Below are 144179 nucleotides of genomic sequence, written 5' to 3'. Positions count from 1 at the left end.
TACAGTGAGTGATGAAGCACGAATGAAAAAAAAAATGTAGGGTAACGGACCTATTTTGGACCGCTTTGGGAAGTGGCTATGCAATTCTCTGGAATAAATAAGCATATGTTACAATTTTCGACTGCTTTATCCGTTCATAACGAAGATCAAGGCTTTTTCTATCGAAACATATCGTCGTTTGTTGCAATGTAACAAGATTTAAGCCTAAAAACACGTTTCTTCAATCATTACTGTGGTCAGTATTTTGGACCACCAAGTTTCTATTTTGGACCACCCTTTGGACCTATTTTGGACCACCCTTAAATCAAATAAGTTTTTTTTCTAAATTTTGCTATATTTAGACAGCGATTGATGCGCAATTAAGCGAATTATTCATATAATTTTGTCTTATCTTATTGTTATAGACTAGTCAAGTTTTGTTTGTTCGATAAGAATGAAAACAGTAAAATTCCTGTTATATAGAACACACTAAATGTTATGAAAATTCTGACAGCACACTGAAATCTTGGCGAAATTTGTTCTGCAGTGTTCATTACTGCCCAGTTGGCTTATCTTTAGGCTCAATTTTCAGAACGCAAATCTCCTTCAGGCGACCCAATGATAAGTTGAGAAAGTCTGACATCATGAACTTCGCGACATCAATTGATGCATTGTGAGTTCCAAAACCTTAGTGGATGTGGTTTGGCTTCAGTTCTGTAGATTCAAAAAGATAAAAATGTGCGAGATTTATGCTATCTTTTTAGCCATCTAAAAGCCAGATTTTTTTCACAAAAATTCAGTTTTAAGTTGATGCTAACTTTGTTCTAGGATATTATCGTTGGAGTAATACCAATAGTTTTTTTAATTGCATAACTACAGGGGCTCGTAAAACTAAATTTTTAGTACTTAATTGCTTCAAAAAATTGCACATTCCAACCACCTTTTCCCATGTTTTGAAACATATATAGCTATAATTGAATATATTATTTGATAAAATTATTCTAATATTAACTGAGATATTTCAATTTTATAAAAATTAAACTCGTTGCATATTTACCGATTTGTTGTCGTTTTTTCCAAACCCCTCCTTTAGACGAGTTTTGTTTTTCGTTTCTTCTACCTACCCAAGTTTTTTTCCTCGAAAATCATACCTGAATGCACTCATTTTACTGGCAATCCTAAATGGTTGAAACTTTAAGACCAAACTTTCAATAATTTTTCTGGAAGCATAAAAAACAATGACTTAATAAAAAATTGGTGCAAGTGCAAGTTTTCATGTTTTGGGGCTTCTTTAAGCTGTAGCTTTTCACAACTGCTTATCAAACAGTTGCCATTGATGTAGATTGTTAGATTCACGTGATTCAAAGCATAGTGCACAAAAAGTAAGTTAAAACTATGATTGGCTTGGTTTTGTGCCGATTAAAGTGAACCTCGTCTAATTGCGAGTTTGGGCTTTGGCGAGCTGATTGAATAAAATCATGCTTACATTTCAAATTTTTTTCATAATGAGTGATTGAAATAGTGTGCGTTATTCTTTCATATCATCGTACAACGTCTTATTACGTTCATAAACATTTAACACCAAACTAAATGCCCAGGTTATGGTGAGTGGTCCAAAATAAGTACCTAAGGAATAAAGTGGGACCTATTTTCGACATGGGTCAAATTACTATTAAAACCAGTTATTTTGCTTTTTCGAGCTTGCAAAATAGTTTTCACGTGTTTTATCATAGCTGTGAACATGTTTGTATTTGTAAAATTAATCACAGCTATGCAGCAAACCTCTTGAAAGTTAGCTCCAATAATGGCGCGTCCTCCTGAAATGGCCCTGATTCGGTCCAACTGTGAAAAATCAAAACTTTATTTTCAATTTTCTCTCCGTTAACAGCTTACTTAAATAAAATTTTAGATGTGATTAGAATCATAAGAAGTAGCTTTAACTATATTTGTTCTTAATTTTTATGAATAACATGATTTATGAGAGAAATATTGGCAAAAAGCTACAAGGTGGTCCAAAATATGTACCCGGTCCAAAATAAGTCCGTTACCCTACCTGTTTTGCACGATTTTATCGTCTGAATTGCCTGTTTATTTGCGAAAGTTGGGTGGCACTTTCTAACTGGGATAGCATTTCTTCAAATCGATCGATGCGCACACTGGAATCGATATAGAGTTGTTTTGACATTTCTTACGCACACTTGCTGAGCGTGTACAGATGAGACGGGACAATTAACCTCCAAAACTCTCGGTACAAAGAAAGGACTGCCGGTCGACAAACATGGTCGTTTTTGAGGTTGATTGTCCCAAAACTAAAAAGTGTTGGTGAAACAACCAGCATAATATCACCAACACTATCAGCGGCAAATAGGACTATTGCGTACTATCGATTCCAGGGTGCGTAAATTATCCAAAAAACGAAATCGACTGTCATGCAGTGTCATGCAGTGCGTAGCATGGAGGCACTCTGGTTCGAATAGCACATCAACTGTCTCTAGGGACCGGAAGATGGCGCACCAAGCGGTTAATGGAAAATTTTGTACAGAAAAATAAACAAACTCATTGAGAGCCCCGCTCACTCCTCGCCTACTAACTGTGAAAGTCGGAGAACCTAGTGTATCAAAAAATCTTGGTTCATATCGAAAAGCATCATTAAAATATCATCTGAACCGAAGATTACCATGTGTTAAATGGATTTAACTATTTTATAACCTATTTATTCGATTTTTTTTATAATTCAACAATAAATTCGATAATATTTGAGGGATTTTTATGAAAATCAGGACATTTAAGGGACCAATTTTAGGAAACCAGAACAAATCAAGAGTTTTAGAAAAATCAGGACGTTCTTTCGAAAATCAGGACAAATCCTGATAAATCAGGACAAATCCTGATAAATCAGGACACCTAGCACCTCTGTTGGCGATGAAAGTTCTCAAGTTTGGGTATTTTTGAGGTTCAGTGAACCAAAACAACTTAATTCTGAGGAAAAAAAAGGAGCGTGTTTGATCTGTCATTTTAAAAATAATCACATTTTCTGCGTACATGCCGCAAGTTATTTACTTTTTGTTCAGCGAAAAATTGTGATTTAAAATGAAAACTAAATCAAGAAAATCTAAAGCTTCGTGGCGCAAAAATGTAAATATAACCGATGTCGAAGAATACCTGGAAAGTCAACGGGAAGATGAGCGGATCGGGTGAGTAAAGTGTCTTTGTGCTAACGATACATGTGGCCAAAAACAGCCAGCACACTATTTTTGTCGACGAAAAAACATCGGTTGATAACGATTCATCAATATAACGCTTTTTAAACTTAAATTGTTTCTTTAATCCAATATTTTAACATTTATTCGGAACTTTTTTTTCTGAGATTTTTATCCTTCGGGATGATCCATCCCTTTCGGAAAACTTATTTAAAATTGACTAAAAACCGACAATTATATCTGTACCAACACGTGAAAAGGATCTATCTCCAAAAGTAAACAAAAACCATTTTCAGCACCTCATGATAGGCCAACATTTGCACTACTTAACGGTGAAACCCTTTTCAGAAAATATTATTCCGTTACATTAAAACATTCCAAAAGTTTATTTTATGAAAGTGTTTTCCTTAACCTGAATTAATAGTTCATTGTAACTGATAGGCTACGTTTAAGTTAATAAATTACAAATTAAAAACTCAATTTAAGTAAAGGATCACGCAGAGAAAACTTGGATTTTGATACAAAACGAAACTGACTTTGATTCGAAACATTCAGTTTTTTGAATCAAACTCCTGTTTTCTTTGAATCAATGAATTATCGTTCTGATTCAAATGAATAATTTTTGAAAGAAAGAATTAATTGTTTGAACTGAATAATTTTGGACTTTGATTTTAAACAAATTCTTTGATTCAAAAGAAATTTGTTCAATTGCACATTTCGTTAAAAACAAAGTAAATTTTCTTTCAACCAAAGAATATTGTTTTCAACAGAAAGGAATAATTTCTTTCAATTAAAATTTTAAACTTAGAAGATATTTTGGATTGAGCAAGAACCGAATTTCGAATAAAGATTGTCCGGTTGTGTTGAAAATCAAAACTAGTGAATCAGAGAAGATTCAGGATGAAGAATGGTAAGTGTGTGTTAATCCAATAATCAAAAAGTGAATGTTTAAGACTTTATATAAACTCTTGCATTACAGGACCACGGTAGATTCCGCCCCAAATCCAGCGGTCTGATTATCTTCGGCCCGATCTTCAGCGGTAATCACCAGTTGGATGACCACTAAAGCTAGCAACCGGAGCTGCTTCCGGAAGTCTATTGAGCGGCCCAAGAAGTATGCTCTCAGGCCAAAATTAGGATCAAAATTATAGTGAACCAGTGTTAGTGTTAATTTTGTGAATAAAAATAAATTGAAAATGTAAATTCTTTCTTTTTATTATTCAAAATTCCTAATAGGAACTTCGGGACAACAGAAAATATTTCTTCCAATTGGAATAAAAGGAAAATGGTTCAATGAACCAATCCTTTTAAATCTAAATCTAAATTACATTGTAGCAAACAAGAACAACTTTGCATCAAATGAAACTGTTTTTTGTTTCAAAGCATTAATATTTTGATTCAAAGATTTTTCAAAAGAAAAATTCTTTGAAACAAAGGTAAATGCCTTTGAATCAAAGGAATTTTTATTTATCCCAAAATCAAAGGAAAAAATCCTTTGTTTTTGCGGCACTTTCCTTTGAAATAAAAAATCTTTTCGCTGCGTGATGTATAAACATTCTAAAACCAGAACCGCCATCACATTGATATACACCCTTTACTCCGGAAAAATTGTTCGCTGCTACTCCGCAAACAAACTCAGAATAATCAATTTGACTCTTTATTCAACATAAAAACACAGTTGCAAATGAATGCGAGCTTATAACTAAAGCTAAAAATAAGAAAATAGCAAAGGGTGTATAAACAGGTTGGACAAAATATTACGTGAGCAAGGTTCTGTCTACGATAGCGCGTTGTTTTTTCATGAAAATTGATATTCCTCTATTCTAACACATAGAGAATGCTTCTAAAAATCGTTTGTCTTGCATAAAAAGCAAAAATTTCAAGTGATTTTTAATTAGCGATTTAAAATAGGTTGTATTTTTTTTCAAACGCGTTTTTTTCTCGATACGCCATATATGGAGATTAGTCGTTTTATGTGTTGGTAAAGATTTAACACTTTATTCAACATAAAAACATAGTTGCAAATGAACGCGAACTTAAAACTGAAGCTAGAAATGAGAAAATAGCAAAGGGCGTATAAACAGGTTGGACAAAATATAACGTGAGCAAGGTTCTATCTGCGACAGCGTGTTGTATTTTCATGAAAATTGATATCCCTCTATTCTATTATTTAGGGGATGCTTCTAAAAATCGTTTGTCTTTCATAAAAAATAAAAATTTCAAGTGATTTTTAATTAGCGATTTAAAATAGGTTGTATTTTTTTCAAACGCGTTTTTCTCGATTCGCCATATATGGAGATACATCCTTTTCACGTGTTGGTACAGATATTGTTCGACCGCTTCAAATTATTTTTATTCCATCAAATTAATAAACCTATTCAACCAATCCGTATTTTCCACCCTACATACCGTTATTTATTTTCGTTAATCTTAAAAAAATGTATTCTATAATGGAGTTGCGTTTAATGTGTTATGATATTTGTTACTTCAAATGGGCTCGACACTAATACCGTATTTTTTCACCTGGTGGCAAACCAGGGGCAACCTAGGTTCGCTCTAACTAACTGCTGTCATCGTACTCATTTATTGCTCTAGAGGCAACCTATAGGTTTGCTCGAAAAACGGACGGAGTCGCCCTGAGAAGAAAGTCAGTTTTGCGAGAAGTTCACCAATACTCTCAACGTTGTTGTCAAAACATTAAACAGCTGTTTTTGGCTGAAAGTAAAACAGTTGAAATAATGAACGGGAAAATGATTATTGCCGCGATTTTGAACCTCTCAGCCAAACAAAATCGTACTATCTACTGTACAGTGCAACCCGGACACGAAAAAAGGCAATCCGGACACGAAAAAAGGCAATCCGGATGTGAAGAACCGCGTGAAGAAATCCAAAAGGGAGAACAAAATGACAGCTGAATGTAAACATTGCGCTCGTTTTCACGCACACCTACGTATGGAATAACTCGAAACCCCAAAGTCGTTTTTTTTATTCGGACGGATCCAGAGCCAAAGCCGGAATTTAAAAAAAAATACGCCATAAATTTCGAAAGCAGTGTTTTATTTAGGCAGCTTCAAAGCTAAAATACAGTTTTGTTTTAGTACAAGTTTTCATTTTTTAAGTAGATCACACTTACATATTACAGCGAGAAAGTTTCCTACGCTAAACTACTCGTATTCGATTCCGGATCTATCCGGACCGAATGAGGATGCCACTAAACATAAACATAAACATTAAACGATTAATAGACCCGAATAACCCGGATAGTTAAAAGGTCTCAAATAAATTATAATAATAATTAAACTATTAAGATCGAATTTCAATTTCAGTCGAGTAAAGTAAAAAGAACTTGTAAGTTGTAATTTATTAACTTTAACGCAGCCTGTCGGTTACTATCAACAATTATTTTAGGTTAAGAAAATCACTTGTGTAACTAAATGTTGTATTAATAAATCTTTATATATCGAAATATAATATTTGTGTTATGAAGCTCTGTTCATCGCGGTCTTGAAGGTTGTTAGCTAACTGGTTTGTCTTGTCGCCAAAGACAAGTTGTTCCAACAAAAGGGGTCATACTCCAGTATCAAGGAATATTGAAAGAAGGTAGTGCCGAGAGCCATATTGGATTTTTTTCGTGACGTCACTGTTGCCAAGCTGTCGAAGGTTTATACTAGTAGAAGTCAAATTTCAAAGTTAAACACATTAAAGAACTAAATTAAAATCCAATTTGATTCGGATTATGTTGTAAGGTTACTAGTTGATTGTGCTATGAGGTTTTTTTTGTGTTTAATAGACTGCAGTGTGTATTATTCTTGAATTTGTTAATGAATGCATATTCATGCTCTATGTGAAACGAGCAAAAATAGTAATTTTCCCCTTTCAAAAGGTCTGATTGGTAGTTTATGGCAGTGCACCTCATCGTCATGATTTGAATCTAACATGGTGTACCGTATGAATTTCTAATTTAGAACAATTAACCCCAATAAAACCATTGCAACTTTGGTTTACTAAATTCCAATAAAAGATTGTTGTTGGATTCGAAAAATACTATTTTTGGTTATTTTATTTTATCAACGATTCAAACCTAACTGATTTCAACATTTATAAGCAAAATTTTGAACTAATTATCAAGTTTTGTCAATTTAAGTTAGGATACCTTAGCAACTTCAATCGTCTGAATTAAAGCAAAACAATTACTACATTCAACTTTTTTAGTATCAGTCTTGAAGAACAATAATATTTCTAGAATTGTGTGCCTTCAAAGTTGAAAAAATCTTCAATTTTTTTTAATTGCTAGCAAAAAAGGAAAAATTTTCATATAAATTCACAGATTATTGGCAACAGTTACGTCACAGGCGATACTAATACTAAAGCAAGGCTGCCTCGGCACTACCTCCTTTAAATATTCCTTGCTCCAGTATGACCTTGCGGTTGTGGTTTTTTTTTTTTTTTTTTTTTCGGATTTTCGCAACGGTAGTTAGACCCGAAATTTGACAACCGTTATTTGACAGCTCTGCTAAGAAACACTAAGGCCGATGACATAGTAAATACGATGCGATGCGATGCGGCGAATGCGATTCAATGCGGTGAACCACATTTGATGGAAATGTATGTGAATCGCTTAAACCTGACATACTCAACGCGGCGAAGCAGGTGTCAATTTGTTCCGCCGCTCGAGTTCGCATAGGCTGCGTCCGTAAATTTTCCGCCAATTCGCATCGCATCGCACTCACTATGTCATCGGCCTGGCCGATGACATAGTGAATACGATGCGATGCGATGCGGTGAATGCGTAACTATTACGTAAATATGACTACAAACTTTATTGAAATTCTAACATTTTGTTGTCTTTAGATTTTCGATGCAACAAAAATTGAATTTACTGGAATTTTTCAAAGTTGGCTACTTTGCGCGATTCTTTCACTAATTTTCACATATTTCACTAACTTTCACATATTTTTTTAAACACTCTACCATCGCTCAAACAGTATTTACTAGCAATCGAATGAAAAGTAGGTTTTTTAGACCACTTTTTTGAACTTTTTGTGACCATTTCATTAAAAAAAAAATTAAAAAATTATTTCTTGTCTTCATGATGTAGGCATTAACTTCAGCTTTCATATGCATAAGGCAAATATTTTTTTGGATGTGTAACATATGAACTACAGCAGTTTTCGTGAGGCATGTTTTTTTCGGATTTTTTTTCTTTCATGCTGAATAACGAGAAAACTTGTAACTTTAGCTGTATATAATGTTCTAAACATATTTTACTGATGAATGGAGTAGGTCGCAAAATCTTCTGTGACGTGTTAAACCATCTATATGTGCTTACACCGACAGGAAATGCGCACCTGAACAGCGTCTGTTAACTAGGTTACGTATCGGGCACACTCGTTTAACACACAGCTTTCTCTTGGTACGATCTATACCTCCCGAATGCTCCTTTTGCGGAGTAAGAATAACTGTCCAACATATTCTGGTTGATTGTAGAGGATTTGATCAAGCCCGACGAGCTTGTGATATGGAAGGCTCAATCTATGATATTTTATCGAATTGTACAAGCAAAGAAACCAACGTTGTAAAATTCATAAAACTCTGTAATCTGACGGATAAAATGTAGATGTTTTTGTTGTTATAGTAACAGACACGAATGCCATGTAAATGGTAAAATGTCTTTAATAATAATAATAATAATAATAATAATATTTTACTGACATGACTTTTGATGTAAGTTTTGTTTAAATCGGTCTAACACGCCAAAAGTTATAACGATTTGAGCTTGTGGTGTCAAATTGATACTCCTAGTGCTGATAAGGGTACTGAAATCTAATGCGGATGAGGGTTCAAACATCTTTGACTTATTTGAAACATTCGTTGTACTGTATATTATGTGATAATGTTGAATGTTTATGTTGACTCAATTCATTCAAATTTAGGATTTCAAGTTTAGTTTCCATTCAATATTTCTATCGCGCTAGCACAAAATTTAACTTCAGATGTTGGACTTCCAACGAAGAAAAAATATGTTTCTACTAGATTGTCGGAAGTATTTGTGTTGTCAGTTCCCAAAAATTGCACAATATTTGTTTGATTGAGTCGAATGACGATTTGCAACAAAGCTGTTTGAAGTTGTTTGTTTCTACTTAATATCGGGCGGTGAACAAAGTGCGGGTGGATCGATTTGATTTCCTTCTAATGGGGAGGACGGTTCCACTTCGAATATTAAAACGTTAATTTACTCAAACAACTTAACTTTATTAATAAGAGAAACACGAGATTTCGATGTTGATCGTATGCAAATTTTTCTCTAACTGACCGTTATTTTTCACTTGTGTTGCCAGTTATTTTCAACGGTCATTTTTTGTAGACTTCTTCCGTGCTGGCAGATTGACAGAAACGGAACATATTCCGGCCGGGGGTGGTGACTTGTTGTCCTCTATTGGTAGAAGCGATATCTTGGTGATAGCACGACGATATGTTGATCCTTCGCTAAAGACATCTACGGCGCGTACCAAATTATCATCGCCAGGGAACACAGCTGTGATGCGGCCAAGTTTCCATTCGAGAGGGGGTCGGTTGTTGTCATGGAGGATAACGATCATGCCAGGTTTGATGTTATCTTGCACGGATGTGTTCTTCTTCCGCACCTGAAGAGATGACAGATAGTCCCTGGACCAAGCTCTCCAAAAGTGCTCACGCATAAGTTGTATGTGTTGCCATCTGTTTAATCGTCCTATTTTCTCATCACAATAGGTAGGGCCTGATGGTGCTGTCAATGGTCGACCGATGAGGAAGTGTGCTGGCGAAATTACCTCTGGATCAGCAGGATCGTTGGAAATCGAATAGAAGGGCCTGGAGTTGAGGATGGCTTCGATCTTACACAACAGAGTGGCCATTTCTTCGAAGGACAACAAAGTGGTACCGATGACTCGCTTCAAGTGATATTTGGTGCTCTTTACAGCGGCCTCCCAAAGGCCACCAAACTCGGGAGCATTTGGCGGGATGAAATGCCAACCGATTTCTTTCGACTGGCAAAACCTATCGATTTTGTTGGCTTGCTGCTGATCTTGGAACTGCTGGTACAATTGATGGAGTTCGTTGCTGGCACCTTTGAAGTTGGTTGCATTATCGGAATGCAATTCGGCAACCATCCCTCGGCGGCTGATGAACCTCTCCAGGGCAGCGATGAATGCATCGGTCGTCAAATCTGACACCAATTCCAGATGGATTGCTTTTGTGGCCATGCACACGAAAACCGAGACGTAAGCCTTGACCACCTTCGGACGATATTTACCTTGCTTCACTTGGATCGGACCAGCATAATCGACACCGGTGATGTTGAATGGCGAGGAAAACACCACACGCTGCCTTGGCAATTCACCCATCAGTTGCTGGACGTTGGTTGGATTCACACGGAAACACTTGATGCATTGCCGTGTTACATTGCGAACTGTGGAACGGGCGTTGAGCAACCAGAAACGTTGTCTAAGCGCTGAGATGAGCCCACTCGGACCCACATGGAGAAGCTCAAGATGCAAAGCTCGGACCAGTAGCTTTGTGACCGGATTGTTGTTTGGTAGGATGAGCTGATGCTTTGATTCGTCGGGCAAGTTGGAATGTCTCAGTCGACCACCAACTCGAAGAAGACCGTCGGATAGGATGGGATTGAGAGCTGCTAATCTTTTGCATGGGACACCTGTTTGGACTCGTTTGATTTCGTCGTCAAATTCCAAATGTTGAATAACACGAACGATGACCAACATGGAATTTCGAAGCTCGTCGATAGTCAAATGCGGATGCAACACACGTTCCTCTTTTGGCTTGCGGCGGTTGTTAATATACCTCAACACCCAGGCGATAATTCGTTGCAGCTTTCGGAAACAGCTCACATCGGTGAAAACGTCCAACGGTTTTTGATTGGTTGCCAGAGTAGTCACCAAGTTGACTTTCAACTCCGGCAATTCATCATCGGGGATGTCTTCTGGGCGCTCTTCGATGAAAGTTGCTTCGGTCAGGAATTGTGGGCCTTCCCACCACGTTGTATTTTGGCTCAGCGGGAACGGCAGTTGGCCTCTCGACACAATATCGGCTGGATTGAACTGCGATGGAACGTAATGCCACTGTTCGTGTTGGGTGTGGAGATTAATTTCGGCAATTCGATTACGTACAAAAATCTCAAGTCGGTCGGGGTGTTTTTTGATCCAAGCCAAAACGATTTGACTGTCGGACCATAGTAGAACTTTGCGAAAATTGATGTCAATAAAGGAAACAATTTTTGTCACCAATTTGACTAGAAGTACTGCAGCACACAATTCTTTCCTTGGAATGGACAATTCGTGGAGGGGGGTGACTTTTGATTTGCTACTCAGCAAGCGAACCTTACAGGAACCATCGGGAAAAATGCTTCGTATGTAGACACATGCACCATATGCTACCATAGAAGCGTCGGCGAAACCATGCAGCTCGTAAGCCACAGCGTCGTTGAATGTCACTTGGCGGGGGATTGCAATTTCGTTGAGGTGAGAAAGTGACTCTCGGAGGTCGTTCCAATGCTTGAGGCTGTCGTTGTCGAGATGATCGTCCCAGTCCAATTTCTTTCGCCAAAGTTGTTGAACCAGGAGTTTAGCGATGACGATGGTTGGCGATATCAATCCCAATGGATCGAACAATTTGGCAATTTCGGAACACACAATTCGTTTCGTGGTGGGCTGCTTTTCGTTCACTGTCGGGGGAGTGCATCGGGCAATTAAAAGTTGATCAGTACTAGGCACCCACAGTACGCCTAGGACCTTAATCGCTTCGTTGATGTCGAATTCGTCGTAACGTTTGGTGGTTTCTTGCTCATTCACCGGGATGTGTTCGAGCAATTGGGTTGAGTTGGAGCACCATTTGTGAACAGGAAAACCACCCTTCAGCAGAATGGCCTTCAGTTGTCGTTGGATTTCAATCACCTCGTCGATGTTGTCGGAACCAGACATGATATCGTCAACATAGCAATCATGTCTTAAGATGTTAGCAGCTTTGGGAAACTTGTCTCCCTCGTCGTCGGCGAGTTGTATCAAGCACCTGGTTGCTTGAAACGGAGCTGATGCGGTCCCATAGGTGACGGTTGTCAACTCTAGAACCTGCAAGGGGTGTTTCGGGTTTTCTCTCCAGAAAATGCGTTGATAACCAGTGTCGTCGGGATGCACTCGTACTTGTCGGTACATTTTGGCGATGTCAGCAGTAAAAACGTAACGATGTTTGCGGAACCTTAGCATAATGCTAAACAAGTCGTTTTGAACCACTGGGCCGACGGTGAGGACGTTGTTGAGGGAAAGACCAGACGGGGATGATTTTGCGCTTCCATCGAACACCACTCTGCACTTTGTGGTGGTGCTGCTGGGGCGAAGTACAGCGTGATGTGGAAGATAATATTTCCCACGCTGGGGCGGGTCGTCGGCTTCGTTGATTGTTTGGCAGTGACCAAGTAGTTGATATTCACGAATGAATTCAACATACTGGGACCACAGTTCGGGATTTCGTTGCAAGCGATTTTCCAGCATGAAAAACCTTTTCAATGCTAGGTTTCGGCAGCTGTCCAGCTTGTCGGCATTTGGTTTCAACGGCAATCGAACGGTGTACCTACCGGAAACATCACGGGTGTGGGTGGCAACAAAATGTTCCTCACATTGCTGCTCTTCGGCTGTCGTTTTCGGAGCGGTTGGAACTTCCTCAAGTTCCCAGAATCTGGTGATGGAATTTTCGATGGATTCCACCGAGGCTAGTTGGGCATATTGGATGGGCTCATAGTTGGATTTCGTTGTCAGGGTACCAGTCACAAGCCAACCAAGGTGTGACTCTCGGAGTTCGGGTAAATAGGGATCCAGTATGAGATGGCCGGTCTTGAGGATGTTGAAAAAGAGCGCTGCTCCAATCAGTAGATCGATTTTGTCGGGCTTGAAGAAGTTTGGATCTGCTAATTGGACACCATGGGGGAAATGCCACTCAGTGATGTCGATGTTGGTTGATGGGATCGGACCAGTCACCTTCGGGATCACTAGACATTCTAGCTCGGTGCGGAAATCACTACAGCGTGATTGGAGGTGAACCTTGACGAGGTGGCGGGCGACAGTTTTAATTTCGTTGATGCCACCAATTGGAACGTCGACCTTTCGTTTTTCGAGACGCAGCGTGCTGGCCAGCTGATCGGTGATGAAATTTACCTGGGACCCACTGTCAAGGAGAACTCGGCAGGTTTGAGGTTGGTTGTCGTTATCCAGGACGTGAACGACAGCGGTGAGCAACAACACTGTTTTGGGAGAAGCAGTGTAATTGCATGGCATGGACGAAACGGTTGGTTGTTGTGCGGCTTGAGAAGGGGCATCGATTTGGGTGGTGGGTGTAGCCATCGGTTTCGGTTGTTGTTGTTGTTGTTGTTGATCTTCGTGGAGCTGAGTGTGGTGTCGTTTACCACACTTCTGGCAGTTCTTGGTTGATGGACAATCCTTCGAGCGATGACCCTTGGTTAGGCAATTGTAGCACACTCCGGAAGCTCGAACCTTTTCCATTCTTTCGGCACTGGGTAGAATGGACAGCTTGTTGCATTGGAAATTTCGGTGCGGGCCTTCACAAAACGCACATTGGATGGACGGTTTGTCGAACGCTGCGGTTGCTGCGTACGACCGCTGATTGGGGACCTTCGGTTGAGCTTGCTTGGTTGTAGATGGTTTCGGAATCGGGATCGGGCAAATGGATTCGCATCGTTCCAACACTTGGCACTGACTCTTGAGGAAAGCAATCGTGGATCGGTATTTCGGCAACTCTCCGGATTTGAGTGTTTGTTCCCAAACCTTCCGTGTTGATGGATCCAAAGCTGACGTCAGCAAGAAAACGACCATCAATTCGGACACTCCAGTCAATTCTTGCTGCAGATAATCGAGACACTCGACATGCTTGGAACACTCGTCGAGAAGATTCCGCAGTTCTTTGTAGGATTCGGATGTCATCTTTTTCAGCGAGAGCAAGCCACGGATGTGGGTCTCGACGATGATGCGATGATTTTCGAATCTCTCGGTGAGGATTCTCCATGCGTGTGCGTAGTTCCCATCGTTGATCGTTTTTGCGTCCAGAACGCCAGCGGCTGCTCCGATGAGTGCTTTGTCCAGGTGGTACAGCTTAATCGCATCGGAATCGCGCGATTGAGCCATCACATCCTGAAACATCGCTTTGAATTTGGGCCAATTGGTGTACTCACCGTCGAATGTCGGGAATGGCGCTTTCAGCGGCTGTTGGTGCACGATGACTTGCGGATGTGGTGGAGGATGTTGATGATCGATGATTTGGGCTTCGATGCTGGCGGATGTCCAATCGTACAGCTGCTCGAAGCGGATGTAGTTTTCCTCTTGTGAGGTTAGGTCTTCGGCGGGCAACAAGGCGACTATTTGGCTGTGAAAATTTGAAAATTCACCGTATGCTGCTTCCAGTTTTCGGGTGTACACCTTCAGCTGTGGTAAATCCAGAAGCATTCCCTTCACTGCGTTGTGGATTCGGGCTACCTTTTGATAAACCTGATTTCGTTGGCGGAACAGTGAAGAAAGCTGCTTCATCGTTTCGGCGTCGACAGCAGCGGCCGGCTGCTCGGAAGATTCAAGCGGTACCATCGGATTCGGGAACAGTGTTTGAGTTCGATTACTTGGAGACTCGGAACCGTCGCTTTGGAGGTTATGTTCACTCGGATTCGGAAAACCTAAGAAGTCGTTCGTTTCGTCGGGATCTGTTCCGGCGGAACCTTTCGGGGGCGTTCTGTTGAGCGGCATCTTTCCTTCGGTTCAAATCCGGTTCGAAACAGGACCAATGTTCGGGCGGTGAACAAAGTGCGGGTGGATCGATTTGATTTCCTTCTAATGGGGAGGACGGTTCCACTTCGAATATTAAAACGTTAATTTACTCAAACAACTTAACTTTATTAATAAGAGAAACACGAGATTTCGATGTTGATCGTATGCAAATTTTTCTCTAACTGACCGTTATTTTTCACTTGTGTTGCCAGTTATTTTCAACGGTCATTTTTTGTAGACTTCTTCCGTGCTGGCAGATTGACAGAAACGGAACAATTCACGGTTTCTGGATTTTTTTTCACAAAACAATTTTTGAATAAACATGATGAAAATACTACGTATTCTTTAAGGTTACATGCCACCATCATTTTTCAGTAATTTTTTTTTGGAGATTTTCATCTGCAAGGATAATTGTGATCGCTCAAGATTTTTCAGTTGTTATTTAAATCGTTATTTAAATGATGATTGAAAAAGCTTGAGCACTGAATCATCCTTGCGGATGAAAATCACAAAAAAAATAGCAACTTAAAGAAAGCTGGCAAAAGTAATTGAACTACTTTTTGGCATTTTTACTGAAACTAAACTCTGAAATAAGATTTTGACAATTTCTTCCGAACACAAAAATTTGCAAAAGATTCAAAGTTTGAAATAAAAAATACTTATATTGTAGTTAATCCTTCGATTTTGTGTATAAAAATGCGGAGAAAAACAATTCAAAATAAGCTCTGCATTCTTTCTTCTTCTTCCTTCTGATTGAAGTTTCAATCAAGTTTACCATATACTATACCATACCATACCATAAGTTCTTTAAATAGGTAAACAATGTTCCAATCAGAACGTTACCATGTGCAATAATCATTTTAAATGGTATGAAATGTTGCTGAAAAATCATGATTGATTCTGAAACATGTTTGTCTTAGTAAAAAAAACGTATGAAAGTGTTCTGAAGATTTATTTCAGTTTCAAAGTTTGGTTTCCATGTTTGACATTGGTGGTAGTGTAAATTTGCGGTAGTGAGTCAAGGAATATTTAAAGGAGGTAGTGCCGAGGCAGCCTTGTTTTAGTATTAGTACCGCCTGTGACGTCACTGTTGCCAATAATCTGTGAATTTATATGGAATTTTTTCAATTTTTGTTAGCAATTAAAAAAAATTGAAGATTTTTTCAACTTTGAAGGCACACAATTCTAGAAATATTATTGTTCTTCAAGACTGATACTAAAAAAGTTGAATGTAGTAATTGTTTTGCTTTAATTCAGACGATTGAAGTTGCTGAGGTATCCTAACTCAAATTGACAAAAATTGATAATTAGTTCAAAATTTTGCTTATAAATGTTGAAATCAGTTAGATTTGAACCGTTGATAAAATAAAATAACCAAAAATAGTATTTTTCGAATCCAACCACAATCTTTTATTGGAATTTAGTAAACCAAAGTTGCAATGGTTTTATTGGGGTTAATTGTTCTAAATTAGAAATTCATATGGTACACCATGTTAGATTCAAATCATGACGATGAGGTGCACTGCCATAAACTACCAATCAGACCTTTTGAAAGGGGAAAATTATTATTTTTGCTCCTTTCACATAGAGCATGACTGTGCATTCAATAACAAATTCAAGAATAATACACACTGCAGTCTATTAAACACAAAAAAAACCTCATAGCACAATCAACTAGTAACCTTACAACATAATCCGAATCAAATTGGATTTTAATTTAGTTCTTTAATGTGTTTAACTTTGAAATTTGAATTCTACCAGTATAAACCTTCGACAGTTCGGCAACAGTGACGTCACGAAAAAAATCCAATATGGCTCTCGGCTATACCTTCTTTCGGGAGTATGACATTTGGCATAAAGCCATTTGGCATAATGCCTTTTGGCATAAAGCCATTTGGCATAAAGCCATTTGGCATAAAGGCCATTTGTCATAAAAGCCATTTGGCATAAAAGCCATTTGGCATAAAGCCATTTGGCATAATTTCTTTTTTCGTGTGATCACGTTGAGATTCACTTTTCGGACAACGTTGCATGTTTTCTTTTCTTAAGTTTTGCGGCATTGCCGCAAATATCGAGGATGCAGAGGGTGAGGTGGCACAAAGCCGCCGAAGCTCCCCAATCCGAGGTGGCCGCCGACCCGCCGTCGGAAGCGGCGGCCTTATTACATTGGTCTAGGTCTACTGGGGCCTCCTAGGTTTACGTGAAAGCTAGGGGTGATCCCTTAGCTCCGTCCGCCGCGCGATAGCGCGAAGGACACACTTTCATGAAAGTTCGAACGCGCAGCGTGAGGAGGCTGGTCTTGACTTTTGTAGAACCGCAATAAGTAAGGCGTTTAGACCTAAGCTTGAACCGATTCCTCACGCTGCGCGTTCGAACTTTCATGAAAGTGTGTCCTTCGCGCTATCGCGCGGTGGACGGAGCTAAGGGATCACCCTAGCTTTCACGTAATCCTAGGAGGCCCCAGTAGACCTAGACCAATGTAATAAGGCCGCCGCTTCCGACGGCGGGTCAGCGGCCACCTCGGATTGGGGAGCTTCGGCGGCTTTGTGCCACCTCACCCCCTGCATCCTCGATGTTTGCGGCAACTCCGCAAAATTTGAAAAAAAATTGCATGTTTTTTTAAACAGTCACCACTCGGTAAGCTGAAATTATGCCAAATGGCTTTATGCCAAATGGCTTTTATGCCAAATGGCCTTTATGCCAAATGGCTTTTATGCCAAATGGCTTTATGCCAAAAGGCATTATGCCAAATGGCTTTATGCCAAATGTCATACTCCCCTTCTTTCAATATTCCTTGGTAGTGAGTTGAGAAAATCCAAAATAAGTCTGAAAGAGCCAAGGAATATCTAAATAAGGTAGTGTCGAGAGCCATATTGGATTTTTTTGTGACGTCACAAAATCGATTGTATCGAAAACTATGTGAGGATTGTATGAATTTCAAAGAAAACACGTTTTAAAACGAAACCGAATTCCAATTTCATTTCTATTTTGTTGTAGGGCCTCTCTTTGACTATGTAATGGAGTTTTTTGGTCCTTTGAAGATTGCATCATGGTTTTTTCTTAATTTATTAATGAATGCATTGTCGTCTTGAAGCTAAAACGTACAAAAATGAAGAAAATATCAACTTTAAAAAGGTCTAGCTGGTAGATATTGAGTGTTCAACTGATTGTCATGATTTTAATCCAACCGGTTTACCATATACCGTGAACGGCCCTAATTCTGCGTACCTGCTGTACTGCCCCTACTCGCATAACAGTCCCATATGAATTTTTGTCATTTTTCATCTAATCTTACAGTTCGTCATTTTGAACATTAGACTTCAATATAAATTAATAAAAAAAGAAACTTTGATCTAGAAATTATGAAAAAAAAATATCAACTAGTGACTGTCCCATATGAAATGTACCCGCATAACAGTCCCATATGTGAAATACCACGGATGTAGTCACCTTACTATGTTTCTTCCGGTGAAATGATCTTTGATTTATTGCTTTAAGTCATTTAAACAAGATTCAACTCACTTGATGTCGAATTATGCACACTACACAGTAAATTTAACTATAGTTTTTGAAATGCAGGCTAAAATGAAGGAAGGATGGTCTTCCTGTGAGAAAAACGATCAGAAACAACTAAAAACCATCTATTTGTTTATTTATTAGAAACACCTTTGCCGAAGGGTTCGACAATGCGAGATGAAGGCAGGCTACAATTATGAAAACTCGACCGAATCCAATGCTTCAGTGCGCCGCCACGGAACCCTTATGGAAAAATACAATAATATGATCCTTAATTTAACCTCATCCCTTCCCAAATTTAGATTTTTTTTACTAACATGTCGAGTCGCCGCGACTATTTCGGCTCCCCCCTTCCCTAACATAGCTGTAAAGATAAGTTTCAAGAATACCACGGCACATAAAACTTTGTAGAGTAATTGGCCTTAAATATACTATTATTATTTAATAAAAAAAACTAAAAACCATGATAAGATTCAACTTACAATGTGGAATTCACGAACTACATTTACAAGTTCAGAAATGATCAAATTTAAGTCTTAGAAGGTAGCTTGGTGAGCAAACCATATTCTGTATTGGACTGTTATGCGAGTAGATTTGAAAAAGCTCTCGAATATGCTCGCATAACAGTCCCATAACAAACAAAAATGGTGCTCCAGACCTTACCAGTTGTCAAATTTCGAAAATTTCAGGTCCAACGATTTATTATGTCATTTATTATGACAGAATACATTCCATTAAACGATTTTTGTTTATGCTGAAAGCTGTGGTCACAATTTTAAAATGTATTCCAAAACAGAAAAAGCTGATTTTCTCGCTTGCTCGTTTTTTTCATATGGGACTGTTATGAAAGTAGGGGCAGTGTACCTGTGTTTCAAACCATGGACGTTGAATCTGAAAGGAAGTGTTCTACAAACTGAGCTATGTCTGAGTTGGCAGTTTATAAAAATTTATTTTCAAGTATAAGAGCACCGCACTTTTATATCCAGAGTCTCTACCAAAAACATGCATATCATAACTTATTCTAACAAATTTTAAAATGTCGCGTTTTTTCTCAAATGTCTCAATATGTCCAGCTTTTTTAAAAAACCATCTCGCAAGCCTAGTTTAAAGGCTCAATCATGAGCATTTAGCTTAAGCTTTTTTTTTTTAAGTTTTTAGGAATTAATCGATGAACTATGATGACTATAACTTTACAAAGTAAAATAACGAATTAAATTGTACTCATTTTAAATCCTCAGTACTATCGCTGATAAACCAGATGCCGCACTCTTCACCAAGGATGTAACCAGGTCCGACAATCGAAAACTGTTGAAAGCTCAACGAAGAAAGAAGTTTACCGCCAAACCAATGTTTTGCAATGCCTTAGAGAACCATTCCAAAGTTTCGGACCCGATTGCTAAACGCAATCTGATTACGAACGAGCAAAGGATTGCTTCTATTAAGAAAAAGAGAGAAGACATTATATCTAGAAAAACTAAAGTATCCGCTAAAAATGCACAAAAAAAGGCTCGGAGTACTGATCAATTTGCGATGGATATTTGGGAAGAAGATCCGGTTCCGGAAGAGTTACAAAACGAATGGATCAGCGAAAGCGTTGTTTTACATAACATGAAAAACACTGGCAAACCTTTGGTCAAAGTTGCTGCTTCTACACACGCAAAACCAAATGTCGTGCCGTAAGTATTGTTAAGCGTTCGGAAGCTTATACCTTGTTTAATTGCTTTACAAATATTTTTTTGAATTTATGAAATAAGTGGCTTTTGGATCTCAACTCTTTTTTTGTGAAATCATTGCAGTAATGTTGAACTGCCGTCTGCTGGAACCAGCTACAATCCTTCGATTGATGATTATAATGAGTTGAAGGAACAAGTTATTGAAAAGGAACGAGTAATTATCAAGAAAGCTGAGCATTTGGATCGAGTAGTGACGCAAAAGTTCACAAAACTTTCAAAGGAAGACCGTGATCGGATCATTCATGAAGAAATGACAGAAGGATTGTTTCAAACAGAAGGTTTGTGTCAGTTTCTAATATGTATGTTTCAATAATTTTTTCGCAATGAGTTAACAATCATTCAATATCGCAGGTGTTGATGAACCGGTAGAGTATGACGACGTTGACGAATACAAATCTGTCAACCCGCCCGTCAAAAATAAAAAGAAGGACCGGAAGGCGTTGAATAAAAAGTTCCGAGCAGTAGCCAAGAAAAATGCTGAGGTTGAACTGAAGGTTGAATTGAAGAAGTTACGCGATATAAACCGGTAAGAAAACAAATGTTAGTTTTATATCAAGATATAAATACATAAATTTATCGATTGCTTACAGTGTACATGAATACCAATGTTTGTTGGATAAACATGAAGCGAAAAGTGAAAAATTGCAGAAGAACCGTGCCAAGCGCCAAGAGGAGAAGAAGAAAACCGCTGGACGTGTTGCGTATCTAAAGTTTGAAGAAGCCGAAATAGATTTCGCTGAACCTTCGGAGCTGGCCGATAGCCTGCGGACTGTTGTTCCGAATAAGAGTCTACTGGCAGATCGGTTCAAAAGTTTCCAGCGGCGAACACTGATCGCACCGAAGAAACACCGCGACGGAATACCGCGCAACAATAGGTCCACCCTGAAGAAATGGAAACGTTACGAACTTAGTACACATAAAATAGTGTAATATAATATTTTTCTACTATGTAACCTTCAATATGTGTATCATTGGAAATATATCTGATAAGTTTCCAGATATACGAATTTCCAGTTAGTTTAATTTTTGACAAATTAGTTGATTGTTACGACTCGGTTGAATTTGTTATTTAATTGCCGTGAAAGCACTAATGGCCGCGCGGTACGGGCCGAGCTATTAAATCTAGGGGTGGAACAACTTTGACACAAAGTAGGCGCGGTGAAGAAGTGGGCACGGAAGACAAAATTTTGACAGCCTATTACATTGTTTACGTTTTGTGTCAAAGAAAATCAATGGGGCTTATTCTGCGAGGCGAGTGACGTGAAGTGACTTGGTTTTTTAGAGTCACCGTATTCTAGCAGGCGAATGCCGTGACTTGAATGAACTTTAGGTGACTTGAATGAACTTTTTTTACTGTCACCGTATTCTCAGAGGCGAATGGCGTGACTCAAGTCGGTGCCAAGTGACTTTTGAAGTCGTAACCTATTCCGCAGGTGACTTGGAAGAAATAAAAACTAAAATTTTCAATATGACAAAATTTTAATGAAATTGTTACAGAAACTTTAAAGTAAATGTTTTTAGATGAAAAATATTCAATTATAATGAAAGTTTGTGTCTTAAAAGTAAATAAAAAAACGTGCACAGAACTTCTCAGTTCCTGATATTCGATTCTAGTTGAAAATAAATTTGAAGACCTGAATTACAAATCATTTGTTAAATTTTGACCTTGAAACACTGAACAATTGCTCATCAAATATGTATAAAAAAATATATTGGTATCATACCGATAATTATCCAATTGTCTTGTTTTTTGTATTTCAGTCTCAGAATAAGACTGCATTGGTCCAGAATCCAAATTTATAATTTTTTAATTCAGGATAACATCAGAATTTTCAGCTTAAAAGTATTTTCATTCTGAAAATTAAATCAGAAAGAAAAGAAATTTCGGATTTAGATTTTAGGATTTTTTTTTTACATTTTATTGGCCAATCACAAAACTTAACAATTCACAAGACACTTTATGGGCTTCGCTACCTTACAAAATCCATGTAGCTTTTACTGCAGATCACCTTCCTGGTCGTCGAAAGGGCCAATCGATTGGGGTTCTGCACCGTGGCCATAGTTTTGACGTCCAGAGTAATGGTTCGCTGCCGCCATCTCCCAATCCAGCTGTTGCACTTAGCTTCGCTTCCCACATCTTTGTGGGTGGTGGTCGTTTTCGTCGTTAAGACCCAGGTGTGAAGAAACGTGTTCTGAAATAAAAATTACCATGTTAATATTATAAATTTGAATTAAATTCAATAAAAATTACCTCTTTCACAGCCGTACTTTTTTTTTACATAAATGTTTGCCACTGAATTCATTCGCAAGCTGCAAGATGAACGCGTCGGCCCTTATTCTGCGCCGCGCGTGACGTGATGATTGTCACCTCACTTCGGAGTCACCGTGAGATTTGTCACCTTATTCCCGAAGTCGATGTGGGTAAAGTGACAGAGGTTCATTCAAGGTGAGTGACCGAATGAACACATCTGTCAAAATGGTCGAATTTGTTCAGTGCTGTTTTGGTTTTGTTACACTTCGGATTTTTAAAAATTAATTTAAAAATTATTAGTTTGAATTTCGGTCAGAGAAGGGCGGCAATAGGATTTTATAGTGCCAGCAAGCTGCTCAGGACAACAAAACGGTCAAGTTTTACGTCCTAGGATACAATTTCGGCAATCACAACTGAGCCTAACAAGCTCCAAATTGGATGGAACAAGCACCGCTGGTCCCGAGTTGTATGAAAAAACAACGAAGGCAGAAGTCATCGGCAATATCCTGCCAACCGATGACCAGGAGGATTTAAATTCAGAACCTTTTTACCAAATTCAGCAGCTTTTTTGGGTGAGTAATATGCGGAAGCGACAGAGGAAGAACAAATAATCAAAATATCATTTTAGACTAACGCTGCTGGTAGGAACCTATCATCTAAATTCCAGTTCCTGAAAATTGAAAATTTGAAAAAGCTGCTGGAGAAAAAAACAGATTTGGGCATCGAGCCGTGGATTGAGGTTTCCAGGTCAGGGACTTTTGTGCTAGCCAAAAGGACAGGAGTTTTTTGGAATTTGAAGGACGATTCCCGATAATTATACGGATATGCTAAAGGTGATAAGATGCGGCAATCTCTTTTAGTCATGGAGGAAAGAAGAGTCGTTTTCAGAGCAAATTACATTTTTAAAATAATTATCTATGGGTATCTTCAATGTTAAAAATAATATTCAAATATATTCGAAATCATGTTAATTCCAATACCAAACTCTAATAAAATAAGAAGTTTTATTTTTTAAATTTTAATCTGTTAAGCATCTAGTCTTAGCATTCAAGATTATTGCCCACACATTTAATACTAAATATGGAAATAGTTCGGTTTGGTCCGGTTGGGCGGATTTCATTGAAAAAAGCCAGATTTTTGCACGAATCTATTTCAATAATTATTCACCTTTATAATTTTGGTTAAAAAGTGGAAAAAAAATTAAAAGTATTTTGATTTTCTAAGTTTTTGTCATTTCATCGTTTTAACGTTTCGCAAATCAAATTTCAATTTAAACTGAATTTTGGATTTCATTAGATCATACTTTCCATTCAGTATTTTAATTCAAATTACATATTTTAGATAGCAATGAAAAATATTCAATATATTTAAAAATTATTTTGCTAATAAATTTGTTTTATTTTGTTTCCAAAACCAACATTCATCAGTATAATTAACTATTTAGAGCCTAACATTCTGATTTAAATAAATTTTCGATTCAATTCCTATCTCGTCACCACCTCAAAAGGTACCGACAATTCTCACCTAAAATCGTCACCTGAATGCGACGATTCTCACCCACGGTGACTATAAGAATAGGGTAAGAACTCACAAAGTTCATCCGAAGTGACGTTCCTCACCTAAACCGACTGCTGGAATAGAGTGACTTGGGTGACTCTACTATCGTCACGTCACTCGAGGCGCAGAATAAGGGCCGTCGTGTAGCCAACGAATGAATAACCATTGAAATATGATGAAAGGTGAAGCATAGGCCCTTATTCTGCGCCTCGAGTGACGTGACGATAGTAGAGTCACCCAAGTCACTCTATTCCAGCAGTCGGTTTAGGTGAGGAACGTCACTTCGGATGAACTTTGTGAGTTCTTACCCTATTCTCGTAGTCACCGTGGGTGAGAATCGTCGCATTCGGGTGACGATTTTAGGTGACAATTGTCGGTACCTTTTCAGGTGGCGACGAGATAGAAATTCAATGAAAAATTTATGAAACAGGAAATAATTTGGCTCTAAAAGTTCAACAACATTAAAGTATGACCATTTTAAAAACAATTATCACGAACAAATCTAGATTTGCTAAACTAATTCGGCGATCGATGAGGATTGTCGGTACCTTTTCAGGTGGTGTCGAAAAAAAAATTTAACAGAACATTTATGTACACGGGAATAAAAGGCTTTAAATAGTTAATTGAATGATAAAGAATGATAGTTTTAAATATGTAAGTTTTTTTTTATTTATTGAATTTTTTTTGCAAAATGTAAAAACGTGAAAACACGAACACTTTGAAAATAAAATATTAGTAATTAGTCCGTTTACTTTCACTATTATCATTAGGATTTTTCCTCGAAATATTAAATATTTTGACGGAATGTGGAATTCAAGTGAAGGATACAGGTGAGGTTTACCGGTATCAATAAGGGACAAGTCAGAAAATTTAAACAATGAAATTCCTTGGAGGTTATAAAGCAAAATAACCCGTCATATAAAAATCAATTGAATTCGCTTCTTTCATTTGGTTCAATGCTTTATTAATAAAAATCATTTTATTTACTTTGATTAGCCTTTTGTGCACTGGTTGATTAAAGCAGCAGCAGCCGTCAATTGTGCGTTTGTTTCCGCAGGTTCCGGATTCAGGTTTTTCCTCTTGAGGGCACAAAAATGCGCGTTTTTTCTTCTATGTTCCTTGCTGTCACCATATAACCCGTTTGTGGTCTTTCACGCACCGGAATTTTCACTAACAACTTCAAAAATCAGGACGGAAAATTCGAATCGCGAGCAAAAACTAATCAAAACATAACAATTTCTACCATTTTGACAGATGTGTTCATTCGGTCGCTCACCTAGAATGAACCTCTGTCACTTTACTCGGATCGACTCCGGGAATAAGGTGACAAATCTCACGGTGACTCCGAGGTGAGGTGACAATCATCACGTCACGCGCGGCGCAGAATAAGGGCCATAATTTTTTTGTAGATTTAGCTGGTACCTAAACAGACAGAAAATTGCTTGTTTATGTTGATTAGAGTGCTTTAGATAGATGCAAACACAAAATAAAATACTTAGCTAACAAATCAAAGTGTGTTTACACTTAAAATTTTGAAACCCGTGTGAAAAATTGTGCATGAAAAAGATTTGATTTGCATCACCTGCGTATGTACGTACGTTGGGAAAAAATAATTTCGGATGAACTTCAACGAAATGTCAATCCATGAAAATAACTAGATTTTCAGGTACCAAATTTTTGTGTCCGCATATGTATTAGTAGTTTGGAAAAATAGTCACTTTTAATAAAATCTGATATTTACATACTTATTTATATGATCATTTCTTCTAGATATAGAAATTTCTTCTAGGTATAGAAATAACACTATTAAAGACTAAATTTAATGAATTCAATTCATTACGTAAAAGAGCAACATTTATAAAAAATTTAATAAAACTTCACAAATAAATGCTATCGATCAATGTAACGATTTCTTTTTTTTTAGTTTTTAGAACACATATTAATAATAATTATTAAAGTAATGCTAAAGTATGCTAAGTTTGAATAATGAAATATTAAAAGAGGAGTTAAATAATCTTGCTTCATATTCAAATTGCAAATTATACAAAAATTAGTCCTTTCCCAAACTAATTTTTTTATTAAAACTACTAATTTTCGCATTATTCTGAATCTTTTATTTTATCATGTCTTTTCAAAATGAAAAATCTTGATTTGAATTTTTTTTAACTTAATTTTAAATGAACTTATGAAACCTGAAACAGAAATATATGAAATTAAATTTGAAAAAATAGTTTGAAATATAATTTCAAACTAAATTTGTGTTAATATGCCAAACGAGTCATCCTTATTTGATGTAAACTTAATTCCAAATTTGAAAAAATAGCAAATTTTTTTGGTATAATCTAATCTAATCTAAATATCTAAAAAAATATTAATCTAAGATTTTGATTCCGAATACTAAAGAATATGAACTTTGAAACCTAAATATGAAATATATGTTAAGTTTAATCTGAAACCCTAGATTGAAATGTTTTTTGAAATCTTTATATCTGAATAACGAATCTTTAAAAAAAATTTGATTTTTTAAATTTTAACATTTAATCTGAAATATGTTTTTCATAAGGTTCTTAATGTAGAATTAATGTGAAGCATTATCGAAAAATTTGAATTTATCTGACAAATTTTAAATTGCAGTTTAAAATCTGAATTTGAACTTTAAATTTGGAATTCTCGATCTTTGATCTTTTTGATTTAGCGGCGAACCAGCCTGCGGCTGAAAACCTCTCAAATAAAGACAAAAAAAAACTTTTTGATAATAAATTTTTAATCTTAATCAGTAATTTTATTACGTAGAAAATGCAAATTCCAATTCACAACATGAACTAGAACAAAATACAATTTGAATTTTGCTCAGGGATTTACAGCACATTCGAATCGTTTAATTTATTTGAGTCCAAGATTTGGTTTGGTTATTAAAAAACAAAAGCGTTATTTTAAAATTCTTCATGAATGTGACGTCATCCAAGAAATTGAATATCACACCACCTTCTTTGAATGTTACTTACATGTTTGACAGTTCGCATGGTGAACCCGATGAAACTGGTTCATTCTTCTGGAACATCAAAATGAACATCAAGCCTCCGAGGCGATGAACTAGTCACCTGGAGTGAGTCGCCTCTCAGAATACCCCGACTATAGTCACGTGACTACGACTAATGTGACTCCGAGTCACTTCATTCGCCTCGCAGAATAAGGCCCAATGAAAAGTATGACGAAACAGTCGTGCTTTGGTAGTGGTGTTTTATATGACGTCACCATCAACTCGATTTAAATCATTTTGTTTTTTTTTACCACAAACAACAGTGGCTATTTTTCTACCCCGTAATGCCGTCTTCGTTATCTGTCGACGACGAATATTAATATCGAGGTAAGCATATGACCCAAGTGGTCGGTTCCAGCTGGACGAATCTACACTAGCAGAACATCGGACCAATCGGCGGGCATTGTTTTATTTTTCTCATCGCCCAATAATAACTTTTCATATCGCCATACGAACTTCTGCTGTGTACATAAATATTATATTCGCTTCTGCAGAAATTAAAAATAATTTAATTTTGGTTTTCCAAAGGTAATATTTGTGCGACAAAAAATAAACAACCGAAGAACCGAAGTGCCGGATTCAAAAGGGCTTGAATTCGGAAGCGCATCACCACCGGCTTCCTGGTATTTTCAACAACAGTCCCAAACAAGTGCGCCCCAGGAGCAGTTGATAAATGACAACAATAACAAACAGCAGCAGAAGTGAAACCCCCAGTTGTCTATTCGAAGGAAATTTTATACGAATTGTTACAGTTGATTTTTAGGGGAGTATGACATTTGGCATAAAGCCATTTGGCATAATGCCTTTTGGCATAAAGCCATTTGGCATAAAAGCCATTTGGCATAAAAGCCATTTGGCATAAAGGCCATTTGGCATAAAAGCCATTTGGCATAAAGCCATTTGGCATAATTTCAGCTTATCGAGTGGTGACTGTTTAAATAAACTTGCAATTTTTTTTCAAATTTTGCGGCGTTGCCGCAAACATCGAGGATACAGGGGGTGAGGCGGCATAAAGCCGCCGAAGCTCCCCAATCCGAGGAGGCCGCCGACCCGCCGTCGGAAGCGGCGGCCTTATTACATTGGTCTAGGTCTACTGGGGCCTCCTAGGTTTACGTGAAAGCTAGGGGTGATCCCGTAGCCCCGTCCGCCGCGCGATAGCGCGAAGGACACACTTTCAAGAAAGTTCGAACGCGCAGCGTGAGGAGTCGGTTCAAGCTTAGGTCTAAACGCCTTACTTTTTGCGGTTCTACAAAAGTCAACACCAGCCTCCTCACGCTGCGCGTTCGAACTTTTATTAAATATTGTCCTTCGCGCTATCGCGCGGCGGACGGGGCTAAGGGATCACCCCTAGCTTTCACGTAAACCTAGGAGGCCCCAGTAGACCTAGACCAATGTAATAAGGCCGCCGCTTCCGACGGCGGGTCGGCGGCCTCCTCGGATTAAGGAGGCTCGGCGGCTTTGTGCCGCCTCACCCCCTGCATCCTCGATGTTTGCGGCAATGCCGCAAAACTTAAGAAAAGAAAACATGCAACGTTGTCCGAAAAGTGAATCTCAACGTGATCACACGAAAAAAAAAATTATGCCAAATGGCTTTATGCCAAATGGCTTTTATGCCAAATGACCTTTATGCCAAATGGCCTTTATGCCAAATGGCTTTTATGCCAAATGGCTTTATGCCAAAAGGCATTATGCCAAATGGCTTTATGCCAAATGTCATACTCCCGATTTTTAGAGCTTTTATTATGGTGTGATTTGAGCAAAAATACAACTAAAAAACCCAATCCTAATCAAAAATAAACCAACTTGTTCGACCAGATTTGGCCCACTGTTTCGAACTTATTTTTGAAAAAACCCGACAGCCCATAGTTCCCGAAAAACGAGAAAGAAAAAAAAAACATACTGTCATCAATATTTCCGGAGGTCAGTTTTTGAGAGAACAAGAGAGAACGACAACAACATCCGGCACTGCCATGTGGTGCTTCGCCATCGGTACAACACCAGCCACACCCCCGGCTGCTTGGGAAGTTCTGCACCAGCAGCTGAACAACAACAACGCCAGAAGCAGAACAACAACAACTACAGCAACAGCCTGGCCTGGCCGTCGAGTGTTTCGGAGGCAACTACGAGGCAGACAGTGGGACCATGCATGGTTCCCAGGAAGGCGCCAGACGGAAAACAACCGTAAGTGAAAAACACACTCCGAAACAAAATTGACCAGAATAGTCGGGAGCTTGGGTGGGTCAAAATAAAAGTGGCCTATTGTAAAATGTGAATCAATGTCTTCGTTTTTTTCATTTGTGGCGACGACCATAAGAACCATCTGTTACAGAATTCTCGAACATCCAGCCGGATAATCTGTAACAGAAAAAGTCATACAAAAGGTAAAATAAAAGTGCTATCATACTTCACTTGATTTTATTGAAGTTTAATCATAACAAGCGAGTGCAAACTTCAATTTACATTCTTGTTTAGTTTCAGCACTGATGGTTTCAGTCAGTTCGGAAGTATCAGGAACGATAACAACCGGAGTACAAATAGAATTCATTCGAACCCAGGAAATTATCAGCAAACAAAAGCAGCAGGGATAGGTTATACCAGTTGTGAATTTGTTCTACCACTACCGAGAAATCCAGGAAATTACGTGTGACGGATGCGCTACTGTAAGAGCACCTGCAACGGTTCAGGTCTAAATATTGGTTTTAGGTATACCAGTTTTAGCAAAATTTTAAATTTTGGAATCGGCTAAAACACGCGCTCCCCACCGGTATGATAGCAAATTTAAAACGGGTACACTTTTATTGCAGAGACTCAATAATTGAGAGGAAAAAACTCATTTAAATTGAAAAATTACTAAGTTTTGAGTTTAACACCGTCATTATTCTACCAGGATTTCATTAACTTAAAGTATTTTTAATGAAGTTTGTTAGAAATAGTAGAATGGATTGATAATTGAATGTTTTTCTTTTTCCAATTGACTTCGACCGATTTCTTCCAGGCCGTAACAAAACCCCCTGTCGAGCTGGATCGGTTTTGACAATTTTCAACTTGCTTCATTGACAACGACCTGACTAGTTTCGACCAAAACATTGGCTGCCTGCTTAATTGGAACAAAAAAAAAACATTTTTCCTTCAAAAATTGACTCATTTTGGGGTGCTGATTCCAAATATTAACTTAGTTTATCAGTTCTTGTTTTCGAGATACCTTTTGAAAATAGGTAAAAATTCATTAAACATATTTGTGCTTTTGTTTGGGCAAACTAAACAGATTGGCAAACATGCTCCTTTTATGTATTCTTAAGTAAAATTTTCATGATTATCAGTAGTTTGTAATGTAACAGACGGCTTTTTATGTTATCGAACAATATATCATATTCCACGGTTTTTATATTAAAACCGTGAAATATGATATATTGTTCGTGTAGATTTTAAATATTGTTAAAAACTTTTGACAAAAATCGGTCATTACAATGATATCCAAATTTTTTTATTTTTTTTCAAAGTTTATTGTTATTTTGCGTTAATTTCATTAGGATGCTTCTGTTATTTTCTTTTTCTTATTCATATAACGTTTGAACTCGAGAAACGCTGACTGGGCTCACTAATTCATTGAGGCCAAAACCTATTTATTAAAAAATAAAGTCAAGAATAGTGTGACATACATTTTTTCACTTGATACGGTTTTTGTTAACATGTTTTCTCAATTTATGTTACTTATTGACTGGTTTTGGCGGGAAAAAACATTCAATTAATTTCTCAAACAGAAACAATTATTACACCCTATGCTACCCAAACATGTGTGAAAATAATCATCACTGGCTAAAGTTTTCTCACAGTGAACCCTAAACGTCAAAATCGGTCTGTCGTATAATTTGAAATCCTGTTCCAAATTTGCATGAATTTGGAACAAAGGCGTATAACTGTTGGGAATTTTGAAATCGATAACTGTGCTAAAACAGCAATTTACGCCACCGGTGCCAGCCGGATTGTTTTAGCGTGGTCAAAAACCGTGTTTTGCATCTACCGTTAGGACAGCCCTAACACAACAGCTTATTCCGAGGCCTCTAAAATCGAAGGGCAATTCCTCAGAAGAGAAAATGGTGCTAGAAGCACTGATGAACTGATGTACAAGCTCGAACAAAAAATCTTCCAAAACTTGTGTAAAATTTTCAGTGCTCTCTTTTAAAGAAGCCGTTAAAAAATGACGAAAAACAGTGCCATCTATTGCTTGATTTGTAACTTTTGAACGGCGCAACAGATAGCACTGTTTCTAGATAGCTCTTTTACAAGTAAGAATTTTTCGAGAGGGCGAAATGGTGTTTGAACTTATTAATAAATAAATTTAAATACAATTAGATGAATTGCTCTATGTATATAATTAGATGAACTAAATTTCAGCTGAGAAAAATAGCATCATTATTATATTGTCACTAGAGACACTGACGAAATGATACATATACAAGTTTGAATTATAAAATTCCAGAAACGTATTCATAATTTCAAATGCTATCATTTAAACAAGCCGAATCAACTTTTGAAGTACCTGAATCTTGGAAGAGCGCAATTGTATATGATCTCAAAAATTAATAAACTATCATCGTAGAAAAATGGACGGCTTCAATATATTCACATCAAGGTAAATTCATCTGGTTCATTTTACCTTGATTCTAAGCAGGCGCTATCGGCTTCCACAGAATTCTGGCGACAAAACACTAGCGCCGAATGAGGGTTGACGGGTTGAGATCTAAGCTCGAGTTTGATTTTTTTTCATACACACACATGCACCAGTGCAAATTGCATTGTGTGAGTGAAGTCACGCTTGATTTTCAAAGTATAAGTGTGATGATGCGCTTCCTCTCAAAGCTTGAATGCAAAGCTGCAATGCTTGTGTGAAAAGCTGCAAAGCTTGGATCCCATCTCGCAGGACGCCAGCACCATACACATAGTGTAGGTGACGCCAACGATTTGTTCGAAAAAACAACAGCCCGACTATCTTGATACTTGGAGATCTTTGTTCTAAGGCTAACTAACTACTTTGAACAAGCCAAACGAACCAGTTATTTTATCCAGTTGAGCTTAAAATTAACAATCCAACGAAGAAATACAGATTCTAGGCTTCTCTGAGCGGGCATTTTCACGCATTATATCTGTTTATATTAAGTGCTTCATGCTAGTTTGAAGCAATTCGAAAAACAGCGTTAAGCGTAAAATTTTGATAATGCAAATCAGAAATGTGTAACGAATCTTCAACATCAATTTGATCGAAACTCGTCAAATAGATACGACCTTTTCATAATTTTCTAAGTTTGTTGTTTTGTTTTGTTTACATTTAATTTTCTTCTTGGCAGTTCTCTCTGGTATCCTTGGAGACATCTGGTGGCTCAACCAAAAAACATAAAATTGATTCAAAACGGTCGTCGGGACTTTACACACTTTTCACGGCTTAGCTTGTACATCAGTTCATCAGTGTTTTTGATTACATCTGCCTTGGTCGCATCCCCAGCAGTCCGTTCGGCGTCGACTTTCTTCTTCAATTCAATTATCACACTCCGCGGAGTGGGGCTACCCATAGCGTGTTTACGTTGTGGAAGCACTTTTCCTGTAAATGAAAGATTGAATAATGACCGTCAGAAAAAAAACTGGTTCTTACACTAATAAAAAAAATACGTTGGTCGGATCGGTACTCCTTCATAGACACTGGAACAGCAATTTACCTGCTGGTGAAAGTTCGTTCAGCTTTTCCCAGGAGCTTTGCTAGGTGACACTATTGAAGTAGGTTCGTCTCTCCGGGGCCTTCCCGCATACTAAAAAACTATAGCTTAAACAGTCTAAACGAAACATCTACGGCTTCAGAAATAGTGACTGTATCTGTAAACGCAGCTGTTCTATTAAACTTTACTTCGGCATCGATAAGAACGAAACATCAACGTTCCTGTATAAAAGTGATGATATCAGGAAAGGTGATAGAATGGTATGGACGATTTCCTTTCATTTATCTTTAATCGTTAAAATGATTTGCTTACCATTATCCTTACCGTTCATTTCTTCTGTCATACGCACGTCAAAAATGAAAAGAACATCGGCCAGCGATGCCAAATGATTTAGCGCAGAAATCAGTAGGGGAGAGTGGGGTATCGTGGGCCATGGGGAAACGTGGGCCACTTTTAATATCTCAGATGTGTGTTGAGATAAAAATCTCAAAACAACTGTCATCGTCATCGCTTTGCGTGAGCATATATTCCTATATGCTGTTGACTGAAATACGCATCATATGCTTCTTTTATTTATCGAGCTAAAAAAATTTATAAAAATTTACTTACATAATTTAAAAAAACACCCGCTAATTTCATCGATGGGGAACCTAAAGTGCATAACATAAATATGCTCATACGCTTATGATCTTAGTTTTGTTAGAGCAAACGCACCAATAAGTGAGTATACGCGGCCCGGTTTTGCTCATTTCAGCGGACCGGTTTTGGGATACACACTCTTTCGCGCACCGGGCGGTAGCATAATTATTTTTAAATTTAGCATTGCACTGAGAAAACTTTTGAAGAAAATCTTAATCTTAAATTAATACGGACCGAGTAAATTTTCGGAGTCGTCCACCAAACGGCTCTTCTTATGTTACATGATCATTTTTGGTCATAAAATACGATGCTTCGAGTTTGTTTATCTGAAATTGAGTGAGAGAGTCCTGAACAATATAAAATACAAAATAAATAACTCACCATCAGAACCAGCAATTGCACTTTCTCGTTCAATTCCTGGATAAACCCGTAAAAATGTAACGAAATTGCGAATTCAACTGGTTATTAAAAAAAAATCCATCCACAATTTTAATCTCATACACATTTTTTCTTAAAATGAATATCAACAAACATACACACGCTGCGACGTCGTTTGTTTAATTCTGCTTAAATCTTTAACTTCTTTTTCCAACCAACGTGCTGACTGAAATAGTTGCTGTTCCGAAAAACTGGGTCCCATTAGTTGCAAACTTATAGAGAGTTCGTTTCGAAAGCCGAATTGGTAGGGACAGTAATGGAATGCCACCCATACGGTTGGATACAAAAATCCTGCACAGCGCACTGGTCTCGATTATTCTTACTCCGAGAAAAATCCTTGAAGCTTCACTCAAGGTTGTGAAAGTCAGTAAAATGTTTACTACACGGAATGCACAATCAAAACTTTCAGAAAGCAATCGTCGGACTTGAAGGGCTTTTCGGAAATATTTCATGGAATTAGTTTTTGCGCAATAAAAAAAAGTTTCCGCTTTCCGTTCGTTTGTTTAATTCTGCTTAAAACGGTAGAATTTTTTCAGTGCATGTTTGATCTCGCCCCTTTCTAGTGAGCAAATTTGGTGATTTTGTCGGTCCCGACGGCAACGGCCCTATTTTGCTCACCTTCATACTAACCCCCGGTGCGGTATGGAAGTGATTAAACTCGTGAGCATTTTCACTTTGCTCGCGATTGCTGCGGATGCCCTTATGATCTTCCACGTGGAAAAGGAATTTTTGATGAAACATCAATAAGTCACACAAACGCAACCAATTTGCAAATCATAGCTTGTGGGGAATCGTGGGCCACACATCTTGAATCACCTATATTTTAATGTTTTTATACACATTCAGAACTTAAAATACGTTTTACCTATCTGTAAAGTTTTCTTATGCCAAATGAAGAGTTATGAAAAATATTTTGTCCATCCTATATAAAAATTTTTGCCAAAACGTTCGCGAGCTAGGTTTTGGAATCTATGCGATCATACACAGCTCTCTTTTTTAATTCATCATCTGAAATTGCTTTAAAATAACGAAATGAATAAGGAAATCACAATTTTGGATCAACTCATAAACATTGCATGTTATTTGGTCAATTTGGATTTGGAGCCCCACGATTCCCCACTATTTTTCAAAATCCAAAAAATATTGCTTTTTTTCAAGCAGTCAGAATTTGGGGAAAATAATTTATTTAAAACTTAAAAAAAAAACCTTATGATACCTTGAAAATGTAGAAAACCATACTATTTTTTATTTTCATTTTATCTTTTATAGTAAAGAAGTTATGGAACAACGAAAAAAAGTGGCCCATGATTCCCCACTCTCCCATACTTATTTATGGAAATATCTTTGAAATTTCCTACGACTCTAGAATAGTTTCAACGACAATAATTGAACTTGGAAGCCACATATTCCATCATACAAAACTTAGGTTAATGACTTAATAACATCTACACCACATTCATTCTTGTATGAATAAAATGCGTACTAAGCATTCTTAAGGTGTTAAGCTCAGACTCTCAATGATGCTGTTTTTATTAATGTTATTTTTTGAAATTGTGTTTTTAAGATGTTTGCAAGAACTACCAAAATACGCGTTGAATTTAATATTTCACATTCGTTGATAAATTATCAAGATGCCAGCTATAGTTTTTCAAACACCTCCATTTATTAGGAATACGAAACAAAAAACATGACCATTAGGCTTACCGATCAGTATCTCTTTTTGATTTTTTTTTTTTTTTTTAACAATTCTTTATTTGAAACGGCTCATACCTTTAGGCTTTAAGGAGCCAAAATCGATTTTGTTGTTTACAATTGTTTTCTTAACTTAACACTTTGTGAGAGGAGAAAGGAAGATAGAAAGGGAAATATGAAAATAAAAAAGAAATTATAGACGAAGATCGATAGCTTTTAGAAAAAGGTAGATTTCGAACATGTAGTCCAAATCTAGCACAGCTAGTACATCTCTAACTGGAACATTAGGTGGTTTTCCTCGGGCCCTAAGGGAGTCTATTAAATTCGTTCTGGCGACAAGATGGACCTCACACGACCAAACAATATGCTCGATGTCATGGTAACCTTGGCCGCAACTACACAAATTGCTGCCAGCAATGTCAAAACGATAGAGTACCGCGTCTAAGGAACAATGATTGGACATGAGACGGGAAAATATACGAATAAAATCCCGACTCAAGTTCAATCTATTGAACCATGGTTTAAGGCTTACCTTTGGGATAATCGAGTGGAGCCACCGACCATCCTCATCCTCGTCCCATTTGCGCTGCCAGTTGACAAGAGAGTTCCCTCGTACCAAGAAGTAGAATTCGTTGAAGACGATTTCACGTGGATACGTGTCGCCTTCCGTCGCCCCCACCTTTGCCAGAGAGTCTGCCTTCTCATTGCCCACTATCGAGCAATGAGAGGGAACCCAAACAAAGGTAATGGGAAAGCGACGTCTTGTTAAAGCACTCAAAGTATCCCGTATCTTCTCTAGGAAGAACGGCGAGTGCTTTCCCGGTCGTATTGATCGTATTGCGTCAACTGAGCTTAGACTATCCGTTACAATGTAGTAGTGCCCAACAGGCCGTGAGGCGATGCTGTCCAAGGCCCAGTGAATAGCAGCTAACTCTGCTATATACACAGAGCATGGAGACTGGAGGTTATAAGAGGCGCTAGTTGTTTCGTTGAACACTCCGAATCCCGTTGATTCCTCAATTAGAGACCCATCGGTAAAGTACATTTTGTCAGCATCGACGTGTCTATATTTAGCTTCGAAAATTCTTGGAATCAGAAGTGGGCGATGCGAATCCGGGATTCCACGAATTTCCTGCTGCATAGACAAATCAAACTGGACAGAAGAATTATCGTAGTGTGGGCTGAAAACACGAGTTGGAGAGTACGAAGAAGGGTTTACCTGCATTGACATGAGGACATAGTATACAGACATAAATCTTGTTCGAAAATTTTGCTCAAGTAACCTTTCAAAATTAACGATCACCAATGGGTTCATGACCTCACACCTGATGAGGAACCGAAGTGATAGTAGATTGTATCGATCTTTCAAAGGGAGTATTCCTGCCAAAACTTCAAGACTCATGTTGTGCGTTGAGGGCATAGAGCCCATTGCGATGCGGAGACAACGGTATTGGATACGCTCGAGTTTGATGAGGTGAGATTTGGCAGCTGACTGCAAACAGAAGCTACCATATTCCATCACTGAAAGAATGGTTGTTCGATACAATTTTAAAAGATCTTCTGGGTGGGCTCCCCACCAGGTGCCTGTGATTGATCGGAGAAAATTTATTCTTTGTTGGCATTTTCCTTTCAGATACTCAATGTGGGCTCTCCAGGTACACTTGGAGTCAAACCAAACCCCAAGATACTTAAAACACCTCGATTGAGTGATCGTTCTGCCTAGGAGTTGAAGCTTCGGTTGAGCAGGTCTATGTTTCTTAGAGAAAACAACCATCTCCGTTTTCTGAGGGGAAAACTCAATCCCAAGCCCCAACGCCCAGGAAGACAATCTGTCTAAAGTATCTTGTAAAGGTCTGTGCAGATGAGACTCGGAAGATCCTGTGACAGACACCACGCCGTCATCTGCAAGTTGTCTTAGAGTGCAGCCTTCAGAGAGACAAGTATCGATGTCACTTACGTAAAAGTTGTACAAAAGTGGACTTAAACATGAACCCTGTGGGAGGCCCATGTAGGAGGTTCTTCTAATTGCAATATCTCCGTGAGCAAAGTTCAGATGTTTCTCACAAAGCAAGCTGTATAAGATGTTGTTCAATAGTGGAGGCAGACCCCGGGAGTGCAACTTGTCTGGCAACACCTCTATTGAGACTGCATCAAAAGCTCCCTTTATGTCTAGAAACACTGAAGCCATTTGCTCACGTTTTGCGTACGCCATTTGTATCTCTGAAGACAGCAAAGCAAGACAATCGTTTGTTCCTTTGCCCCTTCGAAACCCAAATTGAGTATCTGAAAGGAGGCCATTTGTTTCTACCCATTTATCCAAACGAAACAAAATCATTTTCTCCATCAATTTACGTATACAAGACAACATCGCTATTGGACGGTACGAATTCGCATCGGACGCTGGTTTTCCGGGCTTTTGGATAGCGATAACTCTCATTTGTCTCCACTCTTGGGGAACAATGTTATGCTCCAAGAATTGATTAAATAAATTTAACAAGCGAAATTTGGCGGCGTCCGGAAGGTTTTTCAACAAGTTAAATCTAATTTTATCAATACCCGGAGCTGAATTGTTGCAAGAGAGGAGGGCAAGTGAGAATTCGACCATCGAAAAACTGGAATCCAGACCACACCTTTCAGGAAGCACATCCCGGATTATTTTTTGTACAGGCGTAGAATCTGGACAGACTTTCCGTGCGAAGTTAAATATCCATCTATGTGAATATTCCTCACTTTCATTCGTAGATGATCTATTACGCATGCTTCGTGCCACTCTCCACAAGGTACTCAAGGATGTTTCTCTTGATAAGCCACCCACAAAATTCCTCCAATACGCCTTTTTCTTCCCCTTGACCAATTTTTTAAACTGATTTTCAAGGGAAACATATACTTCAAAAAGGGCGAGAGTTCCATATTTCCGAAAATCTTTGAATGCTTTTGATTTGTCCTTATAAAGCTTGGAACACTGCTGGTCCCACCATGGGTTTGGAGGCCTTCGGGGAACTGATGAATCTGGGATGGGTTTTGTTTGAGCGCAAAGTGCACTTTCATGTATTAAACGTGAAAGAAAGTGGTACTCCTCTGCAGGAGGTAAAACATTCGTAGAACCGATTGCTGATGTTATTTCGTCCGAGTTTTTTTTCCAGTCGATGTGTCTTGTAAGGTCATATGTCATATTTATTGTGTTTGAAGAGCTAACCCCATTGGTGATTGTAATTTTCATTGGCAAGTGATCACTACCATTGAGATCAGGGATTACCTTCCACTGGCAATCCAATGATAGTGAGTTTGAGCAGAGTGAGAGGTCAATTGCACTTTGTCTTGCAGGAGGTTTAGGTACTCGTGTTTTTTCACCCGTGTTCAAAATTGTTAAATTGAAACTGTCGCAAATGTCATAGATAAGAGTAGAACGACTATCGTCAATTTGTTCTCCCCAGACAGTTCCATGCGAATTAAAGTCACCCAGGATCAACCTTGGCTCAGGGAGCACTGAGCACAGGTCCTCTAGGTGACGTCGATCCACTGCAACTCTATGAGGCCAGTACAAACTGACAACGCATAAGTCCTTACCTCTTATAGTTGTATGACATGCAACAGCTTCAATTCCTCCTGATAAAGGGAGGTGGATTCTATAGAAGGAGTGGTGCTTATTGATCCCCAAAAGCACCCCTCCATAAGAATCGTCGCGGTCTAGACGTATGACATTAAAATCGTGGAATGAGATGTTAGATTGTGAAGAAAGCCAAGTTTCGGACAACGCAAAAATATCGCAACTAGTTTCATGAAGTAAAAATTTGAACGGGTCCAGTTTAGGGACGAGACTACGACAATTCCACTGTAAAACAGTGATATCTCCGACCTCTCGGCGTAAATTAGCCATCGAGAGAGATAAACACTGAAAGAAGGGGCCAAGTTTGCATCAATTGCTTCAAAAATGTCTTAACCATAGGAAGCATTGCACTAACAATACTTCTTATGGATTCAGAAACGTTAAAAAACGTGAAAATTCCATTAAGTATGTCAGAAAACTTGAAAAGTCCCGGTTGATGAGTTGATTCTGACAAATCCGCATTAGTAACGGGAGCTTTTGAAGTCCCAGCTGCTGTTGAATTATTCTGTGGAGAAAAGGTCGCGCGGAATCCAGGAGGAACTTGTTTTTTCTTGTCTGTAGCAATCACTTTTTTGGTGATGTTGATTGGAGGGCTGATTGTCGGGATTTTATTCGGAATCTTAGGGGTCTTAGTAGTTGGTTTTGAACGTTTTCGCGAGTTCGCTACAAAAATAAACGGGTTCTCCTCATCTGTTGTGTCCTCGTTGTCAACTGGCAGCACTGTGAAAATGTTACTGGACTGCGGTTGGATCGGAGGCGCCGCGCCCTTTAGTATGGCGGCATAGGAACGTTTTGACCGTTCCTTCAAAGAGCGCCTTTGACTATCCCAGCGGCTCTTAAACGCCTCGCACAAGGAGATGTCATGAGGTGAGCCCCCGCAATAGATACATTTCTGTTCTATTGCTGAGCATGCTCCATCCCCATGAACCTCCCCGCATTTGGGGCAACGCTTCTTGCTACAACAATGGGAAGCTGTATGCCCCAATTTAATGCAATTTTTGCATTCCATCGGGCGAGGCACGAAGAGCCGCACAGGAAGCCTCAAAACTCCGTCAATCAAGACGTAGTGAGGGAGGGCGGTACCCGCAAAGGTCACTCGAAATGAAGCTGAAGGCGAGTACTTTTTAACTCCTTCTACGACGGTGGTAGTATTGAGTTGGCGGCAATCCAAGATTTCGACCGAAGTCGAATCAAGGCTCTTAAATTTACCAACGCCGTGGGATTTAACGTACCCAGCCTCCAGACTCATTTCTGAGATCACGCCCTCTATCTCTACGTTTCGAGACGGAATGTAGACGTGGTACTCTAAATTAATGAATTGGCTGGCAACAATTTCATTAGCGGATTTATGATTGTCCACGACAACGCGCAACTTGTTTGGTCGCACCTTAGTAACGCAGGTTACGGAGGGCCACCTCGCCAGATCTTTAGTGATCTGCACTACGTTTAGCTGTTTGCCGTTAGCTTTGGGCCGGATGAAAACCACCCATGGCCCAGAAAAAGACGAACCATCTGTGTAGGTTCGGAGTCGAGGAGCTACACTGTCATCTGTGGGTGATGAAGAATTATTGGACGTACGAGAATGATTAGCACTTGAGGGACCAGCATCGTCTGAATCCTCCAAATGCTCTTCATTCTCGTACATGGCTTCCTTTTCGTCCACCGATGACGAGTTTAACCCCCCGCCTTCGTTCATATTTTTGCACGGGAACACGAATGTCGCCCGTGTTTAAAATATGACCGAAGCAACCAAAATTCAAAATATGTACAGGGAAATAAATAGACGAGAGAATAGTGAAAAAATGAAAAAAGAGACTTACAAAGGTTCTTGCACTTTTCAATTGCATGTATCTTCTTTTGTTCAGCAACCACGTGGTCCTTGGAAGAAGATGGCGACCAAGTTGAGTCTTTGCTGCTGATGACGCTCTTGAACGCAAACGACCGATCCACCGAGACGTCCTGTATCCTGCTACCCACGGCAAACAGCACCGGAACCAACGGTAACAGCTCCCACGTTATCCACACTCGGGTTTGTCGGGGGAACAATCAACACTTCCCCGATGGCGACAACACTCGCACCGATGATGATGGCCAGATAAAACTCACGCCAATTTCAATTTCGTGTCTCTGGAATTCGGCAAACGATTTGGTCGGTAGAAAAACAAACCACCACGTTCGGACTAACTGCACTGTCCGATTTCACAAAAGCAGCGAGTTATAATAAAACACACTCCGATCGAAACGTTGGGAGAACACAACCGTTCAGCTTGAGCGATTGAGTTGGAATGCTCTTTTTGATAATAAGTGAAAAGTATTTTGCTTCCACTCATCATTTAATAAGATTTTGCATAAAAGAACTGATCAAGTTTTTTTTTAAATGTATGAAAATATTTGGAAAAGGATACTATAGGAAAACCGATGTGTTTGGCACCACTGCCCTCAGTCGAAAATTTTGCTTCGCGAGATTGTATCAGCCGTCTTGTTCCGCGCGTTTTTCTCGTTTTTCTGGGATAAGTTATCCCCAAATTAAGTTATAAAAGGCGAAACATTAATTTCAACACACACCTCGTAAGTTTTTTTTTATGAATTTTCTTTACTCTTCGTATATTTTCACCGTATTTTATTTCCAGATAAATGTCGCTTCACGTCGGAGAAATGGTGGCTGAAAAGATTTGGCCCCGCTGGGGGAGAACGCTTGCATTTCAGCAAACACTACCATCGGTCCTCAAATGCGACAAGCTCCATTATCGGTGTTCCTGTTGCGGCGTTCCACAACAGGAACAGAACATTCACCCTCAAGCGCCTTGCTAACATTGCAATAGGATGGCCTCAATTCTCTTGCCGGAAGCGGTCAGCGGTAATACGCTGCCAATTGCCGTTCCAGGTCGAGGGTATAACGATGTGTGATATGATTATGATCATTGTGTGATATAAGAATTATGGAGTAGAAACAAAGAAATCAAATAAAGTAATTATTTTTGAAACCTTACCTTCTGTGTTTTCATTCAGCTAAAAGTAACCCAAAATTTAAGCATGTGTGCGTGCCTTTTTCACGTACGGTTTAGGGAAAAGTATGAATAACGTTGGAAGAACCATGTGATGGATCGTTACAAAACCATTACTGTAAATGTCTTGTGGTCATTCCACTGATGAACTGATGTACAAGCTAAGCCGTGAAAAGTGTGTAAAGTCCCGACGACCGTTTTGAATCAATTTTATGTTTTTTGGTTGAGCCACCAGATGTCTCCAAGGATACCAGAGAGAACTGCCAAGAAGAAAATTAAATGTAAACAAAACAAAACAACAAACTTTTAGAAAATTATGATAAGGTCGTATCTATTTGACGAGTTTCGATCAAATTGATGTTGAAGATTCGTTACACATTTCTGATTTGCATTATCAAAATTTTACGCTTAACGCTGTTTTTCGAATTGCTTCAAACTAGCATGAAGCACTTAATATAAACAGATATAATGCGTGAAAATGCCCGCTCAGAGAAGCCTAGAATCTGTATTTCTTCGTTGGATTGTTAATTTTAAGCTCAACTGGATAAAATAACTAGTTCGTTTGGCTTGTTCAAAGTAGTTAGTTAGCCTTAGAACAAAGATCTCCAAGTATCAAGATAGTCGGGCTGTTGTTTTTTCGAACAAATCGTTGGCGTCACCTACACTATGTGTATGGTGCTGGCGTCCTGCGAGATGGGATCCAAGCTTTGCACTGCTAGCTAGCTTTTCACACAAGCATTGCAGCTTTGCATTCAAGCTTTGAGAGGAAGCGCATCATCACACTTATACTTTGAAAATCAAGCGTGACTTCACTCACACAATGCAATTTGCACTGGTGCATGTGTGTGTATGAAAAAAAATCAAACTCGAGCTTAGATCTCAACCCGTCAACCCTCATTCGGCGCTAGTGTTTTGTCGCCAGAATTCTGTGGAAGCCGATAGCGCCTGCTTAGAATCAAGGTAAAATGAACCAGATGAATTTACCTTGATGTGAATATATTGAAGCCGTCCATTTTTCTACGATGATAGTTTATTAATTTTTGAGATCATATACAATTGCGCTCTTCCAAGATTCAGGTACTTCAAAAGTTGATTCGGCTTGTTTAAATGATAGCATTTGAAATTATGAATACGTTTCTGGAATTTTATAATTCAAACTTGTATATGTATCATTTCGTCAGTGTCTCTAGTCTATATATCTCGCGTGAGCTTTCATTACGTCGAATGAAACAAAATTTGAAAAATAGAGATATTCACTAAAAAAGCTTCATTATAACATTATCTACCTATGTGATTGATAAAACAATCAATTTAAACCCTTTTAATATATAAAATTTAAGACTTCCAAAATGACGAATGAAACAAAACCTTGATTGTTACCCCAATGTTGCTTACGTCCCTTCTCCCAAACGGCGAATGTGCAGAGGAAAAAAACCTAGCACATTCGCTATATGGATTCCCTGAGCAAACAAGTGTATACAGGTAGAGGTTATCAGAATATCAACCTGGCAATGAATATTATTTCAGATTCTTCTTTTCAAGCGTTCTTAAATCGATACTCAAGCGGCTTTCGAACGCTGTAAAATAATGCAGCAAAGAAAAGAAACCGAACAGCAGCAGTAGCAGAAACCTAACAACTAACTGCATCAGGCTGAGCGGCAGCAGCCTGCTGCTGTTAGTCACCCAATCACCCGATTCACACTTTTATTACGCATTCGCTTATAAATTTACCGCTGCACTCGACAACTCAATAAGTTAACATTCACTATGCCGAGAAAATTGAAAATTTACCGGTAATTGCCTCAGAAACATTTGGGCGTAAGTGCAAGTTGAACGAATCAAAGGACGAATGAGACAAATTTCCCCTCCAGCTGGTCGGCAACAGAAAGCTGATCAGCAGCAGCGAGCTGGTTTGACCGATGGCGCACCCGATTCACACATTTCATTATGCATTTACTCACCAATTTACCACTACACTAGATATTTCACTTATTAAACAGCCACTACGCCGAGAAAATTGAAAATTTCCCATAGTATTTGCATCAGAAACATTTGGGCGTAAGTGCAAGTTGAACGAATCAAAGGACGAAAGAAAAGAGACGAATGAAACAAATTTCCCCTCCAAACGACGAATGTGTTCAGACGTATGAATGATTTATGTTTGAATATGTCGTATGTTCCTATATGATTAAAAAATAGCTCTAAAAATTGCAAAAAATTAAATTCATAATGTGGAATATCTGACACAATTAGTTTCCATGAATATTGCGTATTTTTTGAAGGGTTATCGGCGAAGGAATGAAAATAGGATTTGAAAAACACTCTTCAAATTTCAGAAGCGTTTTTCTCGGTTCGGTGTTTCTGTTTCATTCGACGTAATGAAAGCTCACGCGAGATATATAAGAATGAATTTCTGTCTGTCTGTCTGTCTGTTCCCTATAGACTCGGAAACTACTGAACTGATTTGCGTGAAACTTGGCAGGTGGGGGTATTGGAGGCAGGGGAAGGTTCTCATTGTGGTTTGAGACCCCTCCCTCTCTCATGAAGGGGGGGAGGGGCCTCCCAAACATAAGACTATTTTTTGCATAACTCGAGAACCCATCAAGCAAATGGTAGCATATTTGGCATGGGGTGGTATTTGGGAACGAGGAATATTTCTATGAATATTTGGTACCCCTCCCTCCTTTCAGTGGCGTGATAGGAAGGGGAGAGGGGGGATACCTTACAATTTTTCATATAACTCGAGAACTAATCAAGATATATATCCAATATTGGATCCAAATTTGGCATGGGAAGGTATTTGGATACGAAAAATATTTCTATGATTATTTGAGACCCCTCCCTCTTTCCAGTAGGGAGATATAAAAGGGGGGAGGGGCCTCTTTTATAGTTTTCAACATAACTAAGAAAGTAATTAAGCAAATGGAACCAAACTTGGCATGGGCGGGTATTTGGGAACGTGACATGTTCTAATGATTGTTTGAGACTCCTTCCTTCTTACAGCGGGGAGGAAGGAAAGAGGGAGGGGAGTTTCATACAATTTTTACTGCAGAACTCAAGAACTACAACAGCAAATGGAACCAAATTTGGCATGGAACGATAGTTGGGTACGAGAAATGCTTCTATGAACATTTGGTATCCCTCACTCTTTCGAAGAGGTGGATGAAAAGGGGGAGGCGAGGTCTTCCTTACAATTTTCAGTATAACTGGAGAGCTGATCAAGCAAATTGAACCATATTTGACATGTGAGTGTATTTGGATACGAAAAATTTTTCTATTATAAATTGAAGCCGTATATACCTTTTAAGCGGTAAGATATTAAGGGCGAAGGGGGGATTTCCATTTTTTTTTTTGCATAACTCGAGAATTAATCGAGCAAATGAAACCAAATTTCATCATAATCATCAAAAATTATTTGAGTACGAAAAATACTTTTATGAATATAAAGTTACCACCCCTCTATTGAAAGAAGAGAACGGAAAGGGGGATGATACTCCCTTTCAAGTTTATACATAACTCAAAAATTTACTACTTAAATAAAACCAAATTTGGCATGGCATGGAATATAGGAAGGGAAGAAGGAAGCTTACATTCAACTTTTATTTTACAAAATCCGAGAAATGGACAAATACTTAACATGGAAAATCATTTTGGTATGACTCTATGATTATTTGACACATCATCCTCCTTTCAGTGAGAAGGTACATGGGAAGAGGGAGGTGGGCCCAATACAATTTTGTTAGCATATGTTCTCAATTTATGCTAACGAAGCCAACAAATGGAAACAAATATGGCATGGAAAGGTACTTGGTTACGAGATATGTTTCTACGATTGGTATAGACTCTTAGGCCGATGACATAGTGAGTGCGATGCGATGCGAATTGGCGGAAAATTTACGGACGCAGCCTATGCGAACTCGAGCGGCGGAACAAATTGACATCTCCTTCGCCGCGTTGAGTATGTCAGGTTTAAGCGATTCACATACATTTTCATCAAATGTGGTTCACCGCATTGAATCGCATTCACCGCATCGCATCGCATCGTATTCACTATGTCATCGGCCTAAGAGTCTATACCAATCGTAGAAACATATCTCGTAACCAAGTACCTTTCCATGCCATATTTGTTTCCATTTGTTGGCTTCGTTAGCATAAATTGAGAACATATGCTAACAAAATTGTATTGGGCCCACCTCCCTCTTCCCATGTACCTTCTCACTGAAAGGAGGATGATGTGTCAAATAATCATAGAGTCATACCAAAATGATTTTCCATGTTAAGTATTTGTCCATTTCTCGGATTTTGTAAAATAAAAGTTGAATGTAAGCTTCCTTCTTCCCTTCCTATATTCCATGCCATGCCAAATTTGGTTTTATTTAAGTAGTAAATTTTTGAGTTATGTATAAACTTGAAAGGGAGTATCATCCCCCTTTCCGTTCTCTTCTTTCAATAGAGGGGTGGTAACTTTAAATTTTTTTTTTTTCGGATTTTCGCAACGGTAGTTAGACCCGAAATTTGACAACCGTTATTTGACAGCTCTGCTAAGAAACACTAGGTGGTATGAAAAACCCCTAGCAATTGCTTTTGCTAAACTAAATCGAGCATTCGAGCAGTCGCAGAAAGCAATTGCTTCGGTTGATATGAATAAAGTTTTTTCTGACAGCTGTTTTCTCAGTCAGGAGCTTTTACTTTTAGAACAAGCTAGTTCGGTATGAATAAAGCCCAAATCTGAAGCAATCGCTCGAGAAATCTCCTAGCAATTACTTTATTTTCTAAGCATGCTTGGTAGCAGACTTTTCCAATAAACAAATTCTTCAACAACGTCATGAATTTATAAAATCGGCAATATTACACTTCAATACAATTTAAAAAGGCATTTTCAACATAGATAAAGAACAGTCGAAGTGATAACCCAACTTTTTTCATATTCCTGTCGTTGTATGAAATGATTCGTCTAAGATGAAACTAAACAAATCAATTAGTAAATATTTCAAATTAAAAAACTCCGGCTACAGTGGAAGAAGTCCCAATCGGCTTGAAGTTGGAAGAAAGTTGTAATAATTTAAAACATAATTCAGATCTCCCAAATTTATATGATTTTTTTTATAATTCAAAGATTAAAAAAAACATCTAAGTTAAGATGCGCGCCTATTGCCTATTTTTTTATATATCGGATTATCCCGATCCGAAAACGTGTGGGAGAGCTTATGATAAATGTTAAAAAGCTAGGCCATTTTTTGTTTGAAAATATTCAATTTTCTTTAAACATCAACATACGAGCATGTATTGACTTAAATTTTTCCGATCGTTCTTACACCCACCACCCGCACCGTCGATTTCATGGCTATTTTAGCCGTACTTTTCAATTTTTGATTGTCTTCTTTCATTTTACTTTAGAAAATTTCAGATTCTGCTGGTTGGATAGCTCTTTTTTTCGAAGCAAAAGCTATGTTCTAAGACTTTAGTACACATCTGCTAAGCAAACGTTTATTCATACCAAACTAAGCAAATGCTTTGGGCTTTTGCTTTGCTTGATTTCGAGTAAAGTAAAAGCTACCGAAGCAATTGCTAAACCTTATTCATACCACTAACTAAGGCCGATGACATAGTAAATACGATGCGATGCGATGCGGCGAATGCGAATCAATGCGGTGAACCACATTTAATGAAAATGTATGTGAATCGCTTAAACCTGACATACTCAACGCGGCGAAGCAGATGTCAATTTGTTCCGCCGCTCGAGTTCGCGTAGGCTGCGTCCGTAAATTTTTCGCAAATTCGCATCGCATCGCACTCACTATGGCCGATGACATAGTGAATACGATGCGATGCGATGCGGTGAATGCGATTCAATGCGGTGAACCACATTTGATGAAAATGTATGTGAATCGCTTAAACCTGACATACTCAACGCGGCGAAGCAGATGTCAATTTGTTCCGCCGCTCGAGTTCGCGTAGGCTGCGTCCGTAAATTTTCCGCTGATTCGCATCGCATCGCACTCACTATGTCATCGGCCTATGTCATCGGCCTTAGGCCGATGACATAGTTAGTGCGATGATTAAAATTATCAGATCTTTAAAACAAATTCATAAATCAAGATTCAGAATATAAGTTATGGTTTGTGTTGCAATTTGAAACTTCAGCTGAAGCTCTCATTTTATAGTGGTTGCTTATTAATTTCGTCATAATTTGATTTAAAATGATACAAAAAACAATAAAAATTTGAATGATTTCTGAAAATATCATTTGATTCTGAAAGGTGTAGCAAAGCACACCGGGTCAGCTAGTGACAATACAATAATGATGCTATTTTTCTCAGCTGAAATTTATTCTTAGTTCATCTAATTATATACATAGAGCAATTCATCTAATTGTATTTATTTTTATTTATTAATAAGTTCAAACACCATTTCGCCCTCTCGAAAAATTCTTACTTGTAAAAGAGCTATCTAGAAACAGTGCCATCTGTTGCGCCGTTCAAAAGTTACAAATCAAGCAATAGATGGCACTGTTTTTCGTCATTTTTTAACGGCTTCTTTAAAAGAGAGCACTGAAAATTTTACACAAGTTTTTGAAGATTTTTTGTTCGAGCTTGTACATCAGTTCATCAGTGGTCATTCTACAAACAGTTCAATGCCCTGAAAACGTTATTCATAAGCGTTTTATAAACCATACCCTAATTGTTCCTAGAACAGTGTCTCCATATAGAGGTTTTAATAGTTTTAAACAGTAACATAACTTAACGCCATATTCAACAGACCGTCGTTTTGGATTTCAAGATAAGTGCAATGTTTTTTATGGTTTCAGATATCATTTTCTAAACGTTTTTTTACACTGTTTCTAATCGTTTTATAACTACTACAGGAACAGTTGTGTTACAATATTTTCGTATTCGGGTTATGTTCCGTCCATTCGCTGACCACCGACGGAAACACCATCTTATCGCAGTAAAGTAGGCATGGCGCCAGAAGCTGGTCCACTTGCTCCTCCCATTGGTGCAGCACCTGGAGGTCAGCACCCAGGTGGAAGTACTCTGAACGGAATCATCGCCAGAATTAGATGCCCTCCGCCGATCGTTGGAACCGACATAATATGCACTGATTCTATCTTGTATTGACTATAGCGATTTAAGGTGAAAAATCAGGTTTACTGGCTTCAACTTCAAACGCGTGTTCTCGTATTTTTTTTTTCGGTCGTTTCGGTCGTGTACGGACCGTACAAAACCTAACAAAATAACGGGTCTAAAAGTACTCACGCAAAAGTTTTATTGAAAAAACTTTTGAGTTGCATACAAAATAAGAAACGAAAAGTATGCAAGAGTAAGAAAACATCAAAAAACTCTCGGTTGCGTAAAAATAACTTACTCGGTAAGTTTACGAAAGTTTGCGTGGGCGAATCTTCAAAACCAAAACAAAAACGGTCGATCAATTGGGCGAAACTTGCAGGCGTAACTGAAATCGAAAACAAAAAAAGGCCTAACTCGAAAATCTCTGAAATTTAGTGAAAAAAGTTAAAGATTTTGATAACCAACGAACAATAAGTGAATATAATGCACATTTTTTGATTTTGTTGAACAAAAAATGGTCGATTTTGTAAATAGGATTTGATTAGATGTTCCGAAATTTCAAACGCGTTTTTCTCGTTTCGAGCTAACTGCTAGTTTCGCCCTTATGAAATGTTACGCTAGACATGTGATCCCGAATAGGATTGCACCGTGAAAAAACCATGAATTCCATATTCACAGACCATTAATATTATCGCCCTCGATACCGTGAATTCACATTGAAATTCATATTTTTCGACCATACATTTCATAGTTTTGACGAAAATAACCATGAAAAAGGGGTATTGTTATGCAGCGTGACCATGAAAAAAATGGCGATTTTCCATACATTGTAAAGCTGAAAAATATGAAGTTCATGGTTCTTTCAGCTTCCAGTTTTTCACAATAAAACCATAGAAATCCGATGATTTTCATGGTTTGCCCACTGAAATAAAAATCTTTGCTCATGTTGAGATTTTTTTTTCCTGTTTTTTTATTTGTCATTCCGTAGATTAATTGAATAAAAAACGAATAATTTGTTTCAAATTTTTATTCAACACTTATTCATAACACTTATTCACACACTAAATCACGGCAATTCAGAGACTCGCAATCGCACTTCCATTCCATAGCGACTCCCGGCATCCACCAGTTTAATTCCTTAGTCAGCTGCCCTCGTCGGAATTTGGAACTGCGGAATAACGTCAGCTTCTAAAAAGAAAAGAATTTTATCAGTCTTTTCATTAATGCAATATATGCAATAAAAGTACTTACCATCACCACCGCAGATGGGCCCATCATGTTCCGATCCACGGAAAAGTTCCAAATTTGCCCGGATTAAGTAGTTCCGATAAAAAAAATAACCAGCTCACGAGATCGGTCGCAAAAAATGCGCGCGTAAGACCAAGCCCACCAATGGTTGCTAAACCTCGAATCGAGTACATTCACATCATACACTATCAACCCATCATCGCACCAACAGTCGCTAACTTGATTCGAGAAATAGCATTCGAGCAGTAGGTTGTTACAGGATGCGTTTATGTAGCAACCCGGTAGCAACGCAGCCGGTCGTCGCTATCGGAAAATAAACAAACACAAATACCAACCTGGATGGCAACAATGGGTGCGAAAATCAGTAAGTAGATAAAATCGCAACGAATCAAAACATCTAAAATACCGATCGAGTTAGCAACGCCCGGTGGGTTTGGTCTAAACAATGGCTTCTACACGGTTAATTGTGAACGTGTAGAAATAGCAAAAGTTAAATCACGTTTGGATTTGCATTTCACCATGAAGTACACTGTAACAATAATAACGCAGACACCAGGTATCTGGTGTCTGCGATAATAATCACAAGAAAGTTATTGTGGAACCGTACTTCTGCACGCAGCGAAAAGGTTTTTTATTTCAAAGGAAAGTGCCGCAAAAACAAAGGATTTTTTCCTTTGGTTTTGGGACAAATAAAAATTCTTTTGGTTCAAAACCATTTTCCTTTGTTTCAAAGAATTTTTCGTTTGAAAAATCTTTGCATCAAAATCTTAATACTTTGAAACAAAAAACAGTTTCATTTGATACAAAGTTGTTTTCGTTCGCCACAATGTAATTTAGCTTTTGATATAAAAAGATTGGTTCATTGAACCATTTTCTATTTATTCCAATTGGAAGACATATTTCCTGTTGTTTTGAAATTCCTATTAGGAATTTCAAAAAAATAAAAAGAAAGAAATTTATATGTTAAATTTATTTTTATTTACAACAGATGAAACACTTGGCCACAAACTAGTTCACTAAAATCGATCCGGTCCAAATTTTCGTCGACCTGACCGCTGGATTTGGAGCGGTGTCATCGTAGCTTTCATCTCGGTTGAGGCATCCAGGGAAACCATCCTTCGGCTCTGGTTCTGTAAAAACGCAATCACTTATAGAAAATCTTCGATATTCACTCTTTAATTAACATACTTACCATACTTCATCCTGAATCCTTCTAATATAGTTAACTCTGACCTGCATTTTCACACCATGCACTTTCACACGACCGGCCAAACTTGATTCGATTTTTCTGTTTTGTATTCTTCTTGCAAGGCAAATCAAAATATCTTTTGAATCAAAGGCTGAAGTTTTTAATTAAAGGAATCATTTCTTCAAGTTTGAAACATTTTCCTTTGGTTCAAAAAAAGTTGACTTTGTTTTAAAAGAAATAAGCTCAATTAAAATTTATTTAGAATCAAAGTATTTGCTTAAAATCAAAATCCAAAAATATTTAGTTCAAAGAATTAATTCTTTGTTTCAAAAAATATTTTTTTGAATCAAAAACAAAAGTTTTTGGTTCAAATAAAACAGGAGTTAGGTTCCAAAAAATGAATGTTTTGAAACAAAATCATTTTTGTTTTGTTTCAAAAGCCTAGTTTTCTCTGCGTGTGTCACTATGAAATATTTTGAATTTAAGATATACTTCACGGTGACGGTGAAAATTATGGTGATTTCATAATAAAATGCGGTTAAAAGATATTTAGAAACTACGATGAAATTGATTGTTAAATTGAAAATCATTGTTAAGTTATCTTAAAACCATGGTCTTTGCTATTCGGGATGTGATTTTACAGATTTTTTTCGTGGTGTGTATCTGGGAAGTATCGGAAATTTGTTTTAAATATAAAATTACTCATGTGGTTATTTATTCAACAACACCAACAATCTGATTATTTAAAAAAAGATTTGTAAGATTAACGTAATATATTTTGGAATTTATATCCTTCACGCTAGAAACTATTAAACCATTTATTATTCAAAAATAACCATTTTTGTCGTTTTCCCGGGAAATGCCATTTTATGAGTTCTCCATGAGAACCCATAAAATGACTTTTCGGGGAGAAGTAGAAATATGGTTGTTTTTTAACCGCATGGAAGATTACCGTAGAAATTCAAAAATGGTTATTTTTCAACCGTAAGGGCTGTTTTGTGCGATTTGATTACAATTGTTGAAGGAATTAATAAAATAAGAGTTATCAGAACATTAATTTTATTGTTTTTGTACTTAATACTTATAAACTATGCCCCATTGTAGTAATTTGAAAGCCTTTTTGTATATTATGACTGTCACCTAGCTTTAAGCAAACGCCAACAGCAGCCGAATAACCTGGTAGCAGGAGTAAAATTCCCCCACGAGCGCTACCGAAACCTGATAAGAAAGCGAGCTCTTGCGGGATGGCCAATACCATTATCCCTAGTTTGCTATCTTTAACGGGGTGAAAGTGAAGGAGGCGGGTCCGGCGAATAATCTTTGACTCGCTGGTGATGTTTTTCAAATATTTTGGCCTCCTTCCGGGTGGTGCTCCAGCTCCTTCCGGGCGGTGTGAAAAACAATTCCTGTATTCCATTAGCAGTGGCTGGTAACGATGGACCGGTGTGTGAGTTCTCGTCCTATGGAATGTTGTTGGTTTATCAAACGGAATCGAATCGGCATCATCCAGTCGGCACCCTGAAATTTTTCTTTGTTCATGATGTTGGGATCGACAAATAATTGGAATAAATAACTTACCTTTCTCCATCTTCGACAAATCGGAGGTTTGTACGATTTCCAGAACTGATTTTTGAGGAAACTGGATGCTGTTCCGCGGAAGAAAAAATTTTCTTGGGCGTCCGGCTGCAGCTTGAACCGCTTTCAAAATGGCGATATCAAATTATTCAACCATTTTATGGTTTATACTCGAAAACTACCAAAATGGTTAAAATTCTTGCTAGAAAAATTATTGAAAAATAACCATATTGGCGATTTTGAAGTAAACATCATAAAATGGTTATTTAAGAACCATAAATGGTTATAAGAAAATGAGCGTGTTGGGTATTTTACATGACGGTTTATCTCATCCGATTTCGTGCATTTTTCCAATCAATTCTCAATTCAAATTTACACGCCTCAAAAATTACATCACGCTAGACACTATTGAACCATTTAAGATTCAAAAATAACCATTTTTGACCTTTTCCCGGGAAATGCCAATAGAAATATGGTTATTTTTCAAACTTAACCAGAAAGAGCGGAGAAGCAAAAAATGGTTATTTTTTAACTGAATATTTTTTAGCCGAACAACTCCGGAAGTGGTGATCCCATATGCATGGGTGGCATTTTGTAAATCCGAAGCTTCAGCAAATGGCCTTGGGAATAATTTATTTATGACCGGTGGGTGATGTTTTTCAATTAGTCCAGTGGCGAGGAAGAATGACCTTAACGGGTTAAACTCGCCTATAAAAAAGAAAAAAAAAGTAGTCCAGTCGGTTTCAGCAAGGTCCCTAGATACACTAGGTTCTCCGACTATCACAGTAAGTAGGCGAGGAGTGAGCGGGGCTCTCAATGAGTTTGTTTATTTTTTGCTCAGCTTTTCTGTGGTTTGTTGGTAAACAAACTTCATGAGTTCCGCATAGTTGCATAGCCTACATAGCCAAAATGGCTGAATTAGGAATTCGATATTCGGTAACACCTCCTGAATATATACCCACCTTGGGTTTCAGCTCTTTCCGGATGGTGAAAAAAACAGTCGTCATAGTATCTCGCATTTCGCACCGAAATGATAAAACCCTGAAACAAGAATACTTAATTCAGTAACCAAACTTTTTTGCTTGGAAGGTTTTATCAAAGGAAAACAAAAACTTACCGGATTATTGAGTGAGGACCGCTTCCAGATAGTTTTCAGCTTCGTTTGTTGTGGCTGATTACGACGAACCGCGGAACATTTAACTTGATGGTGATTTTGGTGTTTCCATATAAATTTCAAACGGGGTCTTCTCATCCGTGTCCTGTAATATGTTTAGTAGACTAGTTCACTTTTCGGCTTTTTTCGCTGATCACAACGCCACTTACAGGGTTTGATCCTCATTCATTTTCAAGTACTCTGGCCAAATTTGAGCTCATTTGAGTAAGTTTCCAGCGTGCGCTAGGAGTGTTATTGAAAAAAGTCCATTTTTCTGGAAAATTTCCGTAGATGTGTTCTAGCAAGCTGTTGTTAATATAAAATGATAATTTTATAGTGCTCGCTGATTGGTATGACAAGCATTCGTATAGACCTGTTTTAGATAATTGACTAAATCAAACCGAAAAAATTTAAAAATTCATAAACTACCAACTTTTACAGAAAATTTACTTACAAGTTGAGAGCTTAAAATCAGTAGTAAATAGAAAAAAAATATTTTCGAAATAAACTTTTCAGAAAACGATAGCCTTATTTATAACCTTTCTTTTGATGTATAACACTTAATGATCGCAAGAGTGCTAGCAAAGTTATTCAAATATCTATGCAACAAATTTGATTTGATAAAATATTTTTCATTCAAGTTTGCTCCACACCAACTTGTGCACAAGAAAGTATATTTTATTCAATCAAGTACCCCATGACGGGGCCAGGAGTTAAAAAAAGCGCGCGCTTTGATCAAGTTGTAAGCAAGTCCTCTTGATGCCACGTTTTGCAGGTTGCATGATGCTAAAACTTGAATGGAGACAACATTATGATTCAAAGAATGTGATGTGAATGTTTGAATATCTTTGCTTGTACTATTGCGATTATTAAGTGTTATACATCAAATTAAAGGTTATAAATAAGGCTATCTTTTTATGAAAAAATTATATCGAAAATATTTTTTTTCTATTTACTACTGATTTTAAGCTCTCAACTTGTAAGTAAATTTTCTGTAAAAGTTGGTAGTTTATGAATTTTTAAATTTTTTCGGTTTGATTTAGTCAATTATCTAAAACAGGTCTACACGAATGCTTGCCATACCAATCACCGAGCACTATAAAATTATCATTTTATATTAACAACAGCTTGCTAGAACACATCTAAGAAAATTTTCTAGAAAAATTGACTTTTTTCAATAAAACTTCTAGCGCACGCTGGAAACTTACTCAAATGAGCTCAAATTCGGCCAGAGTTCTTGAAAATGAATGAGGATCAAGCCCTGTAAGTGGCGTTGTGATCAGCGAAAAAAGCCGAAAAGTGAACTAGTCTAATGTTTAGTTAGGCTGGAACTGTTATTTGAAGATAATGTTGGCATTTTCCGATCAAAGCAACACACGCAGTGCAACGCTAAGAGTTTTTCGTGTATATAAACAAGCGGGTTACGCAAAATAAAGTCATTCCAGTTTCTACCCTCAAAACCAGCACTCGTGGAAAGGAGAAGAGTGGAATCGGTAGTGGTATCCAGCTAGGAGGTAGCCAATGGGAGGAGGATCCAACGCCGGGAATCCAGAGGAACGTCGTCGAGCCAGAACCGTGTGAGGTTGTCGGACCAGGAGCCTGGTAGGTCGTCGGACCGGGAACCTAGCTGGAGGTCGACAAGCCAAGAGACACGGGAGGGAGGTCGTCGGACAGGTGCTTTGGAAGGTCGTTTGGCAGGAGCCATTGGAAGCGGACTGCAATCACTTGTGGGTCGTCGTGCTGGAAGCCGTGGAAGGTTGGCGGGCCCGAACCGTGGAAGGTCGTTAAGTTGGAAGCCAGGTTGTGATCGTCGGATCTGGAACCTCTGGAGGACTTACGAGCCGAGAAACACGGGAGGTCGTCAAGCCGGTGCCATGGCAGGGCGTCGGACCGGAACGCCAAGTGGAGGTCGTTGGGCTGGAGCCACTGGAAGGCGTTAGGCCTCAGGAGAAGCGTAGAGCGACGCGGATCGAAGCTTGAAAGGGTGTCGAGCCACGAGGAACGCCATCGAAACTCAAGAAGGGCGTCGGGTAGGACAGAGGTTGTCGTCGAGCGAGCCGGATGATGGTCGTCGAGCGAAACCGGAAGAGGGTCATCGTAGTCAAGGCGACGATTATGGTTCGGTGCGATGCAGAGACATGAAAAGCGTGTGTTGAGGAGGAGTGTTGGCATTTTCCGATCAAAGCAACACACGCAGTGCAACGCTAAGAGTTTTTCGTGTATTGTCATTGAAGTTGAAATCCGAAGTTTTCGCGCTGGTGATCGGCAACCTTGCCAACTAGCGACGTTGTGAAATATCATTACTGGCAACGCTTTTGTAAAGTAATAACCAGCGTGCCTATACAGCTACGGGTGGTTGCATATTGAGCAACAGTAGGCAAGGAGTACCAAAAGTTTCTCATTGGTGGGGGGTGGAGACGGAGCGCTTTTGAACAGCGAATTGTTCGCCTAACATGCCTATGATTACGATTGCCTGTCACAAGATGGACGATTCCGTGTATTCACGCAGACTAAACTTGAATTTTGGAACGAATTAAATCTGACTTTGATTCAAAACATTCATTTTTTTGAATCCAGCTCCTGTTTTCTTTGAATCAATGAATTATATAGTTTTGATTGAAAAGAATAATTTTTGAAAGAAAGAATACATTTTTTGAATTGAATAACTTTGGACTTTGATTTCAAACAAATTCTTTGGTTCAAAAGAAATTTGTTCAATTGCATATTTTCTTAGAAACAAAGTAAATTTTCTTTCAACCGAAGAAAAATATTTTAAACTGAAAATAATAATTTTTTGAAACAAAAACTTCAAACTTAGAAGATATTTTTCATTGACTTGCAAGAAGAACAGAAAACCGAAAAATCGAATAAAGTTCGGCCGCTCGTTTTGAAAATCAAGTGTAAGTTAATAAATACTGAATATTTAAGTGAATTCAAGGTTTTCTAAAACGCTTGTATAGTTAAAGGACCACGGCCGACGGATAGATTTCCAAGTCTCTCGAACATGGAGAAAGCTGCGCAAAGTAACACCTCCCCAAATCCCGCGGTCGTATTTTTTCGGCCCAATCTTCAACGGCAATCACCAGTCGGACCAGCCAGCAGCTGGAGTGGCTTTCGGAAGTTTATTGACCGGCCCACGGAGAATGCGAAACTTTGTCAACGATATCAAGGACCCTACTCGGTTATAGTGAACCAGTGTTTTATGTGTTTGTGAATAAAATAGAATTTAAGAACTAAAATTGTATTTTTTATTATTCAAACTCCTAATAGGAACTTCGAAACAACAGGGTAAAAATCTTCCAATTGGAATAAATGGAAAATGGTTCAATGAATAAATGCTTTTAAATCTATACCTAAATTACCTTTGAGCAAATATAATAACTTTAAATCAAATGAGCTGGTTTTTGTATCAAAGCATTAATATTTTCAATCTAAGATTTTTCAAAAGAAAAAATCTCTGAAACAGAGGAAAATGCATTTGAACCAAAGGATTTTTTATTTATACCAAAACCAAAGGAAAAAATCCTTTGTTTTTGCAGCACTTTCCTTTGAAATAAAAAATCTTTGGTATAAGAACACACCCGAAGTTGTACACGTCCTGATAATAACTTGTCGCCAGTGAGTGTCGCCAGTAAATGTCGCCAGCGCTCATTGACGATAACTCCGGTTTGGGGATTCAGCGACAATATATAAACAAGCAGGTTACGCAAAATAAAGTCATTCCAGTTTCTACCCTCAAGTAGTCAAGGTCTCTCCTTTCCACTGCACAAGTGCTGCAATAACAGATAATCAACTATTTACCTTTTATTTTTACCAACGGATTTGATGTGTTCCAGAATAACATGGACCGATTAAATTGAAAACACGATTCAGTTACGCGGTATTAATGGAACGCGTTCGTCTGCACATTGATTTTTTTCAAAATGGCTACGATAAAACACCAAATTATTCGCGAGAACTATAAAAATGGTTAAAATTCGAGAAGGAAAAATTCTTAAAAATATCCATATTGCCACACTCAGAAAAATACTATTATACATTCCATAAGATTCTCTTATGAAGTGGCGCCATAAGAAAAATCAATGAAATTCATAAGATTATCTTATGACGCGAATGAATTCTGCAGATGAACACCTACTTCAATGAGAGGTTGTTGCTTTTCATAAGAGGGTCTTATAAAAACAGGATATGTCACGTTTGATGCAAAAAATTCAAAACAATTGATGATAAAAACTTATTTTATTGTTCGGCTAATTTGTTTGGTACATACATTATGGTCACCATCTGCAGCACATCAATACTCGGTCCACCGGTTCCGGTTTGTTCGGCCGCATACGGTCCTTTGACTTTGGGTTTTTTCCCGTTCTACGTGCTGAAAAGTAAACAAAAAACAAATTAAAGTTTTCAAATATGTTCAACGATCACTAAAAATAAACTTCATTTCAAACTTACCATTTAGAACAATAACATTAATAATTCCACAACTTCGTTTGACGATTGAAAAATGACTGATGGAATCGATGCGTTCATTATTTTCCCTCAATGCCGTTTCTTCTATTTTTCATAAGAACTTCGTATGAAAATTAAAAGAATTTCATAAGACTCTTATGAAAAATTAGTTTGGACGCAAAAAAGGGCTTCATAAGACGTATCTTATGAAAATTATAATAAGAATTTGCCTGAGTGCAGAGTTTTCGGGCCAAAGCCATAAAATGGTTATTTTCGAACCAATAATGGTTAAATAAAATTGAGCGTGATGGTTGAAAAATATACACCGATACAAATCGATGTTCCGTTTTTTTTTCTCGGGTATTTTCATTTCTGAGTGTAAAAATAAATAAGAGTGTGAACTCAACACGCCGATCACACGTCAAAACTGTCTATCCCTGGTGGTGAAAACGAGTACTACAAATATTGATTATGGCAGCTGTAAGTGCCCCTGCCATTATAAGTATTCTTTAGTGTTGATAAATGTCAAACAGGTTTTATTGAAAAAATTAAATATATTCCGTGAAAAAGTTATTTCAGGCACCTAAATACTTGCCTTAGCGACATGAAAATCGTATTTAGCTAGTCTTGCTTTCGCATCGATTGTGAAGATCACCAAAGTGCCTAAAACTTGTTTTGAACTTTGATTTGGAAGATGAAAAAATCACAAAGGTATTTTTGCGAGAAGAATAACTTGTATAGCAGACAAGGAGAATATTGATTTCTCTGGAAAGAAAAAAAAGTGAACACTGTTTTGAATAATTATCTCAAGGCAATACGAATAGCGAATCTGATGGTAAGTAGGAATTTGTTGCTGCCACAAAATATGAACACCGATGGAATTCGGAAAAAATGGAATTTCATGGGCATTCAATCAATTGTTAAAATTTCAGACTTTCCAAGCAGTGATTATGCGTATATTTATAGTGCATTACATCCATGTCAGCAACAGTTTATACGACAATAACTATTTACCTGAGATAATCCCTATGCGTTTTAGTGCATTGCCAATTATACCTTACATCCATGTCAGCAACAGTTTATACGACAATAACTATTTAAAAAATAACTAACTAATAACTATTTACCAGAGATAATGCCTATGCGTTTTCTGTTCAGTTAATATTGAATTCCAAAATATGGATTCAAGTATATGGTAAATCCGGATGAGAAAAAAAATCAAGATGAGATATTATGAAGATGAGATATTATATTTTTTCTTTCAAAACTAGTTTTAATCTAGTACTCGTAGGTTTAATATCAATATCTTAAATTATATAAAAAATTTATACCTTCATAGCTAAATTATTTCAGTTCCCGATATTTTCATAACAAGATTTTATCTCATTGAGTTTGGTATTGAGCAGAAGAAAACTTAACACAAATAATTCAAGATATGAATGCTTCAAGAATAATTTCCATGGAATGTCAATAACCCGCGTTTACATTAGAGCACACCCAATACTGGGCTTGTGATATAGTTCAGTTGACAAGTCTGTTGTCTCCTGAGCCGATGTCCGCAAGTTCGAGCCCAAGAGTACAAAAAGAAAACACCCAATACTGCTCCATTTTTTATTTCCAAAATAAATGTCATGAATCTGTTGAGCGGAACTCATTGTAATCCGGTTTGGACCGTTGACTTCGATATCCGTGTTTCATGAAAATTTGTGTGCACATCAAAAAAGATATAATTCTAGAATTCTATAACAATCTGAACCAAATTGCTATTGTTCTGTGTTTGTTTTTCCAAATTTTAGAAATCGACCAATAAATAGAATTTTAATATGAATCTAGTGAAAAAAAATCGACTATTGAACTCATTAAGACATCTCTCGATAAAAATGTCATTTTCTAAATGACAAGTTGAACGACAGAAAATTCAAAAAAAAAAAAATCCCATTTACGTATCGTTTTTTTCTTGAGCTTCTTCATATCAGCGAAGATTAACACAACGTGTAAATTTGATCAATTCATAAATTCATTGCTCATTGTGAAATGTGATAGAAGAATGTCAATTCATTATCTATAAGGTACACCGGGGTAAGTGGGGACGGTTTTTCGTATAAATCAACTTTAAAAAATCAGCAGTTATGTTGCAACACACGAGTTCCAATTTTATCGAAAATAAATACTTATTCCAGTACTTTTCCCAACTTTTCATGATCCGAATACTAAATAAAGCTATGTATAATATTGAATGAAGGAGAGAAAATTGAAAAAATATCTAAACATCAAGTATGTATAAAGCCGTCTCCACTTACCCCAGGTAGGGTTTGGAGACAACATTTTAGATTTTTGAAATTAAACTCTTTCTTCTTAATTTTTAATCGTCGTTTCTTTTCCTAACTGATTGTTTCTAATGCAAGTATCGTTTCAATGTAGAGTTTTTCGTCAAAAGCCAGCTAGTTTACGAGAAATTCGCGATTGAAAAAGATGCACATCAACTCCACATCGTAGTAAAAAATAGAAAATTAACGAAAAGTCACCGTAAACATCCGTTATTCTCGGAAACAGATACGTTTTACAGTTATCGGATAGATTACAAGTGAATTTATCATTCTGCATTAAAAGTTTGAAAAAATAGTTAAAGTATTGTTTAAATAGACACCGTCCCCACTTACCCCGGTGTACCTTATTCAATTTTGGAGAGTATGTGGAGGCCAGTCTCTAATCCTCCATTGTCCTTCCTCCAACTGGTGTTATGAGGGGTTAGTTTATTATTTTGAACTGCATTCTGTCCATATTCAGCCGAAGTGAGTATAATCATAATGCAGTGCATGATGGTCTAACTAACGTCTCATGATCGCTGTCTATTCTACGCTGCCTACTCTAAACTTTAAATTTTCTTCTCCAAACTATTCTAATTTTCATTTCAAGCGTCAGCTACCCGAGCTATTCAAACGCCACAATAAAAAAAATAGCCACCGTCCCCACTTACCCGGGTGTACCTTATTCAATTCTGTTACAGGATAATGAAATATGATTCAAAATGCTGGAGCTTTTGGAACTCTACTTTGATCTACTCTTAAATTTCAAGACCCCGTTGAATGGTCAATTCATTCACGGATTCACAGTGCCGTGTTAATTTATTATTGTCTGAATTTCAAACGTCGGGGATCTTCCGTGGTTTACCGAACCAGCAACTTCAAGGGATTGGCCTTAACAAATACTGTGCACTATTTTTTTAAAAACTTTTAATACAGAATGTTCAATTCACTTGTAATCGATGAAAAAGATACGAATCCGACAATAACGGATGTTTACAGCGACTTTTGGGGAATTTTCCATTTTCAACTACGATGTCGAGTTGATGTGCATCTTTTTCAATTGCAAATTTCTCGCAAACTAGCTGGCTCTTGACGAAAAACTCTACATTGAACTATCCTTATATTCGAAACAATCCGGTAAGAAAAGAAACGGGGGTTAAAAATAAAGAAAAAAAGAGTTTAGGTATTTACAAAAACTATTTTTTTTTGTTTATGGATTTATGAGCGCCTGGCTGACTCGGAAAGGAAAAACAGAACGGGGGACAGAAGAAGAAAATGTTAAATGAGAGTAGTATAGCTTAGAAAAGGATAGCGGCAGCAGAGCTCGAGGGTTCTGAAGCACCAGTTGAGGGAAACGTTAAGATAGTGCTCGACGGACTAGGACGGTTGGTGGGCCCCATATGAACTTCGAGTTAACCCAAACTTCAATTCAACCGAGCAATAGCAGTATGGTATCAAATAAGATGATATAATATGCTAACGCCTTGATATGGTTGTTAGAAGGGTTCACTATCTTACCGTAGCTGAATTTTCCCTACCTGTCACCTAATCTTACTCGTTTCCATAAATTTGGATTCTTGCTAGTTTGATTTAAAAAAAATCATAGATTTGCTAAGCAAAAGATATATTCAATTGATTGATTTGGCACGATCAAATGCCGAAAATTGACAAAACTCTACGAAAGGGCATCAAAGCAGGTAGTCATCGATCCGTTGTACTCCCGAAGTTCAACGAATTCATAGCCAATAGATATTTAGGCCACGATCATATTTACACGGACGGTTCCAAACATGCCAATAAGTCAGGAGCTGGAATTTACGCATCGCCAAGGAAAATCAGCCGTGCTCTACCAGGTGAATGCAGCATTTTCTCTGCTGAAGCGTATGCTTTGAACGTTGCTGCTCAAGAAGCGAACAGAAATTAAAACACTCTGATTTTAACCGACTCAGCCAGCTGTTTAGATGCACTTCTAAAAGGAAATTCGAAACATCCGTGGATCCAATCACTGGAGAATCTTTTAATAGATAAAAACATAACTTTTACTTGGGTGCCTGGTCATGCCGGAATACCCGGAAATGAAGAAGCAGACAAATGTGCAAATATTGCACGCACCAGCTCCACATCATCTGTTGACTCCAGAATTCCAGCTCAAGACGCTGTACGATCCATAAAAGCTATCATATGGATGACCTGGGAACATCGATGGCGTTTAAACCAATCATTCCTAAGACAACATAAATATGCACCAACAAAATACGTAGACCAAAAATGTCCTTCCGACCAGCGCGTTCTCACAAGATTACGCATCGGGCACACTAGGCTGACACACGCTTACTTGTTTGAAAGAAGTCCTGCTCCAGTATGCCAGTTCTGCGGTGTACGAACTACTGTCCAGCACATTTTGACGGATTGCCACGGGTACAAAGAAGCTCGAGATGAATACAACATAAATGGAACAATTTATGAAATTTTAAAAAACGAAGACTTGCATGAAAAATCACTCTTAAAATGTTTAAAGAAATGTAAAATCTACGAAACATTGTAAAAATTAATTAGCTAGACACGAATGCCATAATGCTGGTAAAGTGTCAAAAATAAAACCTAAAAAAAAAAAAAAAATTGATTGATTCTACGCGACTACACGGTTATTCGATAACTCAACTAGGAAATCATAAAAACAGAATCTAGAAAATCTCCTTTTAAACTCATCAAACAATGAACTGTAAGCTTAAATAGCTTTATTGGTATCGTCAAATTATAAACGGAACAGGAAAATAACAGTGCTGTTCTTTAAAACCTCATCACTAATTGTGATCAACTTCTCTAACAAACTACACGATAGGAGTTCAATTCAAATAAACCGTGTGTCTGTTTTTAAATGCCCGAAATGAATGATCTGAACTACCTACTCATTCTTGCTTATCGAAATCATACTTTCTATTTTATACTCCAATTTATGAATTTCAATCCTAACCGAAACATATATGAAGCGCTTAGGATCAGAGGGGTGCAAGTGCCGAAATGATGATTTCGAGAAAACGGGCCTCTAAGTTTTTTTTCTAAATCAAAATTATTGAATCACTTTTTCTACTCAATTTTTGATGGAGTGCGTCTCAAGAGGTCTAAAATGAACGATTCTGAAAGAGCAACTAAAGTTATTGCGATTTTTTATGTTAAAACGGCAAACTACTTTTTTTTTGATATTTTTCACTTGCACCCTTCTGATCCCAAGAATGACAGTTGCACCCCTCTGACTCCAAACAATATGATAGCATCCTTTTGGAACCTATTTGTAATGAGTATTTTCTGTATGATACTAGCTGTTTTGTTTTTGTTCACACATTTAATTTTCTGCGTTTTCGGGCTACAAATTTCCATGCAACTCATAATGAACGAGGTTCGTAAGTTCCACTATCCTAATTCCCAGAAATTGTTGAAAACTTCCAATCTCTCTTTTTCCTTAATGGATACTCAAGAATACCTCAATATGTTTATTCATTGGAATCAACTGTTTAGCTGGTCGCTTTTTTCCGGTAGAACCAACGTACGCTTCCCCTTGGTTTCGTAGCTTTTTCCGCAAGATGAGTTTCCAGACTGCCTGACTTCTTTGGCGTTCTTTGGGGTCTTGATGAATGGCCAGTTGACTTTCCAGAAGTGAACTCATTCTCGTTAGCAACTGCAGCAGCAGCAACTTCTGATTCTCCAGAAGAACCGTAGATGTTTAATCTTTCTTTTTTGGTCTAATTCTACCAGGCCCCTTTGCTAAAATATTTTGTAAATATTCTTTAAAAGACTTAATGTTATTTTTTTGTAAACTATCTGTCGACAACACTCATCTGAACTTTCCGAAGTTTCATTTTGTTCCGTGGTATAGTATGTGACATCATGATCAGAGCCTGTCGAAAATTTGAATCCTTTGAGCTTTCATCCGAGAGATTTTTCTTAGATATATTTGCCAAAAAATTATTGTTAAGTGCGATTCGTGTCTACCTTTTATACTTATTAGTATAAGCTAATCCATAAAAAAAACATTTTAGAATCTTTCGTATAAATAACAATGAGATTTTCATGCCGACGAAGTTTCACCTGAATCTATTTCCATCGCTTCTCTATCTGGGGATTTTGGATTATCCTGGTCAGAACCAGTAGAAAATTCTTATAAATCGGAGCTAGATGATGATTCCATGTTTGTTTTTCCACTACTTGTTTGCAACTGACAAAATGTATATTTAAGTTCCAACGAATTCATCCTTAAAGTTTGATCCTTTGGTGTCACTTGCACCCTTCTGACACCAAACGAAACAGGATTTTCATTAACACGTTTTTTTTTATAAATAGCTTAAAAATATTGAAATAATTTTTCTTTTGACCTGTGTCTTCTACAGAATGTTAATCTATACTTTAAATATCCAAAAAACAGTTTATCTCAGTTTTGATAAAAAATCACTTGCACCCCTCTGATCCTAAGTGCCTCATATAGATCTACCAAAAGTAAATAAATAAAAAAATTTAATGTCGAAAGTGTATTACAAAATGAAATATCATATTTAACAAAAACAGCATTCCCGCCCAATGAGCCTCTAGTCCTTGTAAAATGCTTGATTTAAGAATAAGCCAACGAAATTCATAAACCGCAAATGCACAGTTTCTAGAGCATTGTTTATTGTTTAAAACATCAACGGATCACATGTTGATCCTTGTTCGGACGTCGAAATGGAAACACCAAATTTTAACATTATTGTAATTGTTAGTTCAATAGAATGATTGTTAATTAAGCCTACGTTTTAGTGTCCACAGTCTGTCAATCGGTAGCATAAACTGGCTTCGAAATTCCTGGGCAATGCTTGCGAGCTAAGTATGATATCGATTTTAGGTTAGGTATGCATCGAGCAAATTCCATTTGTAACTGATAAAGGTCTGATTTTGGTGGTACTTTGCTTCCTGGGTGATATTTTCAACACTGCGAATAATGGTAATTCGCAATCGAGAGTAGGATTCGACTGGCTACAATTTCAATGCTGGTAAAGGATCAGTCACGCCGGTTCTGGGTTTGCCTGCACCTAAGTAACAGGTAACATAATGATAGCAGTTAGCTCGTGTTTTAAATGATGCTACTAATCGTTCTATGGTAATCCCTATACAAACTTATCCTCACAAAAGAAAGAACCTCGCGACTTTTACTGAATTCGGACTTATTCTGAACTCGACTTATTCTCAAGCTGCTACACAACAGTTCCACGTTTCTTCTACTCCGCGTGACAGACTTTTGTTATTGTAGGTATCACTTTTGATATCGTCGTAAATCACTGCTTTATATCACACACTGGGGGAGGAAGACTGAAATTTGCTGTATCGTTTTCTGTATCGTTTTTTTACTGCTCGGCAAAAAGCCAGTAATTGTTGAAAAGATTTGTAATCATTCGAATTTTAACTTTAGATGATCAGTTTCGTGTAGCAAGTCATGCAACTCAGTTATTTAGGTGTTTAATTTAGATTTAGCTATTTTTAGAACAACCATTAATCAAACCATTTTTATTTATCAGCTTAAAAACTTTAACGAAATTTGAGTGACTCACTACGCCTGATCATGCAAGAATTTGCCATAGCAAAATAAAACCTAATTGAATCATTGTTTTATGCAAAACAAGTGCATTTCAGCATCAAACAAGTTTTATTGAAAATCACTAAATAAGAAAGTAAAATTTTGAACCTTTGCACTGGTCGGTAGATTGATGAGAGAAATTTGACGTTTGAAAGATTTTTTTCTTTTTTTATTCAGTCTTCCTCCCCCAGATCACACATTGGTTTTGTTAGCGGTACACTGTAAGCTGCGTGAACAATCCTAATGACTACACTATAACTAACAAATTAAAATTAATATCAACATAAAACTACACAATACTTGATACACTTAGAATTTTTCTTCGAAATACGTTCCTTGAGACGTCAAAGTCAAAATTTTCGGAAAACCGATTAGAAGTTTTTAGAATGCTGATGAAAGCGCTGTTAGCCCCGTAATTGTTCAGGCGAATAGGAACGTAGAGCTGCAGGTTCTGGTTTCGTAATCCTCGTGGTCGTACGCTGAGAGGTATTGCCTCCAACAGTTCGGGGCAGTCGATTCTAGATGTTAGAAGGTCCGCTACAACTAGAGCACGTGTAGCATTTCGGCGTACTTGAAGCGTATCTAAGCCTATGAGACGGCAGCGGTTTTCATAGCTTGGTAAACGAAACGGATCTTGTCAGTTTAGGTGTCGTAGAGCGTACCGCAAGACCGTACCGCCGCTGGATAGCCTCGATTCTTTCAGCTCCATTCTGGTAGAAAAGGCACCAAACAGCTGAAGCGTACTCAAGAATAGAACGAACTATGCAACAATAAAGACTTTTCAGGCAGTATACGTCTTTGAAATCTTTGGCCATTCGAAACAAAAATTGGGGAGGCGAAAACCATCACCTATACCAAACCTAGCAATTCTTGAAACTTACATCCTAATTCTATGAAACTAAACTAGCTAACTACCTAACCAAACAGATTATGCCCTATTGAAAAGTATCACTTTAGGACGGCTAATTGTGATATTTTGGCTACAAATTTTTCCCATTGTTCAACGGAAGGGAGGCCAAGTGTTTCAACTCCCATTCATGTAGGGTAATCGAGCCCTATTTTGGCATGGTCATTTTCTTGGCAGCAAGAAAAGCAAGGTTTTAGCAAGGTTTACATTCTAACATCTTTTTGGCGTATCAATCCACTGCGCAACGCCCCGGGCATTCGAGATGGCTCTTGCCAGAAGCTCATAGTTTCAGCTAACAAATTCAAAAGGGCAAAATTTTAAAATATCATTCAAGGAATTTTTCAACTTCTTACTTTATGGAGCCAAACTCCACAATATGAAGACAGTTGTTTGGTAGTGAAAATAACCCTATGTGCGGAATTTCTGGACTTCCGACTTTTTGAAATGAAAGCTTATTTTGTGCTTCCCTTCCAACCAAGTTCATCAATGTTTTCAAAAGCCTTTTTGTTGTATGAGTGGCGCCCGGTGTTCCATCGTCGCATAGAGCTTTACGTCCAGCTGACGTCATTCTGTCAGTGGCCTCATATTCAGAATAGCCAACGATTCTGTTAACTGTCAATTGAGCCTTGTTGGTAAAGATCTATTGCACTCTGCTGGTGGCCAAGAATCGGATCATAGAAACGGAAAACAATTGGTACGGCGGCCAAGTAATTGGAGCACCGCAGTGAGTACTTTGCATGCATTTTGCTCACATTAATGAAAGTTCCATAGAGAACACATATTTTTGTTGAACTCTAAGCAAGTTAGCAAGTAAATTCTTCAAAGGATGTTCTATGGTACACTCATCAGGAAGGTTGGAATGTCGAAAAAAAGGGTAAACCACGCCTTAGGTGCCAAGGTCGGGTCCATTTACCCTAATCAGCATGGATCACGAAAAATTGGGACACCACTGAACCTATCGCTAATTTAACTAAAATAAAGGTGTCTAATTTGAATCATATTATGATCCATGCTTGACAAAATGTGTGCAACGACCCTCTCAGGACAATGATAGTGACCCATGGGAACCCAGGGTACGGATTTACAAAAAACTAAAATTTTGTCTTCAAACCCTACCTGGGGTAAGTGTGGACGGCTTTATATAGACTTGATGTTTACACATTTTTTCAATTTTCTTTCCTTCATCCAATACAATTTAGCTATATTATTTAGCATTCGAATCATGAAAAGTTGGGTAAAGTACTTGTTTGTTTTGGAATTAGTATATATTTTCGATAAAATCGGATCTGCAATAGAAAATTACACACAATGATTATTGAACGATGCCTTTCTAATAGTACGATGAACTTATTTCAAAATTTTGTTCGGTTCGAGCAATAAAGTAAAGTATTCAATCAAGAAAATACAAATTTGTAGAAAATTTCCAGAGAAATCAAAGGGAAAATCTACCGTCCACACTTACCCCATAAAGCGGGGTAAGTGAAGACACCAGGCAGTCCATAACAATTTACGTGATCACTTTTCTCGCTTTGCTTCTACCAAGCTCAGATCTTCAGCATTTGTAAACTGCCTCACATTAAACGTAATTTTATCAATATTGATCCACTGCCGATTAACGATTTTTTTTTAAAGTTGAACTATACGAAACACCGACCACACTTACCCCGGTGTACCTTAATTACATTTATTTTTTTAAAGCATTGTATCTTTGAAACAGAAAAATCTAGACAAAATCTGAATCCTTCATTGAATAAACTTACTTACTTAATGTTCCTGCGTCGATCCTCAAGTCAAGCATAGTGCCGTGTAAAAGACCCCCACTGTTGACGATCCGGAGCCAGCGTCTTCACTTGGTCCCAGTCAAGGTTTCGTCGACAGTTCGGATTTTGGCGGCTAGGCTTCGCCGCCAAGAGTTTCTGGGCCTGTCTCTTCTTCGATGTCCTTCTGGATTCCATTCTAGAGCCTCTCTAGAAATCTCGTTCTCATATTTTCGCAACGTGTGCCCAATCCATCTCCACTTACGTTCCCGAATCTCGATTTCTAGCGCCCTTTGATGACACCGGCGATGTAATTCGTCATTTGAGATCCAGTTGCCAGGCCACCAAGCGCGGATGATATTCCGCAGGCAGCGGTTTACAAATACTTGCAGTTACCGCATATGTGCACCAAGTTTCGCACCCGTGCAGCAATAAGGAGTTTGAGTTGAAGATTCGGATTTTAGTTCGTAGAGAGATCTGGCGTAATAGCCAGATGTTTTGGAGACTCGCAAACGCAAATCGGGACCTTCTGATCCGGATTTCGATGTCTTTCTTTAGTTTGATAAAAGGAAAAATTCTTAATTTTTATAGAAGTTTTTTTCCCGCTTGAGATACGCGAAGCAAGAAGGATTGGGTTGATGATTAATGCGTCCAAAACGAAGACGAGATCGACCGAGCACGCTCGTCCAGTAATGTCAAGGTCACGATCGACAATGACACAGCGGAAATCGTGCCTATGGACTCCACCAGCAACTGCGGTCGAGAAGACTTAGCCCCCGCACAAAGTGTAACCTGTACACAAAGCTCATTAGACCGGTTGTCCTCCACGGGCACGAGACGTGGATATTGCTCGAGAAGGACCTGTGCACACTCGGAGTATTCAACGACGAATGTAAAGAATGATCTTTGGCGGCGTGCAGGAAAACGGCGTGTGGAGGCGAAGGATGATCCACGAGCTCTCTACGGCGAACCCAGTATCCAGAAGGTGGTGAAGGCTGGACGGATACGCTGGGCAGAACATGTTGCAAGAATGCCGGATGACTGCCTGCAAAACAGGTGTTGGCTGCCAATCCGGTAGGAACGAGACGAGCAGGGGTGCAGACCAAGTAGAGCGTGATCTGGCGTATGTGGGATGCTCGAGAATTTGGAGAACGGTTGCTATGGACCGAGTGAATTGGAGGAATACTGTTCACCAGGTTATGTCGTGAGACGGAACACTAAATAAACAAACAAAATAACCGGAGTGCAGGGTGATTTTTCTTGGACTCGAAGGGAGTCTATTAAATTCGCTCTAGCAGCTAGGTGGACCTCACATGACCAAACGATATACTCGATGTCGTGGTAACCTTGGCCACCGCCACACAAATTGCTGCTAGTAATATTTATACGATAGAGTTCCGCGTTCAAGGAATAGAAGGAGTAAGCCACGATTTTTTGGCATCTCACGCGTTTTTGTTTTCGTCCAAAATTTTTTTTGATTAAATTACAATAAAACTAGAAATTTTAAAATTAAACAGTGGAAAATGATAGATTAAGTGACTGGTGGTTGTTTCCGGAGTGGTTCGTACTTTGTTTCGGCATGCTGAATCCTGGTTGGGGGAGTTCGGAAGGAATTTTAAAGTCAGCTGCTCCGGACTAGAGGAAAAGTTTTCTGACGAAAACTTCCAAGACTTATTTGGTGAGATCAAACCTTTTCTATTACATTAAACGTTATTTTCCTAATACACATTGTCATTAGATTAGTGTAGCTATTTTCAAATTATGCTGTAGGTATTTAAGTAATCCATATGAAGCGTTTGGTAGGGAACTCCACGCTTTGTTCCTCCCCTTGCTCCAGAATCTTTTGCGGTAATTACCACATGGTTGGCCTGGCCGTAGTTATCTATGCAATGCAAGTTTTATGTAACAGAGATAACGTTGAAAAGAAAAATGAAGGACGCAAGTCTTTTAATTTTCCAGGATGCTTACACGTTTTGGCTATGTTGGTAAAAGAAGAAGAAGAAGAAGAAGAAGATAGAGTTCCGCGTTCAAGGAATAATGTTTGGACATGTGACGGAAAAATATATAAATAAAATCTCTAGTCAGGTCCAATCTATTGAGCCAGGGCTTGAGCCTTACCCTGTGGAAATCGAGTGGAGCCACCGACCCAACTCATCCTCGTCCCATCTGCGCTGCCAGTTGACAATAGAGTTTCTCCGAGTCAAGAAGTAGAGTAGAATTTCACGCTGGTGAATGTTGTCTTCCATTGCACCCAAAGCCCAATGCATAGCAGCTAACTCCGCTATTTACACATTACATGGTGATTGTAGGCTGTAAGAGGCGCTAGATATTTCATCAAACACTTCAAATCCCGTTGATTCCTCTATTAGGGATCCATCGGTAAAGAACAATTTTTCAGCATCAACGTGTTCATCATCTCACATCTGATGAGGAACCGAAGAGATAGTAGATTGAATCGATCTTTCAAAGGGAGTATCCCTGCCTGCTCGAGTTTGATGAGGTGATGTATTGCAGCTAACTGGATACAGAAGCTACAGTAAGCGAAATAAGAATAGTACCACTATGTTTTTGCTTGTTAAAAAATGAATGATTGAAAATCGCCAAAAATTTCTCTACAATTTGTGTTGAATTGTTTAACGGATAAATCAAGCAAAAGTTTTTTTTTGAAGTAGCAATTGGCGTTAAGGACCAAAAATGTGAAAAAGAGTGCGAAAAAAGAATAGTACCACTTGTGTTCTTCAACAAAAACAATATTATTTCTAAAAATTTACTGTGTAAAAGTGAATAATAATGCTTCTGATAGTTATTTGAATAGATAACTGCATTTTAAGGAGTTTTCTAGAATTCCGAAGGTTTTCAAAGGTTTTAAAAGGCGGTTTTAAGAGATGCTCCTCTAGCGTTAAGGACTTTGTTATTTGAGCTATAATACTTTGTCAAACTGCTTGATTTCTTTATAAACATTCATAAGTATGATGCCAAATGATGAAACATAGGTTTGAGGCTGAATTTGAATAAAAAAAAACAGGCTTCAAATTCAAAAATACTAATATTTTTAAATAGTCAAGCACTATTTCTCTAGTTTTAAGTCACCGAATTGATGCCCATTTTCGAATATCCGGGATCAATTCAGGTGTGCTGGATGATTTTAGTCAAGTAACTACGGTACTTGGTAGAGTGTGAATGCGTTGGAAATTCTAAGATCACTAAATCAAAAAATCAGAATTGCATCAAAGTCACTAAAAGTGGATTTCTTGAACTGATAATCAGAATAATGTTGTACTTTCCGATGGAGCTTTTTGGACCAGACGACTAGCAGTATTATTGATATGATTTGCAATTGAATCGGAAATTGAGATGAGCAGGAATTTTGGCGATTGTACATTCTTGATGCATGATGATTTTTTGCAAATCTGAAAAAGCTTTCTGCAGTGAACTTAAACAAAACTGTGTTGGAAAACTACCTCAAAATGATGAATATGGGCCTAAATAAACCTGAAAAACCAATATTAAGACTTTATTTGGTTTTAACTGCAAGATAGTGTTGCCATCTTGCGGTTTACTGGAAAAAAATATGTTTTTGAATTCCAACCTGTTTTTTCTGATTCAAAATAAACCCAAAATGTTTGTTTTATCATTTCACGTCATTTCAATGAAGAAAGTAAGAAGTTTGGTAAAGAATTACAGCTCAAATATCAAATTTCTTAGTTCTAGAAAAGCATCTCTTTAAACCCTCTTTTAAAACCTTTGAAATTCTAGGAAAATTCCTTAAAATGCAGTTATCTATTCAAATAATTTGTAGAAGCATTATTATTCAATCTCACGCAGTAAATTTTTAGAAAAAAACTAGTTTTTGTTGAAAAATACAAGTGGTACTGTTCTTATTTCGCACCCTTTTTTCATAGTTTTGGTCCTCAACGCCAAGTGCTACGTCCAAAAACAGTAAACTTATGCTTGATTTGTCCGTTAAACAATTCAAAACAAAGTGTAGAAGCAAATTTCACTGTACCATATTCCATCACTGAAGGATAAGTTGTTCGGTACAGTTTTATAAGATACTACCTAATCCCGTACGAACTTCGTTTCGCTAACAACAGTAAAAATGTGATCAGATTGGATTTTTTTTTTAAGGTTTATTTATGACACTTTACCACCTTGTGGCATTCGTGTCTAAATGATCAGATTGGATGTTTTTGTTTGAATAAAAGAAAATCTCGATATTCCTTACACTGAAGAAAAATATCTTCCCTTTAAGAGTATCCTTATTGATAGGGTAAGAACCCAACTTCATAAATGACATAACAGTTTCTTTGGTTTCTTTTCGAATCCCGTTATTAAATTTCCACGAGAATATCGATAAAACGGCGGTTCGTTGTATAATACTATATAAGCTGTTTATATGGACATGTAGACTTGATACCTGAAATCGATTGTCCACCCATAAGATCCTGACGTTGAATATTGCATAACAAGCAGATGCATAGTAACGTAAAAAATATTAAAAAGTAAGTATTATCATCCCAAATATGGATCATCCCTTTTGCCAATTCTTTGCCCAAAATTTGATACCTAAAAACGAATGCTCATCTCCTTAAATCCCTGTGGGTAAATTTTAATCTCAATTCAATGCATTACAACGTAAATATTGAAAAATATTGAAAAATCAATATGGACGAGCCGACCTGTGACTAATAATTTGCCTGTCTCTCAAAACCCCCATGCGCACAGTTTCATCTCAATCCGATGCATAATTACGACATTATCTCGAAATCAGTGAACAATCAATATCCAACCCCGAACCAAAATTGAATGCTTGAATTCAATTGCCCGCCCCTTAAAATTCCCACGTACAAAATTTCATTTCCATCTGATACATAATCACGGCAATATCGCTAAAACAGTGAAAAGTTTATATGGACGACCCCTTTGGCCGATCCTTGATCCAAAATTTGAAACCTGACATTAACCAAAGGTACCAGTTTTCATCTCAATCCCATTTATAATAAAGTCGTCAAATCGATTGTTCGTTCCTGAAAACTTCTGTGTGTCAATTTTCATCTCATTCCGATGTAAAATGTCGTCAATAAAACTAAAGCAGTATTTGTGCAACCCCTTTTGCCGGCCCATCACACAAAATTTTATACCCAAAATTGATTGCCCGTCTTTCAAAAGGCCCGTGTGTCAATTTTCAACTCAATCCGATATATAATAACGTCAATATAGCTTAAATCGATTTTATGTTGTATGGACGACCCCTGATCCTAAATTTAATACCTGGAATCGATTGCTCGTCCCTCAAAACACTCATGTGCAAATTTTCATCACAATCCGACGTATAATACGCCAAAATCGCTTAAACAATATTTGTCTTTGTAGTAGCCACGCTTTGTTTTCTCCATCTTTGCTCTATTAAAATCACTTTTAATCCAACTTCTGAAATCACTTTTAAAAGTACACCAGTAGAATCAAACACGACTTACTTCTAATCCGTTATTTTTCCGAATGCCTATCTTTTGCCGATTTCCTTTTCTCTCCCCTTGCTTTCTCTTTCTTTCTCTTTTTTTTATTAATTTCTACACGCTTATCTAATTCTACACGCTTTTATAATTTTAAAGACCTATGTGTTACTCTAAACTATCTTTACATATAAGTTTCAAACCTTCACTCGACTTTTAGAATACTATAATAATTTGTATCTCATTTCCTATAGTCTTGTATGAAGTACCCCCTTCAAAAGGGTTCAAATCTGAAAACATTTTTCATCATTCCTGGTCCTAATGAGCATCGAAGCCAAATTTCAGCTCTCTAGATCTAAAGACAGCTGAGCCTATTGAGGACAAACAAATAAACACTTTTTTGATTGAATTAAAACTTATCGATTTTGAAAAATATATGAAAAATCGAGCACCTTCACAACTTTGAGGCGCGTTTTATCGAAACTATCATTATAAGGCATTCGCACCCCTCTGATTCCAAGCGCTATGGATTCTGGATGGACTCGCCAACAAGTGCCAAGGTACTTGAAACACCTCGATTGAGTGATCTTTTTTTTTTAAATACATACCCCGTCTTAGCCTTTTTTGGCTTTACAGACTGAATAAACGACGTGGACAACTTAAGATTAACATTTAACACCCAGTACCGAGATGGGAATGGAACCCATGCCATCATAGGACCAGCGTTCATCGTGCTACCACGCTAACCACTCGACCATCGAGACGTACGTTCTGCCTAGGAGTTGAAGCTTAGGTTGATCAGGTCTATATTTCTTAGAGAAAACAATCATCTCCGTTCTCTGAGAAGAAAACTCAATCCCAAGCCCCAAAGCCTAGAAAAACTATCTGTCTAAAGTATCATGTCTGGTCTGTGCAGATGAGACTCAGTAGATCCTGTGACCGACACCACGCCGTCATCTGCAAGTTGTCTTAGTATGCAGCCTTCAGAGAGAGAGCTGTCGATGTCACTTTCGTAAAAGTTGTACAAAAGTGGACTCAAACATGTACCCTGCGGGAGGCGAGGTTCTTCTAACTGCAATATCTCCGTGAGCAAAGTTCAAAAGTTCCTCACAAAGCAAGCTGTGCAAGATGTTGTTCAATTGTAGAGCAGACCCCAGGAGTGCAACTTGTTTGGCAAAACCTCTAATAACACTGTACCAAAAGCTCCCTTTATGTCTAGAAACACTGAAGCAATTCGCTTACGTTTCACATACGCCATTTCACATTTTTTTTTTTAATTATTACGTGTCACTGAAAACTGCAACCTTTAAAATAATTATTTATTTAATACTTTATTAATTTAAATGCCCCCCCCCCCCCCAACCTTTCAAATAAATCACCTGTAATTTAAAAAAAAACCTGTAATTTTTGTTAAGGAACAACCCTAGGCGATAATTATAATTAGCCGTTAGAATAAGTTTCCATTAGATTAAAACCAAACTGGGCAAGCCATGAAAATTCAAATAATCTATAAAACCGCCTACCAGTTTGTATTCTCCACCAGTTCAAATAAGTCTGTTTACCAAACCACAGCACACTGGGTTATAGGGAAGAATGACCCTGGTTGTTAAACTCCCTTGAAAAAAAAAAAACCACAGCACACTGTTTTTCTACAGGTTGTGGGTCCAGTGGTCGTTGCCTTGGTAACAGAAGTGAAGTTTTCGCGCACGTGGCTTTAATTCGTTTGAGTGAAAAGTTGTTCACATCGGTCGTCAAATGGAGTCGATTGGAATCCAGCGCGTTTACCTGTTCGACGGGAAGAATTTTTCAAACTGGAGCTTCATACCTCGAAGAGTTGGGTTTGCTCCATTGCATCCAGAGGAGTCTTGAAGAGGAGGACTTCTACCCGGTGGCGGACGAGGAAGCCGAAGAAGAGCAGAGGGACGCTTTGCGCAAACAGCGCCGGTTGGAGGATGCGAAGTGCAAGTCGGTGCTAATTCACAAAATAGCAGACTCGTGTTACAGTTGATTTTTAGAACTTTATTTATGGTGTGATTTGAGCAAAAATACATTCAAAAAACCCAACCCTAATCAAAAAATAAACCAACTTGTTCGACCAGATTTGGCCCACTGTATCGAACTTATTAAAAAAAAACCCCGACAGCCCACAGTCCACGAAAAACTGAAAAAAAAGAAAAATCTGGTCCGGTCTGTCATCGATATTTCCGGGGTCAGTTTTACAAGATTGGAAGAGAGTGTGGTTCCTTTTTTCTGCAGCGCTCACTATTCACGAGCGGGCACAAAATTGTGAAGCCCCAGTAACCCGAAGCATTGCCATCGAAGTGTGAGATTGTGCGACTCCCGTGACGACACCAGCCACACCTGTCAGCAGAAAAAAATAACGACTCCAGCAGCAGCAACCGACTCGGAAATCGGTGCGCCATTGGTGCGAGACCAGCCATACCTCCGGCGGCGAGGGAATTGCTGCACCCGCAGCAGAAAACAATTTCATCAACAACATCCGACACGGAAATGTGGTGCGCACCAGCAGCAGAACAAAAACAACTACAACAACAACAGCCGGCACGGCAATTCGGTGCGTCGCAATCGGTGCCAGCAGCAGAACAACAACACCAGCTGCATCGTGGCCAGGCCGTCGAGCGTTTCGGAGGCGACTACGAGGCAGACAGTGGGACCATGCATGGTTCCCAGGAAGGTGCCAGTTGGACTCGAGCCGTAAGTCGATTTTGAACTTAACCACACTCTGACAAAAAAATAACCAGAATAGTCGGGAGATTGGGTGGGTGAAACAAAATGTGGCCATTAGAAAAATTTTAACTTAGGTTTCGATAATTTTATTTCGTGGCACCGGAAGCCAACAAATATTTTCAACACTCGCAGCTGGAATACATCCGTGGAAAGCCGTCCCCGAAGGCCATTTGGGATGCCCTGAGGAACAATTTCGACCGAAAGGGTGTGTCCGGTGTCTTCTTTTTGCTGCAAAGGTTGGCCAGCGCGAAGTACGACGAGAAAGTTTCTTTGGAGGAGCACATTTTGTCGTTCGAGAAGGTGGTCCGTGAACTGGAATCGGCTAACATTAAATTCAACGAGCCGGTGCTGGTGTTCTTTTTGCTACAATCGATGCCAAAATCCTACACGCAGCTTATCACAGTCTTAGAAACGCTGCCGAGGGAGCAATGCTCGATGGAATTCGTTAAATCGAGATTGCTGAACGAGGACGTGAAACGGCAACATGGTGCGGTGAAAACGGAACCTGGAACGGCGTTTGCTGGAAAAAGCAGGCGATTCACAGTCAAGTGCTTTAACTGTGGCAAACCTGGTCACAAGCGACCTGATTGTCCAGAGGAACAGAACCGAAAGTGCCATTCTTCCGAGTCAACTGCCAGGAAGAAGAAAGGGAGAGCACACGCTGCTGAATCAAACGACATCGCATTCGTGACGGTGGCGCAGGCGGCTGGCAGCTGCGATGAAGGCAAATTTCGATGGGTGCTTGACAGTGGTGCTTCCGAGCACATGGTCGGTGACAAAAGCTACTTAGTGAACGTTCGTCAACTGAAATCCCCGGTGGTGATCAACGTGGCCAAATCAGGTGTGTCGCTAACGAGTCACTTCGCTGGCGAGGTCAAATTGGCTGCCCTTGTGGACGGCAAGGAAATCAACTGCACTGTCCACGATGTCCTGTACGTGCCTGGTCTTCTTACCAATTTGTTTTCCGTGAAGCAGGTTACGGAACGCGGAATGGAAGTGACTTTCAACCAAAAGAACGCGCACATTCGCCAGAATAAGCGAGTGGTGTGCGTCGCCCCCAGAAGAGGTCGTTTGTACGAGCTGGATGTGAGAATCCGGAGTTTTGGTTCGGCGCTGACGGCAGAAACCGAAGGAAAGCTGTCGTTGTGGCATCGCCGGTACGGGCACATCGGGAAAGCCGGTCTCCAGAAACTGATCCGAAACGAGATGGTCGAAGGTTTGGACGTCGCCGCTGACTCTGAATCTGGAAGCGAGATTTGCGAGCCCTGCATGAAGGGGAAGCAAGCTAAGTTGCCGTTCGAAGAGTCCTCAAAGCCCCGCTCCTCACGCCCCTTGGAGCTCATCCATACAGACGTGTGTGGAGCTTTCTCGCCAGCATCTTGGAATGGTGGGAAAATCTTCGTGAGCTTCATCGATGACTTCACACATTTTACCGCCGTCTACATTCTCGAAGCGAAGAGCGAAGTCTTTGAGGCGTTCAGGAAATATGCTGCGATGGCCACTACTCGTTTTGGAACCAAAATCGTCCGATTGAGAAGCGATAATGGTGGTGAGTACATCAACACCGAATTCCAGGAGTACTGCAACGAAAAAGGTATCGTCATGGAAACCACCATCCCCTATACGCCTCAGCAGAACGGCGTCGCCGAGCGCATGAACAGAACCATCATGGAGCGTGTTCGGGCGATGCTGGACGAGTCCGAATTCCAACGATACATGTGGTCCGAAGCGGTTTTAGCAGCAGTGTTCGTCATCAACCGGAGCCCCACCGCTGCTTTGAAGGAAGCAAAAACGCCGTACGAGATGTGGTTCGGACACAAGCCAAACGTGTCTAAACTGCGTGTCTTCGGAAGCAAGGCGTTTGTACACATCCCGAAGGAGAAGAGGTCCAAACTTGATTCGAAGAGCCATGTGTGTTTCCTGGTTGGATATGGGAACAACGGATATCGTCTGTGGGATCCTGTGCTGAAGAAAGTGATCGTCGCTCGAGACGTAATAGTGCAAGAAAAGAAAGTGAAAAATTATAAGTACAGTGATGATCATCTCGTGTCAGATTCAGTGAAACAAATTGAACACAAAGACAATTCTAGTGAAAAAGTATTGGAATCTGATGACGAATCTGTATGGGATGATAAAATAATAGACGATAGTGATGAAAGTGAAACTGAAAAATTCTCGAATATCGAAACAGTGATAGACAATATAGAAAAAGTGCCTGTAAGAAGAAGTGGACGAGCGAAAAAGCGGCCGGCTCGTTTTTCCGACTACGAATTGAATCCATCCCCGAAACGCCACGCTGGTCGATGCGATTCTGAAGACGAGAGCTACATCGCCTTTGCATTGAATGCCGAGGCCTACGTCGATGAGCTGCCAGAAGACATCGAAAAACTCAAAAAGCGTGACGATTGGCCGTTGTGGAAAGCTGCTGTCGACGAAGAGATGCGGTCCTTGGAGAAGAACCGCACCTGGAATCTTGTCGACCCCCCTACCGGAAGTCGAGTTGTGTCGTGCAAGTGGGTGTTCAAAATCAAGAAGGATGACGGTAAACCTGCCCGGTACAAAGCTCGACTGGTCGCCAAAGGCTGCTCTCAACGTGCTGGGTACGACTACCACGAAACGTATGCCCCAGTGGTTAGGATGAGTACCGTTCGAACGCTCTTGGCCGTGGCGGTCCAGCAAGACTTACACCTGCACCAGATGTACGTTCGCACCGCCTTCCTTAACGGAAATCTGGAAGAGACGGTGTACATTCGACAGCCACCAGGATTTGAGAGGGGGAATAAAGTGTGCCGACTAAACAAATCCCTGTACGGCCTGAAGCAGGCGTCCTGCAGCTGGAACAAGCGATTCAACAAATACATCCTGGAGTTAGGTTTCAAGCGGTCTCCCTACGACAACTACCTGTACACCATGGTGACCGAGAACTTCAAGGTGTACCTAATCCTCTACGTGGACGACATCCAATGTGGTGGAAAGAGAGGTGATGAGAAAGAAACGTTGCAAAAGTAGAAGTAAAGTTTTTTCTTCGTAAACATAGTTACCATGACAGAAGTGACGTCACTACCGACCATTTTCGCGACGCATTTTGCCTAGGATAAATTAAGCTCCCTGACAACGCCGCGTCGCGACGCAGGGCTTGTTTATGTTTATTTTTCTTTTTTTTCTCTGACGTGCAATAGTGTGCGTTCCTTTGCGCCACCTTAGTAAAAGTGTACCTCATTGGACGACATCTTGATTGCGACTGATTCCACTGAAAAATTGAAGTGGATCAAGTCGCAACTAGCAGCCGAATTCGAGATGGAAGACCTGAAAGATGTCAGCACTTTTCATGGCCTGAAAATTGAGCGCAACCGAAAGCAAGGTACATTGTCCATCAGTCAAGCCGGGTATGTATCTTCCCTGCTGGAGCGGTTCGGAATGCGGAACTGCAAGTCTGTTGCCACCCCACTAGAGACGAACCTCAAGCTGGCCCGAAATTCCGAAAGCGAGAAGTCAACGCAGCAGCCTTATCGAGAGCTCATTGGTTGCCTTACATACTTGATGCTCTCTTAGCGACCGGACATCAGCTTTGCGGTTAACTACCTGAGTCGATTCCAGAGTGGTGCCACTGATACGCATTGGGCCTATTTGAAGCGTGTCTTGCGGTACCTCCAAGGGACGAAGGAATTTCGGTTGGTCTACACCAAGCAAGACGAAGGCGGCGATCCAATCATCGGTTTCGCTGACGCTGACTGGGGGAACGATGTCGATACTCGGCATTCCACCTCCGGTTACCTGTTCCAGATTTTCGGCAACACGGTCGCATGGGCGAGCAGGAAACAAACAACTGTGTCACTATCATCCACCGAAGCCGAGTACGTGTCCCTAAGCCAGGCGGCATGTGACGCCATCTGGGTGAAGAACCTACTGTCCGAATTTGGTGTGGTCCTGCGATCCCCGCTGATAATCCACGAAGACAACCAGTTCTGCATTCACATCGCAGAAGAGCCTCGAGATCAGAAGCGAATGAAACATCTGGATATTCGCTACAACTTCATCCGTGAATGCATCCAGGACAAGATCATCAAACTGCAGTACATCGCAACAAGCCATCAGCTAGCAGATGTCTTCACCAAGAGCCTGCCGGCTGGTCCATTGAAACATCATCGTGCCCCCCTAGGATTGAGAGGGGGTGTTGAGGAACAACCCTAGGTGATAATTATAATTAGCCGTTAGAATAAGTTTCCATTAGATTAAAACCAAACTGGACAAGCCATGAAAATTCAAATAATCTATAAAACCGCCTACCAGTTTGTATTCTCCACCAGTTCAAATAAATCTGTTTACCAAACCACAGCACACTGTTTTTCTACAATTTTAAATGGTTTTCCTTGAAAGTTAACGGAGATTCATTTATTATTACAGCAAATGTCCTGTAAAAAAGTTGTACACTTAAAATTAAATGTCACGTAATCATGTTTTCGACCTGTTAAATTACGGTAAATGTCCTGCTCCTTTTTGTTACAGGACATTTGCGTAATTTTACAGGAAATAATTTGTGTTGTGTTGTGTTGTTTGTCTGAAGAAAGCAAAGCAAGACAATCGTTCGTTCCTTTGTCCCTTCGAAACCCAAATAAAATATGTGAAAGGAGAATTTTTGTTTCTACCTAGGTATTTGTCCAAAACTAAACAAGGACATTTTCTCCATCAATTTGCGTATACAAGACAACAACGCTATTGGGCGGTAAGAATTGGGATTAGACGCTGGTTTTTCGGGCTTTTGGATAGCAATGATTCATTCGTCTTTAATCTTGGGGAATAATGTTGTGCTCCAAGAATTGATTAAATGAGATTGATTGATTAAACTTCACAAGCGAAATTTTGCGGCATCCTGAAGATTTTTCAACAAGTTAAATTTGATTTTATCGATTCCCGGAACTGAATTGTTGCAAGAGAGGAGGGCAAGTGAGATTTCGACCATCGAAAAGCTGGAATCCAGAGCACTCCTATCTGGAGGCACATTCCGGATTACTTTTTGTACAGGTGCAGAATCTGGACAGACTTTCCGTGCGAAGTTTATTATCCACCTATGAGAATATTCCACACTGTATGCTTCTTGCCACTCTCCACAAGGTACTTAAGGATGTTTCCCGGGATAAACCACCCACAAAATTCCTCCAATACGCCCTTTTCTTCCCCTTTATCAGTTTTTTAACTGATTTTCAAGGAAAACATAAGCTTCAAAAAGGACGAGAGTTTCATGTTTTCTAAAATCTTTGAATGCTTTTTAATTGCCCTTATGAAGCTTGGAACACTGTTCGTCCCACCATGGATTAGTTGATCACAGATAAGAGTAGAACGACTATCGACAATTTGTTCTCCCCATGTGAATTGAAGTCACCCAGGATCAACCTTGGCTCAGATAAATCATGGGGTGAGCCTCTACAATACACACATTTTTGTGTTGTTGCGGGGCACGCTCCAACCCCATGATTTTCTCCACAACAAGAACAACGTGATTAATTAGCGCAGTGGGACGCAGTTTGCCACAATTTCACGCAATGCATAGGACGGGGTATGAAAAGCCCAACCGGGAGCCTTAACATCTCATCGATGAAAACGAAATGAGGGAGTGTAGCACCCTCAAAAGTTACCCGAAATTAGGCTGACGGAGAGTACTTTTTAACTCCATTGACGGCGTTGGCAGTCACGAGTTGACAAAAATCCAAGATTTTGTCAGTCGAGTTCAGGCCTCTCTAAACTTGCCAATGCCGTTGGCTCCGCCGACAGGCTCATTTCGGATATCATTCCTCCAACTTCTCGATAAGGAACAAACACTCGATATTCTAAGTTAAAATGATTGCTGGCAACTATTTCGAGATCAATTGAGATCCTAAGGGTAAGAGAGGTGCCAAATCATCAATGTAGGGTTTAGATGGTTTTTCGAGAGTGGGGAATCAGTCACCCCAGGGATCAAGTGTGCTATTCCCTTAAACAACGGTAAAGAAGTCTGGTCTGTTTTGTTATTGCTTATCTTTCAATTTATACGCTAAATTTTGCTTACAATAAAAGCTCGTTGATACCTCGTTAAGCATTTTTTTTTCATTTTTGAAAGCATAACAATACCAAATTTCTGATGTCGTTGAAGCCAAAAAATGGCATCATTGTGCTTTTTAAACACTTTTCGAAACGGTGGCTGAACGAGGTAGAATTGGCATAATTGCCTTCGATCATTTGAATGCGATTGGTGAATGCTTGACTAAGAAATTCTTTTAGCTTCAAACGACTGGGGGATGAGTGATTGGCAAACGAAGTGACTGGCGTATCAGAAACAGTCAATTGAGTTTGACGGACCAAGAGGCTTCACAGTCACAGTTTTTTGACTAATGACGATGACTGATGCCTAACCTGCCCATAACCATAATTTTACATTAAGGACATGATAGCAAAATTTAGTATTGTTTTGCCATTGAAGTCTGCTCGGGCAGCTAAATCTTAAAACATTGACGACCAATCTCATTTTTTTCGCTTGGCGCAAGTGCCCTATACTTAGAAGTATAACACGAGTGTTATAAATTTTAAACGCTTTTGGTAACTCAAAAATGCTAAATTTGTAGAATTTGGTTCTGTGGTTTCTGAGATGTAATGTACACGGATAAAAAACTCTACAGGTTGTTATCAAAATTCGTACACACAAAACTTTCGAGGCCGAAAATTAGCAAAATTTTGCTCAAATTTGACCAGCTAGAAATTTAGCAATCAATTTAGCAATTTTTTTCTGCTCAAATTTTAGCAAATTAGAGAAAAATAAGCCGCCGGCATGTTTTACTAAAATTTTAGAAAAAACCAGTACAAAAAATCCCGCAGAATCTGAAATTTAAATTTCTTATGTTTTAACTGCAAATTTCGAGGGAATATTCGATTATTTAAAAGTATGCACGGATAACATCACTTTGAATTTATTTATATTTTTCAAAACTCTTTTCATAAAATGGATGGATTCTGCGAACGCACCTTCCGGCTAATGAAACCCCAAGCGACCGATCGTCATTCATGCATCGATGATTGTGCCTGATGCAGTGCGTTGAAACTCCAGTTGTCCACTTCCGAACTGTTGTAAAAAACCCGTCTTGTCGGAAATTGTAACCTGGTTGAAATAAAAAAAAAACAAACAATTTTACAATTCGAATATCGGAAAATCTGTACACTTCTTGATCGGTCCTTACCTGTACGCATCCGGTATTGCTCTGGCTATCATTTTGCCACCACAAGGACCACCAGCATCGCGCTTTCAGAACCGCACTTAATCGCGTCAGTTCGTTATTTTTCCTTCAACTAGCGGCGGCTGCTGTCTTTAAACAAAGCGGCTAGAAAACCTTCGTTTTACTCTAATATCAAGTAAAATTGCCTTTTCAATTACTAAAAAGAAGCAAAATTTGCTGTTTGCTATCACGTTAGTAAAATAATCCATTTTGCTAATCGAAAGTAACAGCAAAATTTTGCTAAGTGGAGCCTCGAAAATTTTGTGTGTATGGTTGGCTCTTCCATTCACAGATTTTTGGTTGAAACCATAAAATTGCTTAATGAACATCGATAACTACGAACAAACTAGCGTTTATGTAAAGTTGATTTGGCTGTAAAGGATTTCTCAAGCGCTTATCGCTAAAATAATTCAACAGCTAGTAGATTTGGCTATATTTTCCGAGTCTGCATTACAATCTGATAGTTAGTTCTCAAATATCACTGATGCTTGACTAGATCTCGAATTTCGTATGAACATGAACCTATAGGTACATTGCCAAATACCGGTGTTTCCCGGCTAAGATTTCTTCACGGTCCTTAATAATGTGTTAAATAAAAAAACCAATTGCTAATGCCAGTTATTTGTTGTTTCAGGTTTTATTTCTCGGCCAAATTGATATGGTAATTTATTATAGAAATGAGTTCAAAAAGCGGAAATGTGCCCTCCGCTTCACGAAATCCAGCTTATAATGCTGCGGCACTGGAGAAAATAAAAAATGACTTGAAATCGTATGAAGCAGGGCACGGTATACTACAGGTATGTAGAGGTTTTTACGAATAATATGAATATTTTAATTGTTTGATCTTGGAATACAATATATGCATGTACTATCATTTTTATTATAGGGCTCAACTTCAAAGCTAACCCGAAAGACAAGCATCGAAAGAGAAATTCCTCAATCTTCATTACATTTACCACGTAACAGCCCTGCACTAGATTCGGGAGCTGGGAGTTCACGTTCGAACAGTCCACATTCACAGCAACAACTGGGAAATGGAAGAACCCAATATTCACCATCTCCGTGCCCTTCAAACTTTAGCGATGTGCCACCTTTGCCGCCGCCTAGATGCCCTTCTACGCCATCAACACCACCCCCTTTACAACAATTTTTAAAGCGAATGTCACCGGCTTCCGTACCAACTTCTCGAAATGGACAATTTCAATCTCAAAGTCCGGCCCGTGGAACTTCTCCAATTTCCGGAAACACGAACATGAGACAGCCGGTTATTGTTCAAAATGGGCCACAAGTTCAACAGCAGTTGAATCAGCAAATGTCTGCCTTTTACTCTAATGGAACAACAGAACCTCCACCGCCGTATCCAATATCCCCGATTAGTCAAGTTGCTCCTCCAACCTACATGCATTCGATGCAATGCAGACAAAGCCCTACACAGTCGCAAGATTATAGGAAGAGTCCTAGTTCCGGAATATACTCGAGTGCCTCGGCTGGATCACCATCTCCAGTTACTGTTACGCAGAATATTGCATGTAGCAACACGATGACAAAACCTATCGCGTTGCCCCCGGCCCGGGGTGCCCGTCAAACCAATACGCAACATCCGATAATCATGCACTCGGTCAAATCTACTCAAGTTCAAAAACCAATCCTGCAAACGGCTGTTGCCCCTGCTTCTCCAACCACGGGATCCAGCTCAGTCGGTAGTTCAGCGAATCAATCCGTTGCACCTCCGCCACCATCCTACGCTATTTCGGTCCAGCAAAAGAAGATTAACAAAAAAACTGTGAATGTTTTGCCCAACCAACCTCAGATATCTGTTACAAGTAGCAGTCGATCAGGTATGTCGCTAGCCTGTGGGCCGGGCGCTGCCAATTTGGGTAGCTCGTCTTCGACAGATGAAAGGGCAATGAATTCGAATAACGGCACGGACCCCCCTTCATATGACACTACAATGATATTGAAACAAAAGCAACCCACGCAACGTAATATGCATCCTCCACCGCCTTATTCCGATGGAAACAGTGCCTTTAGCATCAGTAACTCTAACGATAATTACGATGTACATGAATCAAATGTCAGTAATGTACATAATATTTGTAACAATAATCTCAATATTTTGAAACATGCTAACAATAACAATAGTCAATGTCATAGCTTCGTAATGAACAATAAGAGCAATAACATAAATAATAACACGAAAAATTATAACAACTTAAATGTGACAACTAATGTAGATAGCAATAGTAATAATAATGATGATTCTGGTGATAAAGTAGAATGTGATGGCAAAAACAAAAACGACAATATAATTTATGGCGTTTCGGCCAGTCAGAAGCTATACGAACCATGCAAAAAGAATGTGATGAAAAGTGGTAATGGCACGAAACATGCAAATTTACCTCCAAATGGTATTACGTCCAATCGTTTACACAATACTCCGGCGAATCTAGATCCTAACGCTAAAAACGATGCGAAGCATGGGTATCGGGCAAACGGTAAACCGAGTTGTAATGTTGAATCCAACAACTCTGAAGAGCACGAACCGTCTGCAGCTGTGAAGAAAGAAACACAAGGGGAGCCGTCGAGGAAAATCAAACATCAATCACCAATCCCGGAGCGAAAAGTAATCTCTAAAGAAAGGGAAGCAGAGCGGTTCGAATGCAAAGTTCGTCATTACTCACCGCAGGCTTATAAATTCTTCATGGAACAACACATCGAGAATGTACTGAAATCATACACTCAGCGGAATTTCCGAATAAAACAACTTGAAAGTGAAATGTCGAAACTGGATCTTCCGGAGGAAACGAAAATTGAAATGCGCAAACTACTTTGTCAAAAGGAGAGCAACTACATCCGTTTAAAGCGAGCTAAGATGGATAAATCTATGTTCGCACGCATAAAAACAATTGGAATAGGGGCGTTCGGAGAAGTTACACTCGTGAAAAAAATCGACACACCGAACCATTTGTATGCTATGAAGACATTGCGAAAGGCAGATGTTCTTAAGAGAAACCAGGTGGCTCACGTTAAAGCCGAAAGGGACATCCTGGCGGAAGCCGACAACGAATGGGTAGTTAAGCTTTATTATAGCTTCCAAGATAAGGATAACTTATACTTCGTAATGGATTACATACCAGGTAAAACTTCTTTTCAGTTTTATGTGGCGTATTTTTTAAAACTTGTCTTTTTTAGGGGGGGATTTGATGTCGCTCTTGATTAAAAAGGGAGTATTCGAAGAAGATTTGGCCAGATTTTATGTAGCAGAACTAACTTGTGCTATTGATAGCGTTCATAAAATGGGATTTATTCACAGGTAAGAAACCATGTCGTACAAGTATTAAATAAGTAATTCCTCTGGAAAACAATCTGCGATTGAACTTGCTCTGATAGCTTTAATTTCGTAAACATTTCCATGTATCCAAAATACTAGTATCATAATCTATGACTGCCGGCCGACGCCCATCGCCGAAAGCGTTGCTTCACCGTTGAAAAACAAAACCTTCCACTTTTTCGCTAAAACTCTTCTCATTACCTTTTTCCGAATCACCAAAATGCGGTTCCCTTCTCCAAAGGGATTTTTCTTGTGTTTATAGATTTTTGAAATTTCTGAAAACTTATTTTTTTAAATTTTACATTTCATACACTCAGAAATAAAAAAAAAATAGTAAAAAATATTATTTTTCATGCTTTTTTTTAGCTTTACCGTGCCCACTCTCAGAGCTATTTCTCTGGGTGTAATAACTGGGATATTTCTTGCCGAGAAATATCTCGGTTATTGTTTCTTTTTTTCCGGAATTTTCATCCTCGTGGATGATTCATCCCTTTATTTCGGTTATTAAAATTTGAGACATCTCGTGGTAGAAATATTGCTCATATAATAGAACCAGGAACATTTTTCCTGTTCATTCTCATCACTTACTGATATTGCTTTCATCCTCTTCATACTCAGTTTCAATGTGATTATAAAGAGGATAGAAGCAACATGCACCAAGCTGAGCGAGCACCATGTCGAAACTGATGAATGTAACACGTGCTCACATACTGGTTAGCTGGAACTCATACGCACAAAGCGTTTGTTCAAGAATGAAATATCTCGCGGTTATAATTTTTTATGCATTGGATCATTTCTTGACAAGAAATGTTAGTGAATTATTATTTTTTAATTATTATTATTAATATTTATTAAAGACCCTTTTTACAATTGTTATTCGGATCAAAACATTATTTTTTAATGATTCCATCAAATTTCCGTCGGAGAAATAACCGAATACCTGAAAAACTAGTGTAATAAACGTGTACACGAGCTGACGGTTAAACAAGGACTGACTTTATTCTCCAATAACGATTTACATGATGGCATAGGTTTCACTCATACACCCATAACTCTACACCCCCACACAGAGATTCCAATGTGCCTGGTTTTTCAGGCATTGCCTGATTTTTCGAGGCTCTGCCTGACAACCTGAAAAGCCATTGAATTTCCCTGATTTTTGAAAATATGCCTGATTTTTGCGAATATCATGAAAAATGGGTAGTAAGAAACAGGAGTAGGTACTATAGCTGAAGTGAAAAAGTGGCTGAATCAAACAAATCGAAAGGTTCCCCAAGCAACCAAAAGTTCGGATAACATTCCTCTATCAGGTTTAATCAGCTTAATCGAGTATGCTAATACAACTTCTTTTCAGCTCAATTTTTAAGTAGTTATACGAACTTTAAAGTTGACAAAAAGTTCGCATAAATCGTCAAACAACTTCTAACCAGCTTCAAAATCCACTTTATAAGCAGCATAAAAAATCGAAAAAATTACTCTTCCGCTCCTTCAATTGCCTTCTCAAGTCTGCTATTTTGATTCGTATTAATCAACTATATTTGTTACTAACTCACATTTACATTTAAAAAACATGTTCTTACCAAGCCTCGAACCCGAGCTCACCGCTTGAAAGTTGAGATCCATACTTGTTGCCCTATATGAACATCATAAGTAGGCAACGATTTTACTCGATGTGATGATTTTCTTTAAAACGACTTTCAGGTTCTTTATTTCTACTTAATTCCCACTTTCAAGCTGTTAAAAAGTTCTTCCGGAACTAAATGTGTACTTCATATAGTTGTTTCCCAAGTAACGATGTGTTTATTTATGCAAACACGTGTTGAAGTTCGAAAAAAGTAGATTTAAGCCTTTAAATCTACTTCAAAGTTTCTATAATACGAAGTTGCTTTTGAACGCCCGTTGGAACTAATTAAAAACTTTCAAGTTTACAAAATACTACAACAGAGACTTTTTACGAACTATTGAGCTGTAAAAAAAGACTTGCAACCCTTTGATAGCTACTTGATTTTGAAAAAAATGAGAAGTACGTAACAAGTAGATTGTTTTTCTTCATACAAACTTTAAAGTTCCCAAAAAGTAGAAACAGAAACCAAAACAGTACTTTAAAGCTTTTTTTGAGTATTGGCTGAACTTGATAAAGAATGAAGTTCCATGGACCTCGAAAAAGCATTTTGAACAGCAAAAAAGTTCCACAGAACTTTTGTACAGCTTTATATGAACTTATTGGTTCGTTCCTTAAGTGATATTCGAACTTTTGGTTGCTTGGGTCTCGTTAATTCTTATTTAAAAAAAGGATTTCAATGAAACCTTTCGATTGCTTGATGCAGTAGAATTATTCAACCAAGTAGGCTCACAACACAACACAAAATGTGTAGCGATCGCCAAAAAAAGGTCATCACTTTGACCGAAATTTCCGTTACTTTAACGTAGCCTGATTTTGCCTGAATTTTATTTCGCCAGTTCCCTGATTTTTGAAAAAAAAAAAATGTTGGCAACCCTGCCCCCCACAGCAAGTTTATAATATATTCTTAACATTGTTAGCCAAAGATTATAAGGATAATTCTGCAAAGAGATATTCAATATCACTTTACTTTTTCAGTTTTCTTCCGGAGGGGCCTGCCGATCCGCCTAGTGTCGAAGAGTTGTTTTCTTTTTCGTTGACGTTTCTCCTTTGGTTTAACTACCCAGCTTCCTTCGTCGAACCCAATTACTTCCTCCTCCTCATCCGCCGATAAGTCATGTGTCGCCACGTTGCTGCTCAAAACTTTTTTTTTTTTTTTAAGGTTTTATTAATGACACTTTACCATCTTTGTGGCATTCGTGTCTGCTCAAAACTGATTTGTAGGAAAAATCTCGTACGGCCCGACTTGTTTGTTCGTCTTCATGTTTATGTTCCTGCAAGGTTACTGTAGGCTCAGAACTAACAGAATGATCTTTTACTATCTGATTTGTGTGGCGTTTGATAGCTCGACCAGAACTCTGCAGCTCGACAACGTAGTTCCTTTTTCCTAGAACCTTCAAAATCATTGCTTTTGTCCAACTTGAGTAGTTGGGATTTGAATAGTCACGAATAAGCACATGTTCGCCTTCTGTAAACTCGATATCCCGAGTTCCTTTATGCGATTTCATTTGTCTTTTCTGGTTTTCCTTCAAGTTTTGGGTTATCACCTTACCTCGTTCGGATTTCTCGGTAGTTTCACATTTAGGCTTGAAAAGATCAAGCTGGGTTTTAATTTTTCGATTCAACATGGCAACCACCGGAGACATTTTAGATGAACAGTGCTGTGATACTCTGTACCCCAACAGAAATTTGTTATTAACTTCATACAAAGGTTTATTCTTATTGCTTACAATCGTTTTCTTAAGGGATTTCTTAAAAGTTTTCACAAAGTTCTCCGCTGCACCGTTCGTTGCTGGATGACCCGGTGCTGTTAAGGTCTGCTTGATTCCGTTCGCCTTGAGAAAATCCCTAAATCTTGTTGCCGTAAATTGAGTCCCGTTGTCCGTAACAAGCTGGTCGGGAAGACCAAACCTGGCCATACAATCCATGAGAGGAGTTATCGTAAAATCAGTAGTGATAGATTTAGTAGCAAATACTTCGGGCCACTTTGTGTAAGAATCGATCACTATCAAGAACCACATTCCATTCAGTGGTCCGGCGAAATCGGCATGCAGTCTCGCCCAAGGTTTGTCCGGAAGCTCCCAGGGAATTAATTGCGACAAAGGCGGTGAAGGTTGTTCGATTAGACACGATAGACATGTTTTCGCGTGGTCTTCAATATAACTATCTATCTGAGGCCACCAAATGCTGCCTCTTGCTACACTTTTCATCTTGTTAATACCCAGATGTGAAGAATGCAATATTTTCAGCACATCTCGTTGAAGCTTTTCTGGAATCACTACTCGGTACCCACGCATTTCAATTCCGGACTCCACCGAAAGTTCTTCAAATACGTTCGCGTAACCCTGTGCAACATCCACTTTTCGACCCTGGAGTATACCTTCTCGTAGTTTCGAGTAAGGCTCGTCGTTGTCATAAAACTTTTTCAATTTTGTTGCTTCCACTGGAAGTGACTGGTGAGCGGACATGAAATTCAGATAGTTTGTGTCTTCTTTCCATAACTCCCAGGATTCCACCGGCGCTCTTGACGGATAATCAGGTTTATTATTTTCTGAATTGACATACTTCATTTTATATTTGAATCCAGAAATGAAATTTGCCCACCGCTGAACTCTTCCTGCCGCCATAATAGGTATTCCTTTGTCATGTCCCAAAATGGACACTAGCGGTTTATGGTCCGTCTTGATGGTGAACTTGTTTCCCACTAGATACATAAAAAACTTGTTCAACCCATACACAATAGCAAGACCCTCCTTATGCAACACACTGTAGTTTTGTTCTGCTGAACTTAGAGTACGCGAAGCAAACGCGACCGGTCTATCCTTCCCATGGATCCTGTGAGCCAACACCGCTGATATTCCGCCTTTGGAAGCGTCGCAAATAAGAACAATGTCCTTATCTGGATCAAAATGCGTTAAAACAATATCTTCACAAATTCTTTTCTTCACCGTATCAAATGCAACCTGACACTTTTGAGTCCACTGATTTTGATTGATTTTTCTGCAGAAGTCTGTACAACGGGGTCATTAAAGCAGCCAGGTCTTTTACAAACCGACTGTAATAGTTCATTAACCCCGCAAAAGCACGAACTTCACTCACGTTAGTCGGAGCTGTCGCCTCTTCAATGGCACGTGTACGCTCGTTGGACTTAGTAAGGGGCCGTTCACTAATTACGTAAGCACGATTTTGGAAATTTTCAACCCCCCCTCCCCCCTGGTAAGACAAAGTAAGATTTTTCAAAAAGTTTTAGGATTTTTTAGGAATTAATAGACATTAAAAGATAAATAACATTACATCAAAATTAACCAACAAATAGGGTAACGGACCTATTTTGGACCGCTTTGGGAAGTGGCTATGCTATTTTCTGAAATAAAAAAGTGCATGTTACAATTTTTGACTGCTTTATCCTTTCATTACGAAGATCAAGGCTTTTTCTTTCGAAATATATCGTCGTTTGTTGCAATGTAACAAGATTTAAGCCTAAAAACGCGTTTCTTCGATAATTACTCTGGTTGGTATTTTGGACCACCAGATTTCTATTTTGGACCACCCTCTGGACCTATTTTGGACCACCCTTAAACTAAATAAGTTTTTTTTTTTAAATTTTGCTATATTTACGACAGCGATTGTTGCGCAATTATGCGAATAATTCAATTAATCTTGTTGTTTCTTATTCTTGTAGTCAAGTTTTATTTGTTCGATAAGAATATAGTAAAACAAAAAACACTCCTCCGTTATATAGCGTGTTTCAAATGTTTTGAAAATTCCGACAGCAAACTGCAATCTCGACGAAATTTGTTCTGCAGTGTTGAACACTGGCCAATGGTTTATCTTTAGGATCAATTTTCAAAACGCAAATCTCCTTCAGGCGACCCAATGATAAGTTAAGAAAGTCTGACATCATTAACTCCGCGACATCAATTGAGGCATTTTGACTTCCAAAACCTTATTTGACTTGGTTTGGCTTCTGTAGAAACATAGATTCAAAATGATAAAAATGTGCGAGAATTATTCTATTTTTTGAACCATCTAGAAGCCAGATTTTTTTCGCCGAAAAATCGACAAAATATCATCTTTAAAACAACTTTTGTTCTAAGAAAAAATATCGTTGGAGTAAATTTTTCAACAGTTTTTTTTTTAAATTGCATAACCACAGGGGCTGAAAAACTGGATTTTAGTACATTTTCGCTTGTAATTTTTACACATTTCTACAATTTTCTACCAATTTTTGAAACATATATAAATATAGTTGGAAATATTTTTATTAAAATTGTTTTAACATAAACTGAGGTAATTCAACTGTTACAAAAATTAAACTTTTTGTATATTTGCCGATTTGCGGTCGTTTTTTCCAAACTCCTCCGGGTTTATATTTCGTCTCTTCTACCTAACCAAGTTTTTTGTTTCTAAAAACTCAACCTTGAATAGTGGTAACTTTTATACCAAACTGTCAATAATTTTTCATGAAGCATCAAAAATAAGGACTTGGTGCAAGTCTAGTTGTTTCATGTTTTAAGCTTCTTTAAGCTGTAGCTTTTGACAACTGCTTATCAAACCGTTGCCAGTAACATGGAATACAATATGTGATTGAAATAGTTCGCATATATCTCTCATATAGTCGTACAACGTCTTATTACGTCCCTGAACATTTAACAGCAAGTTTAATACTTAGGTTATGTTGGGTGGTCCAAAATAAGTCCCTATTGAATTAAGTAGGATCTATTTTCGACATGGGTCAAATTAAGATTAAAACAAGTTTTTTTTTATTCTTCGGGCTGGAAAACTAGTTTTCAAGTGTTTTATCAGATCTTTGAACATGTATGTAGTTGTTAAATTTATCACAGTTATGCAGAAAACCTCTTGAAAGTTGCCTCCAATAATGGCACGTCCTTCTGAAATGGCCTTGATTCGGTCCAACTGTGAAAAATCAAAACTTTATTTTCAATTTTCTCTCCCTTATCAAATTATTTAAATGAAATGTTAGATATGATTAGAATCAGAAGAAGTAGCTTTAACTATATTTGTTCAAAATTTTCATGATTAACATGATTTTTGAGTGCAATATTGGAAAAAAGCGGAAAGGTGGTCCAAAATATGTACCCGGTCCAAAATAAGTCCGTTACCCTAGGTAGTGAGTAAAAAAACCTGAGTAATATCCCGCATGAATCAGTATCATAAAATGACCGTTCATGTAATCTTTTTCCCGAGACTCCCGAAAGATTACCCTTATGGTAACCAGATTATTAAAGAAAGATTATATGAATCGTTTTTTGTATCGTTTGGACACACTTTACGATACAGGGAACGGGTTGTTAAGTAAAGAAACGATTCAACAACGATTCAAATACAACGAACCACCTGGACCGTACGTGTTATCTTTTGTTAATGATCGACCCATAAAATGCGGATGATACGGTGTATCTTTTCTTATTAATTAATAGATTTATAAGAAAAATAAAATAAAAATTTGTGTTTCTATAATTCTTTATTTAATATTCAACAACAACATTTTGAAATATGAGGAACGTCACAATTACACTTCACACAATATCATGTTTATTGGCGGTTCCGCTGCTTCCGTTCCTGAGCTGCTGAGATGGATGCGGAGATACAACGGAAGTGCTTGGGCTACTTATATTGGTCACAACGGACAACTCCACTGTCAGAAACTGGAACTTACCGTAATTTCGTTCCATGACCATTTTCTTTAGAACTGCGCTCCTGCCGTTTTCAGTTCTTGCAACCGAAAGCGCATCTTTCCGCGTCCTCGCCTTGCAGCACCTGGAAAAAAATATTTTTAAATGATCATGAATTATTACAAGTGCTGAATAAGAACTCACCATCACCATCACCAACAGAGCTGATCCGTCGCCGAGCGTTCCGACTCCTTCCAGCTCTGACTCTTTTCAAATTGGCCAGAACTAAGCCGGAAGATTTTTTTAGCACCTGCCACGTGCAGTTAAGTGACAGCAGAAAAAATGGTTGGAAAAATTGGCGTGTTGCTAAAATTCTCAATTTATTTTTATGACCATTGACTGTATCTTTCCGAAATAATTCATAATCATTTCATCGCGTTGCAAAAATTATCATTTTGTTTCTAGGAATATTAATCATATCTTTCGGAAATCATATTTTATCTGTTTAAGCAAAGGCACATCAAGCCAAGACGCAATATGATAAGGTACTATTAATGTAATCAGAATGGAATAATAAGGACGATTTAGTGTACAGTATTTAGCTATGCGGGATGGTTTCGAATGGCTACCCAAGTAACAATTTAAGTTTTCTAAGGGACTCCAAACCAACTATAAAATAAAGCTATAAAACCGCGTCCGGTTATTTTAGGATCAATAAAACTGCAATACAACGCTTAATAGCACAAAAAGGCCCTTCTGCAGTAGGTTCTGTAGAGCAAATTATAAAACCATGACATGCCAAATCCAATTCAAAAATTCTTTATAAATTCCGCTTATAAAACCTTTTGACTATATAAATTTTCTCTACAAATAATTCTGCTCCCTAATGAGGATCCTGGCAAATAATTTTAAAACAAATGAATCTCGTTGGAAGCAAATATAAAAATAATACAAATCACAAAGCTAATACCACTTTATCATCACTTTATTTAATAAATCCATTTTATTTTCTCATCCTGAATTTTCGTTAAGAGTTGTTCATTCACTTGCCCTTTCAAATTTACTGCAAATATGTATGAGAAAATTTGAGCAAAATTAAGGGCCTGCTGATATTCGTACTTTTAAAGAATAAAAATCCGATAAATAAGATTGAAAGAATATCGTTTTCAACTTTTTAATCGATTATGTGGATGGTGGACAATTTTTCTACATTATATCAGCCATAATGATGTCAAAGCTTATAAAACTATTAACAAGATAAGTTTTACTTTCTAAAATAGAAAGACATCTTTCATATATCCATCATTATTTGTTATGAAAATGGCGCTAATATAAAAATTAATAATAGTCGTTATGGAACAATTACAAAACGACTTGTTATCGTCAAATAACTTATCGAACTAATACACTTTTACATAACTTTTTAGTCTTACTAAAGTGTGTAAAAGCTTTAATACCGATTCTATAAACCGACAAAGTTTCATTCTGTGAGTCTTTCCTACAAAACTGCTTTAGGCTTGATGTGTTTCTTTGAGGCATTTTGATGAATCTTATAAGCCCAAAAAGTTTTGAGGCTTCTCAAAATGTTCTAAAAAAAACAATACATATACCTAATAAAACCTTTCCGATTCAAATAATGTTGGCGGTAGAGGAATGGATAACCAAATGAAATTTTCTAAAGCATTTGCGTAAAATTTTTATTGAGTTGAAAATTAGTTCACAATGTTACATTGGTATGTTTTTCTTAAAGCACACTTTACAGATCATTTTCCTATTGATATCTTAAAATTTTTTAAATTTATTGAGGCCCGTAACAAACAAAATATTTTGCTCCTGAAATTCCACAACAACACTGCGCTTTTTCAGCAGGTAATCAAATATGCAGCATGCCGTTCCTGATGATGGAAGTGATCAATTTTGTCTTTTGTTGTTCACGCAGCGAAAAGGTTTTTTATTTCAAAGGAAAGTGCCGCAAAAACAAAGGATTTTTTCCTTTGATTTTGGGATAAATAAAAATTCCTTTGATTCAAAGGCATTTTCCTTTGTTTCAAAGAATTTTTCTTTTGAAAAATCTTTGAATCAAAATATTAATGCTTTGAAACAAAAAACAGTTCCATTTGATGCAAAGTTGTTCTCGTTTGCTACAATGTAATTTAGATTTAGATTTAAAAGGATTGGTTCATTGAACTATTTTCCTTTCATTCCAATTGGAAGAAATATTTTCAGTGGTCCCAAAGATTCTATTAGGAATTTTGAATAATAAAAAGAAAGAATTGACATGTTAAATTCATTTTTACTAACAAAATTAACATTAACACTGGTTCACTATAATTGAATCATCCGTTCCTAATTTTGGCTTGAGGGCATTCTTCTTGGGCCGCTCAATAGACTTCCGGAAGCAGCTCCGGTTACTAACTATAGTGGTCATCCAACTGGTGATTACCGCTGAAGATCGGGCCGAAGATAATCAGACCGCTGGATTTGGGGCAGAATCAGCCGTGGTCCTGTAACAATGCAAGAGTTTATATAAAATCTTAAACATTCACTTTTTAATTAATGGATTAACACACACTTACCATTCTTCATTCTGAATCCTCCTAAATAGCTATTTCTGATTCACTAGTTTTGATTTTCAACACAACCGGACAAACTTTATTCGAAATTCGGTTCTTGCTGGATCCAAAATATTTTCTAAGTTCAAAATTTTAATTTAAAGAAATTATTCCTTTCTGTTGAAAACAATTTTCTTTGGTTGAAAGAAAATTTACTTCATTTTAAACGAAATGTGCAATTGAACAAATTTCTTTTGAATCTAAGAATTTGTTTAAAATCAAAGTCCAAAATTATTCAGTTCAAAAAATTAATTCTTTCTTTCAAAAATTATTCATTTGAATCAGAACGATAAATCATTGATTTAAAGAAAACGGGAGTTTGATTCAAAAAACTGAATGTTTTGAATCAAAGTCAGTTTTGTTTTGTATCAAAATCCAAGTTTTCTCTGCGTGTTCTTATAAAATTAATTGAAAACAAGTTTTTGAATCATTCAAAGAAATTTTTATCCACTTAGAAAATCACTATATTCTAATGTTCTTTAGAGACGTCATCGGCTTCTTCGAATATTTTCACGAAAACTTCAATTATCGCGGAAAAAGTAAAATTCTAGTGTGCCGTACACTTCTAGTGGATAATTCATCTTGAGCAGCTTTTTTTCTGACGAGCGACGGTATCAATTTCATCCGTTGTTGTCTTGACAAATGCGAAAACAACTGTTTCTTCTTTTTCTGTCGAAAAACATCCTGTTGTTGACATTTTGGTTGATAACTAAATAACATTCTATTATAAACCCTTTATTTGGCAAAATACCACTAATAAATTTATTTTGGCCTATAGAGGAATTTTCTTCCATATAAACGTTTTAAAGAGGCCACAATCAGTCCTTAAGGAACATTTATAAAACCGAAGCTTCTTGTAAAAACCATATAAGAACACGAGTGCTACGAAATAATTTAAAAAGGCTTTTATAGATCAAAACAGGTTTCTATGCGGGTGTTTCATGACTTCTTCAAGTGGTTTATGTTTTCAGGTATAAAAATGTTTTATAGCTTCCACAAAGAGCCAAATAAAAAGGCAATCATACAAATTTATTGCTGGTTCTTAGATTGACTATATAAGACGCTTGTAGCTATCATGAAGAAAAGTTGTGAATAGGTTTTCAATAAATATATTTTAAAATAGTAAACAGTATTATATATCACTTATAAAACTCCTTGCAAAAATTATAAAACCTATTCTACTTTTGTGTGTTACTTGGGTATGGCTGTGATGAATTTTTAATGTAACATTTCTTACGTAAGATTTTTGGAAACCCCCCCTACCCCCCTAGTAAGAGATCGTAAGCAAATGTGAAACCCCCCCCCCCACCCCCCCCTATGTGCTTACGTAGTTAGTGAACAGCCCCTAATACCATGTTCAGATGTTTCGAATCCAAGGTAACTCACTTTTTTCTTCAAAAAACTACACTTTTCCTTACACAGCGTAAGACCAGCAAGGTCTGGAGTACCGCTTTGAGCTTTACGAGATGCTCTTCAGCTGTTTTCGATGCCAGCAACACATCATCCAAAAAGTTCCCCACTCCCGGAATCCCCATCAGCAGTTTCTCGAGTTCCCTTTGCACTATCCTCGAAGCCGGTTTAACCCCAAACGGAAGCCGATTCATTTTGAATATTCCCTTATGAGTAGACAAAGCACACATTTTCTTAGATTCTTCCGTTGATTCAAACTGGTTGTAAGCCCTGCTCATATCTAATTTGGAAAATAATTTTGCCCCTGATAATTTACTTAACACTTCTTCTACTCGGGGCAGAGGATGCTTCACATCCACATCACACATAATCCCCACACAGCCTTATCTGGTTTCCGGCGTCTTTCAAAACTGGAACAATCGCCATAAGCTCCTTCTCAACTAAAGGCTCTAAACTTAATGGAACTTGCCTCGGTTTACAGAATACTGCTTTGGCTTTAGGGTCTATTTCCAAATTGATTTTGACGCCCTTGAACTTTCCTAACTTCCAAGAAAACCACGACTGGAAACTATCTAAAAGCTTCCTCAATTCATCTGTTGCACTTCCTACCACTTTTGAGACTCGACAAATCGGTGTTAGATGCAAATCAAACAAGCGCATAAAATTCCTCCCGAATAAAGGTGGCCCCCCATTTCGGATAACCGCAAATTGCACTACCTTGCTTTTCTCGTTATATGACACCAAACTTCCAATTTGTTTCCATTGTAGGCTACTAATTTTAACTTTGTAGACTCTACACTATAACAGCTCAAATATTTTTTGTAGAAACTTTCCGAAATCGCTGAAGTTCTCTCGCCAGAATCCAGCTCCATAGGCAACACAATCTCGTTTATTTCGACACAAACATTGATCGGCTTATCCGGTATCTGAGAAATTTTGTTCACTCTCACTACACGACTCATACTTAGGTAATTCTGTTGTACGACGATAGCATCGTCGTCGTCGCTCCCTCCATCCGGCACTTGCTCGTGTGTTTCCTCACCAACGTAATTTTTGCGACTTGTTTTGCATACCGCTGCCAGGTGACCGCGCTTACCACAACTTTTACACGCATAATTTCGGTAACGACAGTTCGGTTTTCGGTGCCCTTCCTCTCCACACAAAACAAATATCATCAAACTTTTTCTTTGTATTTGTGTCCTTTTTCACCCGGTTCGGCCGTTGTTTTAGAACATTCACTTGATATTCCTGATTTTTCTGAATATCTTCACACTCATATTTCATTGCGATCTCTCTAGCTCTATCGAATGAAACATTTTCATCTTCTTCGCATATGCGGTCCCACGCACGACCTCTTAATCTACATATGAATTTGTTTGTCAGATTGTGCTCAAGACAAAGCCCAAACTTGCAGTTTGCCGCCAATCGCTTAATACGAGCGACCCACATATTGACATTTTCTGGACCATTTTCTCCTCGCACGGCTTCGAAAAACGCGCGTCTCTCGCGATGCACAATTGTTGTTGGTGTGAAATGCGAACTAAGCAACGCATACAACTGCTCGTAGGTTTTGCCGCCGGAACTAATGGCGTGCATAAATCGCGAAGAAGTTTGTACGTTCTGGCATCAAGGCAGTTAATCAACGCTGGAACTTTTTTCCGCAGGCACTCCTGCCGTCTTGAAGAACTCTTCTAGCTGCTCTTTAAAAAGTTGCCATTCTTCTTCGCCTTCCTCGAACCGTCGAAAACTGATCAACGCGGTAGCCATTTTCTATTTTAGCTTCGTCGTCATTTGTAATAAGCGTGTACACGAGCTGACGGTTAAACAAGGACTGACTTTATTCTCCAATAACGATTTACATGATGGCATAGGTTTCACTCATACACCCATAACTCTACAACTAGTTATTTGTATATTATTTTCATTTCTGAGTGTAGGCTCAAAACCCGATTTATGATTTTTTAACACTCGATTTTTTTCTATACCGTGTGAAACGATTGAGATTTTCGCCACTATGAAGCTTACTTCCTTAGCATATCAGCACGCATCACAGGAAAAAACCTTTAGATAAAGTACAAACTTTGGTATAGACCATAGGCTACACATGCGGCTCTTTTGATGTAAAGCTGCGGCTCTTTACTTTCGTACGCTAATATTATATTTATTTTTGAATAAAATATTTATATAATCGTGCTAAAGCGATAATTGAGTCTTGTGACCTGGCAAACGTATTTTCAAAGGTCCAGAAAAGAATTTTAAAATTGCATGCGTGGAAAGGACCAAATGGCGAAATAGCATTTTTTGAAGCTTAATTTTACGATTTTTTGCTTTTTATGGTGTGTGAAGCATAAGCATAGAGATCCAGATTTAATTTATCATTAACCGTAAACGCATAGAATAACTGTTGTTTTGAAACAACAAAAACATGAATCAAAATCCAAAACGTGTGTATATTTGGTGTTGAACTGTATATAGTTGAGCTGTATCTATATAGAATTGTGTGTATTAAAAAATGAATAGATACATGAAATTTAAACAAAAAGTTGTAAATCTAAGAATCGAGAACTTCAAACTCGAATCACCATTGAGAATGAATGACAATTTCAATTCTGACAATCTATATGAAAACTTAATCACAGGCTTAATACTTGTAATCAATAACTTAATTGAACTTTACACAGGCAGATTTTTTATGATTTATAACTAAATTGTATGTTTAAAAAAAAAGTATACCTTTGTGTATTTGCACACTTTTTAAATTTCAAGTGGGATGCGTATATTTACAAAAAGTACACAAATTTTGAATGAAGTTCCAGTAACAGATCCTTTTTTCTGTTAAGAACTTATCATCGTTGATTTATTTTTATTACTTTTTGTTTTGAAACTTAAAAAGGATTCTTGAACTGATTTTGCCAGTTAAAATGACTTGTTTTTTTTTATTATGTGTCACGAATTTTTTTTGAAGACAACAAAATCTCTTTATTGCAGATTTATACTGGTCAAACCATGGAATTTTTTTCCAGTAAGCTGAGCTTTGGCAAGCATTGATGAATAATATACAATGTATTTAATTTCATTTTTAATTCAATCGGTAGACGCACAATACTGAAGAATCACATATGACATAAGATGAGATTTTTGAATTTTCCAGATGCACTAAATTCTGAAGACACGTTCGCTTGATCTTGAATTCTTCCTGTTGTCAGGAGCATACATTTTTATGATTTAAATTTTCGGCTACATAAATTTAGTTGAATTTTACCTCATATTTCTAGATTTTTGAAAGCATTAGTTAAACCTGGGAAATTTCATAAACAAATGCTTGATAACTTGAAGAAAATTTATTTCCTTAAGTTTGTTATTTTGAAAACTTTTATGTTACAAAGAAATTATAAATATTCTGCTTATGTAAAAATGTTCAAATAGTTAACTTCAAAATCATGCAAAGTATTCATATAAGCTTTATATGGATTTGAAATTTTCTTGATTCGATATTTGCCAACGTATTATAATTGATTTAAAATCAAACCATGTTAGAAGTGTTGACGATCCTGAAAAGAATCCATGTACTTAATGGTAAGCAGGAACAGATTTTAAAGAAAAATCCAAGAGCAAGAGTAAAAAACTCTAATGGGTTTAAAATTATTTTCGTAAAACTTATGTTCATTGATCATTCATATATTTTGATTTCTTATATTAAATGAAAAACAATAAATCTGTAATGTGGCTCTTTCAAACTCTGAAATTTTGAAAAATTGAAGTTTTTGGCTCTTTCAACTCAAAAGGTTGCCGACCACTGGTATAGACAAACAAATCTTCTGCTTGAAAATTGAAATCGTCTTTCATGTAAAACTGCATCCACGCAAAAAAAAAAACCCGAATCACGCGCTTTATTTTGTTCCACCGACGCCGCTTACGCCTACCGGTACGTAAAGAAGATGAAATTTTGTTAATTGAAAGAAAAGATTTCAATGTGGCAATGCTGCCCTTGTTTGCTGTTCGAGACCTTCCTTCAAGCGGGTCATATAGACTACACAAATGGCTTGGGCAAATTTGATGATTCCTCGAGGATTATTTGTTTCTATGCTCGCCCACACACGATACAAACATATTACACGCGAACACAAACGATTGCTGGCGCAAATAGCAACAGCAACAACAAAACCCGATTTAATACACTTATCAGTGGATTGGAGGCTTTCTTACAGAGTGTCAATTATCTTTGGAAATAAATGACACAATAATGGATTCCTTATTTCTGAATTATTTATTATTAATCTATAAAAAAGATTATGATTAAAGAAAATCGATACCAAAAATTACTAAACTCAATATAAAAAAAAGGTGCCCAGTACGTTTTTTGGAGGATAAACGAACTTATATTCAACGAGTTCATTTATAATCCAAATAATTCAAACTGTTAAAGTTTGAGAGCCACATATCTCGACGCTCACTAGTGGTCAAGGGGTTAACCTCCTAAACTCTCATGCTAGATGGCGTGGGATCGATTCTCTGCTGTTTTATGAAATTTTTGTCAAATTTTTGATCGCCTTTGTAATTAATTTAGCGATTGCTGGCTACTGCTGCTGAGTAAATGGCTACCTTTTTTGGAGCCAACGTAAGCATGATATGTTCTATGGAATAGAAAAATTTTAAACAATTTTGTTTTTTTTTGGTTTTGAAATAAGTCCTACAGGAAAAAAAATGCAATTTTTTGATACTAAATTCATCAAAATCGTGAAACCTAGAATAGGAGTTAATGTGTTAAGAACATTTTTATGGAACATACAAATTCCCGGACATCATCGTAACTCGTCGAGCTGAGTCGATTGGTACCTATAAAGTGGGGTCTTGGACCCTTAATTAATGATATCCCCAACTGACCGTTCCCTATGCCTTTCTGTAAGAAAGCCAAAAAAACCATTTTATCTCTCAGCATGTTCGAACAGGTAGCATTCGGCGTCACATATTGTTTTCTTTAAAATTTCTATACATTTCTTTCTGTTCAACACCTTTTTTTAAATTTTGCAATGATCCGGAAGCACAAGTTTCTTTGTCGGGCCACGGAGGATGGATAAAATAAAACTACGATTGGTTTTTAAATAAATGAAACCACATCACAGTAGGCCAAGAATTTTACACGCAAAACCCGACACGCGGGGGGCTATCCACAATATTCTATCTGATGAATTTTTAATTATTTAGGTACAATCTTCCGTAAAACATTTCCAGCATGATAATAACACAATATTTGAACACTATTCACAAAACAGTTGGTTTCAGCTATTTAATCAACTTAACAAAACTTTTGCCAGACATACTTGCTACCAAAAAAGTACCGTAAACTGAGGGAACTTTGATCAGCGGGGTAACTTTGATCAACATGAAAGTTTTGCAGATAATCATCATTAACTAAGTATGAAGTAAAAATATCTGAAAACTGTTAACTACGCTTGAAAGCCTGTAAATTGAGTTACGAATTACATTACGAGTAAGAGCACCTGTATTTGTAGTCCAAACAGCCGGTTTAGACCCAAATTCCGACCCGAACAACCGCACTGGTGATCCATTATACCAGTTTCAACTCAACTTTTTTTAGAGCTGGTATAAGAGCACCTGCAACGGTTCAGGCGTAAGGGCTGTCCCAACGGTAGATGCAAAACACGGTTTTCGACCACGCTAAAATAAGCTTGCCAGATTGCCCGGATTTATCCGGGTTTGCCCGGATATTTGATACAAAATTTCGAGAAAGTCCGGTCCGGCCCGGTTGCCCGGATATCGTGAAAAAAGTCCGGATTTTGCCCGGATTTTTTCACAATTTTCACAAAGAAACCAAAAAAAATCAAAGTTTTTGAGTAAGTTTCAGTAAAAATTGATTAACGGTATGGACATTTTCAACGGTTGTTTCAAATAATTTCGCTGATTTACTTTTATAAACCTTTAAATATTCAAGTGTTCCAAATTTTTTGGAAGTCTGCAATTACATTAATAAATTATTAGTTTCATTTTTTTGCATTTTTTCTTTGCTTTTATATATAGTAACACCTAAATTTTGCCCGGTTTTTGGATTTGAAAAATTGAAATCCATGCCCGGATTTTGCCAGGTTTTTTTGAAAAAATGCCCGGAATTGCTAGGCCCGGATGGGAGTGGAAAAAATTGTGGCAACCTTACGCTAAAACATTTCGGCTGGCACCGGTGGCGTAAATTGCTGTTTTAGCACAGTTATCGATTTCAAAATTCCCAACAGTTAAACGCCTTTGTTCCAAATTCATGCAAATTTGGAACAGGATTTCAAAATATACGACAGACCGATTTAGTTCACGGTGACAAAATTTTAGGCAACAATGATTTCTTTCACACATGTTTGGGTAACATTGGGTGTGATAATAATTTCTTTTTGAGATATTATTTGAATGTTTTTTTTTCGCTTCAACCACCCTATACGTAACATAAATTGAGAATAGATGTTAATAAAAACCATATCAAGTATAAATAAAGGATGTCACATTATTCTCGATTTTATAAATAAATAAGAAGCTTTTCATAAGGGCTCGACGAATTAGTTAATCCAGTCAGCGTTCTAAAATTTTAAAAAAATAAACGAAAAGAAAATTTGAATACTTTTTCGATGACGTAAAATAAATGTTTATTGTTATTGTTAATATTGAGAGATTTTTAGTTTCGTATGGATTGCTCGGAGTTTTCGTCAATATCAGCATATTTTTCTGTATCCATACATAAATTTGTAAATAGTGAAACAAGTTTTTGTCGCAAATCAAGGGAAAATTTCCTTTGACTTTGGGATAAACATTTCTCGTTTCCTTATCAATGTCAGCAATAACTTGAAAAAAAAATGCTTTTTCAATTCATTTTAACAAAACTTTATTCCATTGATTCAAAGCAATTTAATTGAATTAATTGAAGAATTCTAGAGTTTGTTTTGATTAGGTCGTATGAGCCATATGGCTTGTTTCGATAAAATCGCTGGTGAAGTTTTGAATCACATTTTTAATTCTAGTATTCTAAACAACACACACAGCACTTTGGAAATTTTGTATGCGATGTGGAAAAAGATGAAGAACATGTTAGTGTTTTCGATATAGCCATTAGCTTTGTTTTTTCAGTAAAGATCTTCTTACGACGTTTGGCAATACCTATTTGGCACTAACGTCGTTTTGAAAAAAACTCAAAATTTCATCTTAATTTGGTTGATCTTTTCTTAATATTTGTTATTCCCATCTATATTATTGGTAAACTGAAGTTTAACATGATAGGAAGCAGAAGTGTTACCTGGAAACACCCGGTCAGTGCTGACTGGAATTGCTGACTGCGTTAGACTGTCCATCAGAAATGATCCTAGTCGACTAATATTGCTGGCTGCTGCGATGATCGTTCAATGAGTGTGGAGGCTTATTCATAAAGCCACTTATTACTTTGGCTGCCTCTTTCCCCTCTGTTAAAATACGAAGCTAGTATGTAGCCCAGCATAAGCCCAGCAGTTTATTGAACTTACCTAGCATATTAAAGCTATCTTTTCAACAATATCGCTTAACTATACTGCTAACAACTATCTCCGATAGAATTTTCCAACTTCTTTACTTTTAACGAAGCGTTTTCTGGAAAAATGCAGAAGGTCGCTTAAACCACTATTCCGAACTGATGTTTTGCGACTTTTTGCATACACGGCAATTTAGTGCTATGCAAATAGTCGTTAAAACCAAATTGCACGCGAAAACGAGAAAGTTATTATGCGTCTTAATTTCAAATCATGTTCTAAAATTTATTCTTTGATCAAATGAATCCAAATTTTTACCTAACGTAGAATACATGTTTTTAAATCGTTTGCAGTAAATAACTCAATTTTGTTTATGTTGGTTCATACGACCTAATCAAAACAAACTCTAGAATTGTTTTAATTGACCTTTTTTCCTCGTTGTGTAGTCATTTTTGCTTTTAAATTAATGAAATCCTGGTAGAATAATTGAAATCATTGTTCTGTCAAAAAGAATATTCGTAGAATTAATTTTAAGACAATTAACCGTGAAACTTAAAACTTATGCAATTTTTCTAATAAAATGGGTTTTTTCTTCTCAATTATTGAGTGTCTGCAATGAAAGTGTTTCCGTTTTAAATTTGCTCCTACACCGGTGGGGAGTGGGTGTTTTAGCCGATTCTAAAATTTCAAATTTTGCTAAAACTGGTATACTTAAAACCAATATTTACGCCTGAACCGTTGCAGGTGCTCTAAATATTGGTTTCAGGTATACCAGTTTTAGCAAAATTTTAAATTTTGGAATCGGCTTAAACACGTGCTCCCCACCGGTGTGATAGCAAATTTGAAACGGGTACACTTTTATTGCAGACACTCAATAATTGAGAAGAACAAACTCATTTTAATAGAAAAATTGCTAAGTTTTGAGTTTTACGCCGTCATTATTCTACCAGGATTTCATTAACTTATAGTCTTTTTAATGAAGTTTGTTCGAAACAAGTAGAAATGGATTGACGATTAAATACCTTTCTTTTTCCAATTGACTTCGACCGATTTCTTCCAGGCCGTAACAAAACCACCTGTCGAGCTGGAGCCGTTTTGACCATTTTGACTAGTTTCAACTTGCTTCATTGACTAGTTTCGACCAAAACATTGGCTCATTGAACAACAACCAGTTGGCAGAAACCAGTTGAAGCCGATTTTTATCTATGATTGAACGGAGCTTTAAAAGCCAAAATGACTATACGCAGCGAGAAAAAAGCTTAATTGAAACCAAAAAAAAACATCTTTCTTTTAAAAATTGACTCATTTTGAGGTGCCGATTCCAAATATTAACTTAGTTTACCAGTTCTTGTTTTCGAGATACCTTTTGAAAATAGGGAAAAACTCGTTAAACATATTTATGCTTTTCTTTGGGCAAACTAAACATATTGCCAAACATGCTCCTTTTATGTATTCTTAAGTAAAATTTTCATGATTATCAGTAGTTTGTAATGTAGCAGACGGCTTTTTTAGCCAGAAATTGAAAGGAATTTTTTCTAAGAATAATGTCAGTTTAGTCAATGTTATCGAACAGTATATCATATTTCACGGTTTTTATATTGAAACCTTGAAATATGATATATTGTTTGTGTAGATTATAAATATTGTTAACTGATATTCAAATTTTTTTTTTGAAGTTTATAGTTGTTATGCGTTAAATTCATTAGGATGCTTTTGTTATTTTCCTTTTCTTATTCATATAACGTTTGAACTCGAGAAACGCTGACTGGGCTCACTAATTCGTTAAGGTCAAAAACCATTTATTAAAATATAAAGTCAAGAATAGTGTGACATAAATTATTTATACTTGATACGGTTTTTGTTAACATGTTTTCTCAATTTATGTTACCTATTGACTGATTTTGGCGGGAAAAAAACATTCTTCTGCTGCCTCATCAACCAACTTCCTAGCGTGTTAAAGTTCTGCTCAATTCAAATGTATGCAGATGACGTCCAATTATACATTACCAACATCGGAGGATCATTCCATCCAAGTAGCTCGACTAGTGCGGATGTCATTTTTTCACGACCGTTTCGAAGTGAATTTTTTCTCGCAAAATCGGAATTTGGCTGCATATACAAAGCTGGATTGTGTAGTTTCGCCACGAATGGTGGTTTTCCTGCACTTTGCAACAGGGTGTGGTTTTTCCTGCTGGTACGGTTGCCAATTGCCAAACTCCGCCAACAAACAACGGGTGCGAGGGTGCAGTCGCCAATTTGGTCAGAAGCTGCGGATTGTTTTTCGCCATTGTCATCAACACCGCCAAGGCCATCATCATCATCAAAAGGGTGCTCTTTGTTCGCTCTGAACATACGGGTTTGCATACCGAGGATTCTGGTTCTGATTGCCGTAATCGGGATACAGGGAGGACCCAGCGATTGATTGATCGTTTCGCCAGACGTCGCCATCTTCAACCAACGAAGGACGACCACGTGGTAGAGCCGGTGCTGGAACTGAAAAATATTACTCGTGGAACGCTTAAGTCTAAGAAAAATAACTGTGAGTTCTTTTTATTCTTTTTATCTTTTTCTCCTCTATCTTTTTCCCTTTATTTGATTTCCTCAGTTGTAAGCTTTGCTTATATTTTCCACACGGAAGGCATTCGTGTCCCCGTTGGAAAATATGAGCAAAGGCGGGGGGCTCCACCCGTTAACTGTGGATGATAACAGAAGTGTCAACTCCGAGGATGAGGAGTATTTGGAGGATTCGGCTGTTGCTGGTCCATCAAATGCTTCCCATGCTCTAATGGAAGATAATCTTGTATCACCCACAGTCAATAGTAGACCAACCCGGCTCCGAACCTACACAGATGGTTCAACTTTCAATGGGCCTTGGGTGGTTTTCATCCGGCCCAAAACCGGTGGAAATTGACTCAATGTGATTCAGATAACTAAAGATCTGGCGAGGTGGACCTCCGTGACCAGCATAACTCAGATAAGTAACATTTTTTCAGTGCTGCCAGTTGACAATGGAGATACTGACACGACTGATGAAGATCATCCTATTGTTTTTGTTGCGAACTCTCGAAAACGTTCTAAACCAGCTCCGAAGAACCGCAGAATTCCAAAGAAAATTCCTACATTTAGCTCTTCAATCGATGATGGACAAAAACAATCTACTTCGGGAAAAGAAAACGCAATTCCGCCAGGATTTCCCATGAATTTTGTTCCACTAAATAAACCAGAAGCAACGGAGACTTCGAAACCCCCAAAATCTAACACAGTTTCGGCTGAGCCATCAACTCAATCGGAAATTTTCAAGTTGAGCGACATCTTAAATGGAATTTTTTCGTTCTTCAACGTATCTGAATCGATAAGAGGCATCGTTTCTGCGTTGCTTCCTGTAGTAAAGACATTTTTAAAGCAATTGATTCACCTAGAGGACCTGTGCTCAGTGCTTCCTGAGCCAAGGTTGATCCTGGGTGACTTCAATTCTCATGGAACTGTCTGGGGAGAACAAATTGACGATAGTCGTTCTACTCTTATCTATGACATATGTGACAGTTTCAATTTAACAGTTTTGAACACGGGTGAAAAAACACGAGTACCTAAACATCCTGCAAGACAAAGTGCAATTGACCTCTCACTATGCTCGAATTCACTATCATTGGATTGCCAGTGGAAGGTAATTCCTGATCCCAATGGTAGTGATCATTTGCCAATCAAAATTACAATCACCAATGGGGTCAGCAATTCAAATTCAGCAAATGACCTAACAAGACACATCGACTGGAAAAAGTACTCGGACGCAGTTATCTTAACCATCAATTCTGTGGATGTGTTACCTCCGTTGGAGGAATATACTTTTCTTGCTCGCTTGATTCATGACAGTGCAGTTCAATCCCAAACAAAACCCATTCCAGATCCATTTGTTCGACGAAGGCCTCCAAATCCATGGTGGGACAGTCAGTGTACTAAACTTTACGTGGATAAATCGAACGCTTTTAAATTTTTTCGGAAACACGGAACCCTGGATAACTTCAACGCGTATTTTTCTCTTGAGCAGCAATTCAAAAACCTGATCAAGGGGAAAAAACGTGCGCATTGGCGTAATTTTGTGGGAGGTTTGTCGCGGGAAACATCCTTAAGAGCTTTGTGGAATGTGGCACGAAGCATGTGTAATCGTTCTTCCACGAACGAAAGTGAAGAACATTCGCATAAATGGATTTTCAATTTCGCACGGAAAATCTGTCCAGATTCCACACCTATGCAAAAAATCATCCGAAGTGTGTCTCCGAACAGATGCGATCTGGATTCCAGCTTTTCAATGGTGGAATTCTCACTTGCTCTCCTATATTGTAATAATTCAGCTCCGTGAATTGATAAAATAAAATTCAACTTGTTGAAAAACCTCCCGGATGCCGCCAAATTTCGCTTGTTGAATTTATTTAATCAATTCTTGGAGCATAACATTGTTCCCGAAGATTGGAGACAAGTGAGGGTTATTGCTATCCAAAAGCCTGGGAAACCTTCGTCCGATTTTAATTCGTACCGTCCGATAGCGATGTTGTCTTGCATTCGAAAATTGATGGAGAAAATGATTTTGTTCCGATTGGATAAATGGGTGGAAACAAATGGTCTCCTTTCAGATACCCAATTTGGGTTTCGAAGGGGCAAAGGGACAAATGATTGTCTTGCTTTGCTGTCTTCAGAGATACAAATGGCGTACGCAAAACGTGAGCAAATGGCTTCAGTGTTTCTAGACATAAAGGGAGCTTTTGATGCAGTTTTAATAGAGGTTTTGTCAGACAAGTTGCACTCCCAGGGTCTGCCTCCTCTATTGAACAACATCTTATACAGCTTGCTTTGTGCGAAACATTTCAACTTTGCTCACGGAGATATTGCTGTTAGAAGAACCTCTTACATGGGCCTCCCGCAGGGTTAATGTTTGAGTTCACTTTTGTACAACTTTTACGTAAGTGACATCGACAGTTGTCTCTCTGAAGGCTGCACTCTAAGACAACTTGCAGATGACGGCGTGGTGTCTGTAACAGGATCTACTGAGTCTCATCTGCACAGACCTTTACAAGATACTTTAGACAGATTGTCAACCTGGGCTTTGAGGCTTGGGATTGAGTTTTCCCCACAGAAAACGGAGATGGTTGTTTTCTCTAAGAAACATAGACCTGCTCAACCTAAACTTCAACTCCTTGGCAGATCGATCACTCAATCGAGGTGTTTTAAGTATCTTGGGGTTTGGTTTGATTCCAAGTGTACCTGGAAAGCCAAAATTGAGTATCTGAAAAGAAAATGCCAACAAAGAATCAATTTTCTCCGATCAATCACTGTCAACTGGTGGAGAGCCCACCCAGAAGATCTTTTAAAATTGTATCGAACAACTATTATCTCAGTGATAGAATATGGTAGTTTTTGTTTCCAGTCAGCTGCCAAAACTCACCTCATCAAACTCGAGCGTATCCAATACCGTTGTCTTCGCATCGCTTTGGGCTGTATGTCCTCAACGCATAACATGAGCCTTGAAGTTTTGGCAGGAATACTCCCACTAAAAGATCGATTCAATTTATTATCACTTCGGTTCCTCATCAGGTGTGAGATCATGAACCCATTGGTGATCGTAAATTTTGAAAGGCTACTTGAGCAAAATCTTCAAACCAGATTTATGTCTATATACCATTTCTTCATGTCCATGCAGATTAATCAAAATTGGAATTCCGTTAAAAATGTGATTAATCCTGGAAAAAACAAGGTCTTTTTTTTCGATATCCGGGGACGGGTAGTCAATAATTTAATTTAAGTTTTGTTGTGTTAAAATAAAAGTTATTTTTTGCATTTACGGTTAATGATAAATTAAATCTTGATCTCTGTGCGGATGCTTCAAAACCAGTAAAACTCAAAAAATTGTAAAATTAGGCTTCAAAAAATGCTTTTTTGCCATTTGGTCCTTTCCGACTGTTTCCTACAGCTGATGACATTTTTAAATTTTCTTATGGACCTATGAAAATTCGTGTGCCAGTTCACAAGACTCAATTATCGCTTTAGCTAGCACGATTTTATAAATATTTTATTCAAGAATATGTATATATAAAATCAGCGCAGAGAACTAAAGAGCCGCAGCTTTACATCAAAAGAGCCGCATACGGCTCGCGAGCCGCAGGTTGCCGACCTATGATTTAGGCTATGTATTCCAGAATGACATGCAATGGAATGGTATGATCGCTCAGCAATGTGGAAAAATCTATGGTTGCTTGCGAACGCTTTATTCTACAACACACCTTGCACCAACAACCACCAAACTGAAACTATTCAAGGCTCTGATTCTTCCACATGTCTTGTTTGCCGATGTACTCCTCCTCAGACCAAGTGCTGCTGCCATGAACCGCCTGCGAGTTGCATTAAACTCTTGCTTACGATATATCTATGGTTTGACCCGTTACGACTCAGTTAGTCATCTACACAATAATCTAATAGAATGCTCTCTTCAGGAGTTCTATGCTTTTCGACCCTGTGTGTTTCTTCATAAAATCATGGCAGGGCTGGTAGCGAGTCACTTTTTAGTGACTTGGTCACTTTTTTTGGGTCAGTCACTAAAAAGTCACTTTTTTCATCATTTGGTCACTAAAGTCACTATTTTAAGAAAAATGGTCACTTTTATCACCAAAAGTCACTTTTTTCACCGATGATGAACCAATGAAAGAGTAATTTGAATTGCGCGTGTTAAAATTGACGGTAGTAACGGTAAATTACTTGATCAGTCAGTCAGAAATTTTTTTCGCCTCCGGCGGAATTTCAGCATGAATCACCCTTGGCTTGAGACATTTCGATCTACGACATTATTTGACGTTTGTGAATTGAAACTAACTTTGATTGTAGATTCTAGGTTTTAGTTCAATCAACCTTTTGTATTGGAACTCAAAACTTGATATACAAAAACCCTATCTTGTCTTTAGTTAGAATGGGTTTTTATTAAGAAGTGTAATTAAGATTGAGATTGAAACGAACCATTTTTTTTATGAAAAAAAATCTTTTATGTCATAACAAATGTTATGATGATATGAAATATTCTTTAAAAAACAATTTCAGACTCAATTTTATTTCGTGTTTTTTGTTCTTCTAAATACTTAAAAAAAAGGGTTGTAAAAATTTAAGGTCTCAAAAATTACATTTTTTTTTAGGTGCAATGAATTTAAACGGTAATTTCAACTAATTTGGGTTCCCCGAATCTAAATATGTATGCAATATTTCTATCAGCTTTTATATTTATTATTATTTATTTCGTCTTTGGTTTAATTACCGTACAGATTGATGAATTAAAAACTAGGAAATTCTTCTTAAGCCTATTTTAAAACGACGTTTGCACATATTAAAATTAAACAAATTATACACTAAATTAAAAAGTTCACAACACTTGTCAATAGGGTGGTTTTGGACATAGGCAGTACGGTGGTGAGGAATTGAAAGAAACTGACGTTGTCGAAGTGTTCTCGTTGGTACATAAATGTTAACACGTTGTAGAATGTAAGCACAGTCAATACGGTTGGTCAATGTGTCGAAATTAAAACCTTGCTGCAGTTCGACGCGCCGCTTTTCGAGTGAGATTAGACATATCAGAGCACACCTTTCCTCGTACGGTGGGTTTGTTATTGAAATGAAAATAATTTAAAAACTCAAATCAAAAACATATTCTTTAGAAATAAAAGTTTTATATGAATTAATGAGCTTTAAATAGAATCAAGTTTTTTTTTAACTTTCTGCTGTGATGTCAAAAATACTTGTAATGACATTTTTCCATAATCAGTTATCTATCAATTTTACTAGTAAGAAACTCTTTATTACCAAAACTAAATGGCCGAATTTGACAAAATTTCTAGTCGAGGACACTATTTACCAAATCAATAATTGAAAAATAAGCACCAAAATGGTTATGATGAAACATGTTTATTGAAAAAACTCTTCCTGAAATGTTTTTAAAAACTAATCTTTTTTATTTCCATACTGTTTTATCAATTTTTAAAATAAATCTACCGAATTTTATTGTACAGTTTTTCTTTCAATTTTATAATCAACTTGCCGGATTTTTTTTTAATCAAACTTTTTAAATTTTCAAGACATATTTTTAACAATTGTTTCCTTGTTTTTAAATTCTAAATTTTCGTGTTCTTCAACCATAAGCCTTTAACTCCAAATTTTAAATAAAAAAACATAATTTCAACCTTCTGTTCTTTCAGGACCCAATATTTTAATCAAAAGAGACAAAATACTCAGAGCTTGTAATTCAAAGCTTAAAAAACCTGCGATTGAAACTTTAAAAACTTATTATTAATATTTTTTGTATGAAATCATATTTTTGGATCGATCATGATTTTTAAATTAATCTAAAAAGTTTGAAAAATTGTTCAAAGTAGCAACTTTCAAAATAAATTTTAATACGCAGTGTTAATAACAAAAGTCTTGAACTCATTATTTTTAATTTTTTTTTTTCAGTTTTTATCATTCACATAATTACTCATTTTCTAACATTTCTTTGTCAGTGTAGTTGAACATGGAGGATTTTACTTTATTAAAGGTTTTATGTCTGGCTTCTATAACTGGCACTTTTAAAATTATTATAAATATATTCTTCTTTTTATAAAATTAAATTAAAACATCAAACATTGAATAAATTCTGTTCAAAATTCATTTCTTATTCAGTAATCGGTAATTTACATTTTAAATCGTGATTAAATATTTTTTGTTCAAATTAAAAAATTACAGCGGAATTTCTCACTAAACTTCCAGTTAAAAATGAGGAAAAGAATTCCAAATTTAGATGAATAAAAATTAACAATTATTATCATTTCCCTAACATCTATTCATGCTAAGTTTTGTACAAGATTTGACATTTATTTTAGAATTCAGATATTTTTTAATTTTAAATTTGCTAAGAAATTCTTTTGAAACTAATTTATTTTTTACTTTCTTGACTTATCGAAAATTTGAAACATTCATTGTAATATGTTTCCAAAATTTTGTTTATCAGTCATTTTTTTAGTTTTTGTGTTGAACATGAGTGACAAATGGTGTAAGAAAACCCTTTCCTTTTCAATTGTTTATTTTTGGTATTGTTATTAATTTTATCTAAATTTGAATTTTGAAAACCCCCCCCGAAGGGTCCATCGCACGGGAGCGACTGGTCACATTTTTTGTACTTCAAAGTTATTTTTTCGTTCTACATAGTCACTATTTGGTCACTTTTTTCGGTCCTCAAAGTCACTATTTGGTCACTTTTTTTCAAATTTTGGTCACTAAAGTCCCTACTATTTCATTGTCAAACCGCTACCAGCCCTGTCATGGTCACTCGTTATCCACCGACATTGTTTGAGAGATTTCCTAGCTTCAAGGTCGCCGGATGCGAAATCTAGTGGTTCCTACAAATCGCACAACAGTCTACGGCAACCATGCTTGGCATCGCTCCTCAGATTAGCCTAGGGTTGCCATCCTTCCCGCTTTTTTGGAAAATGTCCCGCCGTCCCGCTTTTTACTCGAAATGTCCCGCTTTTTTTTAAACTAAGTTTTCAAATAAAAAAAAACAAGTTGGTCTATGTTTGACTAATTTTGCTTTATTAAAATTGCACATCACACAAATAAGATGCTTGCTTTTTCTTTGATCCCTTATTTCTTTGGGAACGATCGTTTAAATTTTTCCATGCAATTCTTATTATTGTCAGGTTTCTATCTATCAAACAAGACATTGCATTTAAATGTGCAGAAAAGTATGTACTGGTTTTCAATTAAAAATATGTCACATGTTATGCATTTTTTCTTTGTCAAGCTCCATTTGAGTATGTGACAGTTTCACATTGTAACACGCTTTATTACTCATACTATTTTTCTATTTTTGAAACTGGTGGAAATCACATGTAAATAATTTTAAAAAAGCATTTTCTTTTTTCAAAATAACATTTATGCAGTTCAGTGTTGAAAATTGAGCATTTGGACACTGAAAACAGTATCGAAAAGTGCTACATTTCAGCACTAAATTCAGTTTCGAAAAGTACACTCCATGACCAACTTTGTTTTTAGTAATTGGTTAATAAATGAATTTTCAAGGGAATCTTGCGAATTTGCATAGAATTGTATATGCAACTCCTTGCAAAACTCGATTTTTAAGCACTCGACATAATTATCCGACTCAGCAACCCTTGTTGGATAAATTAACGACTCGTGCTGAAAAACTACTTTTTGCAACTTTTTGCATAAATATTTGCTGCATGGCAAAACTTATCGCTTTTAAGTGTATAGACAAATTACCAAAAAGATCTCATGTTGGTTAATGCTAGTGGTAGATTACTAAAAAAGGACACCAGAACCAACCATAAATTTCAAGCTTTAAAACATTCCATAAAAAAATCGTGAATACCTACATTGTACGTATGCAAAATTGATTTCTTTGTATGAAATTTTTTTGAGTCATGACATTCAATCGGTATGGTAATGATCAAGAAAATATCTTGACATTTTTTAATGCAAAAAACCGCTTGTAATGCTGATAATTTTTTCATCATTGATTTAATTTTTGTGTCAATAAATGTTGTTTTAACGTCTTTGTGTCGTTTGCACTTTCTTACTAACGCAAGGGCATTGAAAAGCTTCAATCTTGTTCGATGTATACCCCTGGATTTGAAAGCATAGACGTTTGTTCGGAAAGCAGAACTTTAGAACTTTATACTCAAGCACCGCACTTTTAGAGTAGAAAAAAACGTATTCACATACGTTACATACAATTCATGACTTTTTTAACGAATTTTTAAAATGTCCCGCTTTTTTCGGCTGTGTTCCGCTTTTTTCTCTCAAAATGTCCCGCTTTTTTTGAAAACCATCTGGCAAGCCTAGATTAGCCCGTTCAGAGTAAGAGCGTGTAATTTTTTCGCTCTGCTCTTCCCAAACGGAGAAGCTTTAGAAAACGCACAGTTAGCCCCAGAGCGACCAAGCGTCCACCCGAGTGTGGGCAAGAGAAGCAAGCAAACTGATGAAGTGCGTTCTCGGTTCAGTTCAGATAAACTCTTTCGCAATCGAGTGAAAGAGAAGCTTCACAGAAAACTCGGTTTGTCTTCATCGGTTCCGTCTGGATCGAAATTTCGAAGTGCATCTGAATTTACAATGCACAATGATACAGAAAATCAATCTCGCGGAACTTAATTAATAACGCTAAAAGTAGACAAAATAGACTGCTGGTGTCTTCGGCAAATTTGCTCTGTATAACAACGCGCATATTTTGATATGCAATATAAAGTCGAGGGGTCCACCAATAGCGAGATAGAAATGATTACTTTCTTGTTTTGCATTTTAGAGCTTGAGTTTCTTCTACAAAGTTATTTATCTCAACAAAATACACAACTTTGCTTAAAATGTCCAAGTTCTACAATTTTAACCGAAGGAGATACGGTAAAATAAATAAAAAAAAAAAACTTGAAAAATGCCTAGCAAAAAAGTTATTGTTATTATCGCGCTAATTTTGAGCCTTTTGACTTCAAATTTTATATATAAAAAAGGGGAATTAACAGCTTTGCCCAAAACACCTATCTTTTCATTCCTGGGCGATATTATTTTGGTTCTCCTAGATTGAGGTTCTGCACCAGGACGGTCGAAAAATATCAAAATTGTGGCGGTGAAGGCAGATTAATCCTGATTTGTACAATTTGTGGAGGTTTTGCAGTTTTATTTCTAAAATTTGTCCCAGATCCCTGCGTAATTTTCACGGTTTGTTTAATAGACAAAGATTTTCGGATAATTTTAGTAAATGTTTCCTTGCGAAGCGGTACATTGTAAATTAAGGCTACCCACATACGAAATTAAAAGTACATAACTTAAGTTTACAGAATCATCCGGGCTAGCCCGGTTTTTTAATGCAATTTTCGAGAAAAGTTTGGTCCCGGATGCCCGGGTATGTTAAAAAACTACTTGGATTTTGCCCAGTTTATCCACATTATTTTGAAAATGAAACAAAAATATCAAATTCAGTTTTAAATTGTTTGTCGAAAATCGGATTTGTGAAAATTTGTACGTACAAAAATAGTTGTGGAATGCTAATCCATAAACCTACATTGGAATCCTCTCCAACTGATGCACCGTTCCGCACTGCATTACGGCTTTTTTTGAAGAAAACATCCCTGCATTGAAATCTGTACACTGAGCTACACAGCAGCGTCGCTAGAGCACAATTTTCCAGCCAGCTCCTTCTCTATTCTTTAGTAGAGCGAGCGACGTCCACCCGACCGTCAGAGCAACCGCAATCGGGCGCACTCGGCAAAAAGATTTGTGTACGTTGATCGGCAGAGCAGTGCACTCGGAATCCGAAATGATAAAAGTGTAAGTCGTTCTCTGCTCTGTTCTGTTTGCGAGGTGTTGGACAAGCATGACGGCAACTCCTTTTTCGTCAGGGGAGTGGTAAATTGGAACAGATTACCTGCTGATATGAAGCGTCTAAGATAAGAAGCTATTTTTAAGAGGGAATGCTTACTTTTTTGGAATAATCATTAGAATTTGTGTAAAGGACATAGTAATTGAGAAGTAATAGTGATAAAAACTCATTGAAACACCGAATGTATTTTTTTTTAAACGAACACACACATAAAGGATCTCAGTGAAACTTCATGTTTCTTTGAAGAGATCTAATTTTACTCAACTCTAAGGCGTACATCTTTCAAGGATATTATGGCTAGCATCTTGCAAATGCCAATACCATCAGGCCACAGAAAGGGTGTGCCGTGATCGGGATTCGATCTCATGGACTCTGGCTTAGAAGACTGGAACGCTATCCTCTAGGCCACGACCGGCGGTAATGTAGTATTTACTAGCCTTACGCTACTGGAATGAATAAACAAATAAATAATTACGCAAAAAGAAACAATTATTACACCCATTGCTACCCAAACATGAGTGAAAATAATCATCATTGGCTAAAATTTCCTCACCGTGAACCCCAAACGTCTAAGAGCACCTGCAACGGTTCAGGCGTAAATATTGGTTTTAAGTATACCAGTTTAAGCACAATTTGAAATTTTAGAATCGGCTAAAACACCCACTCCCCACCGGTGTATAGGAGCAAATTTAAAACGGAAACACTTTCATTGCAGACACTCAATAATTGAGAAGAAAAAACCCATTTTATTAGAAAAATTGCAAAACTTTTGAGTTTCACGGTTAATTGTCTTAAAATTAATTCTACGAATATTCTTTTTGACAGAACAGTGATTTCAACTATTCTACCAGGATTTCATTAATTTAAAAGCAAAAATTACTACACAACGAGGAAAAAAGGTCAATTAAAACAATTCTTCAATTAATTCAATCAAATTGCTTTGAATCAATGGATTAAGGTTAAAATGAAATGAAAAAGCAATTTTTTTCAAGTTATTGCTGACATTGATGAAGGAAATGAGAAATGTTTATTCCAAAGTCAAAGGAAATTTTCCTTTGATTTGTCGACATTTTTGTTTGACAAAAACTCGTTTCACTTTGTAAATTTACGTATATGGATACAGAAAAATATGCTGCTATTGACGAAAACTCCGAGCAATCTATACGAAACTAAAAATCTCTCAATATCTCAAATAAAACAAAAATTATAGAACAAACAATAAACATTTATTTTACGTCATCGAAAAAGTATTAAAATTTTCTTTTCGTTTATTTTTTTCAAATTTTAGAACGCTGACTGGATTCACTAATTCGTCGAGCCCAAATGAAAAGTTTTATATTTAATTATATTAAATCGAGAATCATGTGACACCTATTATTTATACTTGATATGGTTTTTATTAACATATATTCTCAATTTATGTTACGTATAGGGTGGTTGAAGCGAAAAAAACATTCAAATAATATCTCAAAAAAAAACTATTATCACACCCAATGTTACCCAAACATGTGTGGAAGAAATCATTGTTGGCTAAAATTTTCTCACCGTGAACTAAGTCGGTCTGTCGTATATTTTGAAATCCTGTTCCAAATTTGCATGAATTTGGAACAAAGGCGTATAACTGTTGGGAATTTTGAAATCGATAACTGTGCTAAAACAGCAATATACGCCACCGGTGCCAGCCGAAATGTTTTAGCGTGGTCGAAAACCGTGTTTTTCACCTACCGTTAGGACAGCCCTAAGGGCTGTCCCAACGGTGTATGCAAAACATGGTTTTCGACCACGCAAAAACAGTCCGTCTGGCACCGGTGGCGTAAATTGCTGTTTTAGCACAGTTATCGATTTCAAAATTCCCAACAGTTATACGCCTTTGTTCCAAATTCATGCAAATTTGGAAAAGGATTTCAAAATATACGACAGGCAGATTTAGAAGTTTGGGGTTCACGGTGAGGAAATTTTAGCCAATGATGATTATTTTCACACATGTTTGGGTAGCATTGGGTGTAATAATTGTTTCTTTTTGAGAAATTATTTGAATGTTTTTTCTCGCCAAAACCGGTCAATACGTAACATAAATTGAGAAAACACGTTAACAAAAACCGGATATTTATGTCACACTATTCTTGACTTCATATTTTAATAAATAGCTTTTGGCCTCAACGAATTAGTGAGTCCAGTCAGCGTTTCTCGAGTTCAAACGTTATATAAATAAGAAAAGGAAAATAACAGAATCATCCTAATGAAATTAACGCAAAACAACAATAAACTTTCAAAAAAAATTAAAAAAAATTGAATAACAGTATAATGACCGATTTTTGTCAAAAGTTGTTAACAATATTTATAATCGACACGACATAAAACCGTGAAATATGACATGTTGATATTTCACGGTTTTAATATAAAACCCGTGAAAAATGATTTATTGTTCGATAACATTGACTAAACTGACATGATTCTTAGAAAACAATCATTTCAATCTCTGGCTAAAAAAAGCCGTGTGCTACATTACAAACTACTGATAATCATGAAAATTTTACTTAAGAATACATAAATGGAGCATGTTTGGCAATCTGTTTAGTTTGCCCAAAGAAAAGCATAAATATGTTTAACAAGTTTTTCCCTATTTTCAAAAGGTATCTCGAAAACAAGAACTGGTAAACTAAATTAATATTTGGAATCAGTACCCCAAAATGAGTCAATTTTTAAAAGAAAAATGTTTTTTTTTCGTTTCAATTAGGCTTTTTTTTTCGCTGCGTATAGTCATTTCGGCTTTCAAAACTTCGTTCAATCATAGATAAAAATCGGTTTCAACTGGTTTCTGCCAACTGATAGTTGTTCAATGAGCCAATGTTTTGGTCGAAACTCGAAGTCAGGTCGTTGTCAATGAAGCAAGTTGAAACTAGTCAAAATGGTCTAAACCGATCCAGCTCGACAGGGGGTTTTGTTACGGTCTGGAAGAAATCGGCCGAAGTCAATTGGAAAAAGAAAGGTATTCAATCGTCAATGAATTTCTACTTGTTTCGAACAAACTTCATTAAAAAGACTATAAGCAAAAATAATATATTCCAAGATACCTAGCTCTTGAATTTTTTCATATAAATGCCAACAGACAATCATTTAACAAACCTTAACACCATCTACTGACAGAAAAGGTCAACATTTCTCGATAATTGAGCTTTTCACATGTACCCCTCGTTCCGGGGGTTCAAATGCACTCTAATTTGCTTTTGTTCAAATTTGGAATACATTTGCAAAATGCACTCTTACATACTTTCACCAATTTTTAGAGAAAAGCTGACTCAATTTAATTGAGAACCTGACTCGTTTTTGCGCATTCAGATTCCTCAATTAAAAATAATAATCTTCATTTAAAACAGATAACTTATTTGTATTGCATATCTCGTTGAGCCTGATTATTGATTCCAAATTCCACAGAACAGTGCTGAAAATATTGCGATTGAGGGTTTTGATGACTTGGCCAAGTATTTATTTTGATTGGGATCCTGATTTATGTTTTATACAGATTATTTTACCAAGGTCTTAATTTAATTTAGTCTTATTCATTCAGATGAAGATAAATTTTATCTAGTTTTATTAAGATGTTTAATTCAAAATCTTAAAATTGCAAAGTTTTCCAATTTAAGTTTAAACAACTAAGGTAACAGACTTATTTTGGACCAGAAGACCAATTTTGGACCACCTTGTGTAGCTCTGTTATAAAACAAACAATCATGAAATTTTTAGCAAATATTGTTGAAGCCCGGGCACTCAATGTGCTGATCCATAAGAGAGCTAATCAAGGTGGTCCATAATAGGTCCCCTGGTCCAATATAAGTCCGTTACCCTAGTAGCCACTTGCAAGCAAGTGATAAATATTATAGTTTAGAAATTTAAAATTTTTAAAATGATTTCATATCAGGAAATGCTATTTCGTTGTTTTTCAAAATCAGCCATTTCTTTAACAATAAAACAGAAAGTAGTGTTTTCTAACTGTCAAATTAGATCTAGAAAAAAAATTCAAACTTGTCCACGTCACCGGATGGGGGAGGGGGAGGCTCTTAAATCTCATTTTTCTATCCGCGTGGTATCTGAACGGCCCCCAAGGAGAGCTTTGAATAGCGAATGACGACTCTGATACCGAAAAACCGTTCTAATTCTAGAGAGCCAAGACCACGTAGAGAAAGACCTCATTGTGTTTGTTGTGCAAATGAACCCTCAAACTGCTAGTTATTTCCGACCGTGTAATATCAATTGTTTTTTTTTTCCTTAGCGTGTTTTACTAAATAGTTGCATTTCTGCCGCAGCATTTGATGGTGGCGCTTTTGGATTTTGTCCGTCGATTCCCGCAAGAGTTCCGAATCTTGTAATGGATAATTTTTGCTATAAGTCAATGAAATCCTGGTAGAATAATGACGGTGTAAACTCAAAACTTAGCAATTTTTCTATGAAAATGAGTTTTTTCTTCTCAATTATTGAGTGTCTGCAAAAAAGTGTACCCGTTTAAATTTGCTATCACACCGGTGGGGAGCGCGTGTTTTAGCCGATTCCAAAATTTAAAATTTTGCTAAAACTTGCTCGTGCTTTTGTTTGGGCGAACTAAACAGATTGGCAAACGTGCTCCTTTTATGATTTATTTTTGTAACATCTTTATTTGAAACGGCTCATACCTTTAGGCTTTAAGGAGCCAAACTCATTTTGCTTGTTTACAATTTTGTGCTTAAATCTAGTTCATCGCTATTTATTAGAATAGAAAAAAATATAGATTTAGGGAAATATGAAAATAAAAAGAATTATAGACGAAGATCAATAGCTTTTAGAAAAAGGTATATTTCGAACATGTAGTCCAAATCTTTTAAGTAAAATTTTCATGATTATCAGTAGTTTGTAATGTAGCACACGGCTGTTTTAGCCAGAAATTGGAAGGATTTTTTTTTCTAAGAATCATGTCAGTTTAGTCAATGCTATCGAACAATATATCATATTTCACGGTTTTCATATTAAAATCGTGAAATATGATATATTGTTCGTGTCGATTATAAATATTGTTAACAACTGTTGACAAAAATCGGTCATTACACTGATATTCAAATTTTTCAAATTTTCTTAAAGTTTATTGTTGTTTTGCGTTAATTTCATTAGGATGCTTCTGTTATTTTCCTTTTCTCATTCATATAACGAACTCGAGAACGCTGACTGGGCTCACTAATTCGTTGAGGCCAAAAGCTATTTATTAAAATATGAAGTCAAGAATAGTGTGACATACATTTTTTATACTTGATACGGTTTTTGTTAACATGTTTCCTCAATTTATGTTACGTATTGACCGGTTTTTGCGGGAAAAAAACATTCAAAGTATTTCGCAAAAAGAAACAATTATTACACCCAATGCTACCCAAACATGTGTGAAAATAATCATCATTGGCTAAATTTTTTTCACCGTGAACCCCAAACGTCTAAATCGATCTTTCGTATAATTTGAGATCCTGTTCCAAATTTGCATGAATTTGGAACAAAGCGGTATAACTGATGAGAATTTTGAAATCGATAACTGTGCTAAAACAGCAACCTCCGAACCTAGGAATAGGCCTTTAAATTTCCGGAAAACCGACTTTTCGTTGCTCTTTCAATACTTGAACAGTGTTGACTGGGATGCAGTTTTCGGAGACTCATCAGTTGATGCTATGACAGAATCGTTCTGCAACTTCATCTATACCTGGTTGAATTCGCACGTTTCCAGATTTAAAGCGCCTATGACACCCGCTTGGAGCACGCCCACCTTGCGGTAACTACGACGGGAAAAACGCTTGTCTACGCAGAAAAAATCGAACAGAGGATTTTCAATAACAATTCAAAGCAGCAAGCGTCGCTTACTGTAGACTAAACGCATCGTTGTATAAGCTCCATGTCCTAGTCCTACGCTTACAATCTAGTTTACGCAGTAATCCGCGAAGTTTTTGGACTTTCGTAAACTCAAAACGTAAAACGAGCTGTTTACCTACTTCCGTTTTCTACAATGATGCTATCGGTAACTCCCCAGATACCTGTTGCAACTTATTTGCATTTGCCATTTTGAGCTGCATCCCAATATGTTGCCGTTGAACAGCATGGGTTTATGCCTGGTAGATCGGTGAGTACAAACCTTTTGCAATACACATCATTTTGCCTGAACTAGATAGAGTGTAAAAAGCAAGTCGATTCTGTATACACCGACATCAAAGCTGCATTTGACACGATTGATCATCAAATCTTGCTTGCAAAACTATCTAAACTCGGTGTTCATGAAAACATGGTTGTTTGGTTGGAATCCTTTCTCACAGATCGGTGTATCAGAATTAAATTTGGTGATAGCATATCCTTTCCTTTCATAAACCGGTCTGGTGTACCTCAGGGAAGTAACCTGGGGCCCTTACTGTTTGTATTATTTTTCAACGATTTGATTACCAGTTTGGATGATGGAACTAAGATTGCATATGCTGATGATTTGAAAATATATGTGCCAATAGAATGAACCGAGGATTGTGCTCACCTCCAATCGCTGCTCGATCGTTTTGGTGAATGGTGTAGACTGAATAAGCTTTCGGTTAGTGTCCCGAAGTGCCATGTTTTAACATTCCATCGAAAAAAATCACCAATTCTACATAATTATACTATCGATCATCAGCATATAAACAGGGTAGTGGAAGTTGATGATCTTGGTGCTACTCTCGATGCACAGCTCACGTTCAACAGCCATCGAACAACCGTCATAAATAAAGCCAATCGACAACTTGGTTTTATTTCAAAAGTAGCGCGAGAATTCACTGACCCGTTGTGCTTGAAGTCGCTGTACTGTGGTGCACTCGTCCGGTCCACAACAGAACATGCTGCGATCGTCTGGGCCCCCTTCCAGCTGTGTTGGATCTTAAGAATTGAGCGCATACAAAAGCGTTTTTTAAGATTGTCTTACGACATCTACCATGGCACCATCCTGAGGATCTTACAGCTTATTCTAACCGTTGCCAGCTTTTGGGTATTGACACACTGGAAGGATTTAACAGGCATCATTCGTCGCTAAAGTATTGAACGGTGAGGTCCAGTCACCTCACTTGCTGGAAATGATGAGCTTTAGTGCACCATCAAGGACCTTTTGATCCCACTCGTTGTTGTCAAATCAAGTCCACCGAACATCCTACGGCTATAATGAGCCATTGAGTGCGATGATGCGAGTATTCCAGGATGCTGAGCATTTGCATCAATTTGATGAACCTGCTAGCAGATTTATTCGTCGAGTCTATTTAAATCTATTTGATTGATGTTTGTACTATATTTAAATTAATTTAAACAACAATTTCGATGAATAAATATAATAATAATAATAATTTACGCCACCGGTGCCGGACGGACTGTTTTAGCGTGGTCGAAAACCGTGTTTTGCATACACCGTTGGGACAGCCCTAAGTGTATTTAGGCTAGAACATGATGAATCTAGATTCTAGATTCATCATGGACTAGGGAGACAAAAGCTCGAACTGCTCGATTTTTCGACTGTTATAATGTGTGCAACATTTCATTTATGCACGCATAAATAAGAAATTTTGTGAAAACGAGGCCTAACATAAGTTAATTGAAATCCATTATATATATAAAAAGAAAACGACAACATCATTAGTATAAATGCAGGTGGATTAAAAATTGAATCACCTTTTATGTTACAGAGATATTAAACCCGACAACGTACTGATAGATAGAAAGGGTCACATCAAGTTGACTGATTTTGGGCTTTGCACTGGTTTTCGATGGACGCACGATTCCAAATACTATCAGAAAAATGGTAAGTAACATATTGTCAATCTGATTTGTAATGAAGGAGAATAGCTTCAATTGTTTTTTTTTTTCAATTTTCCCAGGTGATCATGCTCGACAGGATTCTATGGAAGCATGGAGTAAGGCTGGTACGGAAATTCCCCCGCCTCTTGAAAGGTACTGTTTTGCTTACAAAAACACATTTTGTTCAATATTTTAAACATGTCTTTGTTGTAGACGCAAGTTCAGAGAAAAGAATCGCGCGAAAGCTCATTCAATTGTTGGCACTCCGAATTACATTGCGCCGGAAGTTTTGCTGCGAAGCGGATATACTCAACTTTGCGACTGGTGGAGTGTGGGAGTCATTTTATATGAAATGCTGGTCGGTCAACCTCCATTCCTTGCAAACACAGCAGAAGAAACACAGATCAAGGTGAGATTTCTGTCAAAAGTCATAAATATTTTTCCTCTGTGTTCGTACTGAGGTAACTCATCAACCATTATTGAAAAAAAAACGTTTATTTCAAATTTCACAGGTCATAAATTGGAGACAAACGTTACGTATACCAGTGGAAGCGCAGCTTTCGCCGGAATCACAAGACATCATTCTACGGCTCTGCAAAAACGAAGATGAACGCATCGGAAGAAACGTCGAGGAGATCAAATCGCATCTTTTCTTCCGGAACATTGATTTTACGAAAGATTTACGAAGTCAGCCAGCGCCGTATGAACCAAAAATCAAATACCCCACTGATACGTCTAACTTTGACCCAATTGATCCAGCGAAGCTTCACGACTCATCATGCGAAGAAACCGGACACAGCTTCGATGAACTGTTCGACAGCAGCAAACCTTTCCATCACGGATTCTTTGAATTCACCTTCCGGAGGTTTTTCGATGATGAAGGAGACCATAAAATCTCACTTGATGCCAATGACAGTCAAACTGAAGCTATATATGTATGAACAAACATTTAAACGGAGTACTAATATTCTAAAAAATATAGCTGTTTTAGTGCAAAATTATAGTGTGATTTTAAAAAGAGAGATATATACTCTGTGTAAATAAATTGAGACCAAGTTGTTTTTTATTTATTCGAAACATGAATCACAGTTTATGAGATAAACATATGTAAAAGAGAAATTTAGAAACGAATCATTTAGGAGGATGCGCCCTCTCTCGTCTCATATACCCACTGGAAGAAATTCTTTTCGTGGTTCCATTTGCTTGATTAGTTCTCGAGCTATGCAGCAATTTTTTTTTAAAGAAACCTCACTGGTCGCTTTTCGAATGCCCTCTAAAAGAAGGGAGTGGTGTCTCGAATATTTATAGAAACATTCACCCTTATTCTCGTTTTCGATCGAATGACATTCGTTCGAAAGTTTAGCAGTTTCGTATTCTTGTTTTCGTTCGAAGGAACGAGAACAGTTCGATATTTCGAACATCGAACATTGCATTCCCGTTTTCGATCGAACGTATTTTTCCTTTGGACTGACAAATGCGAGTCTGATACCACTGATACTGCGTTTTAGGGATGAATGACAGCATGCTGTTAAATTCCCGAAAAAAAGACTGATACTGCGAATCATGACCGTTTAAAGCAATTAGCGAAATTTATTATCGATCGTGGAATTCAAAATTGATTGAAAATAAGGATACTGTTGGATTGTATACTGCAAAAAAAAAATTAGGAACGCCAAATTTTTCATTCTTAGATCGAATTCACAGTGAGCGCGGTGCGAAGTGCGAAGCGAATTTCCAATTCGCGCGAAAAACCGCTTCTCATTGAAACACGTTGAAAAAAACATCGACCGGCCACAGTGCAAGCGAATTTTCGTACGAACACCTGGCTGGATCGCGCGAATTCATCCTGTTCATCCGGACATACACTGAAAATATTCTCTCGGATATTTTTTATCGTAAAATGATTTATCAAAAAAAATTTTTTCAAAAGTTTATTTATTTAATTATCATTGCCGTTTCTGTTTTGGTAATGAAAAATGCACGGTTTTTTAGCGCGGATTTTCGAAACAAACGCGGTTTCAGTCTTTTTCTATTGAAACAAATTATAACTGGCAATAAACGACCGGTGGCATGAAAGCCCCACAATATGTGTATAGGGTGAAGGGGCTTAACGGATAGAAGTTGGAATTTGTTATCCGAGGCCATCTTGAAATCCAATATGGCCCCTTTCACTCAACTTTAAAATGCTGGAAGTGACTGAAAAGCACATGAAACTCCCACAATATGGGTAATGGATGAAAGTACTCAATAAGTACACTCAACGAAATCGACACATTGTGGCTATGTGTGAGCCTATATAGATTTTTGCAATTTGTTCCCCATATAAAGATTATGTGCCACACATATAGCAAAAAACATAGAATGGTTAAGTGTACCGACACATAAAAAAAATAATGCTGGTCAAATAAAATCAACAAAAGAAGAATAAGAAACAATGGATAAAATTTTCTGTTGCTTTTAAAAGATCATTTTTCAATTATTTGCACATTAAACACATAAACACTTTCAAGTACGTTCAAAGCCAATTTTATTCTAGTTTGTTACTATTTTCACACATTTTTTTTGGATAACACTGATTACTCCGAGCCTTGAGCTCCCGTTCTGGTTCCTCCGGATGCTCGAATTTCCACAACGCAACTTCCTTGTGTTTGTAGGCGATGCGGTTGTTGATCATCACCACATCAGGTCGACGATGCAGCTCATTGAGAGTCAGCTCCCGATAATCTGCATAGGAACCGTTCAATTCCGGCATCCTGTTAGGAAGGGCGAAATTTATAATTTAATTTTGTTTTCTTGTTGCGATTAGAAATGAGGACTTACCTTCGGCGAGATCTGGACCAGCAGATGTTTGTTCGATCTGCCCAGCTGTTGTACTTGGCCGCGATCCAACTTCGCAAGTAGAGGGGTCGAGAACCGTCCTTGTTCGGTGGCATTCCTTTTTTTTCTTTCCGACTCCATTGCGGCGGCTGCTCAAAATTGACTTAATTTGCGCCATTTTGAAAACTTGAAATCATCGACAGAAAAATTCGATGATTTGTTGACAATTTTACACGCTTAATTTAAAAAAGTCACACCATATATTCTTTACACATCAAAATTATGTGTAAAATATGTAAATATTATTCGACTCAAATGAAATCTATATGTAGAACAATTTTTGGAGCGTATGTGTGGAAAAACATACGATTTAAGTGTCGATTTTTTGCAGTGTAGAAGTCGAATTTGGCTGTCCGACGCCATTTTGAAATACAAGATGGCGGTTTCCGCTTAATTCAAAATGCAATAAATAACTGAAAATCGTAAGGTCCATCCACAATATAAGAAATCAGTAAAAGGGATAAAAAAGTAGATGAAAAATTACTGATAAAAATTTAACAAAAATTTTGAGAGAACTGCAAAAAAGCACTGAAAAGAATAAACAAAAATATAACAGGTGTTATAAAACTAAAGTAATATTGACAAAAATAATACAAAACTGTGGGAAAATATGAATAACTATTACTAAAATTAAAAAATATGACAAAAAAAATAGTGACAAATGACAAAACTTTGAATAAAACACGCCAAATGTGGTTAAATAATTAAGCCAAAAAATATGACAAATATTACAAAATTAGACAAAAATATGAGAAAAAAACCACAGAAATGGCAAAACTATGACAAATGAGAAAAAAAAATTATGATAAAATTATAATCAAAATTTGATAATGAAATGACCTGACAGAACTAATATAAGGACCAATATTTGACAATAAATTTACAAAAATGACAAAATAATAACAACAAATTTACAATAAAATCACAAAAATCTGACAAAAAATAAGGCAAAATGGCTAGAATATGATAAAGTTTTGAAAAAAATATGACAAAAATTTGTCAAAAATAATGACAATAATCTAACAAAATTATGAAAAATGAGATAAAAATATAACAAAATATTTTCAAATATATGTAAGAAAAATGACAAAATGATGACAAATACGACATAAAAATCACAAAATTAAAAAAAAAAGACAAATCCAAACATATAATAATAATAATAATAATTTATTAATGATGAATATGTAAAAAATATATCGCAAATACGACGAAAAAATGACACAATCTATAAAAATCTATGGGCTTGTGATATGTGTAACTCAGTTGGCATGTAAGTTCCCGCCTAAGCCAATGTCCGTGAGTTCAAATACAAGAGTAATCATCGAATGCATTTGTACTGGAAAAGACTTTCAGTATGAAGAGAAGGTGGTAAAACGAATATAATCGAACGAAAAAAGACAAAACTATAAAAAAAAACTTACAATCAAATGAACAAAAAATCTGACAGAACTATGACAAAAATATGACAAACGAAAACATGACAAAATTATGACAAAAATTAAAATAAAATGACAAAAATCTTACAGTACTATGACAACCTTTGTCAATTGTCATAGTTTTGTTTTATCATAGTTTTGTAACATTTTTTCATACTTTTGTTGCATATATTTTTATCATCCGAGCAAAAACCGTTCGTTTTTGGCAACATCCAAAAAAGACGTTTTTTTGTCTTTTTTTTTATTTTTTATTTTCATTTTAAACAAATAAAAATTAATGTAAAACGTAATATTAGCATGAAATTTTTTCATTCGGCTTAATTATGATAGTTTTAAACAGTAAAAACATGAATTTTTCCATGTTTAATGCTCATAACTAATATAATTGAGTCAAATTGAAAAATTGTATGCTAATATAAGGTTTTACATAAATTTTGACTAATTTGAATTAAAAATCAAAAATGAAAGTGACAAAAAAAACCGTTCGATTTTGGCAACATGAAATTTTCGGGCGTGTTGCCAAAAACGAACGGGGTCTGTATTTGTAATTTTTGATTAGTTATTATATTTGTCATATTTTTATTTCATTTTTCATATTTTCCATAATGTTGTCAAATATTTGTCAAAGTTTTTAATTTCGAGTTTTGGCATTATTACTAATTTGTTGTTATTATTCAGTCAACTTTTATTAATTTTTGTCAGTTTTTTTTTTTTAAATTTGGTCATGGCTTTGTCATTTCAATGTCAAATTTATCATAGATTTGGTATATTTTTCTAATATTTTTGTAATATTTTTATCACCATTGCCATATTTTTATTAAAGTTTTGTCAGCGTTTCGTAATATTTGTTATTATTATATTGTATTTTTTTTTCAAAATTTTGTTATATTTATGTCATAGTTTTAGAAGATTTTTTTTGCGATTTTCAGTCATTAAAATTATTTTAAAGTTGAACGGAAGCCGCCGTATTGGATTTTAAGATGGCGTGTTTCATAGCGTCAGACTGCAAAATTCGACTGTTACTAATTGATTGAGTTTTCCGGAATTAACGCGGATTGGTTTTTTTTTGCGCGGTGCGTATCCCTCGCTCACAGTTTTGTTAATTTGCAAAGATTTTTTCATATGTGATTAATTTTTGCAACACCGAAGGTTTTTTTCAGTGTTGAACCGCTTCGCAATTCGCGTGCACTGTGGCCGGCCTTCAAAAGCGAACTTGCGAAATTCATCCGGTGAATGAATATTTCGCTTCGCAGTTCGCTTCGCGCTCACTGTGTTCGTACCCTTAGGCTGATGTCATGCTGAGGCGACAAGCAGCGCAACACGTTCACGCGACATACCTGCTCTCATTTAATCTCCATGGAAAAAACACTGACCATACTGACTGGACATTCGATTTCGTTTTCTGGATAATTTTTCCAACAGTACGCAATATCGATTCCAGAGTGCGCATCGATCGATTTGGAAATGCCACCCAACTTTAAAATAAAACAGGCAGGGAATATTTAAAGAAGGTAGTGCCAAGGCAGCCCTGCCCTAGTATTGGTACAGGCTGAGACGTCACAATCACGAAAAATCTGTTAATTTACTAGAAAATTTTTCTTTTTCGATGATAATTCGAAGAATCTGTTGGAAATTTTCCATTTTGAAAACATGTTATTGTAAAAGGATTCATGGTCTTCAAGATGGGTGCAAAAAAGTTGCATTTTCGAATAATTCTTCTTGAAAAAAGACCATCGAAGGTCGAAAAAATGTGGATTTTCACCACAGAAATTTGCAAAACTTTAAAATTAGTTCGAAGTCTTCCATGAAAATGTTCAAGTCAGTGCGGTTTAAGCTCCTCATTACAATACAGTAATCAAAACACAATTTTTTATACAAAACCACAATCTTTTATTGGCATTTTAGTAAATTGAGTTAACAATCATGAATTAATCATTCGTCTCCCATCAGTCAGTGAACACGGTCGTGTTTTTGTGCAGCCTCGTGTGTGAAAAAAGTGTCCTTTGTTCGGTTGATAGGAGACAGTTACCGCGTTCAATCTCAGACTTGTAAACCATCGACATTTTCTCTGACAGTCGCACAGCCTGCTTTTATCAGTTTCATTGTTCGTGCCATCAAACGAATGCGACCAAACACTACCATCAAACGAAACGACATTCATTCTTCTTTGTGTGATTGTCGAACGAAATTTCGTGTCTTGGTACACGAGAGCGATAATTTGATGGTCAAACGACCATAATTCCCGACAGTTTACGACATCGCCTAACTCTTTCACGCAGCAGAACTTACAGAATCAATAAGCAAATGCTATTTTTTCTATTCACTCCCTCCTGTTGAAAAAAAAATTGCCACTCTGCAGCGCCGGGTGATGTTTGGATGTGTTGGTCAGGCTTGTAAGTGGTCACCATCGTTTGAATTTTTCCGGAGACAATCACCACACATCGTTCGATTGTGACAATCGTGCAGAGCGCAATCGTTTGATCGGAGAGCAAAAAAATGTCAAATGAAATTTTGATCTTTAATGTGGTTAGTCGTTTGACTTTCATCCCTCTTGCGTACACACAACGAAAAAAATCTGTAAAATCACATCACATGTGATGTAAATAAAAAGAAGCATCATATATGACGGAATTTTCAGTGCTAGTTGGAAATTACACGCCAGTAAAATTTTGCAACGTGTAAAATAAAAGTGATGTAAAATTTTGCAACGTGTAAAATCAAAATGATGTAAATTATAAAATCACTGAATACTGGAATAAAAACTTTCCAATTGGAATTTGTTTTATTTAATTTATCGTTAATATGAGTCAATAATGGAATTTTCTCATTTCTTAGTAAAAAATAAAATCTTTCTATAATTAATATAATTCTTTTTATTAAACGGCAAAATTTTTTATCTCACAAATTTTGTTTGTCTTTAGGAGTTACATCCATACTTTTCTTTTCTTCCCCGAAGTACCGGATCCTAAATATAATAACGTGGAGCCACTTCCAGATCCACATCAAAGATCTCCAGTAACCAGCAAGATCGATAAACTCACTCGCGGGAAAACTGCTTCAATAAAATATTATATATAATGCACGACTTGACTTAACACTTTGTTGAAATTTGTGTGTGCCTGTTTTTGACAGTCTGTATTTTTACATGACATTAACGCGTTCAGTGTTTTAAAATATTCATTGAATATTAATTCAATGCCCTATAACATTCCATGTCGTGTAATTTTAAGAAATTTCTATCTCAGTGCTGTTAAGAATTCTGTGTGACCAGAAAAAAGTTGTAAAATTACATCACATATGATGTAAATAAAAAAAAACATCACATATGACGGAATTTTCAGTGCGAGTTGAATATTACACGCCTGTAAACATCTACAGGCGTGTGGAATTTGAAAGACATGTAAAATATCAAAGACGTGTAATATTCAATTCGCACTGAAAATTCCATCATATGTGATGCTTCTTTTTATTTACATCATATGTGATGTAAATTTCCATCAAATAATCGCGTTCCGTGTCAAGTAATATTTATGCCATTAGAACTCAGTGCTGTTAAGGATTCAATCTTGTTTTAGTCTGTAAATTTACATTAATAAATCGCGTTCTATGTCATGTAACATTAAAGATTTCCAATTTCAGTGTTGTTAAGGATTCAGATTTTTTTTCTGTGCACACTACGAAAAAAATCTGTAAAATCACATCACATGTGATGTAAATAAAAAGAAGCATCATATATGACGGAATTTTCAGTGCTAGTTGGAAATTACACGACAGTAAAATGTAGCAACGTGTAAAATAAAAAATGATGTAAAATTCGGCAGCATGTAAAATAAAAATGATGTAAATTATAAAATCACTGAATATTGGAAGAAAAAAATTCCAATTGGAATATTTTTTGTTTTATTTATTGGTATTTATGATTCAATAATGGAATTATCTCATGTCATAATAAAAATAGAACCTTTTTGTAATAAATTTAATTTATTTTATTTTGTGACAATGTTTTTTTAATCTCACATTTTTTTTATTAGGAGTCACATTCACACTTTTCATTTTTTTTCCCCGAAGTACCGGATCCAAAGATGAACAACTTGGAGCCGCTTCCAGAACCACATCCTGCTTCACAAAGATCTCTGGGAACCTTTCTCGCGGGAAAACTGCTTAAAAAAATACTTTGATGCACGATTTGACTTGACACTTTGTTTACATTTGTCTGACCCTGTTCTTGACAGTTCATTATTTTACATGACATTATCACGTTCAGTATATTGTAATATTGATTAAATTAAAATTCAATGTCCTCATCAGATTCCATGACATGTAATTTTAAGAAATTTCTTATTCAGTGTTGTTTAGAATTGTGTGTGACCAAAAAAATTTGTAAAATTACATCACATATGATGTAACGAAAAAGAAGCATCACATATGATGTAATTTTCGGTGCGAGTTGAATATTCCACGTCTGTAAACTTCAAAAGACGTGTAAAATTTAAAGACATGTAAAATATTAAAGACGTGTAATATTTAATTTGCACTGAAAATTCCCTCTTATGTGATGCTTCTTTTTATTTACATCATATGAGATGTAAATTTACATCAAATAATCGCGTTCCGTGTCAAGTAATATTTGTGTCATACGAATTCTGTGCTGTTAAGGATTCAACTTCTTTTAATTTGTAAATTTACATCAATAAATCGCGTTCCACGTCATGTAATGATACAGGTTTTCAATTTCAGTGTTGCTAAGGATTCAGATTTTTTTTCTGTGTAGATAATCGAGATAATCATTCCACATTGTTCGACCAACACATCCAAACATCACCCGGCGCTGCAGAGTGGCGAATTTTTTTTTTTTTTTAACAGGAAGGAGTGAATAGAAAAGATTGCATTTGCTTATTGAGTCTGTAAGTTCTGCTGCGTGAAAGAGATAGGCGATGTCGTAAACTGTCGGGAATGGGCGATGGAAGCGAAAAGTTATTCTTTCTCTCCTTAAGAAAAAACCCTTTAGAACTGTCAAAAGTTGGGTGAAATTATAGCTGCATCCCACTTGCACTAATGCAAAACCATCACCCAAATTCGTCAGCGCTTCCATCGCCTATTATGGTCGTTTGACCATCAAATTATCCCTCTCGTGTACCAAGACACGAAATTTCGTTGGACAATCACACAAAGAAGAATGAATGTCGTTTCGTTTGATGGTAGTCGACTGTTCGCCAAGTTTTCGGTCGCATTCGTTTGATGGCACGAACAATGAAACTGATAAAAGCAGGCTGTGCGACTGTCAGAGAAAATGTCGATGGTTTACAAGTCTGGTGTTGGTCAAACAATGTGGAATGATTATTTACGCAAGAGGGATGAAAGTCAAACGACTAACCACAACAAAGATCAAAATTTCATTTCACATTTTTTTGCTTTCCGATCAAACGATTGCGCTCTCCATGATTGTCACGAACGATGTGTTGTGGATGTGTGCGAAAAAATTCATACGATGGTGACCACTTACAAGCCTGATGGTGACACAGAAGACAATTAAATTCCTGCCTTCGCTACACGGAAAATAATAAAAAGGTAAAATTTACCGAGTTAGCAAAGGTGAACGCTCGTGAGAGCCAAAAAGGTAACTTCTACCTCTTCGAGGTGAAACTCACCTCACAGTGAGGTAAAATTTACCTGAATCGAGGTTGGAAAACAGGTAGAATTCACCTAGAAAAAAAGGTAAATCCAAATAAGGTAAAACTTACCTCGTAGCGAGGTGTAATTGACCTGGATTGAGCTAAACAAAACGGTACGATTCTTCTAAAGAAAAAGTAACTATTCGCCGAACCCGTTCATTGAGGTTAAGCTGTTTTGTCATTCTAGGAACAAGTTTTGCTTTGTGCCTAATATGTGAAAATCGGAATAGAATGGTAAGTGTTCTTAAATATCATTTAGTTGTGCTGGTTCTCGTCATAATACTATTGATTTTGTTTCAGATCGGCCCATAGAGCTTTGAGGTGTATTCCACTTCATCCTCCAGCCGGAAAAGCCGAAGCTGACCGGATTAGTCGAACGGAGGAGGCCATGAATGTACGCAACGCAGGTGGATTAAGCGGCCATAGCGGCTCAGAAGAACGCGAAGCCGAATTACCAGTCAATATTTATCCCCAATAAATATCATTTTTGAAAGAATTTTGTATTTTTTACATTCTTATTGAAGAAAACAATCAAACCAACTAGCATTTACCTTTTAAATCAGTAAATGGGAAAACGGTATTATTTACTATTTTGCTAGGTGAATGCGAAAAAGGTAAAATTTACCTTTTTGCTAGGTGAATGAAAAAAAGGTAAAATTTACCTCGAAAGTGGGGTGGAAAAAATTCCCCTCGCAAAAAGGTAAATTTTACCTTTTTTTTTATTTTCCGTGTAGCAAAGTAAAGGTGTTAAGTGGACTTCCCCGAAACTTGGGCTGTCGAGTGCTGGAGGCCAGCAGTTTTTTTCTGCCTGCAGTTGTTCCCCGTGAAAGTGAAGGGGCCCCCGCTGGAAGTGTTTCCCCTACCAGGCGGGGGAAGGTCGTCGTCATTGTTTGACAAACGGCCTAATAATCTTCGTCAGACTGGTTGTCCCGCTCGTTGAGATTCGTGGCAGCCATCTTAAATCAACGAAGGAAGACCACGTGGTTGGGGCCATCGTTAGACACTGGACCAAATATACACAGAAAAAAAATCTGAATCCTTAACAACACTGAAATTGAAAACCTGTATCATTACATGACGTGGAACTCGATTTATTGATGTAAATTTACAAATTAAAAAAAGTTGAATCCTTAACAGCACTGAATTCATATGACACAAATATTACTTGACACGGAACGCGATTATTTGATGTAAATTTACATCACATATGATGTAAATAAAAAGAAGCATCACATACGACAGAATTTTCAGTGCGAATTAAATATTACACGTCTTTAATATTTTACATGTCTTTAAATTTTACACGTCTTTTGAAGTTTACAGACGTGGAATATTCAACTCGCACTGAAAATCCCATCATATGTGATGCTTCGTTTTCGTTACATCATATGTGATGTAATGGAAATAGAAATTTTTTAAAATTACACGACATGGAATGTGATGAGGCCATTGAATTTCAATTTAATAGGATCAGACAAATTTAAACAAAGTGTCAAGTCAAAGTCGTGCACCAAAAGTATTTTTTAAGCAGTTTTCCCGCGATAAAAGTTCCCAGAGATCTTCGTGAAGCAGGAAGCAGTGTTGGAAGCAAGTTATTCAACTTTGGATCCGGTCTTCGAAAAAAAATTTAAGTGTGAATGTGACTCCTAATATAAAAAAATTGTGAGATTTAAAAAGTCATTGTCACCAAATGAAATAAACTAAATTAATAACAAAAAGGTTTTATTTTTATTATGACATGAGATAATTCCATTATTGAATCATAAATACCAATAAATAAAACAAAACAGATTCCAATTGGAAAGTTTTTCCTCCAATATTCAGTGGTTTTTTAATTTACATCATTTTTATTTTACATGTTGCCATATTTTACATCATTTTTATTTTACACGTTGCAACATTTCACTGGCGTGTAATTTCCAACTAGCACTGAAAACTCCGTCATATATGATGCTTCTTTTTATTTACATCACATGTGATGTGATTTTACAGATTTTTTTCGTTGTGTGTAGGACTTGGAAATTGGCCGAATAGTCGTGAAGAACGAAAAAATCAAACAAGTTTGTAATTTCTTTTATTTTTTCTCTGTTTCTACTCTATCTTTTTCCCTTTTTCATATTTTTAACAACTAAGTGCTCCGCTCATATTTTTAAAACGGAAACATTAGTGTCTCGGTTGAAAAAATATGAACGAAGGCGGGGGGTAAAACCCCTCAGCTGTGGCTAATGAGAATTCCATCTACGAGAATGAGAAGCATCAGGAGGATCCAGATGCTGCTGGTCCCTCAAATGCGAGCCTTTCTCGAATGGAGGATAATTGTCCATTACCCCCAACTGAGAGTAGAACAACTCGACTCCGAAAATATACTGACGGCTCATCTTCCTCTGGATCTTGGGTGGTTTTCATCTGGCCCAAAAAGAACGGTAAGCCTCTTAATGTGATACAGATCACCAAAGATCTGGCGAGGTGGCCCTCTGTAACCAGTGTTACAAAACTGCGTCCAAATAAGCTGCGCGTTCTTGTGGCTAATTCTAAAGCTGCAAACGATATTGTTGCCAGTAATTTTATAAACCTGGAGTATCACGTCTACATCCCGTCTCGAGACGTAGAGATTGAGGGCGAGATCACAGAGATGAGTCTGGAGGCGGAGTATGTTAAATCCAACGGCGTCGGTAAGTTCAAGAGCCTTGATTCGACTTCGGTCGAAATCTTGGATTGCCGTCAACTCAGAACTGCCAACGTCGTAAATGGAGTTACAAAGTACTCGCCTTCAGCTTCATTCCGTGTGACCTTCGCTGGTACCGCCCTCCCTCACTACGTCTTGATTGGCGGAGTTTTAAGGCTGCCTGAGCGGCTTTTTGTGCCTCGACCCATGCATTGTCAAAATTGCATCAAGTTAGGGCACACAGCGTCGCACTGTTGCAATAAGCCACGCTGTCCCCAATGCGGGGAGAATCATGAGGCTGGAACATGCTCAGCAATAGAGCAGAAATCAGGGTGGCCACAGAACCGGGAAAACCGGGAATTGAAAATCTAACCGGGAAAACCGGGAAATAATCGGGAATTAAGACCCAAAACCGGGAAAATTGACAAAAGGAAATCGAAATTCAGTTTTGGTTCCAAGATCAGGGATTCAATCCAAAATTCAAAATTCAGAATAATAATTTGAATTTCCAAGACAATTGAACAGTTCAAAAAATGTAATAAAGGAATATCATTAGTTTTTAAATTTATTAACTACTCTGATCTCTCTTCAATTACCCCTCCAAATTGAAATTAAAATCACAAATTTTACCGAAACCCAGAGTTTAAAACTGCCTCGAAGAAAGAGATGAGAAATCCAAAAACTCTCTTTTTTTTTTCAAGTATCGCTCATCATAATTCATTAAAAAAACTATCAATCATGTGTGTGAAAACAAACGAATCAAAGTTAAATTTTTGTTTCAAATTTGGAAATTTTAAAAAGATGCTAATATTCTAATTTTCGAGTGATAATGTTTAATTCGAGAGTTAAAACAAAATACCATTTTTTTAAGTTGTTCTTTCAAAATTAACATTTTTCGATAACTGGTCATAATTATACCAGAAAATTTCGAATTACACTTTTTAAAGCTCGGATATTTTGGGATTCCTTTGAAAATTTGCGAAAATCATGACAAAAATTTAAATAAAATAATTACCACTGTTCAGAATTTTCACAAGCTTTTTCAATGAGGTTGTGATTATGTCGTCTTGTACCGACACAATTCTTTAAAAATGTTAAAATGATAAAACATTGCACGGTACTTCACTTAAAATTTACATATTTGTGTTTCGAGTAAAGTATTTAAACAAAATAACAAAATATTGCGATAAAATTGATTTTTTTTTATTTGACTGATTTGAGGGCGACATATCCAAATATGCAATTTGGTTTTTTTTTTCTGCTAGCTCTAGTTTTTGAAATTCAAGGGTGATTTTTGAAATTTTTTATCAACATTTCAGAACTTTTCTAAGATACTTAAATCGAAGGTTTCGAATCAATGATAAACTTATTCGAAGACCGCGAGTAGTTTAATCTTCTGAGAAAACTGAGTTTATTCATCACAGTATGGTAAAATATGAGAATTATAAGATATTTTGGATTTTTTTTTTAATCAAAAAAAAAACTAATATTTTTATCAAAGCATAAGTCAAAAAAATCGTAGTCTACAACGAAATTGTTAATGAAATATGAATCTTTGATACCAAATGCTCATAAATGTAGGCTTGCCAGATACTTTCAGAAAAAAGCGGGACATTTCATGACAAAAAAGCGGGACACAGCCGAAAAAAGCGGGACATTTAAGAAACTCTTTAAAAAGCTTAATTGTATTGCAAAACTTATACGCAAACTATCACCCAAAGTTTTTTTTTTATAGAAAGTACACTAAGGTATTTTTTAACACGAATTGACTCCTTCAGTTTTTCTTACATGACTTTTATTTACACGGTTTTCTGCCATAAGCACGGTAATTTTTCCACGGTTTTCGCAAATTAACACGTTATTTGATATCGCGGATTTAATATCGCGTAAAAAACCTTTGTGCAAAAGCAAATCTATTCTAAATTTGTTTAAAAATTTGAAAACTCAAGAAAGCTTCCATCATTATATACCTTGGACAGTTGAGTCAAAAAAGTGGTTTATAATAGCTAATTAAACTAAAAGTCTGTCGAAAAAAAAATCTTTAATAATTTGGAAGCTTCTTATACATTATTTTCTTCAAACCAAAGTTATTTACATTGCATTTGTTGAACCTGCTCCAAGAACCTTAACTGAATCAGAATCTTACTGTATAGCTTTGGAGCTATTCAGTATTTTTTTGTAAACTCTGAAAAATTTATGCTTTTTTTGAGAAAAAAAAACATATTCGATTTTTTTTGTGTTAAGTTGCTTATTTTGAGAAAAAAAGTCGATTCGAAAGATGTTTTATGTTGTCAGTGAATTTTGTAAAACTTTCAATGAAAAAAGCGGGACATTTTGAGGAAAAAGCGGGACGGCGGGACATTCAACAAAAAAGCGGGACATGTCCCGCTTTTGCGGGACGGATGGGAACCCTACATAAATGTTCTTCAATGTTGTCGAAAATAGTTATATTGTTTATGTTGTTCTTCAGGATTTTTTTTTTCAAATATTGTTTCTTTGAAAATAGAAATGCTAGGTAATATATAATATATTAATCCTCTATCAAATGAAGGATAGTAAATAGATTTCAAATCAGTTTTTGTTTTTTTTTAAAAGAGGGTTATCTGTTTATTAGTTATAAATGGTTGATTAAGCTCAAAACGTAGTAAAACCCAATATCACTAGATTTGATAGAATCTGACAAATGATTGAATAATCATGATTTTTAAAACGATGGACATTTCATCATTTAAAACAATTTGCATTTCATAAGTAAGCTTTTAGCTAGAAAAAAATTATGCACACTGTTGAGTCTCTTTGATATTCCAAAACCTTATTCGTACACTTTTCAAATTGGTTTTCGTATAAATCCTCAGAGTTAGCTTTAGCTTAGCGTGTGGTTGCAAAAACTTATAAGATTTTTCTCTCTGATACAGGAGTTGTTTCCAATTAAACCGGAACAGTTACTTATTTGTTAATAATTTAACCCCAAGAAACTGCCTCAAAATAAAAACATATGTTGAACAATCGAACAATACTGAATCGTAGTAAGTGTACAGTCATCAGCTTTTCAAGAAAGCGGCTGCCTTTTTCCGCTGAGTACTTCCTCGGAGATGAGCCAATCGCACGCGTAGAACACATCAATGATCTGGGTGTAATTCTAGACCGGAAGCTGAAATTCAGGACACACACAAACTACGTTGTCGACAAAGCCTCGAGTAGTCTTGGATTCTTATTTCGAGTGTCCAAGGACTTCAAGGATGTGTATTGCCTGAAAAGTTTGTATTGCAGTATTGTTCGCTCTATCCTTGAATATGCATCAGCTGTTTGGTGTCCCTACTACCAGAATGGGGCCGAACGGATCGAGGCTATACAGCGGCGCTTCTTGCGATTCGCCTTTAGACACCTGCCTTGGCAAGACCCGTTTCACTTGCCAAGCTATGAACATCGATGCCGTCTCATAGACATAGACACTCTTCAAGCCCGCAGAAACGCAACACGAGCTTCCTTCGTCGCCGATCTCTTGACATCGCGGATTGACTGCCCCACGCTCTTAGAAGCCATCCCTCTAAGTGTGCGACCCCGTGGACTTAGAAACCAAGATCTGCGATTGTATATTCCCATTCGTTTGAACAATTATGGAGCTACCCAGCGATTTTTTAAATGAATTTTCCGCTTCGCAGCGAAATAAATCCGGAGCGCAACTGCGAAATTACAGTTGAAACAAAATTGTAGCCGGAGACGCCTCAAGTGAACGCGACCTTCGAGTGAGTGCCATGTGATTCACCCGAAAGCTCCGAAAGCGGAAGAAACGCCCCTCGGACATCGTGCCAGAGCACGATGCCCGCCCGATGTGTACAAGGAGGGATGGGATGGGAATCCGAGCTGCGCTGTAACAGTTTTTCGTCGTTTTTTCCCATACTTTTCTGCAGAGCCCATTGAAAATAATTGCAATTATATGAATTTAATTATAAATAAATATGAAAAATTTCCGAATTGATTTTGACGGTGAATCAAATTTAAAATAAATCTTTTGAAAATTTTAACAGAGTGTGATGAAGATACTTTTTAAAAGATTTTTAAAACGATAGAAGATAATTGTATGTCAGCGACATTATATATTGAAAAAAGGAATTAAAGTTTCAATAAATTTATGTCCATAAAATAAAAAGATTTCTAAAATGTTTTGTTAAGAATTTTGCAATAAAAAGTTAATCAGTAAAATTAGTTTGATTTGTCAATTTAAAAGTTTTTGCTACATTATTATATTAAACGATTTTCTCTGAATTTATCAGTTCTTATTTTTGTATACATTTATTGAAAAAGGAGTTTCGGATTCCAGCGTGTAGAAAAAAAGGAAGG

General features: G+C 37.2%; 5 protein-coding genes and 2 long non-coding RNA genes across 7 annotated transcripts; 3 read left to right on the top strand and 4 right to left on the bottom strand.

The window, feature by feature from the left end:
- The first annotated feature begins 2981 nt into the window (after positions 1-2981).
- Positions 2982-21251, top strand: LOC129739114 (ribosome biogenesis protein NOP53). Its single transcript, XM_055730513.1, has 5 exons — positions 2982-3173; positions 19750-20187; positions 20308-20522; positions 20596-20770; positions 20835-21251. Exons 1-5 carry the CDS (start codon positions 3070-3072, stop codon positions 21172-21174), a joined length of 1272 nt encoding a protein of 423 aa, XP_055586488.1. The 5' UTR covers positions 2982-3069; the 3' UTR covers positions 21175-21251.
- Positions 21252-35630: 14379 nt separating this feature from the next.
- LOC129739214 (uncharacterized) lies at positions 35631-37041 on the bottom strand. The gene is made up of 2 exons (XM_055730636.1): positions 36102-37041; positions 35631-36010 (listed from the first exon to the last, which is right to left on the bottom strand). The coding sequence occupies exons 1-2, from the start codon at positions 36996-36998 to the stop codon at positions 35888-35890; spliced, it is 1020 nt and encodes a 339-aa protein (XP_055586611.1). The 5' UTR covers positions 36999-37041; the 3' UTR covers positions 35631-35887.
- Positions 37042-41624: 4583 nt separating this feature from the next.
- On the top strand, positions 41625-42165 carry LOC129738344 (uncharacterized). Its single transcript, XR_008735503.1, has 2 exons — positions 41625-41744; positions 41807-42165. It is a non-coding gene; the product is annotated as an uncharacterized LOC129738344 (long non-coding RNA).
- An 11476-nt stretch (positions 42166-53641) lies between these two features.
- LOC129738910 (uncharacterized) lies at positions 53642-58358 on the bottom strand. The gene is made up of 4 exons (XR_008735677.1): positions 58215-58358; positions 54378-54519; positions 54223-54301; positions 53642-53968 (listed from the first exon to the last, which is right to left on the bottom strand). It is a non-coding gene; the product is annotated as an uncharacterized LOC129738910 (long non-coding RNA).
- A 977-nt stretch (positions 58359-59335) lies between these two features.
- On the top strand, positions 59336-128234 carry LOC129739104 (serine/threonine-protein kinase Warts-like). Its single transcript, XM_055730504.1, has 8 exons — positions 59336-59697; positions 85511-85673; positions 85763-88013; positions 88069-88189; positions 127074-127189; positions 127266-127338; positions 127399-127594; positions 127698-128234. The coding sequence occupies exons 2-8, from the start codon at positions 85554-85556 to the stop codon at positions 128124-128126; spliced, it is 3306 nt and encodes a 1101-aa protein (XP_055586479.1). The 5' UTR covers positions 59336-59697; positions 85511-85553; the 3' UTR covers positions 128127-128234.
- Positions 90678-93003, bottom strand: LOC129739105 (uncharacterized protein K02A2.6-like). The gene is made up of 2 exons (XM_055730505.1): positions 91559-93003; positions 90678-91499 (listed from the first exon to the last, which is right to left on the bottom strand). Exons 1-2 carry the CDS (start codon positions 92540-92542, stop codon positions 91476-91478), a joined length of 1008 nt encoding a protein of 335 aa, XP_055586480.1. The 5' UTR covers positions 92543-93003; the 3' UTR covers positions 90678-91475.
- A 1454-nt stretch (positions 128235-129688) lies between the features above and the next one.
- LOC129739156 (uncharacterized) lies at positions 129689-130370 on the bottom strand. The gene is made up of 2 exons (XM_055730563.1): positions 130006-130370; positions 129689-129938 (listed from the first exon to the last, which is right to left on the bottom strand). Exons 1-2 carry the CDS (start codon positions 130116-130118, stop codon positions 129713-129715), a joined length of 339 nt encoding a protein of 112 aa, XP_055586538.1. The 5' UTR covers positions 130119-130370; the 3' UTR covers positions 129689-129712.
- Between the last annotated feature and the right edge of the window lie 13809 nt (positions 130371-144179).

Source organism: Uranotaenia lowii, chromosome 1 (genome assembly GCF_029784155.1).
Source record: "Uranotaenia lowii strain MFRU-FL chromosome 1, ASM2978415v1, whole genome shotgun sequence".
NCBI lineage: Eukaryota > Metazoa > Arthropoda > Insecta > Diptera > Culicidae > Uranotaenia > Uranotaenia lowii.
This window is presented reverse-complemented; position numbering and strand designations above follow the sequence as displayed.

Bases quoted from the DNA above. Each gene is read 5' to 3' on its own strand.
- LOC129739114 (XM_055730513.1), top strand. From the start codon at position 3,070: ATGAAAACTAAATCAAGAAAATCTAAAGCTTCGTGGCGCAAAAATGTA. The intron at 3,174-19,749 runs GTGAGTAAAGTG...TTAAATCCTCAG, and splicing joins CGGGAAGATGAGCGGATCGG to TACTATCGCTGATAAACCAG. The intron at 20,771-20,834 runs GTAAGAAAACAA...GATTGCTTACAG, and splicing joins AAGTTACGCGATATAAACCG to TGTACATGAATACCAATGTT.
- LOC129739214 (XM_055730636.1), bottom strand. From the start codon at position 36,998: ATGGGCTCTATGCCCTCAACGCACAACATGAGTCTTGAAGTTTTGGCA. The intron at 36,011-36,101 runs GTAAGCCTTAAA...ATTGTTCCTTAG, and splicing joins TCCACTCGATTATCCCAAAG to ACGCGGTACTCTATCGTTTT.
- LOC129739104 (XM_055730504.1), top strand. From the start codon at position 85,554: ATGAGTTCAAAAAGCGGAAATGTGCCCTCCGCTTCACGAAATCCAGCT. The intron at 85,674-85,762 runs GTATGTAGAGGT...TTTTTATTATAG, and splicing joins CAGGGCACGGTATACTACAG to GGCTCAACTTCAAAGCTAAC. The intron at 127,190-127,265 runs GTAAGTAACATA...CAATTTTCCCAG, and splicing joins CAAATACTATCAGAAAAATG to GTGATCATGCTCGACAGGAT.
- LOC129739105 (XM_055730505.1), bottom strand. From the start codon at position 92,542: ATGTATCTAGTGGGAAACAAGTTCACCATCAAGACGGACCATAAACCG. The intron at 91,500-91,558 runs GTAAGCAATAAG...GTTGGGGTACAG, and splicing joins AATCCCTTAAGAAAACGATT to AGTATCACAGCACTGTTCAT.
- LOC129739156 (XM_055730563.1), bottom strand. From the start codon at position 130,118: ATGCCACCGAACAAGGACGGTTCTCGACCCCTCTACTTGCGAAGTTGG. The intron at 129,939-130,005 runs GTAAGTCCTCAT...CCTTCCTAACAG, and splicing joins TGGTCCAGATCTCGCCGAAG to GATGCCGGAATTGAACGGTT.